This window comes from Aspergillus novofumigatus (assembly GCF_002847465.1).
Source record: "Aspergillus novofumigatus IBT 16806 chromosome Unknown P174scaffold_15, whole genome shotgun sequence".
NCBI classification, from domain to species: Eukaryota; Fungi; Ascomycota; class Eurotiomycetes; order Eurotiales; family Aspergillaceae; genus Aspergillus; species Aspergillus novofumigatus.
Genome location: NW_020194288.1, coordinates 1 through 133,432, shown reverse-complemented (window position 1 = coordinate 133,432; position 133,432 = coordinate 1). Strand labels below are relative to the sequence as shown.

Here is a 133,432-nt window from a genome sequence, read left to right as displayed (position 1 = left end):
CCTGGTTGCTGTAGGCATCCTTGCTGATGCCTGTGGCACTGGCAAAATAATGATGACTATTACAGTGATCTGGTATGCATCAATTCAAGCAGAGAAGGACCTGACACATGCCTATAGACTAATAATCATTCTCTGTCCATCTGCCCTCATTGACACTTAGCTGACTAAGCTAATGGTGAGGTTGGGTGATATATTCACTATCCTTCTCTTTCATGGGCTCTTAGCCTATACTTTAAATTATATATACAAGTCCCTTACTGTCGATACACTTGCGGACCTGGAGGAATAACTTAGGCAGCTTAATGACTATGATGTGAAGATATCATAAATAATTATCCTCTCATTATATAGTACCTAGGCCGCACGCACCGTGACTGAAGTGACTAAGGTTGATGGCAAAGGCAAGGGCCGCTAGGTTGATGGAGCTGAGGATGGCGAGGACGAAAACCCTAATGAGAATATACTAGCTATAGAGTAGTTGGCACTATTGCAGGATGCAGCTGAAATGGGTAATGATAGAGATATAGATGAGACAGAGGATTTCAGCTCTGGCTGAAAAGCATAACTGGGAAAGTGATATAAGTTAGTAGTGTCTGGATGGTTTAGCTGTGTGGTCTATGATGAGGGCCATGCAGCTAAAACCATCTAGACATATGTATACTAGTTAGTCAGTCTGCTTAAAGCCCCCTATATTTGGTTTCTAACTGCAACGCCCCTTTATAACTGCGCCTTTAATCTCTATGGTTATCTTGTAATCATCTCCTCAAGCTTACATGGTGCTGTTGATACTGACAATACTGACTTTAATTAGTTCTTGGAGTATAAGTGCTTTGCTAAGATGGACTAACTCCTAACCCCACTACTATATAATCTCCTCCAGCTGAAGGCATTCATCAGTCTTTTTAAGAAGGGGCATCTAGTGCCCTAGGAGGCCTACTGGGCCCTGCCTATTATCATACACATGATCTGCCTCCAGAGAGACATAGGGGATCCTGTTAATGTCTCTAACTTAACCACCTTAATTAGCGATGAAATCCCACCCATGTAGATAATGTTGGTGGATGTTTAGCACCCCCTAAGGGTGCTTGAGGAGCACCACATCTAGTTCATCTAGCTGGTTGTAGAGATGAAGCGCAGTGGTGCCCTAGATAAGGAGGCACATCATACTAGTGCCCCTGGCAGTGATAGCCAGGGGCACCTTGACTGGTGTGTGATGCACCTCCTATATTACCTGTCATTCTTGCTGCTGCTGGATGACTATTATTAAGCAGCTAATGTGGAAACTGACACTATAGCCCTGGTGATAGTAAAGGCAGTGGACTAGGGTGATAGAGGGTTTACTGATTTTTGGTGGAGAACAACACCTGGTGTGAGGAATATGATGCCTATAACATGGGTAGGGGTAGCACATTACCTATTAGCAGACTGTGTGAAGCTTAGATACCTCTTTCACATTTTCTAACAGGAGGGCCTATGGCGGAACCTAACTAGTAAGTAACCCCATTTTTTAATCTTCTATTACTGGCCAATGGTAATGTGGATGGTGGAGATGTTTTTAGATGTAATTAGCATCCTATATATTACCATCCAGGCCTAGATGGGAGAGGCGGCCCACTAGGAGGCTGCTGCTGAGTTCACTAACTCCTAATCCTCTTACTGCATCCTGCTTACATTCTACTAATGTAGGGCCTATAGCCTTAACCTCTACATAGAGTGTAGCTGCATGATCCTCCTTAAGCCGCCCTTGAATCTTAATATGCTTTTTTAGGCGGTGGGACGCATCCACTGCCTTAGGCAGTAAAGTAGCTAGAAGGTGTGGTCTATCTTCTAAGAGTATACCATATCTAGATGGTTGGAGTGTAATAACATGCTTAAGGCCCTCCTATAATTCTTAGTGTAACTACATGATCTACTGAAGCCTATGGTCATGGCAGCATGGGTGAAGGATGATAGTGAAGATGAGTAAGCCGCCAACCAGGCCAAGGCCAAGGTCATCCAGTGGGCTGCAGTGGATTGTCTCCGCTGTATGCTCAGGCAGCCAGCCAGTCAGCTGAATGTCAAGCACCTGGATGACCTTAGCCTACCACAGCAAGATCTAGACTAGATGAAAGCCCACATGACGCCTAGGGGCCACAAGAGAGAGAGAGTCAGGCAGGATTCACTAACTAAGGCCTGCGCGTGATGAAAGCGCACCAAGGCTACAGCCAGTAAGGTAAAGTACCACCTATCTAATACTTGCCCCTCCGCCTTTTAACCAGAGCCAATATTCAGCCAGTGGTTTGGCTCTGGCTGAAAAGCCTGGGATTGTGAGTTCGTCTGTGTAACTGAAACTAACTAGTAATATAGTATAAATCCACTAAGTACATGGTCTTAGACTCTAAGAAAGGGTCCCCTACTGAGGAGAGCAGCTGCAGTGAGTCTAAAGCTAGCTACTCAGGTTCAGATGTAGATAGTAGCAGAGATAGCCCTAGCCCTGGTAATAGGGGTCGTCGCCCCGGCTCTCCCCACAACAATGATAATAACAGCAATGGGGATGACCACAGCAGTAGTAGTTAGGGCCCTAGCTCTCAGGACAATGATGATGATAAAAAGGTTAATAATGATAAGCTACAGTAGTTAGAGCTAGTATGCCCCCTACATTCATTCCTTACACTTCCCCTTAATATGGATATCAAGCTAACCTTAGGCTTCAGACTCATGCGTAGCAGCTGGCGAGGCTGCAGAGAGTTGTTAGGGGCAGTGATCTGACTACACCACCCCCTAGCCAGCAGGGAGTGATTAGAGCGAGTGCTGCAGGAGTAATTAAGGTCTTAGGAGAGAGCTCTCTGCTTAGCTCTACACCACCTATAGTGCTATAGTCTCTAAAGTCTAATACCCCATGTGGATTGCCCCCTGACTACTAGTCACCCTTCCTCCTACCTTAGGCACCCTCTGCGCAGCCTATAACCTAGAAATACAAATAACAGTAGCTAGTTGGTAAGTCTTCTCTCTTACTCCCCTGCACGCTACTGTTCCTCACAGGCACTAATAATTTTTCAGAGGTAACAGCAGCAATGGGGCGGCCTCAGCAACACCAGTAAAAGGCTGTATAGTATAAGGTCTGATCTTAGTATGCATCTTCTACTTTTGGCCAGGGCTGAAATCACTGGATTGTCTCTGGCAGCCTTTGCACAGCTTTTATTTCTGCTGCCTTCTCAATCAGTAACTGCCATGGTTTGCCATTCATTTAGCAACCGCATCTGCAGTATCATTGCTCAAGTGTTCACCGCCATCCCTATCTATCTTCCAAAGTTTGAGCATGCACATATCCCAGCATCCACTTTTAGCCAGGGCTGAAATCACTGAATCATCTCTGGGCAGCCTTTGCATGGCTTTCATTTCTGCTGCTATCTTGATCAGCCACTGCCATGGTTCACTATTCATTTAGCAACTGCATATGCAGTATCATGCTCTGTGTTTGCTGCTATCCCTATCCATCTTCCAAAGTTCGAGCATGCACATACCCTAGCATCCACTTTTAGCCAGGGCCAAAATCACTGAATCATCTCTGGGCGGCCTTTACATGGCTTTCATTTCCGCTGCCTTCTTGATCAGCAACTGCCATGGTTCGCCATTCATTTAGCAACCATATCTGCAGTATCATTGCTCAAGTGTTCGCCGCCATCCCTACCCTTCTTCTGAAATTTGAGCATGCAGCTACATAACTTTTGGCTGCCGCCTTATTGTTCCCTTATGGCTTACCTGTGTCACTGTGGGGGTTGATCTTTTCACAGCTGGATTTAGAGAAGGCTTTGCAGAGAGTACTGGTCTTCCTTTTATCCTCTCTCCTTGGTGCTATTAGTGCTCTGGGCTTTTAATAATTAACTAGCATTGGGCATCAGAATGATTGTTATTTGCAAGGGTGGGTGGTGGGTTTTGTTACATAGCATGGATGCCCTAGTCTAATTGTTATTTATTCCAGTGCAGATTAATGATTAATCCTATGGGTTAGCTGCAGGGTGTTATTTGCACCAGGCCATGAATTATTAGTGTGGGTGGAGGAAGAATGGGAATCCCTAATAGTAGTAGTCTTCTAAAATATATTTCCACACGCATATGGGTAGTGGAGTTTTATAAGGTTACCCTATAAGAAAGACCTTCCCACCCTGCTTCATACATTATCCAGCACTGTTGTCGATCAAAGGCTCTCCTGAGAAGGGGTAGTCTTCATCCTCTGTAATGGTGGTAATAGTGATAGTAGTGATAGTAGTGATTAGGGTAATTTATTAGGATCTCAAGCCACCCTGAAGGGTGGGAATTGTTGGGGGTAAACACTTAACAAAATGTATACATTTCTAGGGGATTAGGGGGCAAGACCTAGGTCACCCAACTATAAGATGGTAGGGTGAGGGCAGGAGGAAAGTTATGGAGATTAATCCTTAGTCTAGAGAGTGAACCTCACTGTGTACTTCTTAGAAACTTTTAATCCTACTTCCCACTATATAGATGAGGATGGTTAATCAATTGATCCATCCATCATCCTAATGTGTAGGATGGATTAATTAATTTATAACTAATCAATCATAGTGGGGTTGTGTGACTGGCAAAGATGCTCTCAGGGTGAGGATAATACTTATAACTAATAAGACTCCTGCTTAAGGGAACTTCAACTCTGGAGTAGATATAGACTCTAGAGTGGATGTAAATTATAACTAATTAAGCTGCACTCTGCACTCTATATAGACCTGACCTTCTGCTCCACCCTACTAACTTTAGTATAGGGCCTGAGGGTCTATACTTCTTGCAGAGAGTCATCTTGGCAGACCCTAATAAAAAATCTTAACATGTTGACCATACAGCCTTCCCCCCCTGGTTTAACCACCTTCCCAGCGAATATCCTTGAATCTAATACTGGAATGTTATAATGCAGCGGATTCGCATTATTAAATGATTTTTAATCATCGAAAAAGATGAAGATTTGATGGAGAGATGGGCGATTCCTGTGGAGTCTAGGAGTGACTATGGAGTCCCACCATGGAGTCCGGACTGGATGGGGAATGGATGTGGAAACTGCGGTCACCAGGCCCTGCGGTCGGCCCTATTTAGTATGGGAACCGTGGAGTCCGCGCACAACACCACTAGTAGGGTCCTCCGCCCCCTGTGGGATAGAGTGTATGTGAGTAGAGGATAGGGTAGGGTAAAATAAAAGGGAAAAAAGAGAAAAAGAAAAAGAATAATAAATAAAAATATAGGAGGGAACCGTGGAGTCTACTAAGGTAGGATAGTCAGGATAGTCAGGACTGTGGAGTCCAGAGTAGATGGATAATGGTTGTGGAGTCTGCGCTGCGGAGGCACTGTGGTCGCCCATATTTAGTATGGGAACTGTGGAGTCCGCGCATGACACTGTTACTAGGGGCGGGCCCCCAGTGGGGGTACGCCGGTGGTTCAGCACATGACATTGGGCTTATTCACCTGGAGCATTCATGTGTTAATCTGTGGTCACTTAAGGCGTGTCCCCGCCTGCTCAACTGTGCTCAATTGTGCTGATTTGTCAAAAGACCATTTTGAGGATGATATTCTGAAACCTTAATATCGGCCCTTTAGTAGAGCTTGATTACTCATAGTACATTGAACTACAACGACCGGAGGCAAAAGGTTGCCCTGAGATGTAGTAAATATGCTCACTTGCTAAACACAACCATAGCTGCATGAATATGGCCCATCCAACAATTAGTGCATTAGCTACCTCGTCCTGGGACAAGTTTACCTAGTAATGGTTTGATTCCTGACCTAGTCTCCGGAAAACCTCGGGTGAGTATATTTTGTTTGAACGCTTAGATTTATGTCGCCCGTGTAGAAAGCGAGACAATTTATTGGCTATCCATTAATCTCTCATTCAATAACTCTCGACCCTAACAAAGGAAGGACCCGTAAAAGGCACCAAAGATCTGCACAACATCAAACGTTAACGTAGAAATCAAACAAACGCTTCGACTTTTTATCCTGTAGTTCCAGCCGAATATGATTCTTGATGTTGGACTTCGAAACGTGTACAGCACGATTGGCGATTGACTTCAGTTGCTTGGGAAAGGCCCAGAGACAGCTTTCTTCTTTCCAGCCATCGAACTTATTCACGCGCTGACCGAATGTGCAAACGAAGGAGTCTGGGTCAGTAATGCTTCTTCCAAATGACACAACCTTGGTACCAATGATATCTGGAAAATTGTAGGCTTTGAATTCGAAGAGCTTCTCAGCCCCTGACAAAAGATCAGGAAGCGCAACTGCACAGGCGAATAATCAGCAAGAGAAACCCCACATGATGGAGCAAAGGTCTTGTTCTTACTGTCACTGGTGCTGTCACGGACCTCTATCTTGCGCCTTTGGGCAATATAGGTCACTTTCTTGATGGCCTCCTTCGGGTGGGCAGAAATGTCAGCGACTGAGAACGTCTCAATTAGTTCTGGTTGGCGTACAATGACCATAATGTAAAACTCTTCCGCCCTCAGGTAATTAAACCCGATACCCAAGGCCCTCTGAGGGTCGGCCGAGATATCTTCCACCTGCTTTGGTGTTAGGATGATCTGCGAACGGAGATGTGGCGGGTACTGTGGAAAACTCCTACCTTGACACGAATTTGGTGAATCTCATCTGTTCTTCTACTCTCCAAGCTGTCTCTCTCCGCTCCGCCCCCAGCGAACTGCTCCTTGCCGACTGAATATTTGTTATGGCTTAGCTTTGCTCTATACAGGGTATACAGCGGGGGATTTCTTACTGTTACTGATCAGAGCGCCATATGATTGGTAAAGACTGAAATCTTCAAAGAGCTGTCGGCTCTGTTTCCAGTCCCATTTGAGACCATGTGGTCAGTGATACTGGGTATATCCTAAATATACAAGAGGTTAACCTACCTTCTCATTGGCTTGCCGGTAATCGTGGGGCTTGAAATGCTGGCCTTCTCTGAAGTTAGGTAAATTAACGTATTGCTGCAACAGAGCGCTATTCCAGGATGTTAGTAAGTGAAGAGAGGTAGAGTTACGATGACACTTGCAATCGGCGGTATTTGTGTTGTCCCTGCTTCGCCTCCTCGTAGAACTTATCCGCCTGCTTCTTGATATAAAGGAAGTCGGAGGACTCGCTTCCATCATCCGTAACCGAGCCCTTCCTGCGAAACCGGGTGCCTCCTTCCTGGTGGATGGAACACTTCACTTCCGCATGCTTTTCGATATTCTCAACTGCTTTTCTCATTTCCTCGTCGACGCCTATATCTGCCCCATACATCTGGAAGGCTGTCTTTGCCCTGCGAAAGGAGTTCGCAATTAGAACTCGGGCCATGAAGCTTTTCCAGTCAGATACGTACCATTCTTCGATTTCGTTTTTGCGTGACTCATTACGGGCTTTGATGGAAAAGCGGGCAAAAAAATGCCCCCCGGTGATAAAATCTGTTCCAGTATTGTCATTTCAGACCCATCCTTGAAGAGAATCTATTCGAGGAATAGCCGGGGAGGGCTCATATTACCAGAAATGTAACGATCACCATATATCAATTGTGGCTTATCTGGGGAGCCGCTCTGCTTCCACTCGTCCCATTGCGCTTGGTTGAACGAATAATGGTAAGAGACGCTCGGCTGGTTTTCCGAAAACACAGATACTTGATACGTCAAGGTGCTGCCTTCGAACTGTTGCACGAATATTCGTAAGCGTCTAAGATCTTCCATAGAACTAGCTCGTTCTTGCCCCTACCTCGCTTCGATCCAAGTACTCAACGTTCACTTTGCCGCTTTGACCCCAACCAGAAACAGCGGCTCCAGAGCTCAGATTGAGAGTCTCCCTCAGCGCACTGTAGCACATTAATACATACCGATAAATTGGATAGAAAAGTGTGATCTCTCATTCGCCGTGCTTACTGATAGTCCTTGACGAAACTGTACTCATAGACAACTTTCTGCGCGCGGATACTCCCGGATGCATCCTCTTTATTGTCACTTTCCTCTCCCTCGTCTACATCTGTATTGGAGGAGACTTCATTAGGCGGCTCCTTTGCACTTTTATTTTCGGTTATGATTGCTGCTTCTTGCAGGCGGAGTTGTTGGAGGTAGGAATTGTATCTTGTTGGTTCGGTTAACGAAGTCCAAACGTCTGTATGCTCGCTATGAGAGGATGAATACGTACCCCTGGCCCAAGAGCATACCAGGCTGGTAAGGTACAAACTCAGGCATTGCGGCGGTCAAAGTAAAGGGCTCGATTATAGTCAAGAAGGAATATTTAGTCTTTAATGAAAGTCTGACACAAGCGGTTATGAAAACAGAGCGCTGCTAACTGCCGTTGGGAAAGCCAGTGGATCAAAGCGAAGGCCAAGCATATAAATTTATATGCTGTGTCTTGCCATGGACTTAGTGAATACATGCATCATGCTGATGTCCTAGACTTCTCGAACCTACCAGTGCGTTAACCACGGGTAAGTAGCCCCCTACACTGAAGTATAGAAGTGCTTGCTCGACTACTATAAGGGGGTGTGTTACGCAATGATTGAGCATTCAATGATGTGTTTTTGATCGGAAGGCAGCGGATAATTTTACTCCTGCCGTTTTCATATCCTTTCTGATAATCTCAACGGAGGTCTCCCGCATATGCTGGCGGCCCATTTTAGGAGCAGAATATGTTCAGGATTACACTGCTCAACTGCCAGAAACGGAACAGTTCCACATGTCATTCTTACGATGGGTATGGAATGGTAAATGTAGCATGTCACACTTATTTCACGCAGCTTGAAGGAGTCTTCCCGTTTGCAGCACACCAGCAGGTGTGCTGTGAGGAGCATAGAGGAGAGATAGTGGCAACTAATGTCAAATAGTCCTTGCCTCGTCATCCATTTAGACATCCATCGGACATTGTGATGCAACTGCGTTGTAGTGGGACCTCCCATACGTATTTGTTGGCAGTTGCTCAGGTCCGACGGCGTCCGAATGCAGCTTCCAATTTGTTGAATGCTGCGAGTCTCTAGAGTACCTGGTCCTAACTATACGTAGCCACATAGCCCAGATGACGCATTTCCAGCCCTCCAACGTCCGCATCTAGCAATAGCTGAAGAACACTTCGTATTCTGTTCACAAATGCTGGTTCCGTTTTAATGTTTGTGTAACCTACACCTATAGCTAGTGGAGCCATGAACAGGTGTTCTCTAGCATATTGACAGAATCTGGAAGTAATCCTTGATGTCATCATTAGCCACAGTGTGCTTGTAAAGGTCGAACTTGAATGATGTAACTACGATTCGAACAGTGACTGGACTGCATAAATACTTGAGAAGAATATTCACAGCGAACCTTGCCGTGACAAAAGCTATCATATGTCAAGGGATATTCGCACTATTAATATCAAAGGGAACGTTTTTGTTTAGCCAGCTCTTTCTCTCTCTTGTACTTGTTTTGCAATGTCTGTCAACAGTGTAGCGGCGCCTAGAGCTTATGCTCAGTGGGCAGCGCTCAAAATCGGCAATGATTTCAAATCAGACGATAACGCAATCGAAATCAGAAATGTGACAATGTATTGGTAAGAAAAGAAACCTAGGCAGCTACCCTCACCGTCTGGCTAATCTGCCCGCAGGGGCAAGATCTATAAGGACGGCAACAAAGACAAGGAGATTCCACCAAGCCAAGTCAATGGCAAGAAGATACCACCTCAAACTACACATTCTTTTGAGACTTGTGGCCGCTCAGATGCGGCTTCGGGTACCGAAGGAACACTTGAGCTTTGGGATGGAAGCCAACGCATCTGTAAGCTCTATTGGGATTGCCCATGGGGTAGCAAGGTCAACAAATTCGAGGTTCAGGAGAAGGTCAAGGCGTACCGAGTGGAAGTTGGATCTTGGAATTCTTACGGCGGTGCGTTGGGAAATGTGGACGTTGAAATCTCCAGGAAGTAAAGATCGGCTTCGATGGGATGCTATGTACCTTTAACTACGTATACTGAATTTTCCATCTAATCTTGCGCGAAGGTAAAGAGCCTAAACCTGTCGTAGCTTGCTGGATCCTTGGCTTTGTAATTGATCTTGTAATAACTCCACAGGAGCAGCTACTTTTCATGAAGGCTTAAAGAACATATAAACGTGTTGCTGAGCAACCATTTAGAACATTAGCTGCCTGGAGTCGTCATGCCTGAAAGTCGTGTGCTGCTGTCATGCTCACCCCACCATTTCCCGGTGCAGAGACAATTGCTATCTGCGTCTGGTTCGGGAGCACTCGGCGTCGAGGATTCCCTGTTAGGCTTTCAAGCCAAGTTCAGTGCGTCAACAGCCATAAGCCCTTGCTGCGTCTTCCTTATGCTCCTGTTCCACGTCTCCTGGAATTATCTAGGTTCCTATAGTTACAAAACGAAAATGGCGGAAAGCCTAGAATATTCCCGTACGACTCCACATGTAATTGACCGTCATGCCTAGGACATCATTCACGGGCCGCGCCGTCTCTCCGTAGCATTCTTCGCCCGTGCCAACAATGATGCTCTGAGAATTTTTAGCAAATGTGGATCGATGTATCCGCATCAAGCCTCAGGGTGTTACCAGCCCTCGCTTCTAATAGTTACGAGACTTCCGCCTGTCACCTTGACAGCGCAGCGACTGCCAGCCAATATTATGCCTATTAGCAGAGAAGAGTGTCTATGCTGCCGCTTTTGATGACTCCAACACAACGCGGTGAGGCATGGAGTCCAAATCACCTCTTTAAGCACCCTATTTCAAGTGCTTGTCATGCCTCTTTAACTGCCTGGGTGACGAGTTGCCGGGTTGCGTCTGGGTCTTCTGTATGCTCTAGTTCTGGGTATAGTTGGTATATCTCTTGCTCCATAATTGCCAATTGAGATCCATTGCATAAGTTTCGGGCGAGTATGGCGGCCACACATAATACGGATCCGTACCTCAATGATAGTAAAAGAGAGGAGGACGGGGGCTCCATTATGCAAGGGTATTCTCTGCTTGGCAGAATCCTAGAATGAGGGCGTGATAGAAAGGGAGGAATCAACCAGGAAATAATCCTGAAATCAAACAGGGAGGGGTTCCCGCCGTCTTTCAGGGCGCGCACCGACGGGGAAAAAGGATACAACGGACTAACATGCGGGTAAATAAGGTTGAGTCATCTAGTATAGGTGTATATGATAATTACAATCCACTGCGGCGGGACAATTGAACTTTGGAACAGTTGTTGTTCTAATTGATGGTAAGTACATTGACAAGACATGCAGTAAAATCCCGGGGTCACTGCCGATACTTGCATCTTTCTCCCACAGATATCTAGTGGCGAGAACATAACGCATTCCTTGCTTGGTATTGAGCAGATCCAGATTTACCAAGGATCATCTTTCTGAGTGGCAAATGGGCTTCGTTGTTGGTCGCAATCCAGGATTTTATGTCGTTAAGGGGAGCTCGGACAGCTTGACTATCCTTGTATGAGAATATCCGGCCGTAAATAAGTCCATCGACTTGCGCAATGCTCAGCAACTTATCTGCGATATTGGCTTGGTTTTTGAAGAGTCCAGCCAAATACTCTCCCGAACTTTCCCTCTTCTCGCATCTTGCCCCTTTCCTTAGCTCAGCGCAGGTGTAATACCCGTCTTCGTAGCAAATACCAAATTGGAAACCAAGTCCAAAGTAACCGTAATCTATCACCCTTTTGGATACAGGGATGTTTTGACCAACTTTTTCAAATGTCCTATAAACCTTCTCTGCCACATTGTTCACGCTGATCGCTTCGCTGGTTATAAGAGACTTGCTCACTACTTGAAAAGAGCGGCCATCCACGTCCTTTCTCATAAATCCGTACATTATGCGGACGTTATAGTTTTTGAGGTATTGATGAGCCAAGTCACGGAGTCCTTTGTTTGCGTTTTTGCCGGTTGCGAACTCATCAGGCTTTTTCAGATCCAGCCAGATAAAGTTTATTGTATTGCCTGCGTGCCGTTGTCGTTGGATTGCTCTGAACATGTCTTCTGCTTTCGCTCCAGGGCTAGTCAGTATTCCGCATGGTCACAATACCGTCCCTTGTATCCCCAGGAATCCCAGGCCCACATATCAATCTCAAGAGCATTTGCACCATGTTTCACAGCAGCTTCCATTCCATTAACTGTTGTTAAGACCCTATGCGCAATGGCATAAATTGGCCTCCTCTTGAAAGAAGGCTGAAAGACCTGCTCCTTGGAGTTGTTGAAATGATTGCCATTTTGAATAACTTGCTGCGAAGTTCCAAGAGTCAAGGCGTCACTGAAGGACTGCGCCCTTGGGTTTGACCGCTAAACATGTTTCCTTGAGCAGTCCTGGGGTGTCATGATCAAAGAAGAGCCGAGATTAAAGAGCTGTATCGGAGAAGCAGCGGTAAAATATACACCAAGAAGCCACGCAATTGCACTGAGGGCGTAAATAACACGCGTTACTGACATTTTGAACAGGGCTCTACAGTAAGAAGAACCCGTAGATCGAGTATAGTAAGCGCATTCGTAGAGATAGTTGCTTAAATATATTGCTTTGTTTGAAATTCGTCTGCCTTTACAATCTGCGGCTCTATGGAGAAACTACTTGCTTTTATCTTCGCTGGGAGGAAATCCAGATTCCTCGAAGGCCAGCGAAGAGCTCCCGTTTCTGTCATAGACTTCACCACTTCGTTATACAGTATAGAGCTGCATTTATGATTATTAGGGAAGTCGAATCGCCCACAGCGGGAAGATATGGTTGGCATAGACAATATTCTTCTATGTTTGGGAATGAGATTGAACGTTGCGATGTCTGCGGCACTAACCATTGCGTGGGAATATAATACCGTCCCTTTCAGCTCTCGTGAAGCCTTCTGAATGGAATACAATTGTGCTCTATCAATACATATCCCGAAAGCAAGTCCGTATTCACGCAGCAGAGAGGAGATGCATGCATGTTTGGATATCAGTGAAATCATCAGCATGGATGCAGGTGCAGCGCTTTCTGGTACTTGTGCTTGTGGATCAGGCCGAAATCTAAGCAACAACAGAACTGTTGCATCTGCCCGCTAGTGACGTAAACCTGCCAGACAAACTCAAGGAAATTACACTAAATACAGGTATCTCAGACTTGTTCAGACCTAGGCCAGCTTACACTTTCCGTTTTTGGTGTACATTTAAATCATCCTGCCGTCGCTTACAGATGGGCAGCCAGTATCCCACTTAGACTTTTCCCAACGTAAGTCTCTCGCCGCGAGGATACTGCACATCAAATCAAACTTGCTGGTCCTAGGTCCCACTCCTGGGGCCCTTGGATGTCTGTCCGGAAACAATTGCGATGGAGTCCAACACCCAGTAAAATGCATATCAGTAGGTCGACTGCCCTTTTCAGCTACCGAAACTGGTTCCTTTTAGTTTCTACCACTGCATCCGTGTGACTGGTGTACCGGCCCAAAACGGCGAGTGCGCGCATAGACTTAACAGTTGTGGAAGCTGAAAGCAACTCGTCACATGTTACTTCTACCAAATTGCTCTAGTTTCGCGAAATATCACCCTTTTGCTAAGAGCTCGGCACTCCTCGGAAGCCTAAATTAACGCATAGTTTCGAAATATATATAGTTTCCCTCCCGAGCTTCTTCCCTCCCCCGAAAGGTGAGACCATAGTTCGAGAGCTATACTGGGAAGAATTTCATCGCCACTGCCACTAATTCTATTTCCCTCTGGTAGCAAAGCAACCCTCATTTGCTTACCATGAAATTACCTATCTTGCTATTTATTTCTTTACTTCCTGGGGCAAGCTTTGGAGCTGTGGAAAATGCCAATCTAATAAGAGATCATGTGACATGCAGTAAGTTGTATTTATGGTCGTGCAGCTTGCAATTCTGATGGTAATTGATGACTGCCTTAACAGACGAAGTGCAGTTCACGAGAGCTGATATTGAAAGGGCGGCAAACGCTGCACTCCTGCACCATAATGCTGGGACCACGGTCGGTAAGAGGGAAAGCCTACTGTGTCAGCCACCTTTTATGTACTTGATTAACGTGGTTATATAGGGCCCTATCCTCCGGGAGATGGTAGAAACTATCCCAAGCGCTTCAACAACAGGGAAAACATTCCTCTGGCTCCCAATTGCAACAATGCACAGCTGGAAGAATTCCCGCTCGTGCGTACCATAGTATACCCCGGAGGGACGCCAGCATCTCAACGAGTAGCAGTTAACTACCCTTCTAACAATCAAAACGTTCGGTATGTTTTTTGGCTGAGAACTATAGGCTATTGTGACTGAATGACCAGCAGACTTTGCGCTGTTATGTTTCATCGTAAGAGTGATGGCCAGTTTGTGGGTTGTGATTGGAGAAGAAACTAGCGGGATTATTGTCAGTTACTGAGCTTCTGAATTGCCGGTTGGGACATGTAGCTGCTTTACATGTGACCTAGCGTGCGCCAGTTAATGTATAGCCTGGAGTTCTCCAAAGCTGTGCAGTATTCCTACAGAGGCTATGCAGTAGCTCCACTATTACGACTCACTTGGTTTGTATAAGGATTGTGATCCGCGAGGATCAATATGAGCTAGTGTAAAGGAACAATAACTCACGACACCCTTAGGTGTGCCTTATCAATGTGGATTGTTGCTAACTTCCTCAAGTTTAGCACTCGCGAGGTTAATGTTGGAACGTGACACCGTCTCCGGTGCCTTAACATAATCAACCACAGAACCGCGAATTTTTCGGTTTAAGATCTGCTCTATAAAGCCATTACATATATTCCTTCGGGTGAAGACTGCTTCGCGTTCAGGGGATATAGGTGTGGAAAATCCTCTTTTTCAATGTGGTTGTTCCCGGCCACCATCATCCCCTCAAACAGTTTTCCGTACGCGTGTTTTAGTGGCCCAAAGACCCCAACATACCCCAACATCTAGGAGTTGAAGAACACGAGATGTATACGGAGGCATACAAAGACAGATAATTGCATTGTCCCTGCAGAAACCATCGAACTCCGCAGTGTGGTGACTCGAATGGCCATCAAGAATACGTAGCCGCTTTGTACCAGTTGAATGCAGGAAAAGGGTTAAAGATATGCTTTACCACTTAAGACCTATCTCATCTGTTGTCCATCCATTGGTGCTATTCGTAAGCTTCCGATCCAGGGGAAGATTAAGCCCTTGACACCATGTAGCTTAAAGATAATTACTGGTGGTATAGGAATCCCTTTTGAGCTCACACACTAAATGATTGTGGCCCATTCGCGGTTCCCTTGAATAACTCAGCGAGATCTTTCACTGCGCTACACCGCAGTAATAATCTCTGAGGTAATACAGAGTTCCATTGGGAAGCCATTCTCATCAAAGTTCCAGATATCATCTTGATGTACGGAGGTGTGGTGCAGAACTCATTAGCCGCTAGTAAGCTTGGCAAGGTAACAAGACGAAGCAACATTACATAGTAATTTATATGGTAGTTTACTTTGATTGATTTCAACTCCTAAGAATCAAATATTGAAGCTATTCAAACGGCTGCAAAATATCTTCCCAGTCTAATTCACTAATATCTTGCCTATAAGAGATAGTACCCTTTGCTCAATGGCCCTCCCAATCACAATTATCCTTGCCTCTTCAGCCCTCCTGATATTCATTACCTCCATTTAGATTAATGATGACCTGGATATGGCGTATAAGACACTAAATCCACTGCTAAATATGCTCCTGCGGAAGATCATTCCATGCCTTTATCCATACCTCCTTCGCTATCTTCTTATCCCAGGGTGCCTCTTAAGAAGTTATACGCCATTTAAGCTATGGCCAGGCTAGTTTAATAGTATTAAGATCAGGGGAGTTCCCTGGCCAATCTATAATCTTCTAGACCCTCTTGATATTATATATAGTCTGCTGGAATCAATAACAGTGAGCTAGAGCACCATCTTCAAGGATAATTATTAGACTGGTCGTGGGTTGGGTTTGGATGGATCCGCAGGGGGTTCAATCCAACCCACATGGGTTTTGGGTTGATCCACCACCTATCTAACCCACCCTCATATCCATGCGGGTTGGGTTGCGGATAACCATTCTACCCATATCATACACGTGATTTTAGACTATACTACTTTTGGTAGGCGGAAAGACCTAAGAATCTAGACTATACTACTTTTAGTAGGTAGAAAGATCTCTCTTTGAGAGAATATCATGAATACAGTAAAACATGGATATAAGCAACCCGACTTTTAGCAATTTCCTTGATATAAGCAACCAAACACGTGTCCAAAATTGAATCACCATATAAAATTGCTTATTCCCTGGATACTAGGAAATTGCTTAGCTTCCCCCCTTTTGCCATACAAAATTGCTAATATTCGAGTCTTCTTGCAGGTGATCTGAACCAGCAAAGCTTCTACCCAGAATGCCAAAACAGACACGCCATCCAATTACCAATAGCCAGAAGGCTGCCCTACGAGCATACCATCATCTAAAGCCTTATCTCTCCAATCTACAGCTTCAGAAGTGGTTTGAAGAGCAATATAAGCAGCTAATCAACCCTTCCTCAGTCTCCCGCATTCTATCGCCACGATTTGCCTTCCTTAATACCTTAGAACCTCACCTTCTCCCTGATAAACGACGCCGTACGGAGACCTGGCCGGAGCTTGAAAATGCACTTTTTAAATGGATAAGGAGGGCTGAGAGTCAGATAACAATCTCACAAGAGGTTATTCAGGAGAAGGCAAGGCAATTTTAGCCTTCACTATATCCAGAGAAGGAGATGCCACAGTTCAGTAATGGCTAGCTCTACAGCTTCCAGTCTCGCCGGAATATCCGAAGGCATACTCAGTATGGTGAAGCTGGCAGTCTATCTCAAGATGCAGCAAAGGAGATGCTTAGAATCTATCAAGCTCTAAGTGCATATGCTCCTCAAGATATTTTTAATTGTGATAAGACTGGTCTCTATTAGAAGAAGATTCCAGATAGCAGTCTATTAACACAGTTAATACCTAGCCGCAAGAAGGAGAAGGCTAGAATTAGTATTCTCTTTTACTGCAACTCTGATGCTTCAGAGCACTTACCAATATGGTTTATTAGGACTGCAAAGAGGCCAAGGGCTTTTACTGCTGCTAGTATTAATCCAGAGAATCTAGGATGTAAATAGCGCAGTAATAGAAAGGCCTGGATGACTGGAGATATCTTTAAGGAATGGCTCATCTGGTTTAATTCTAAGATAAAGGGACAGAAAGTTGCTCTTCTAATAGATAATTTCTCTGCGCACGAAGCTGCATATAAAGATATCCAGCTACAGAATACCCTTATCATCTGGCTTCCTGCTAATTCAACTTCTCAATATCAACCTCTTAATCAAGGGATTATCCATACATGGAAAGCATACTAGAAACAGCAATAGATTCTCTATATGATGGCTGAATTTGATCACAGCTTTAATCCAATCTCAACAATGACAATCCTACAAGCCCTCCGGTGGGCTATTTCAGCATGGAATCTTGACCTAAAGGATGATACTATCCAGCGATGCTTTAAGAAGGCTCTTACTATTAAAGATAGTACAGAGATTCATGAAAAGGAGGTTATGGATGATATTCAGCAAGGCCTTCAAAAGCTTCAGCTTTCCAATAATATCCAGGAAGCAATGAGTATAAGCCAGTTCTTAAATCCTGCAGATGAGCAGGTTAATGATAATATCATGGATCTTGATGATATTATCATTAGTCAATATGCACCAGAGAACTGCGAATTTAATGATGATGATGATGATGATGATGCTTAGGAGCCTCTTCCGCAGATTTCACCTACAGATGCCTTGGAATGTCTATATAAACTTCGTCTTTTTGAGGAGCAGCAGGTAGATGCTGATCAGCATCTTATCCAGCATCTTATGAGGCATGAGAGGGTTCTTTTGCAGAGAAAGATGCAGAAGCAGCAGCAGACTGATATCCGAACGTTTTTTAGGTAGCAAAAATATATAATTCTTACTATAAGCAATCCCTCAATATAAGCAATCGAGATGGCCTGCTGAATTAATTGCTTATATCCATGTTTTACTGTATCTATTATTCTGCCGGTCACATGCACCTAATGGGTTATCCATATCCATATGGGTTGGATGCCATCCACCCATATCTATGTGGGTTGGATCAGGGTCGACCCCCATCCAACCCAAAGTGCGGATTGGGTGGGTTGGATATGGATTTGCGGATTGGGTCAGCCAGTCTAGCAACTAATAAATTAATTAATTAATAACTATGCTACTGTCTCTAAATCTATTCATTCACAGGGCACCAGGATTACACCTTTACTAAGCCTATCACCAATCACCATTATGTCCTTGTAACCATTGGATGTGGGCAGCTTTATAATGAAGTTAATGGCAATCTCACACTATTTATAATCTAGGATTAGCAGTAGCTTCAGTAGGCCCTAGTATTACTCACACCATATATAATTAGCACCTAGAGTTGCATTTGGTGCGGGTTCGGGCGGGTTCAATCCTAGTTGGCACCAAACCGCTGCGGTTTCGGGTTCAAAATTTAGAACTCGCACCAAACCCGGACCTGATGCGATTCGGTTGCGGTTTTCACCGCAAAACCCGCTGCTAGGCCTAGCTAGGCCTAGCTAGGCCTATACTAACTAACCATGGTTAGATTTGGTTTGGTTTTGGGTTGGTTAAACTGCTAATTTTAACTGTTTTAACCCTTACCATTCCCCCTTCGGGGACCCCTCTGACGCCCCTATTGAGCATGCTTATATAAAATTATGATTTTTATATGAAATATATGGTAATTATCATCATATTAATCTAGATCTAAAATATGAATTCAATATCTATAGGTTTGAATGGGTGGTGGTTAAAAAATCATTTTTAAATATGGTTATTGTCAACAGTCAGTTGTATATATATATAAACTACCACTACTTTCATACCAACCTATGACAGAGATGAAATTCCCTTATATCTCAGCAACCACCAGGTATTTTTGAGTAATATTTATATCACTAGATAGCCTTTGATTCAGGCTATCTAGTGATATTAATATTAATTAAAAATATCTAAATTCAGTAATTTCTAGGTAAAATGGTTGTGGGTTGGTTAACCTAACTCGCAAAACCGCAAAAACTGTAACCGGCGGTTTTAACCGAACTCAAAGCAGTTCCACCCTATGGAAACCGAAACCGGTGCGATTCCCTAGGCTAGGAACTGAACCCAAACTGCTGCGAGTTCGGTGAGGTTTGGGTTCGATTTTTGCGGTTCGGTTATGCAACTCTATTAGCACCACACTTATTATAGTTCTATATGAATCATCAGATGTCTGTAGAAAGCTCTGGCTAGTAGAAGTTTTAGGCAACTATTATGTACAGCATGTTCTTCCTAGGGTGGCTAGTAAGTACTAAGTTATATGTCTCTTATAGTATCCTTATTTATAATAATTCTGAATTAGGAACCCATTTGTGACTTTAATATAATAGGTGGCCATCTAGTAATGTTAAACATTTGGCAATTAACACCTATATATATAGTTTACTAGGGAAATGCATGGCTCCTTCCTCTAATACTTAACACATTTCATTTAGATCAGTGTCCTGTAGTTGGGCCTCCTCCTAGTATTCTTCTAATAGTGGCAGTGGTTTATTAGCAGGGGTGGTATATAAGATTATATAATACTATTGATTATTACATTAATTAGTATAATTATTTAGTGATCTTATGTCCAGGTTAGACACCACTTCATAGGTGCAGGATGCCCATACACACATCTAACTAGTGATAGTCTATAGTGGCACCAAGCAGCAATTGCATGCCTTAAGTCTGTCATCTTCTATGTCTTGCAGCATATCCTGATCCCTTCATGACAGGGTGTTAGGCTAAATAGCTAATTTCCCAGGCTAATAGTGCATCTTGTAGTTAAATCAGCTTAGCTAGTGTAACTAACATATCTGCTGTTTATTAAGCCTGCAGACTGTCTTAAAGTATTTAAGGTTATAATAATCCATGATAAGCTTAAATTATAGCAGGCTAATTAGCTCTAATTCCCATTCCTTAAGAGTATTAATAATAGCTAATAGCTCCTTATTATATATCTTATAATTATACTCCGCTGGTGTATTCTTCTTAGAGATATATATAACTAGCTTTAGTATGCCATCATTATTATACTATAATATAGTAGCTCCTGTCACCCAGTTTAATACATCTGTTTCTACTACCATCTCCTTATCAGGGTCAAACTGCATGAGAATTAGGGCTGTAGTGAACATCTTCTTTAGTAACTTAAAGGCCTTAGTCTGCTTATCTCCCTATATAAAGGGGGCTCCCTTATGTGTTAGCACTATTAATAGTTATACTATATCTAAGAAGTTCTATATAAACTAGTAATAGAAGTTCGCGAAGCCCAGGAATGATTAGATACTATATATAGAGGTAGGGGCCTGCTATTCTAGTATGGCCCTTACCTTATTAGGGTCCATCCATATGCCCTTACCAGCCTCTATTATGAACCTAAGATACTTTATACTTTTCACCTTAAATTCATACTTATTAATGTCTAGCTGCAACCCTGCATCCTTTAGGTATTCTAGTACCTAGCAGACATGTTACTAGTGCTCTACTAGTAATCTATCTATAAAGATTAACACATCATTAATATACATAGAAGTAAATTTATCTAGGAAGTCTCAGAGCATCTAATTAATATACTATTAGAAGGTACTTAGTGTGTTCACCATGCCAAAGGGGGTAACCAGCTATTTAAATAGGCTAAATTATGTGTAGAAGGCTGTTAACTACTCATCCCCTAGAGTGATATAGATCTTATAGAAAGTAGTAATAATATCTAGCTTAGTAAACTACTTTACTTTTGTAATGTGTTCTAGGGTCTTATTAATTAAGGGTAGTAGGTATTAATCCCTCTTCATAATTATATTTAGGGCATAATAATTAATATAAAATTATAGTCCACCTCCTAGCTTATATGCAAAGAGCACTAGTACTATAGCTGCAGAGCTACTAGCATGAATAAAGCCCTTCTCTAATAGTTCTATTAACATCTTCTATAGCACTAAGAGTTCTCTGCATGACATGCTATATAATGGTCCCTATAGTAGTTCTATTTACTTCCCTTTTTTATCTTTAACTAACTTAATTTAATAGTTAACTCTAGGATAGTATGGTAGTAGCTTATCAGCCTTCCCCCTATTAAATACTTCTAGGAACTTATAGTAATATACTAGCAGCTTCATAGATAGGTTAGTATACCTCTTAACCCATAAGGCCTTCTTAATATCCTTAATACTAGCAGCAAAGATCTATATAGTCCTATCCTTTCTCTACTATTAGTTATAAATAGTAAATCCTTAGGTGCTAATCTACCTTATTACTAGTTTTAGCTTATTCTTCATGCTCTCTACTATAAACCTATCTATAAGCCTTAGCTAGGGTCTCTTAGCCTCTACCACTACTCTCTAATCTCTTATCTATAGAATTCCTAAGATTAAATTAGTGCCTTTGCCTAGCTTAGGTACCATGTAGGCATAGACCTAGTGTTAGTAGTTACTACTAATATCTAGGGAGAATTAGGTAATTATTAAAATAATACTTCCTGTAGTGCTAGTGGGATAATCGTTCATTGCAGGGGGCGTAGAGCCTTCAAATTATGCAAGGGTAGGGGGTAGGCCAGAGGCCACCCCATACATGTCCCGCTAATATCGAGGGATTCTAGCCCCTTTTATAATTCTACCTAAGCTATAAAGGAATGGAGGGATCTACATGGTTATATATATACTAATACCATCCACCAAATCTCCTCTACGCACTCCTATAGACATAATTAAAGTCACACATATTAGTTGATATCACATCCTCCCCTGCTTAGATCAGACTCCGTCCGCGGAGTTCTTAGTAAGTAGAAAGTTAGTTAGCACCTATCATTACAGCTAAATAGGTTTAACCATTGCTAAGATATATTAACTGCCAGATCTAGTATTTAGATAGTATCATTTCTTTATTAAACATCCTAGACTGGTCATGGATTGGGTTTGGATGGATCCACAAGGGGTTCAATCCAACCCATGTGGGTTATGGGTTGATCTACCACCTATCTAACCCACCCTCATATCCATGTGGGTTGGATTGCAGATAATGGATATATCTATACTACCTAGTTAGGTGACGCCTAGTATTCTAATTACCACACATTTTTCTAGTATTCTAGCCACACCACTAGGATATCTATATATTTTATTTATCAATATAATAACTTATTATATAAATATTATATATTACCTATCCTATAAGTTGAAATATGCTTAATTAGGGGGTATAGGGGCTTCCTAAAGTTAGGGTGAAAAATAGTATAGAGATATATATTTCTTATTACTACTGTCCTAAGTATCATTATCTAAAATATAAAATCCACCATAACTCTAATTTCTCTTAGTAAATCTAATATTTTTATTTTATATATAGATAGATATGACTATTCTCTATCTATATATATAAAAATATATCCCTACCTAGGCCTAGATTAGGTTGGATAAGCTTATCAGTCCCTTAAGTCCCTAGATCACGTGTACCTAATGGGTTATCCATATCCATGTGGGTTAGATCCCATCCATCCATATCCATGCAGATTAGATCAGGGTCAACCCCTATCCAACCCAAAGTGCGGATTGGGCGGGTTAGATATGGATTTGCGGATTGGGTCAGCCAGTCTAAAACATCCACAGAATTAACTAAATCATTCTTTATTCTCTGACTTCAAAATCAGGGTGGTAGTAGCTTAGTATCTTCTTTATTAATACACAAGGGCCATAATTAGATCACTTTACTTAGTAATATTAATATATAAGTTGCCTAAGTAATCAGCAATTACTAAGCAGTATATAGAGAAATATAGTGAATATTACCATCCATAAATACATGTAAACAAAGAATCAACAAAGGTAGAATTAACTAATAATTATAAGTAGTAAGTTAGTGTTCACTACTAGTATATATAGCCTAAGTATAAATACTCCTAACTTTTCTTACTTAACACACAGGATATTTTATAAGTAAGTCTTAATAGTAGATCCCCTAGCTTAGCTTTTATTTATCTAGATTAATAGATTATTATAATCCCTTTCTTTTATAAAGTATATTTATATTTTATAGCTTCTTCATTACTATACCTGTGAATGAATAAGTAGTATGTAGTGTATAACTAACTAGTAGAGTTCACTAAAGTAAAGGGGAATAGATAGCTTGCCAAGGTATGAAGGAAGAATAGTGGGAAGAAGTAGCTAAGGATATCTTAGCTGAATGTCTTGATTCCTTAATTTCTTAGTTAATTGTAAAACTAGGTGAGGAGTGACCTTGAGGACATATTTATAGGCAGTGGGTAGCTGGGTGATATCACTATGCTGTCATAGTGAGATCACTATTTGCCTCTTATTAAGGTTTAACCATACCATGGTTCTCACCAACAATGCTTATATAAAATTATGATTTTTATATGAAATATATGGTAATTTTCATCATATTAATCTAGATCTAAAATATGAATTCAATATCTATAGGTTTGAATGGGTGGTGGTTAAACAATCATTTTTAAATATGGTCATTGTCAACATTCGGTCGCATATATATATAGACTACCACTACTTTCATACCAACCTAGAGTTGCATAACCGAACCGCAAAAATCGAACCCGAACCTCACCGAACTCACAGCGGTTCGGGTTCGGTTCCTAGATTGAGAAACCGCACCGGGTTAGGGGCGGGTCAGGGTTAAACCGCTAGAAACCATTTAGCTTAGTAATCACTAATTTCTAGGATTTCTCTAGAAATATTAATATCACTAGATAGCCTAGTATCTAGTCTATCTAAACATGAAATATCAATTGAAAATATCTAGTGGTTAGTAAGATATAAGGGAATAAGCATTTCTGTCATAGGTTGGTATGAAAGTAGTGGTGGTTTATATATATATGCAACCGACCCTTGACAACCACCATGTTTAAAAATGATTTTTTAACCACCACCTATTCAGCCCTATAGATATTGACTCAATATTTTAGGTATAGATTAAAATGACTATATTTACCATATATTTCATATAAAAATATTAATTTTCTATAAGCATGTTTAATAGGCCCTGGGCATAGGCCTAAGGTGGGAGAAATTGAAATCTAAAAACCATTGAAATTTTTGGTATTGCCCAGGCATACCGCCCACCTAGGTAGGCTAGTGGCTGCCTATCTAGGCCTAGCGGCGGGTTTTGCGGTGAAAATCACAACCCGATCCGGTTTGGTTGCGGGTTCTAAAATTTGAACCCGAAACCGCAGCGGTTCGGGGCCAACTAGGCTTGAACCCGCCCGAACCCGCACCAAATGCAACTCTATACATACTATAAGCACCCATGCAAGGAACTAATTATAGCTTAGTTAAGTAATAGCTTTACCTATAGCTTAGCATAAAAGGTCTGATACATAGCCTTATCAGAGCTGTCATACATCTCTATATTAGGTAGTATAGGCTTAGGTCTTTTCATTAGGTCTTCCACCAAGGTAGCTAGTAAGGTTGTCTAGGGAGTAGGTGCTATTATGGTAGTAGTTATTTATTATTCTTTAAGTTAAGCTATTTAGTTAGTGATATTCTGTAACTACTAGGCCATTTAGGCCATGAGGTTTATCTATATATTATTTTGCTATAATGGTCATTCTTTACTAGGTCCTTCAGGGGATGTTAACATCTGTGATAATGCATTATTATAGTTCATGCTGTCTGTATCACCTATCTGGTTTATCTAGTTCATCTAGTTCATCTGGTTCGTCTGGTTCGTCTGGTTCATCTAGTTCGTCTGGTTCGTCTAGTAGTGCAGAGTGATTTCTAATGTTATGGGCTAGAAGCCAGTTCAACCTATGACCTAGGTTTAGACAGTAAGAAATTGCTAAGGAAGAAATCTAGCTAGGGCCGCGGCGGCCAAATATAAAAAGGAGTGTGCAAATGGTTCTCACAGTCATATAACTAGGCAAATTACTACATTAATTAGTACAAGGTCACGTGACCTGCAGCTGGTGTCTAGTTTGGATGTGACTTCGCGAGGGCCGTACAATTTGATTGAACAGCCTGAGCACCCAGCGGGCCCTGCCCGCTACATTCTTGAATCTATTAGTAAAGATTGAATGGGTGTGAGAAATCTTCTGAAATTCTAGCATTTGAAGCTGGTATCTCTTATTCTTCTGTTTTATGCATTCTTAAGTGGTATAGCTATAAGGCAGTTAAGTAAACTATAAAACCAGGCCTTACTGATGAGATGTGTAAAGGCTCAGCTACAGCCCAGCCACTCAATTATGCAGCCACCCCTTGCTTCCTAATTGTTTTCAACCTTCTGTTTTCAACCTCCTGTTTTCACACCTTGAGCCGCTTTCGAATCATCACTGAATGCATCTAGGATAGACAGCGAAGATAAATAGTATCCCCCTTGTCTGGTATTTGAGAAAGACAAGGATTAGTTTTTATTTCATATAATCTACTACTCTCTACCATCCTCTTCCATTGATTATCATCACCAATTCTTACCTAGTCAACAGGCCATCTACCCTAATATGTAGATCCTTATAATTTCTAATCCTTCTTTCTTTAACTACTTAAGTATTAGTTATAATGCCTGCTGATTTTCACCATGGAGCTATTACTTCTACCCCTTTGCCAGTGGAATAACATGGTCCTATTAAAGAAATATTTCCTAATCTAAGTAACTCCTCTACCCCTACTAATCAACCTTAAGAGTTAAAGGGTGCTAAAATACAACAAATCCTATAATAAATTACTAAACTTAAACGCCTTCAACAGATTCAAAGAGTTAATAAGTTTGAATAACTTTCCCATCAAAATAACACCTCTTTAACAGAAGACAGGCAGGAAATTAAATTTAAGAATCTTTCTATTTTTACTATTAAATATTCACTCCAGAAAAGAGAAGAATGGCTTTAAGATATGGAATATATATTTTAAGAAGCCCTAAAGAAATATGCCCCTGATAAGTTTAAAATTATTACTACTATTATATAAATAGACTCCACCTATAGGCAGTGATAGTATATTAAAATTCATAAAATATTAATAGAAAGATAATAAAATGCTAAGAATTTATAGCAGTTTTTCAAAGACTAGACCTTAAGCTTAATCTAAGACACTGAAACTATTAAGGCTAATATTATTATTAAATTATATTAGGCCTATTAACACCCAGATAAGGACCCTAGAGAATTTTATTATTATCTAGATTCTCTAGAATAATACTTCCCTAGACAAGATAAAAAGTAATAAGCTCTGGCCTTCTTTAGCAGCCTTACACCAGAGTTATATACTTATATTTAAGAACACCTTGATAAACTACCAGACACTTAAGATAAAATAGTGTCTATAGCTTTAAAATACTATACCTTTTTACAAAAATAATAGAAATAGAAGAGAAAAGACATTAGGAAGCCTTAAGAAGGGAAATCTTAAGATAGTAACCTATTAAAATACTTTTAAAGGAATTCTGAGAGGTTTATAAAACCTAAATAAAACTAACTTAACAAGGATAGGAATCCCTTAAAATACTATAAATATAGTAGCAAAGAATATCTTACTAACTAGTGCATTACAAGGGATGCTAAAGTCTAATTAATTATAGAAAATAATAAGGGGTTAGAGTAAAACCTACACCTCTGACCTCCTATCTAGTAGTAGGGACTACTACTTATTTCTATATTCTAATATAACTAGCTAATAGCCTTAAAACACATGCTAATCTTAATAGCTGTACTAAGGTTAATATTATTAGTATTACTTTTACAAAATTATAAAAGCTATAGTAAGCTAAACTTACTACCCCTATTATTAGGGTAGTTAACAACTTTATTACCCCTACTTATAGGGTTTAGAAGGTCCCTATCATTGCCCATAATTCTAGGGGTAATAAACAAAGTTTTGAATAAGCTTATATAGCTATTAATTAAGATCTATAACCTAAAGGAAGTCCTATTCTACTTTTAATAACTATATTATAGGACCTCCACATCTACTTATCACTATAGAAATGCTAATAGTGGTTTAAGATATCAACCTTTTCCCTAACCAACCCTCAAAAGTTTAAGAAACTATGTTATAACTATGCAATGGTATTTATATTAGTTAAATTACCTAAAGAGGTATGGCTCTCAGAGGAAGAGAAAGATAAGAAGTATTATTCTCTTAAGAATATACCTCTAGAACTAGCTAAGTTCTATAATATATTCTTAGTAGAAAAGTTAAAGATTATATCTTCTCACTCTTCTTAGGATCATGCTATTAAAATAAAACCTAATAAATTATCACTATTTAGCCCACTATATCCCTTATCCTAAGCAGAACTTTATGAATTAAAGGAGTATCTTAATAAGAATATTATATATAGAAGAATTTAACCTTCTAAAAGCCCTGCAGGAGCTCCTATCCTTTTTATCCTAAAGAAAGATAGGGGACTAAGACTATATGTTAATTACTATAGACTTAATAAGATAATAGTAAAGAATTAGTACCTATTACCCCTTATATTAGAGATTCTTAACTAAATCTCAGGGGCTAAATACTTCAGTAAAATTAATATCTAAGATATATACTATTAAATCCATATTAAAGAAGGAGATGAATGGAAGACAGCCTTTTATACCTAATATAGCTACTATGAGTATATAGTTATGCCTTTTAGCCTTATAAATGCGCTAGCCACCTTCCAGAATTACATTAACACTGCCTTATATAATATTCTTAATATCTTTTATGTAGCCTATCTTAATGATATCCTGATTTTCTCCTAGATAAGAGAGGAACACACTGAACATATCTCTTAAGTCTTAGAAAAACTATAAAAGGTAAAACTATATGCTAAACCCTCTAAATACACCTTCTACCAAAATCATATTAAATTCCTAGGGTATATCATCTCAGCTGATGGTATATCTATGGATATAAGCTGGGTAGAAACTATTATTATATAGGAGGAACCCTATAGTTATTATAATATCTAAGTCTTCTTAGGCTTCTATAACTTCTATTAATAATTTATTAAGAACTATTTCCTAATTGCTTTACCTTTAACTAATCTCCTGAGAGGAATGAAAGAAGGAAAGAAACTAGGATTAGTGAAGTTCAACCTTATTAAGAAGCTTATATTTTAAAAACTTATTATAGCCTTTTAGGCAGCACCACTGTTATAGCACTTTAATTTAGCTCTACTAATTTAGATAGAGATAGATGCCTTAAAAGACAGCATAGCTGGTATCCTCTTCTAACTAGATAAATAAGGGAGATGGCATCCTATTGCCTTCTAGTTAAGAAAGTTTATAGGAGCTGAACTTAATTGGGCAATACTAGATAAAGAATTATTTACTATTGTTTATTCCTTTAAATATTAGTGTTAGTATACTAAAGGAGCTATGCATTAAATTAAGGTCCTTTCTAATTATGCTAACCTGCAAGGTTTTATGAAATAACTAAAGTTAAATGGTAGACAGGCCTATTAGTTAATTTCATTAATACTATTTAATTTTATTATTAAGTACTAAAAGGGGAAGGCTAATCCTGCTGATGCACCTATAAGATGATAGGGTAATCAGACTATGCTATAGTCTGAGAGTGATGATATTATTATACTAATTTATAGATAAATAGTTACTATACAGTCACTGAGGACTAAGTGTCAAGATGACTATAAACTAGAGCTGGGTAATGCACTATTAGAGCTCTATAATTATAAAAACCACCTATTGTGAATGAAAATGAACAGTATATATAATAAATGATAAAGGAAATTTCACGAATGCAAAGGGGAATAGATGGCTTGCCTAGATCTAAAGGAAGAAAGGAAGAATAGGAGGAATAATAGTAGAATAGAATAGAATAGTAGAAGGAAAGTCGCTAAGGATACCTTAGCTTAATGTCTTGATTCCTTGATTCTAAAATAACTAGCTATAGGGTGATTTCAAGGGTGTATTTGTGAATGGATAAGTAGTATGTAGTGTATAACTAGCTAGTAGAGTTCACTAAAGCAAAGGGGAATAGATAGCTTGCCAAGGTAAGAAGGAAGAATAGTAGAAGGAAGTAGCTAAGGATATCTTAGCTAAATGTCTTAATTCCTTGATTTCTCTTGATTGCTTAATTGATTGTAAAACTAGGTGAGGAGTGACCTTGAGGACATATTTATAGGCAGTGGGTAGCTAGGTGATATCACTATGCTGTCATAGTGAGATCACTATTTGCCTCTTATTAAGGTTTAACCATACCATGGTTCTCACCAACACGCCCCCTTAAGCTAAGCATGGGAATGTTTAGATTATGCATTTAGTTATCCCAGTGCAAAAACCCTTTTAGTTTAAGGAAAAAAGGCACTAGTTTTATATCTTAGCAGTATGCTAGTATCTAGCATTAAAACCTTTAATAAGGAGAAAATATGCTAGTTATATCAGCCTAGAATGAATGGCAATTTCTTTTAATATGGCTGATCTATAAGGATAAAACCCTCTTGGGGGATAAAACCTTATTATATATCCTCACTAGGTCCCAGGCTGGCCATTTTCATAAATGTTTTATGTAGCAGATTATTCTCATTTTTAGTGAGGAAATCAGCCAGCTGGTATTTTCTAGGAATGTAGATAAGTTCCACTTTTCCTTCTTGAATAGCCTGTCTATTGAAATGATATATTATTTCAATATGTTTAGATCTTTTATGAAATTCAGGATTTTCAGCAAGTTTCTTAGCTGAGTCACTATCTACTAGGATCCTAGGGGTCCTAGCATTATAGCCTAGTTCTAGGTGATTATTTAGGTATTGGAATATGCTATTCAGATATATAGCCTCCTTTATAGCCTCTTTTAGGGCCATGTATTCAGCTTCACAGCTGCTTAAGGCTATAGTTTTCTGTAGCTGGGAGTTCCAACTTATAGGGTTATTGATCCCTATATCACCACTTAGGCTAAATATATATCCTGAAGTAGATTTTCTTTGATCTAAATCATTACCCCAGTCTGAATTAGAATATCCTTTTATAAAAAGGTCATTTCCTTTGCAGTTATATACTAGGCCCAGTTCTGGGTATCTTAATAGATATTTCCAGATCCTATTAAGGGCATTAAAATGCTCTTTATTAGGATTGCTCATATACCTAGCACAGTAGGTAGTGCTGAAGGTAATATCAGGCCTAGTTTTAAGGGCAAGATATAGGATAGAACCTATTTGCTTTTGATATTCTTTGATATCATTCTTACTAGCTTGGCTAGTATTCTTTCTAAGCTTAATCCCAGGTTCACCAGGGATTAGAACAGGCTTATATGTGCCTTGGTGGATGAATAGTAATTTATCTTTATAGTTTATAGAGATATCATTCCCCAGAAAGGTTGCCACTGAACCAATTTCTTTTAGTTTCATATATTTTTGAGCCTTATTGGATATCTCTCTTATATAGGCTAGATTTTCATGTATTATAAGTATATCATCCACATGGCATATAATAATGCATATAGTGGCAGTATTTATAAATATTCCTTCATCATAAGGAAGGACATGAAAATCTAGTTCTTTTAGAACTTTAGTTAAATATTTATACCAAAGCCTTGGGGATTGTTTAAGACCATATATAGCCTTATTTAGATGGCAGACCTTGCCCCTATATTTAGGATTATTATAGACCCCTATAGGTAGTAGAGTATAAATATCAGCATCAATATCAGCATGCACAAAGGCATTTTTGACATCATATTGCATAATATGCCATCCTTTATTAATAGCTATTATAAGGATTAGGTGCCAGGTTTCAGTTCTGCAGGTAGTAGAAAAAGTTTCTAAGAAATCAATTCCTAGCCTTTGATAGAAACCCTGAATCACCCATCTGGCTTTATATCTAATAGTTTTTTCACTATTAGTTATATAGTTATTATTTATAATAGCAGTATTAGTTATAGGCTTTTCTTTAAAAACCCATCTACCCTTTAGGGCAGTTTTCCCCTTAGGAAGATCAACTATATCATAGGTATGTTGGCTTTCTAGCTCATGAACCTCCTCTAAGCATGCCCTTAGCCATTCCTTAGAATTAGGGCTATTCATAGCTTCTGGGAAGGTATTAGGCTCATTTATAGTAGTAGTAGTTAGAAGAAAGTCTGCTATTTCTTCCTTCTTATTTAAAGAATTTAGATAATTCTTTAATATAGTGTCACTAATAGTGAATAGGGCCCTATCTTCTCCTACTACAGAGAAGTTTATATTATTATGTTCTTTTCTCTGGGGAACTTGAACTTCAATCCTATGATTAGGAATAGTTGATACATCCTTTATTTTAGACCTAGTCATTGGTCCAGAATGATTAGGGCTAGCTACTCTAGACTCCCTAATAGAACTATTATTCTTATTAGGGGTAGCTGAGCTAGACTCCTTTATAAGGCTATCATTAGCCTTTATATCAATATAGTCATATTGATTTGAATCCTTAGATATTAGGGATTTCTGAATTGGCTGAGGTTCTGGGAATTGATTTTCTAGGATAGTAACATCCCTAGACCATAAAGCCTTATTCCTTTTTAGATCCCATAGTTTATAGTGATTATATTGGCTATAGCCAATAATAATGGCTTTCTCCTTTCTGGGAGATAGCTTATCTTTAGGCATATTACTATGGTAGTATGCTATAGATCCCCAAGATCTAATATTCTGGATATATGGCTTTTCCTTATGAAATATTTCATAAGGTGTTTTGAATCCTAAGGCATTATGGGGTGTTCTATTATATAGATAGGCACTAGTAACTAGTGCCTCACCCCATAGATATTTAGGAGCATTTGCCATTATTAGAAGGGATCTAACTTTACTAAGTAGAGTCAGGTTTATCCTTTCTATTAAGCCATTGGGCTCTTTAGTATAGATAGGGGTAGTATTATGAATAATACCATAGTTATTTAATGCCTTTTGGAAGCATTTATTAGTATATTCAGGCCCATTATCTGAAAAGAATTCTCTTATTCTTTTCTTATCATTATTATTCTCTGCCCTTTTTGCATAGTTTATAAAGGTCTGAAAAGCCTCATTTTTATGCCTTAGCAGGAATACCCATAGATACCTAGACTTTCTTATCTAGGAAGGTTATATAGTACCTGTATTTATCATAGGTGGGTGATAAGGGGCCTCCTATATCACTATGGATCCTTTCAAGGATATCATAATCCTTTTTATTCAGGGATCCTTTATTAATATATCTTTTATCCTTAGCAAGGATGCATGTAGGGCATTTATTTCTTTTAAATTCTTCTAAGTCTTGCTTAGATATAGCTATCCCCATATTGCCAAGTAGCAATCCTAGGGGTATAGCATTTATATGCCCTAATCTCATATGCCATTTCCTAAATTCAGATAATTCTGAATTATTTAGACAGGCATTGACATGTTCCTTAGGATATAAGATAGTGAATAGGATATGGTAGAGGCTGTTTTTCTTATTTCCAGCTATAATAGTTTGGTTTTTAAGATATAGGGATACTTTATCTTTAGTAAAGATAGTAGTTAACCCTAGTGCCTCAGATATTCTATCTACACTTATAAGATTAATCCCTAATTCAGGGATGTAATAGACATCCTTTAGTATATTTATATATCCTGAGGGATATTTAATAAGGATATTGTTGGTGAGAACCATGGTATGGTTAAACCTTAATAAGAGGCAAATAGTGATCTCACTATGACAGCATAGTGATATCACCTAGCTACCCACTGCCTATAAATATGTCCTCAAGGTCACTCCTCACCTAGTTTTACAACAAATCAAGCAATCAAGAGAAATCAAGGAATTAAGACATTTAGCTAAGATATCCTTAGCTACTTCCTTCTACTATTCTTCCTTCATACCTTGGCAAGCTATCTATTCCCCTTTTGCTTTAGTGAACTCTACTAGTTAGTTATACACTACATACTACTTATCTATTCACAGTGGTGGTAGCTTGTTAGCCTTCCTTCTATTAAATACCTCTAGAAACTCATGGTAATGCGCTGGCAACTTCATGGCTGGGTTAGTATGCTTCTTAACCCGCAAGGCCTCCTTAATATCCTTAATACTAGCAGCAAAGATCCATATAGTCCTGTCCTTTCTCTGCTGCCAGTTATAGATGGTGAATCCCTGGGCGCTAATCTGCCTTATTGCTAGTTTTGGTTTATTCTTTATACTCTCTACTGTGAACCCATCTGCAAGCCTTAGCCAGGGTCCCTCAGCCTCTACTACTACTCTCTGATCCTTCATCCATGGAATTCCCAAGATTAAATCAGTGCCTTTGCCTAGCTTAGGTACCACGTAGGTGTAGACCATATGTTGGTAGTTACTGCTGACATCTAGGGAGAATTGGGTGATTGTTAAAATAACACTTCCTATTCGTCTGGTTCGTCTGGTTCGTCTGGTTCGTCTAGTTCGTCTGGTTCGTCTGGTTCGTCTGGTTCGTCTGGTTCGTCTGGTTCGTCTGGTTCGTCTGGTTCGTCTAGTTCGTCTGGTTCGTCTAGTTCGTCTGGTTCGTCTGGTTGTGCGAGCGATTTCTAATGTCACGGGCTAGAGGCCGGTTCAACCTATGACCTAGGTTTGGACGGTAAGAAATCGCTAAGGAAGAAATCTAGCTAGGGCCGTGGCGGCCAAACATAAAAAGGAGTGTGCGAATGGTTCTCGCGGTCACATGACCGGGCAGATTACTACATTGATTAGTACGAGGTCACGTGACCTGCAGCTGGTGTCCAGTTTGGATGTGACTTCGCGAGGGCCGTACGATTTGATCAAACAGCCCGAGCACCCAGCAGGCCCTGCCCGCTACATAATCTAGTTAATAGTATTTTAGTTATAGTTAATAGGTTCTCTAAATAGTCACTCCTCTTCCCTATCTTAATAATGATAACTATAGTAGAACTAGCCGAACTATTCTATTAAGAAGTTAAATTAAAATTTAGACCACCTAACAGTATTATTTTAGACTGAGGACCAGTCTTTACCACTAAATTCTGGGTGAAATTATGCTATATTATAAAGATTAAATAAAGGCTATTAACTGTGTTTCATGCCTAAACTAATAGTTAAATAGAATAGATAAACCAAGTCCTTAAAAGATACCTCTATTATTTTATTAATAAAGAATAAAACAACTGGGTAACCCTGCTAAGAGAAGCTAAGTTTACTATAAATAGAGTAATTAATATATTGCTAAATAAATCCCCATTTAAAATCTTACTAGGCTACAATCCAGACTTTTATATATGTGCTAAGGATAGGGTTGTTATTTTTGCGGGTTGGGCCGGGTTCTCCGATCTTTTGAACCCAACCCGCCGGGTTCGGGTTCTAGATTTCTAGGGCCTAAACCCAGCCCATAACCCGGCGGGTTCTAGATAGTCAACCCAGCGGGTTCTATTCTGCCGAAAAATCTACATTCCGCCTACCTAATCTAGTTAGTATGTATTTAATTTTTCTATACCATACTAGCATCTATACTAGCATTCAAAATATATATATATAAATAATGCATTCTACATAGAAATCTAACCTAGGTTAGTGTATTCTAATTACTAGGTATTGTAATTAAAACCCGTTTTTAGAACCCAACCCTTAGCGGGTTCTAAGAATTAGAACCCAACCGACCCACGGGCCCTAGAACCTGAACCCAAACCCGGCCCATGGCGGGTTAGGGCCGGGTTGGGTTAGGGTTCCCGGGTTGGGTTTAACCAGTCTAGCTAAGGATAGTACTATAGGGGGAGAGATTCCAGCTGTGATAGCATGAGTATAAAAACTTTTAGGTCTTTAAGAAAGATTAAAGGAATAATAGCATAAAGCTAGTGAAATATAAGCAAAGCACTATAATAAATATTATAAGGAATTAACATTGGAAAAAGGATAACTAGTAGGGCTATTAATAAAGAATCTTAAGTTAAAGGTTCTAAGTAAGAAGCTAGCTCCTACTTTTATTAGATCTTTTCATATGCTAGGTGCTGTTGGTTTACAAGCATATTATCTTACTTTACTTATAAAATATGATTAAATTCATAATGTCTTTCATGTGTCATACTTAGTGTTGGTGAGAACCATGGTATGGTTAAACCTTAATAAGAGGCAAATAGTGATCTCACTATGACAGCATAGTGATATCACCCGGCTACCCACTGCCTATAAATATGTCCTCAAGGTCACTCCTCACCTAGTTTTATAAGAAACTAAGAAATCAAGAAATTAAGGAATCAAGACATTCAGCTAAGATATCCTTAGCTACTTACTTCCTACTATTCTCCTTTCATACCTTGGCATAGACTGGTTAAACCCAACCCGGGAACCCTAACCCAACCCGGCCCTAACCCGCCATGGGCCGGGTTTGGGTTCAGGTTCTAGGGCCCGTGGGTCGGTTGGGTTCTAATTCTTAGAACCCGCTAAGGGTTGGGTTCTAAAAACGGGTTTTAATTACAATACCTAGTAATTAGAATACACTAACCTAGGTTAGATTTCTATGTAGAATGCATTATTTATATATATATATTTTGAATGCTAGTATAGATGCTAGTATGGTATAGAAAAATTAAATACATACTAACTAGATTAGGTAGGCGGAGTGTAGATTTTTCGGCAGAATAGAACCCGCCGGGTTGACTATCTAGAACCCGCCGGGTTATGGGCCGGGTTTAGGCCCTAGAAATCTAGAACCCGAACCCGGCGGGTTGGGTTCAAAAGATTGGAGAACCCGGCCCAACCCGCAAAAATAACAACCCTACCTTGGCAAGCTATCTATTCCCCTTTGCTTTAGTGAACTCTACTAGTTAGTTATACACCACATACTACTTATTAATTCACACTTAGAACCATGGAATTAGGTGAAGCATGATTAATTACTACTAATGCTAGAGCTTGAAGATGATAATAAATAGGAAGTTGAAGAGGTTAAGGATAACCATATTATCAGAAATAAATAGTACTATTTGGTTAAATGGAAGGACTGGCCCTTAGAATACAACTAGTAGGTCTATACTAATAATATGACTAATGCACAAGAAGTAATATAGAAATATAAGAAAAGAATTATTATTATTAACTAACATAAAGGCGCCAGGAAGGCTTAGCTAAGGCTAAGTATAATAGATGAATATAGAATATAATGCTAACTTAAATATCCTTAAGCACTAAAAGAAAAGACTGATTAATATTAGCTAAGTAAGTCTGGCTAGTAACCACTGTTTTATTATTATAGAAATAGATGCTAATCACCTTGATCTCCTCTATAAAGAAGAGAAGAGAGGCAGCCTAAGCCATATACCTAGTATTACTAGGCATAAGTTGAAGAGCTTTGGCTAAATGATATGCAGCCTATTTATTAGCAGTAGCCCTAGTATTTAGGTACTGAATGTGAGCTAATTTAGTGTAATAACCTTTAAGGAATTTATTATACTTATTACTCTATAAGAATGTTAGCATTAAGACAGTGCTATAGTGATAAATTAACCTAGAAACTTACATACTATTCCTTTTTCTTTCCTGTAATGCTATATAACTGATAGTAGCTCTACTCTATGTTTTTAAAGGTATTAATAAGCCTAAGAAGAGTAACTAAAAAGTCTATGAAAAGGCTCAGGTCCTAGGTATACTAGGGATTAAAGAACCCAGTATACTATTTAATAATGGTAGATAGGTTAAGGGCATTCCTAGCCATACTGGGCGCGGCCTAAGAAACAGCTGTTAACACTAAAATAACATATAGGACTGATATAATATATAGGTTCATAAAGAGAATAGCAGGCATTACACTGGATACACTTTATAGAAGTGCTGTCTATAAGCTTGTAATTAACTTTGAAAGGAAGACCCCCTTAGGGGTTAAAGTTCTTTAATGCAGTGCGAAGGCAATATATGTACTAATACTTTCTATAAATAATAGTATTAGCTATGATGAAACTTAACAGCAAGAAATATAAAGAGGAAGTAAAATGCAGCAGAAATAAATAAGATATTATAAGGTCTAGGAGAACTTAAATGTTGGGTATTAATAAATAAAAAATAACTATAATGCTAAAGAAAATACTATAATATAAAAGAGAAGTGTTAATACATAAAGGTGAAAGAAGAGAAAATATAAATAAAGATATGATTAAGATAAATGTACTATGGTTGTTACCTATAATAATATTATTTACTACTATACTATAGTATATAATAACAAAGAACACAATAAATTTTGAAATACATAAAGCTAATATAACAGAAGCATTATGTCTGCCCTATGATTAGTTATCTCTGTTAATAATATTATGTTGTGTTAACTATCGTGATATTATTTACTTCTTTAGGAAAATTTGAAGTTATATAACTCTGACTGAGGACAGTTGTTATAACTGGAGGGGGTATAATTGTAAAGGCTTAGCTGCAGCCCAGCCACTTAATTATACAGCCACCCCTTACTTCCTAATTATTTTCAACCTCCTATTTTCATACCTTGAGCTGCTTTCAAATCATCACTGAATGCATCTAGGATAGACAGCAAAGATAAATAGTATCCCCCTTATCTGGTATTCGAGAAGACAAGGATTAGTTTTTGTTTTCATATGATCTACTACTCTCTACCATCCTCTTCCATTAATTATCGTCACCAATTCTTACCTAGTCAACAGGCCATCTACCCTGATACGTAGATCCTTACAATAGGTAACTAGGGAAGAGGATATATTACTTTTCCCCCCCTTTTTTTCCTAGCCTTAGTCTATTTATATTAGTTTTACTGGGGGTTTAAGCAGGATTAATCTATTTTAAATTAGCATTATCTAGTCCATGGCCCTATCAGCCCTAATTAAGGGAGCTTAGGTGCTAGCTAGGCCTGGTTAGGATCCCTGCTATATAGACTAGTTAAGTTAATTGTGCTATTAACTCCTAATCTAAAAGGACTTCAGGGGAGGAGTCCTGGGACTTTTATATACTTAGGGTTAGTATTTATACCTATTAACTAATCTACTATAGTAGATGGGCTGGGGGCACCCATAATATTATATGCAGATTAGCTTATAGTATAGCTAGCTGCTACCATTATAGAGATCTAGCATAATGATTAGTTTGGGTCATAGCTAGCTGCAGCTACTAGTGACTATTAAGGTAGGACATCCCTGGCAGCTATAGTAGGTTTAGTTAGTTATGCACTTACCATATTTAGCGCTGGGGGCAGGATCCCTATGAGAACCATCTAATAGGGACCCTAGCAGCATGGCTGGCCACCCAGGGTCTAGGAGAGGGATTCTAGTACATAGATAGTAGTCAGTAGTAAGGGCAGCAGCCTAATCACTAGGCTAAACCATTAGTTTAGGTTGTGGGGGGTGAGGGGCCTGCTGGTATGTGGGCCCCAACCAGGCAGGAGGCAGAGATATATATCTCAGTAGTGGAGGTGTACCTCCAGCATAAGATTCCACCCCCTAATAGGTACTAAGTTCAGCATAGATGATCATGCAGGAATAGGACCTGGGGGCAGTTAAGCAGGCTGGCCAGGCAACCTAGATTATCAGGCATGAGCAGTGGGACGGCCTAAGGGGGGAGCTGTGCACCTAGTAAAACCTCATCAGCAAGCTGATCCCAATGGGTGCATGCTAATTTCACAGCCATGCTAGCAGATTGGGGCTCCATGACTAGTATGGACGGAGGCAGCATAATGAGACAAACAGAATGATACCCAGATCCAGCCACCCGGACAGCGGGGGCGGGGTCTGGGGTGATGCTGTGGCCAGAGCAGGGGTCGCGGCTAGGATAGCCCGGGGCCCGACGGGGTTGGGCAGAGCTGTCTAGTAGGTCTGGGTAAGGTTTGTGGATACTCGGATTTCTCATCAATTAGAAATCGATGATGTCAACCTCGGGAATGTTTACTCATCATGTCGGTTAGGCCATCGACATTTGCCTCAAGTGGCCTGTTGCCCAAAGTAAACGCCAGCCTTCTGCCATATATATAAGCGCGCTATTCCCGGGTTCAGGGTTCAGCGGCAGGCAAGTCCTATACAGCAAAAATGGCCTTCACCGAGTTGGTCGTCCCAACATTGAAGACAGATCCCGCAACGGAAGCAACCTTCACCACCGAGATCGCACCCTTTCTCATCAGAATCCTTGACACACATCCCACTCCTCCTAAGTCCAAGTACTTCGGGAAGATTCTCCTCGAGAATGGCAATGATGTGTCGGGGGACTTTAGACTTGGCGTTGGGCTTGGTTCGTCATTTCCTCTTCCTTATCCCTTTCTCTTTCCCTTTCTCTTGCTCCCTCCCCGTCCTACTGCCCTCCTTTCCCTTCTCTCAGCCCTCGCGCAAATTCGAACATAGTCTGATGCTAATGCTTCGACAGAGTGGAAAGACGCCTCACATTTCAACACCTTTGTCGCATCAGAAAATTTCCAGACCTTCAAATCCATCGTGAAGCCTCACTCTGTTGCACCGCCAGTCCCACAGCTATATAATACGGATTTCGGGCCGAGTGAGGTGTTTGGGAGTGCGTTGACGGAGGTGTGGCAGGTGAAGATTGGGGAAGAGGATGGGAAAGTAGTGGAGGCGAGGGGGCGTGGGAGAAGTTTGTTAGTGCGGTTGCTGAGGCGGGTGGTGTGAATGGGAATGGGAAGAGTATTCAAGGGACGAGTCTAAATCTAGAGGAGAAGAGATGGGTTGGTATCTTGGGGTGGGAGAATAGTGAGGTGAGCTTGAAATATCTTTTGATTTTGCTGCTGGGTTGAGAACAGTTGGCTGACTTTGAGATTTTAGATCAGAGAGAATGTACTTGGGAGTGCAGAGGTGAAGGAAGCGAGGAAGAGCCTTGATGTGTTGGTGTGGAATACGTTCGTTACTGCATTTGCGAAGTAAGTGTAGACTGCTAGAGAAGAAATACGGAATACTCCACACTTAGAAATTCAGACACATTACTCAATACGCATATCCACACAAGCAAATCCGAATCCGAATCAAGTATTGAGGTAAACGTGCATGACAGGGTCTACCACATCCCCTTGAAAGCTTTCGTATGATGGTATGTCAACTTGACAATCTAAAAGTTGTACAATTGGAAAGGTTTTGAGAGTATTTATAACGCAGTTTACTAGAATACACATCCACAGGAGATTTAACAAGTTCCAACCTAATATAGTCTGCAAGAAGAGTCTAGTCCTCAGGGGAAAGAAAGCATTCAGCAGCGAATACTGAGAGGCTAAGATGGGAGAGAAGAGAGAAAGGAAAAGTGCTGTAGTGGTGGTGCCCGCCTTTATACCCTTTGGTTTCCATATATCAGAGTGCTTTAAACTAAACAGTGTGTCCCTACATCGTATTCAGGCGTCAACAGTTATTCAGAGGTACAGGGATGAGACGCCCTCTGCCTTGCTGCACAGTCTAGATTTCTGCCTTTCTTATTCATAGGGTTGAATGTAGAGAAGACAGGGAGGGAAAGTTTTGAATAATAAAATCAACCTAAGTTTTTAACGTTATGTGGCGGAACTTAGAAATGCACTCTGGAATAGAAAGTAACCTTATATTATTGGTATTCTTTTTTTCTAACAGAGAATCGGCCTAACATCAACCTGATCGGTAATCAAAAATAGAGTCTCCGGCTATGATTAGTAAACTAATTTGTAATGCTCAAAGCCGAGAGCATCCCACAGCGGACATATATAGGTATGTTCCCACAGCTCCAATCGCAACTCACAACTCCCCAGACATCCATTCAGTCTTCTTGTATCATGGCAGGGGAATTAATTTTTATCACTGGTGCCACGGGTTTCGTCGGTAGTGCCACGGCTCTCGCTGCTCTCAAGGCAGGTTATCGACTACGAGTATGCGTCCGAAAGGCGTCAGAAAAGCTCCAAGCCCTGCTATCGGAGTATAGCGAGCAAGTTGAATATGTTACCGTACCAGATCTGACGGAGGAAACAGCTTTCCAAGGAAAGTTGAATGGAGTCGACTACATTCTGCACCTGGCTTCCGCTGTCCCTCGAGGGACAGACAAGAAGGACTATTTCATCCCGGCTGTTAAAGGAACAACTGTCTTGCTGAAGGAAGCTGCCGGCGTCACAAGTATCAAGAAAGTCGTCGTAACATCGTCCAGAGCTGCTCTGATTCCGCTCACTGGAATACCCGCAGGCGGTATCGTGAAAGGTAAGTCACTCTGGTTTGGTAATTCTCGACATCAGCTGATCTTGCATTTTCCTTCTATTTTCAGAGGACAACGATTGGGACTTAAGCGTGGACGAGAATGCAAGCTTCGAGGTCCCCAACGACCCCGCTGCCACGGCTTTCAGACTATACCACGCATCAAAGCTGCTGTCCAACAACGCAGCTTGGAGCTTCTGGCGAGACGAAAAACCCCACTATTCACTGGTGTCACTTCATCCAGCTTTCGTGCTAGGGCATAATCTAGTCCAGTCATCTTCAGATGAAATTGGATCCAATAGTGTTCTCTGGAAGCCCATCATGACTGGCAACTTCGGCCGTTCGGTTGCTGGAGTGCATATCCAGGACGTTGCCGAAGCACACATCAAAGTCCTGAATCCGGATATCCCTGATGGTTCAAAGTACCTGCTGGCCGGCAAACCAATAACTTGGAAGGAGGTCGCTCAAATCGTGCACAGGGACTATCCTAATGTCGGTACAAAGATTAGTATGGACGCCGAGGGGGGAACAATGCCCTACGACAACACCAAAGCAGAGCAAGAACTTGGGATGAAATGGCGCTCCTGGGAGCGAATGATTCATGAAGTGATGGATCAACAGCTTGGTTTGGTCAAGGAACCACACCATATAGATCTTGAGACGGGTGGAATCCGTGCATGAAAGTGTTACTAGGGCTGCATTCCAGTAGCAGAGGTTCAATCCTTTATTATTATCAAAGCCTCTTGTGGGCAAGCTTAGCTTCAGGGAGACATGCTTCTAGGCCGCGGATACAGCACTTTGCTGCTGGGAGTCTTATTAAACCAGTTCTCGTAAGATCATTTACGTTAGAAACGGACTTACTGAAAGAGAGCCTGAAGGGGGCGTGGGCTGGTTCGCCATTTGTGCACACCAATCCAACAGGCAATATATGCTTGCTGCTGCAGATGCGGAATAGGTCGTCCTGGATAGGAGACAATATAATGATGAACCTGTTGAGACAAGTATGTTCCACTTGTTGCAGTGATATGAACTGTATACGGATCCTAAACATGTGTCCAGTAAACAGCATCGTTCAGAACGTAGATTTTCGGTCGCCTAATGAACCCCAGACAGTGGCTCATCATCGCTCGGCCATTGTTACTGTAGTCTCAAATCAAAAGGTTGCAGTTGACAACAGAAAGAGGCATAAAAATTTCATAGTTCGTTCTATGTACTCAGTAGATCGAGTTGCTCTATGTAGTTTCAAATGTAAAGCAAGGGCCTGTGGAGTCCCTTTTGTGGTTATTTCTACTATTTTTAACTTTTAGTATAGTTGCCTGATACGCTAACTTATAAACTCCGCCCTTGCTGTGACCTTAAGTATATGAGTCCTGACGGCTATCGATACTTGACCAGGAAAGATGTTTTGACGTGAGAAAATTTCCCAGCCAATGTGGACATGGTGAGGGCTTGCCTGTACGACCCGATCATATCATGCCAACAGCTGTGGAGGGCAGGAGGCTTATACTTTGCTGACCTAGTCCAGGGCGTTGTATTTAGTCTAGACATCGGGTAATTTTGCTAGCTGTCATTTTCCTCCTCACTAATAGCTGACACGCAACTCCCAGACTCCCAGTTTCCATATGGATTACAATTCCAGGAAAGATTCGAAGTTCTGATAACCGCGTTAGCATCCCAGATTTCGAAGCTGAATATGATCCTTGGTCCCTGTTCGATTGAGAATCTAGAATGCATGATTGATCGTCGATGGTTTGATCTCACCACACCTTTGTCTAATAAACGCAGCTCTAAGGGAGGCATCTTGCGCATTCGCGTGCAAAATGAGGTCTCTATTGCGAAGCTAACATGTCAAGACTGGCAAGTCTCGGTGCTATTGTTGTTACGGTAGCTTGCCCTCCTCATAACTGCACAGCACCAGCCAATTCGGCCTCGTTTCTACATCCCCTTCATCCCAAGGATACATGTCCTTGACCACCCTCCAGCGTGTCATTCGGCGCGCACAGTTTCATGAATAGTATTATCATGCCCAAGTTCATACGGCGGAAATTGAGATAGATAAATCCTGAAGTGCCATTGAATACATATTGACTGCGCTACTGAGTTAAGTTTGCATGTATGCAGATGATTCAGAAAGGTGAAGCACGTTCGCTAAGATTGTCAAATATATCAGGGACTCGTTTGGTCAGCCCACCGTCATCCCACCATTGATCCTGATCGTCTGTCCATTCACCCACTGGCTCTGATCGCTGGCAATGAAACAGACCACATTCGCAACTTCCTCCGGCTTCCCCAATCGTCCCATAGGGGCCAAGTTACTCTGAAGCTGCACCATCTGCTCCGTCTTCCCCACAAAATACGCATCCGTCCCAATGGGCCCCGGCGCAATGGTGTTCACGGTGATACCCCTTCTCCCCAGATCCTTTGCCAGGACGCGCGTAATCTGCTCGACCGCTCCCTTACTCGCTGTATAAAGAAGATAATTTGGGGTAACACCGCTGAACGCCGCCAGCGACGTCGAGAAGAGCATCACCCGCCCACCGTCCGCGAGATGCGGAACAGCCTCCTGCACGGTGAACAAGGGACTGCGCACATTCGCAGCGAACAGTTTGTCGAAGTCTTCCTCGGTGATACTGAGCAGACCCCCCTTCTGCCAGAGCAAACCTGCATTGAGGACGAGGATATCGATCTTGCCGAATCGGTCGACTGTCGTCTTGATCAAGCGCGTGATGTCTTCGCGCTTGGATACATCCGCTTGGACGGCGATTGCATGGTCAGGCCCTATCTCGGATACGACTTCGTCTGCGGCTGCAGCGGAGGAGACATAGTTCACGACGACGTTGGCACCATCCTTGGCGAGGGCGAGAGCCGTTGCGCGTCCGATGCCTCGGGATGCACCCGTGACGAGGGCAACTTTACCGGAGAGTGGAGACATTTCGATTGCCGGCAGACTATTTCGAGCTTGGTAGAAGTATGAAATTGGACAGTAAACCTCAAGTGCTTGGTGGATTCGGGAGGTTTATGTAGACACTGTTCTCTATCGTATTCACTGCGTTTCCGGGGTGCCATTTCCAAGCGCCGGAGCTAGCGGCCGATCCCTGCGGATTTAGCGGCCAATAAAACAAGTGGCTGCTTACTGCTTTCTGTCAAGATGACCATAGCATGCACAGCAACATCCATGAAGTGATGTGGAGAAGCTATTAAACCTCAATGATCTTCTTATCTCCGCTCAGGCTTCCCTCAGGCTGCAAGGATAGAGCTGAGCTGACATAAAGCACAACGCTAGATGAAAGTTTTATTTCCTGACGCTAGTGCGTTTTCGGAAGACTTTGCGGCGCTAAGCAAAAGCATGATGATTGAACTATGAATGGTGCGATGATAAGCAATAATGCGATGTGTGCTGCCATACCCAAACCCAGGAAGAAGGTAGGCCACTGTCGAAGCCGGTGCTCCATGTCCCTTTCCCGATAGATGGTATCATCGTAAATGAGTGAGGTTGAAAGAGCGGTATCTTGGGGATGGCTAGACTATGTCAGACGGCCATGTGGAAAGGGAATGTTCCGTCACGCCACATCCCAGCCCTGGCCACCAACAGCACAACACTGACAGGCAACACATTGAATTGGACTAGAAGACACTGAGAATTCTCTAATCTCTGTTGGCTTTTAGAAGTTTAAATAAATGGAACAAGAGCTACAGCAATCTGTGGGATGCCTACAAAACTCTACAAGAGACTATGGGTCTGCAAAGCCGGGTGCAAGATTTGAAAGGCCTGTTGGAGCTCTAGAACAAAGCACAGGTGGTGATGGTTGAGTTCCCGAGTAATGCTTCACCTCCAACCTCCTTGATGGCTCACCAGGACCTATTAGCAGGCTCCGACACTTTGACCCAGGCGCTGAATTTGCTGCCGAATCTTGGAGCACCGTACCTAGCGATATGAGGCGATGACTGTGGCGATTGTAATGCTTTTCTGTTGAATACTGGGGTTTTGTTTATAGTATAGACAGGCGTAGGTGCGACTAGGCCAGTAATTCAAATCTATCATCAATGACTTCCTTTGGGAGTATTTTATTCATTGCTTTCTTTCGTATTCAACACTTCTCCTCTTACCAGGGTATCTGGTTCTGAACGGAGTCTTGCATGCCACAGTCAAGGTGCGCAGCTTCATTCCGGACAAGCTTCTTAATATAGTAATCTAGTTTCAATATCAGCAATGGCTACCGCAAACTTGTATAGCCTATACCTGCGAGGATCCAGTAGTGCTTAACACGTCCCAATGCTAGCTTGAAAGGTAGACTATCCACATGCGACTCGTCAGGGTCTGCTTGTTTCAACCAAAGTGCTGTAAGAGCTGTCTCGCCAATGCACATAACAGCTGGTAGCGGGACCCTGGCGATCTCTTCTCTGGTCTTGAGTGCATTCAGTTGTAAGCAAATGTCACGGACCATGGTAATGACAGAGGATAGTGCGGCCATGGACAGAGGGGCTCTGTGCAGTATATCCGGAAGCTGTGCTATGACGCTTGGAGCTCCGTATCCCACTTGACTGCGGTGAAGAGTAAGAACAGCCCTGATTTTCGCGATTTAGCCTTAGGACTCAGCAAAAATGGAGACGTGTAGACTTTGGTGCATACATCAGGGCAATTGCAGTGGCGCCAAGATAAGCTTCCCAGCCAACGCTTTGCTCGAACAATCGCTGCATCAGCTGCATCAAATTGCTGTCTATCAGATGAAAATGTTGTTGAAACGAATCCAGTCGCGCTAAATTCTGCAGCATCTGCACGTTTCCTAAAATTCTAACCGCTTGGATCTCGCGAGTGTAATAAGACAATGGAACATTAAGTGAGGTTGTGAACGACGGAAATGCTTTGTTTGGCTTCTGTTCGCTTTCCTGGTCGCCAATTGGAAGCGGGAAGCCATCGTCTGGCTCTTCAACCGCATGCGGGGCCATTATACCTGGCATAGCCTGGTAAACAAGGCTTAATGGTGTTAGTCAGTCTTCCCACCAATCCAAGCGGTGATTTGCTTCTACTGACCGGTCCATCATGTATAACCCAGTCCAGACTCTTCTCCGCTCTTCCGCATGACACCACGCACCAGAGCAGTCGTCCACGAAGGATTCATCAACCTGTAGTCCAAGTATATACGCAAGCCTAGCACATGTTGCTACTCTCAAGAACGCGGCTTCCAAGAAGCCAGATCCCAACTCATATAGGATGAGTAGCAAGCCTGCTTGTACGAGTTCCAAGGATGGTCCGCGCGCCAGGAGCAAAAACGAGACCAAATAGCTGCAATGTTGGTCAAGATGTTGCTGGCCTCCCGTCTGGTTGCTGCTTTCGTCCCATTCGTTCTCCATGAGAAGATACATTGCCAGTAAGAGAAGCGCCAGTTCCGCGGAAAGGCCACTATGAATATGTGATATTTGTGCTCGGAACTTCTGCTCCGCGATAACGGGCAACCACCGATGAATATTCCTGAAATAAACACATAGAATAGCGTCTACTGACACGCTTCGCTCAGACAAAGCAGTCATCACCAAGTCCACAACGAATCGGTCAATAGAAAGGCTCCGGGAGTCGATATTCTGTCTGTAGGATTGCACGGGCAGAAAGATGCCAGGTAGCCGTTGCTGACCTGATGCCACCGGGACATGAAAGAGAAGAAAGTCCGATAAAGACTTGTATTGGTGGCGGGCTTGGTCTTCTCCAGGATACCAGTCATAGTTGCATTTTAATTCCAACCTTGCGACAAGAGCAATGTGAGCCCATCGATGACTATACCTCACTGGGACAAGGGCTCATACTTCTCACACCGAGTGCAATTGGGCAACCTCTTGTCGCATTTGCGCTTCTGCGATCGACACAATTTGCAGACATTCATCGCATGGGATTTGCGGATCTCAACCACGCCAGACACCTCGCTCATCCTGACAACTCTACCCTGCACAGCAGCGGGGAGCAATAGAGAGGGAGGTGTCGTGAATACCAGACACGGACACCGAGAGAGTATCCCGTATGACTATATAGACCTATCCTCCCGACACCTGAGCGTAAGTTCCTCACCAGCTGAAGTAATGGGGTCGTCTTCATGCGCGAATTTCCATATCTTTCGTTCCCCCTTCCGTCTTCTCCCCCTTTTTCAATATTCAGTTTCCAGGTGCCACGGTGTGCCGGAAATCGACTCAAGCCGTTTCAGCACGTCTGCGGCCGGCTGAGGATGGGTTAACGCCCTGCGTACCACGCAAGGCCCCATAATTCCCCCGGAGATTGTGGCTGGCTGATCTGTACGAGTTACAACCGGTGGTCCCGTTCCTTGTGGCTCTTCATTATGTCCGCCAGCTGATGAGCTGAGTTAACGTAATCCGAAGAAGTCCAGCTATCGGCTGTGGCAAGCAAGCAGCCCCCTACGGCATCAGGTATAAAATAGGAAATTGATAATGGTGAAATCTCGAAAAGATCACTCCATGAGGTGCATATTCTACGATGTGGACCAATAAATTGCTTCGGGCAGGATTTATATCGAAGCTGCGCCTAAAGCTCACTAGTTGTGGGTCTATGAAGGTCATGTCAGGGCCCACTCCCCCTGTCATGCTGAATAAGCATCACCCTGTCAAACTCTAACGCCGCAAAAATTTCCTCTTTTGGGCAATGGTCAAACGGCCGAGTGTAGAACATCCCGGCCCTGTGCCCGTTCCTTGACAGACTCAGCGTGTAGGCTTATCCCGGAGATAAGGAGATCCGCCGATGAATCGTGGCCTAAGCCTTTCTAATGTGTAGAAAGTTATCACCAGGCCAGGAAGTGCTTGTGGTCATGATCCCTACATTTTCGCTCGGTAGAACCAGTATATGTATCCATATGGATAACCAACATTACTCATGTTTAACCAGAAATTGCTGCATGTCTAGAGTCACCGGGCAGGAAAAATAACATAGTCTGCTTATTACAAATTTCATTGCTATTATATCCTACCCACTTCAGGTACGCTCACCCAACACTCTCATGATAAATGATAGAAAGATTGTTTAGTCTTTGTGATGAGACTCTTTGCCAAACTTTCTCCGCAGCTGTGTCCCCATGTCGATGGATATAAAAGAAGTTTTCAAGGAGCAATAGCACGTCCCTAAAATCAACAAGGCCGAGGTTTGATGAAACGCCGCCCAGATGGGCGCAATACCAGACGTAGTGCTCGGAGCACTGTCTTGCTGCCAAAGCACCAACATAAAGAATCCAGAAGAGTAGGTCGGGTGCGGTCGAAAGAAAGGTGTCAAGTCTAGGAACGAGGCTCTCCCTGAGTCTGGCGGCGACCTCGTCCATGCACGGGAATGCGCCAAATTTGCAATAGCGCGTCATGGAGTACGCGAGCATTGAGCGGCGGAGCGATTCTCTGATGTCGCCAGGGCCGAGGCGCTCGTAAGACAACGAGAGGAGATAACGCTGCGATAGATTCCAAGGGTTATTATCCCCGTACGTGGCGATCCTCTTGCCCCCCAGTCGCTGCTCATCGGTCTCGTAGTGCACAATAAGGTTGCAGAAATTCTGAATCGCGGCTTTGAGAGACCGGTCAAGTAGCACGGCCCATGTAGAATTTCGGAAACGGGACCCCAAGTTGCAAAACATTTTGTCACTGGGTAGGCTCAAGATGTCCTCTTCCGGTGGGTTGTAGGGATGGACGGTGAGAGCTGGATGATTCATGGCGTACTCCAAATATTTTGGCGCCAATGGGAGAGCAGGAGGAGTACATTTCACAATTGCCCACAAGATATCCACACTAAAGGACCGTAGCGTCAGTATGAGATGGGTCGGTTGGAAAGCAGTGCATATATCCTTACCCCACCAGAAAGGAGATTGTGGACAGGTCCAGACGGTCAACCCCACCGAAGGATTGAATCAACTGTTGTAGACCAGCCATGTGAATATCCATTTCCGCAATATTTGCGTTGGAGGCCTGAAAAGAAGGGATATATTATCAGCTCAGTCCGCATATGAGCTCCAGCATCAAGGAGTTGGGATTCACACCTCCACACAAACAAGCATGGCAATGGTGATGATGATCAACTCAACATTTGATGTGGCGATGTTATCGATTGTCTCCTGAATATTCTGAATAATCCTAGAACGAGACTCAAGGGCCTGCAGCATCCATTGGGATGCATTAGGGTTATTTGTTCCGTGGTCATAATCAAGATGGAATTGGTGTGATGCAGACATCGATATCATCCCATAGAATATAGCTGGCTGAGTAGTAGCTTGTTGTCCGCACCAAATCCCCAGCATCTCGGGACGAAACGGCCAGCAGCATCTCACAGTGTGCAGCATGACTACATCGTGCACAACAGAATCAGTTCCTCACGTAACATACAACCGCGCAACCATTGGCACACTGCAAAGAGTCTGTATAACACCTACAATGCTGAAAGTGGGCATTGGTGCGCCCAGTGAGTGGTACCACCATCGCAGCGAATGGGTCTGGAGAGCCCGCCCTCAGTACCTGATCGCTGTCCGGAGGCGCCGAAGGTACCAGTTGAACGTTCTCATTAATCAAGGACTGTGATCTCGGGGTTTGGTCACGGCCATCAGCCAGGCGCCGGAACTTAGTGGGGTCTTCGGGCTTAGTCTCAAAGATAATGAGCCCCCTCAATGGACCAGGGCATTTCCTGCCGCGACGGAGACACTGGCCGCATTCCGGCTCTGTTTCATCGCACTAAGCGGACCGCCAGACTTAGCAAACATAGACGATACCCGTAGACGGCAAGGTGTACGGGCAGATCAAAAGATACTACGCGTGGAATATTTCATGGAATACTCCATACAGGTGGGTCAACCCATGCTTTGGGCACTTGGCTGCTTACCTTAATCCTCTTCTGGCGACAGGGCTCGCAGCCCCGACTTCTCCCAGATTCGCGAACCATGACAGGTCCGGCGGTAACGCAGACAGGCCCAGATGACCGGAGCCCGCTAGTAGTAGTCTAGATTCTGCATTCTTGTTGGCTGATGGCCCATCGCCTCTGGCCTGATCGACGGTAGTCTATCGATCGAATCTCAAAGGTGACACGTTGCTCGTTAGCGCCGCAAAACTTCCCCAAAACGGCATAAGCAGATCACGTGTGGATCATTGATATCTTATCTAGATATCGCGATACTGCGCATTCAATCGTGACCAATCCTCTTCTCTTAGGATATCTCAGTACGAGCATACAAGATGAAGTTTCTATCTATAATCGCCATGCTCTGTTGAGGAAGTTTTTGCGGCGCTAGCCGGGCCGACCCCGGGAAAACACAATTGATCGCTATGTCTACCATTCGATGATCTGGGCTTTTCTACTACCTCTAAGACAGGTTTTCTCGTCTTGTATGAAGAGAGCGAAGCCATGAGGTGCACAGGTCGACTCATAACTGACAAATATATGCATATTCTCGTCACATTGATATTAAGCAGTACATGACCTCGAATTTGACAGAAAGTAAGATACATTCAGTGTCAACAGTGATCGGGATTGATAGAACAAACCATCCACGACAACGTGACTGAAAGGGCCCCACCAGACGATAAAATTGATCTAATTTTGACTGATGCTGAAGACATGCTGAATCAACACCCTTGGTAAAGCATTGCCGACTGGTAGCGAGAAACGCCATACCTAGCCACGGTATCACAGGAAGACGACTGCCCAGATTCGATCCCTTGATGGTGAACACGGTTACCTGTGCAATCATTCGAATCATACCAATCAGCAGTTGGATATGGATTGCCATTGGTTTGCCTCCATAGCCAGCTGCTGCCCCAAGTGCACGTATTGCACACATCGTACTTCACTGAAACGCACACTCCACAGCCGAAGTTGGCGATTCGGAATTGGCGCGAGGAGCAGATTCCATCTTCGAAGGCCTCGAAGGCGTTTGCGCCGGCTCGTTTGGCCAAGCTCTGTTTATAAAGGGTGGTGTCAGACAGGTCGAGGACTTGGCCAGGCTCAGTAATCTCGTAGAGCGGGACGCGGGTCATCGGCTCCCAGCCGTCAGTAGTGTTGAGAGTAAGATATTCCAGCCACTCCTCGTGGGTAAGGCCGGGCTTTTCGACTTGGTCGGTCGGTAGGCAGAAGGCAGGTGGTACGGCCATAAGAGATATGGCCAAAGCAAAGACGTTGACCCTCATGATGTGGAAGTCGAGATTGAAATTGGATCTTTATTGAGGGAGAAAAAAGTGTGAGCCTGCAAGAGCAACAGCGATAGAAGTCAAGGCTTGGGCTGAGGTTGTGTCTGAGCCTATATGCGCAGGGTTGTTGGACTCTTATATAGTGAGTTCCTCATGGCATTGTATTGGAGACAAGAAGAAAAGCACCTAGCGGCCGCAAGTGTTTCACCATCCGCAGTGCCCAACTTGCCCCAACTACGCATTAGTTAAGTCAGGCTTCCTCGGCCAATAATGGGTCGACATGATGACGTATGTCTTGATGAAGCTGCTGCAGCAAAGGAAGGAGAGGCAAATGGCCACCAAGGATCATTTCCTCTCTCTAGCTCGATTGCGAGAAGAACAACCATGTCTCAGCCAGCTCGCATCAAACTGATGGTGCATTGCTAGATGATGCCAAATACAGTCAGCTAAGCATCTTACCCTTCAGCCAGGTAGACGATTGCGGCCGCTAGTGCATCGCGCTGAAAATGATGTTGGACGCTCAGTTGTACAATGCAGGATTCAGGGCTGACCGTTCGGTTGTATAAATAGACCGAACGTCCCACGACGATAACATATATTCCAGTTTCAAAGAAGTCCTTGCTCCTGACCTGGAACTCACACCCCTCCTCTTCAATATTTCAGGCTCTCCTTCTTCCTAAGGGCTCGCCCCCGAGATCACTGGACCTACATCTCGTACTAGTTGATAACAAGAGGCATCAACTCTCTCATCATGAAGGTCTCCATCTCAGCGTTGGCCATAATTCTGGCAGTGCAACAAGCCATTGCCCTCCCCGCCGGGCAGGCCGAAAAACCAGGTCTTACGCGCGAAGAGTGGCTAGAGTATTTGACTTTGGACATGACTGAAGGATGGGAGCCCATGGCACGTGTGCCGCAGTATAACATCTCTGCCGGCGAAACCCTCGACCTCTCGACCACCACCCTTTTCAAAAGGAGCCTGGAGAAACGAGGCGGCGGGAACGCCTTTGCCCCGTCTTATTATGGGGGATGTGCGACTCGGGAGTTCACCGTTAGGAACTTTGGCTGCGGTGCCTGCGTGACTGCGGCGGGTGCTGGTCCACTCAGTTGGGAGAGTAGCTGGTTGTGGAGAGAGACCACTGGGAACCCATATCCAACTGTTGAATGGTACAACGATCGTTACTGTACCGGTACCAAAGTGCATCATCAGGGTATCTACTCGGGACAGTATTCATCTTGCGATATTGCTGGCCAAGGAAACCAAGCTTCAGTCTACCTGTCCGCTATGCTTTACCAGGGCTGTTGAGAACGCTTAATGAATAGGGAGCGCAGTGAAGCCTATGCCAAGTTGGGCGTCATTTTCGGCGCACTGCAGGAACGTCGTTTCGAACTGTTGGGGCTACTTGCACGTAGAGGATGTTATCTTTTGCATTTCTCTTGATTCTTTCTATATTGTTGTTTACCTTATGTGAATGTAGTCCTCCATTAGTCTTCAGATATCGCCATGGTCCGCGAACTGAATCAATCATACATGAGAGTTAGTGAGCACTGTCCGGAAATATCCGCATGAAAACTGCAATATATGCAACAGTAGTTTCAGCTACCCCCTTGGGAATCATTATCCACATACAGTGCGTTTTTCATTTACCCTGACCCTCCCGAAGGGTACAAAGGCTACTACAACTAGACATATCCTTCTATGTACAAATACAGCGTATCATTACATCCTGACAAATTTGGAGCCTCTTTGAGGCCTGTGGTGGGCTAATTGCCTCTGTCTCTGTCTCTGTTCTGCGGCGCTTGTAACACGCAGCTTTGAAATCCTCCAAGTCTAGGACTGCAGTGATAGTGCCTTCATTTGCGTGGCTGGTGAGCCTCGAAAGGGTGAAAGAAGACTTAGCAGCAGACCAGGAAGAAGCCGCCCAGGACAACTGTATAACAGAAATAGCAAGAGAACGAAAGTAATGGCCAGTAATGGAGAGAAATAGGAAAGGCAGTGTCTAACAGCACAGCTAGGAATCAAGCAGACTACCCCGAATCTCTACAGCCAGTGCCCACACAGGCGATATTACTATGTACTCTATGGCGAGAAATATATAGGATTTTATGGGATCTGCAATCTTTATCCAACTTTGCAGCCTGGGTAGTGTCTGCCATTTCTGCAGCGTGATTCTGATTCTGATCTGTATGTTTATTCATTTCTATTCGTGATTCTTTGCTAATGAAATTAATAAATGAAAGCTTATACAAACATAAAAACGAAAGTAGAGGGCTCATAATCTCTTGAGGGACCTGAAGGACGAAGCTGCATGGATTCGTAGCTACTGGAAGAGAGAGATCTATGAGGCTACGCCGAGGCAGATAGCCCCCGGATTATAGTAGGTAGGGCCGTCTGCTCGCTGGCAGAACCTCTGAGAAAATCGCTCTTAAGCTGAAGAGATCCTCGTTCCTTGAGATATCGTAGGGTTAGGGGTTAAACCACTAGAAAACCATTTTGCTTAGTTATCACTAATTTCTAGGATTTCTCTAGAAATATTAATATCACTAGATAGCCTAGTATCTAGTCTATCTAAAGGTGAAATAGTGATTAAAAATATCTAGTGGTTGGTGAATTATAATGGAATAAGCATTTCTGTTATAGGTTGGTTTGAAAGTTGTGGTGGTTTATATATATATGTGATCAACCATTGACACCCACCACGTTTAAAAATGTTTTTTAGCCACCACCTATTCAGCCCTATAGATATGGAATTGATATTTTAGATATAGATTAAAATAACTATAATTACTATATATTTCATATAAAAATATTAATTTTCTATAAGCATGTTTAATAGGCCCTGGGCATAGGCCTAAGGTAGGAGAAATTGAAATCTAAAAACTATTGAAATTTTTGATATTGCCTAGGCATACCGCCCACCTAGGTAGGCTAGTGGCTGCCTATCTAGGCCCAACGGTGGGTTTTGCAGTGAAAATCGCAACCCGACCTGGTTTGGTTGCAGGCTCTAAAATTTGAACCAGAAAAGCGGTCCGGGGCCAACTAGGCTTGAACCCGCCTGAACCCACACCAAATGCAACTCTAATTGATTCCAGCTGGATACATAGGTCTACACACCATTGCTATTGCAAGAGAAAGTCTCTTCCTATAAGACTCTCACCTTCTAGATGATTAATTTATTCAGTGCTACCTCAATGAAGAAGATGTGTATTTAAGTATACCATCCAAGCATGAGGATTTGATAGTGACCTAGACCAGATGGGTTATATCCTCCGCACAGTAAGTTCAGTAACTCCTAGGCCGCACATCATCCAGGATATACAATTAGTAAAACCTGAAGCCTTCCCTAGATATCCCTTCCGAGGTTCGAGGTCGAAATCACTATTGGGCGTATTAACAGATGATTTCATATAACTTGGTCTATCTATGAAGATATGTAGACTACAAATCATGTGAAAATAGACAATCAATTTGGTACTAGACAGCTTTGGGACCCCGACACCCTTTTTGTGGATCACAAGGCAGAATCTTCAGCGCCGCACCAATTATTTCTGCGATTGACTGTGAAACTCAAAACTGCGGTCTCTGATAAATGAACGTAGGTACCACAGGCGCATACTTCATCCTAGCCACGTCATTTCCTCTATTCTTATCTCCCAAGTCATCCCATTACACATCAATGCAAGATGGCCACCGCGATCCCCGTTCCTGTAACTCTTCCCGAAGACAAAGTACCGACTAAAAGAAACGTCAGGGACATTATCGGCACATTCCTGACAGGGGAATGGCCATCTGTGGAGCCAGAGACCCTGACTGTGTCATACCATGCATCATTTGTTAACGGCCACTGTCCCGTGGAGCGACCGAAGCCCGATACTGGCACACCTACTGAGCCCTTGAAGGTGTTCATTAAATTCCATAATGACACCAGTGGTGGGCTCGAAATCTTCGAGCCTCTGGTACCAACCAAGCATGAGGAAGCACTTTTCTGCTACGAGTACGGTCAAACCGGACTGGGAGCCAAAGTCTACGGATTCTTCAAGACACAGGATGGCACACTCGGGAGAGTCGAGGAGTTCCTGGATGCACGTAACATGGAGCCGGAGGATGTTGAGAACTCGGTCATCCGAGCAGATGTTGCTAGAGGGCTGGCGATATTTCATGTCATGAAGACCTCACTGGAGAAAAGGACGGTGGAATCCTACTATGATGCCATCATCAACGGCCTCGGGAATTACCACAGGGCGGAAAAATTGAAGGCACTCGGCAAGGAAGGAGGAGTGATGATCGACAACCTAGTTGACTACAACTTTGGGAAGAGGCTGAGAAATGTGGTGGACAAGCTGGCATCCATTGGGGAAAGACCGGATGGTGTATACATGATGTCCAATTCATGAATGTGATGGTGAAAAATGCTCCGAGGGAAGGGGAGAGCAGAGTCCTCCTGATTGACTTTGAGTTCGTGATGCAGAACTATCGTGCGTTTGACATCGGTGGGCACTTTATGCAAAAGATGTTCAAATGGTTTGATGAGGAGAGCAAGATCGCCAAAAGCAGGAAATATACAGAGAAGGAGAAGAAACACTTCTGTGATGAGTATGCTCAACAGTGGAACCAGCTGACAGGTGATTTAGATACCGGTGATCAGGTGTTTCTAGAGTCCGAGTACGGATACTTGTTGGCCATTACATTCGATATCCATAATATGCTTTGCTTCATGTATGAACAAGGCGATAAGGATCCCTTGAACCTGCTCGGACTAAACAAGCTATTTGATGAGTTTGTGAACCAGTATGCTAAACTTAATTTAGAAGATATATATTAAAAAAAGGGTATGTGCTCTTCTCTATTTCTCTATCTTCTTATGCACATGTGGTCCACCGGCTGGTATTTTCGCTCGCAGTTTCAGTGTGTTTGGATGTGAATAAGACAGTCATTATCAAGTATTTGTGCTCTTCCCACAAAGTTAGTTGGATTAGATGTTAATGGCAGTGGCCTTATATGAAAGGATCTGTCATGTGGAGATTGGCTCGGAAGGCATCCAACAAGAGGAGTAGATTCTTGAGAGAATCCTCTTGAGATAAAATTAGGCACGTGAGCTTCCCATTACATGGGCTGGTCCCTGTTCCTCGAGGCCCGTCATCCGTACTTTCTCTACTACAGTGGGGACCTGTTACTGGAACTGCCCGAGGATTTCATGCAGCTTAATGAGAACACGCAGACCGTTGTTAAGGATCAAGTCATTAGGTCAATCATATCTCTACGAAAAGTTTACTGCGGAAAGAAATCCATTATTGAGCAGAGTCCTCCAATATCCAAACGGCATGATAATGAGCGATCCAGTTCGATTTGTTGGCAACACACGGGATGGAGGTATCCTACCATTACGATGATTATTGATCAGGGTACAAAAGTAAGAACAACTCCCTCGTATTTTGATCAACAGTATTGAAATATAGGTGCAGAAAGTGGGAATCTCTTAACCATACCGTCCAGTGTCCCATCAACTTCTCCCCGGAAGAAATTCGGAGACATTACGAAGATGGGGAAGGTTGGAATTGAGTACAGGACTTTTGGGACTCCTTATCAGGAATCATGGGAAGGGATGGCTGGACGTCACATGGGACATACGATCAGGCCATGGCCATATACTCCGAAATCCAGGCTAAAGCAGGTCCTCACTCAAATTACGATGTATGAATATCTTCACCCACACCCAGTGAGCATCCGGTGGGACACCTTGGCAGCTTCGACAGTCCCTCCCTGATGACCCGATTAAGGTGAAATTTTGTCGTGGATTCCACGACAAGAGAGAAGACTGCTTTCTTTCTCCCTTCCTTGGTTAGCCATCTTGCATAAGCTACCTTCGCTCCTTCGTGGAGTATGGCGTTCTCTGATTGACTCTTCTTGATGGCTCTTTCTTGATTGTCCGTATTGATTGATTCCTTGTCGGTGCGTACTCTGTGGACGATCACTCCATACGTGGGCTTTATCACCCGTGCTGTTGTTCCGAGGGCTCTGGCCCATTCGCCTTCAGTACTCTTCTATGTGTCTGCCTCTGCCGTGCTCGCGGTATGTAGTACGTGTCGCCGCTCTTCAGCTGTTTGGCTGCTATGACCCATGGGGCTTTCACCCGGAGGTTTATCCGTGACCCAGGGGATCATTCACTCGTTTACGGAGGTCCTCCGGCGATACCTTGCGGAGAACGGCCGCAGCGTTCGCGTCGAGTTTCACTACTGTTTCTCTGTCTTTGATGCTTGCGGTTGTGGAGGTTCTGCTGCTCGGCGTCGATGGGTATGAGAGTGTTCTTGGGCGGACTACATCTGCCCTGGAGGCCACAAGGAGGCACGGGGCCCCACCTCCGAATCAAAGAATAGTGGCTGACAATCTGGTTTCTATCTATGAACAGCTTGAGCGAGACCAACTTGGTGTTGTTGGTTGTACAAAGCAAATGCAGTATACAACGGAATCTCTCAAGATGAAATCGCTTCAAAGCAGTTAGCAGTCTGGTGCCGCAGAATGCGAGCAGCCTCCTCCAGCGCTGTTAAACTACCCTCAACTTTCCAGCAATCATCTCACGCAAAGAGGCCAGTGTGAGTGTGCTGATAATGTCAAAAGTGGATACATCCACTGATAGCTGTGTATTCAACCAATGGCGTAGTTGGATTCTGGACAGAGAATCCAATCCATAGCTTGAGAGCAACTTTTCCGGATCGATTGGCCCCGTCAACCGCAACATGTTGCTCAGCTTCTTACTGAGAAGATCACCATATTCTCCAGGGGAAACTGTTGTCTCTGGAGTTTTCTGCATGCTTTGATTGAGTTCGTCGGTATTGCGTGCTATGGGACCATTTTGATTATCCATGGATGCGCCAAGGCTGGGTTCACTCCCGAGGTCGCGCTGGGGCGCCTTGCGAACCCGCTCGGCCTGCCTTACTTCACACTTGTACCCGTATTTTGCCGTATGATTCCAGCAGTAATTAGGGAGATCCACAATGACAGAGTGAGCCTCTTCGCTGGGCGGTGGATAGGAACCTTGCATCTGAACGGGATATCCGGACAGATAAAGGCTGCCTAGTAAGTGTAACATGTTGTGGGCCGACATGTCGCCCCTATGAAGAGCCGATAGATACTGTATGTCAGTGTCCTTCAGGGGCAAATCTCCACGGCTTAGACTGTGCTTTAATTTCATAACTGGACCTCTCAATGTGTCACTTGGGCCAATCTCAATAAGAATATCGGGGTGTAGATCATGACGGAGTAAATCTTCCATTGCGTGACGGAATAAAACTGGGGACTCCATGTTGGCTCTCCAGTATGAGCTGTTGCAAGTCCGGCCCTCCAATCGGCTGCCAGTGACGGTCGACAGCATTGTGACGTCTCCACTGCAACCTAGATCTTGCACAAAAGGCCTCTCCTGAAGAGCGAACTGCTCAAATGCCTCTGCAGTGGCTGCGACGAACTTGGAATGGTATGGGATATCAACCTGTAGCATACGGCTTGCATGTTTGTCTTGCTGTAAACGTGCCTGCACCTCCTCCAAGGAGGAAAGAACCCCTGCAAGTGTAACGTTGCTGGGACTATTGTGACAAGCAATATGGACCTTGTCTTCCAATCCTATGAAGTATTTGGAAATGATTTGCGGATCCAGCTCCGCGGCCATCATACCCATCCTCTCCTTCCAGGTATCGCAGGCTCCCTGCGCGGCTTGGCCACGGAAGTAAGCAATCTTAATTGCATCATCTAAAGTCAAATATCCAGCCACATAGGCAGCTGCAATCTCGCCAGAAGAGTGTCCCACAACCCAGTGAGGGCGAACGCTGTGATTTTCCATCACAGCTAGGATAGCGAGCTGGAGGGCCGCACTCAGGGGCTCCGAAAATTCCGGCCGGCGAAGAGTTTTAGGGTCCCTTGTGTCGGTCAGTTCGTCTGTGCAGTTTCAATCAGCAACCTGGATGCCTTTCGTGTTTAAACGTAGACTCACTGAGAAGGGACCAGCGCGGGACAGTTTCGTAGACTCTGCAACACATTGTCCAGGTGCTTGATGCGTTTCGCAGCTTCGGGGAATGATTTGATGAGTGCAGTCCCCATCTGGGACCATTGGCTTCCCTGCCCTGTGAAAATGAAGCCAATTCTAGGTTCCCACGCTAAAATCCTCCCGTCCACAAACCGTGCCTGGGAGAGAGTGGAACTGGTTACCACTGCATACGCTCGATGGAAATGATGACTCCGTCGACCAGAGAGAGTATAAGCCAAGTTCCCCAAGTCAACTCGGACATTTAGGCTAGCAAGATGCCTTAGAATCTCTCTTTTATTGCACCGTAGTGATAACGGGCTTTGGGCAGAGACAAACAGAACATGTGAGGTGCATGAAGTGGATTGAGACGCTGCATGATCCTCGCCATCATCTTCATCCATCCATAACATCCTCGAGGTGGATAGAAAGGATCGTCGATGGGGAATAATTCCTCGTGCGTCCAACAGCTGCTGGGCATCCTCAATGATTATGTGGCAGTTAGTTCCTCCATAGCCAAAGGAATTGATGCCCGCTCGCTTGATCGATGCTCTCGGCCAGGAAATTGTGTTCTTGACAGAGCACAGGTTCAGTTCTTGATAATTGGCTTGAAAATCGTACTTGCATTAGCCCCAGAGAACGCCTCGGGACGAAGCTAAACCTACCTTTAGAACTCAGCGTGGGGTAGCTTGGAGTGCCCGGAATATAGCCCTCCTCTATGGATAACACAATTTTGATCAGTCCCGATAGTCCAGACGTTGCTTCGGAATCGCCAATGCTACTTTTTATCTACAACACGTGTGAGCTCATATCTAAAATGATACGTTGTGGTCGAGAACCATACCGAGCCCACGATGAGCGGGTTGTCCATGCTCCGTGTTTGGCCGAATACCGCGGAGATCCCCTTTAATTCACCAGCCTGATATACGTTAGCTGGTGATATATGTTATACAGAGCTGCAAGGTCAATCGCGATACGAACCGCTGTGTCCATTCCATGACACTCGATGTAAGCGGTCGTCTCAAAATCTGTGAGATTTGCCATCGCATATGCTGCACGGATACAGGCAGCAGTGTAGGTCCAGATTACTTGAAACCGGGTCTGACATATGGCGACTTGCATGAGGGCAGTGTTGATGATGGCCTCCGTGCTGCCGCTCACATGACTGAATGTCTTGCGGAAAACCGATTTCATATCAATGAAAATCCTCATGAAGCCGGCTTTTGCAAAGCCTTTCGAAGTAGGAATTTCCTTCCAGATAAATTCATTGACACGCAAGATTGAAAGACACTAAGATTGCATAGCCTCTCGGACATTTTACGAATACATCCGCGAAGTTGATACAACCCGTGGTGCGCGTTTTGATACCGCTATGGAGGCCACTGCTTTAGATCCAAGTCTCGAGATGTCCTATCCGTTTGCCAGTTTGAGCCCCGGCGCAGTGCTCGTGGATGTAGGAGGAGGAAAAGGCCATCACAGCCGGCGATTGATGCGGCAATTTCCCCATATACAATTCATTGTTCAAGACCACGACGATACCGTCAGAAATATTAGTCCTCTCAACGATGATGGGGATGAGCATCGGATCAGGTGGCAAGGCCACAACTTTTTTGAATCCCAGCCGGTGAAGGGGGCTGATGTCTATCTCCTGAACTCAGTGCTTATGGATCATCATGATGAGTACGCAGCAGGATTGACTGTTCAAATCCATCCTTCCCACAATTTCGCTAACCCTTACGTCCAGGGCGTGCAAGATTATCCTGAGGAATATTGCCGATGCAATGGTTCCAGGCCATTCCACTTGCTTAGTGAGTGATGGAATTGAGCCCGAGAATGAACTCTCTCCGCTATTCAGCGCCCACCAGCTGCATATGATTTCCATCCTCGGCCGCGCTTATCGATCTCAGCACGATTGGGAAAAGCTATTTCATGAAGCTGATGAAAGATTACAATTTGAGAAGATCTTTAGCTCTGGAACAGGAAAAGTCATTTACGCTCTCAGATTGAGGGAAATCTGATCCTGTGCGTATGTCTGCATGGATGTGGATGATTTGAAGTGCGGTCACAGTCCATGAATGGTTAAGACCTGCTCTGTCTCTGGTGAATTGTGCCACTAGATACAATGTAACAATCTAGTGACCAAGCAATTCGCCACCTTTCTTGACGTCAGAATAATTTGACGGCATGTTCTGCCTTGAAATAAGAGCCTCTAGATTTGAATTTATAACGATAAACACCTCCACTCCAGCTCCAACTACGAGCTATCTAAGGCGAAGTTTCTCGAGGACCTTTAGCATTTATATACTGCCGGCGGGCACGAACCCTGAGCTTCTAACACTGCCGCCCGCTGTAGACTACGAGACGGAATGAAAAGGGTATTTATATGCGAAGGGTTGCCCCTACGTATCTTTACTAGCGTAATCTTGTAGGTCTCAGTAAAACGTGTAATGCTCTACCTACACTGTGGTCTTGGCTATGGGGCACAAGAACGACAATCAAATGTTTGATGGTCAAGCCGAGTTCGAGAATCATCCTAGTTATGGTGCACCTCATACGACGCGGAATGTTTCTGGCAGCATCCTCTGTGAATGAAAGTCACACCAATCCAGTTCAACGACCAAAAGAGCTGAACCCCAGTGTGACATTGCGACCACCAAAGGCACCAACTCCCAGCATTCACCGATTTCGATATCAAATATTTAGGCAGATCTCACTACTGTTACTTAATTGACGAACCAGAAATCATGAGACGTGATCGTGGCCGCTATAGGTCGCTTTTCGCTCACTCCTGGAGGAAAAGTCAAACCAGAAGGTAAGTGGCAAACCGGTGGGCCAAGGGGCAACGCAAAGTGTCAGAACCGAAGGCGAACGGCCACCACAGGACCCAGGTGATGCATAAAATTCGTCCGTAAGGAATGGGTTTATTACAATAGAGACACAAGGATAGTTGGTGGTAGTATCCTGCAAATCGCTCATTGACGAGGGGTCAGTGTAAATGAAGCAACCAACCAACTAACCGACCTAATAGAATGGTCGAGATGAAGTTGCTAAGTATTCCCGTCCAGTATAAACACCAACCGGCCATTTCAACTGTCTCTGAGCGATTGGAGCCTTTGGTGGTGGAGCATTGTGAAGCGAAATGTCATATATCCTGAGAGTAGGCGACGCCCGTGAAGCATCACGGGGCAATTTTCTATTGAATGGCCATCAACTGGTGATTTCGACAATTCGATTGAAAGGGAATCCGGTCCATAGCATAGCCTGTCATGGCACCAGCAGTGTTCAAAATCTCCGTCCGGAAATAGGCTTGGTTAAGCCCATATACTCCCATGTTGTGGCTTTATCAAGGGAAAGACTACACAGTTAAGCTAAACCCTTGTACACCATGCGCCTTGAAGGGGCTTCGCTTTGGCGAAGTTCGGTGCAGGTGCAATGAAGCAGAGGGTCTGCAATGTCGCAGACGGGCTAACAGATCACATGAGGTTTGTGAACTGGTGGAGTGAATATTAATGCGGGAGACTGATAAAGCCACACCCTAATTTTCCACTCCATCTCTCGCTCGGATCTGGTGATTCTGGAAATCCTACTTAAGGATGACAAGCCACGCCTTGTCCTGCCAGGATGACCTTGGCCGCATGACCCTCCTCTATAGTGTGTTAAAGGGCTAGATGACTGTGCTCAAGGTGCTCCTAGGTCACCTAAAGCCTTATGTGGACGTTTGAGATCTGGAAGATTAGGTCACAGTAGGACGCAGTGCAGCAAGGAAACAAAGATATATCCGGTGCTTTCACTGAATCTTGTACTCTGGGGTACGGGGTTGTTTGAATCAGACTACCTTAGCCATCTTTCAACGACGAAAGTTGACAGACAGGCGACAAGCCCTCACCACTGCGAGGTCGGTGAGGGTTGCATCCAATTTTAGCAGTTCGGGTATGCCAGTGTAGGCACTATACATAATCAGACAGTGAGCGAACCTATGGAGAGAGGCCCTACTAGGCTCTCGACATAATCTACTTACTCCGCTGACTAGCGCCCAGACACAGTGGCGGTAGCTCAATGCCAACGCCATGGTTCGCAGTGACAATGATACGAATATATCAACGAATCTGCAGCATGGCGAGGTTTTCCTCCCTCTAGCTTCACTTCCTCAAGTTCTCCTCCGTACTTAGTATGTGGCCAGGGGTTAACACGTCTATTTCCACGGCATGGATGTCTGCACTGCGATTAAGGAGAGATGGACGTACATAATGATAATGCTTTAAGACTTTCAACTTAAGTCCCTTCTCAGTAGTCCCCATTCCTATAGTTCTAGTTGATATTTCTCAGCAAGCTGTCATTGAGAAGGCTTAATTGTACTTCGCGCCTTAAAAGGTTCTGCGCATCGACTTCCCTGGATAGGTAAACCGCCATGGACCCGTATCTTTTGTCGCCGCTCAGCCAGCGGATCTTTTTGATTTGTGCACCCCCATTCTCCTGCGCGAAACAGTCTCAGAAGTCACCTCTCAGCAGGCCGGTATCGTCGTAGACGTCGGATTTCCGGACTTCATCTAGCTTGACGGGGAACCACTGTCCTCCTTGGAGCTTTATTCCCCGTAGGGCGTCCAGCCATTGTTGCTGTTCTGCGAGGGTCTCAACATCCTCGTTTCTACTTACAAACACCTTGATGGTACTCCGTGGTGCTGATTTGATTCCCTCAGTCCGAATATTCTCAGTTTGTTTTTGCGATCTCAGTGCTGTACCGATCGTTCTCTGTAGTAGAGTGGGATCTTGGAGGATGCTCTTTGCTTATGGCGTGGCTTGCCGGATGGCAAGGACAATTACTGGAAGGCTAAGGTCTGCTCAGAATGCCCTACTTACTGGTGAAACAACAGGTGATGGGGTGGCTATAGACGCCTAACTTCTGCCCCGCTCGATGCTCAAGATACTTGTTAGCTTAGTGAGTTGCTCAATTATTAGGAGCAGACGGCTACATTGAATTCTGTGATTTCCCTCCGCATCGACTTGAGCTCATGCAGGACGCCTTCATTCGCGTTGGCATTTCCCTCATGGATGCCGCTGCACGTGGTCTTCGCCGCTAGTAGTTCACCAGATATCAGTTGCTTGATTCCGCTCAGCTTGGTCTGTAGCCCTGAGACCACATTCTGGTATCCCGCTTTGCGTCTGCTGAACTCTCGGTCTCTCTTTTCGAGATCACTGGCTAGCCTGGAGACCTATAGCTGCAGTGCCTTGTTTGCTTCGTGCAGGCTCAAGACCTGGTGTTGCAAAGCTTGGTTCGTGTCACACAGGCCGTACGCCACATTCTGCCAGTCCAGACGGTCCGAGTCATTTGTCTCCCCTTTTTTGCGATTTTCTTACGTGCTTTCCCCGTAGCTTCTTTTTCCTGTTCCTGGCTGTAATGGACCGGCCTAACTGCTTGCCGCACTGGTCGTCGAGGGGGCGGTGCCCCGAGAGTTTCCACGATAATATCCGTCGCGTCTGCGTCGCGGTCTCCCCCACGCGCCTCTTCCGCCAGGTCTGTCACCTCTGGTGGCATTGCACCCAGCAAAGGGCAAGTGGTTCCCTGTCTGTTCGGATTATTGAATCAGGAATTGACTTACCTCGTACTATCTATTCGCTTTTCAGGTCTCCCACGGTACCTTTCCGACGACTTATTGTAAGAACGACACGCCGTCCCCTGTGGCTTAGCTCCCTCGCTTAGTCATCTTTGAATAGATTTTCTGCCTGTCCCGAGTACCATTTAACAGACAAGCGTCCATCGCTTTACATGTTACCAACCTGAGTGGCAAAGAAGCACTACCATACTAAATACTTTCACCCATGCTCCATCCCCTTACTTAACCAGCGCACCCAGCATCAACCGAGCCCCCGGAAAAACTTTACTTTCACAATGACTATCTTGGACAAGGCAACACAATGGGAGCCCATGGATTGAAGCGGAATTAAGCATCTCCATGTCAGAATGATAACCAGCAGCTTGGTCACCCAGAGCGTGGTGGTCAGGACTTGTGATGATGTAAAGTACAGTTTATTCTCCTAAGTAGTTCTGCATGCTAACTGGGCCCTGAGGCAGCTTGAGATAAAGGACACAGTAACTAATCAGAAACAGGTTCTAAGTGCAGACAGCAAAGGAAAGTGATTCAATACTAAAGGAACCCACTTAGCTGAACTTGATGGATGCATTAATATTGATATTTCTGCAACCCCATTTACTAATACACTCCCGATCCGCTGCTTGCAACTGAAAGACAGCGCTGCGCAAGTCCTTCATGTTATGTACAAGTCGGTTCCAGCTCTTAAGCTAGTTGTGGTGGAGCAACGATATACATGTCTCCAGCTGAACTAATTATATCACTACGAGGGCTTAACTTCGGGATTTATGGCGGAGCTTAGCACAGACGAGGATGGTCTTGTTATTAATTAACCTGGACTTTTTAGGCACTTATCGTAAGGAACAGCCGAAGTCAAATACATACCAACACCAGGATCTGGTAATAACCAACAAGGCCTGATAGACTACCAGGGGCAGAGGATAAGCGCAGCTTCAGAATCACTTCCTATTTGTCATGCCTAGCATGTGGTACTCAAGGCAGGAACATCTTGTGTAGTCACTACTGTTAATATACTAATTATATCACTGCAATCACATTGCTGTCGCGGTTGTTATAAATCCAAGTCCCTACTATAGAGCAAGGCAAATGGATGTCTGACTGAACATATTCAGCCCCACATTCAAAGCTCAAAACTTTGCATGGCTGCTTGTTCCCATCATTGAGAACTAGCTCCGGGATAGAATGCAGGATCCAGAGGATGTGGGCCTAGTTGATAGAGATAAAGAGTATAGACCGTCGGGATGTACAGGACATTGAAAAGATTGATTAGGTCAGATTCTCTCGTATGCCAGAAACATGTCCGTCGAGAATCTGATTTCTACATAGCCGATCCGCCTCACTAAAACACTTGGCGTGCGATATACCCGGAGACTGTCGGTTATACGTGGACTGAAGATAGGGCTATGAGCAGCTGGTAAAGTCGATGTAGTATAGGATAGCGACTGATAAACTGAAGATTGTCCCGAAATTTGGCAATGAGCTTGCCCTAAGACCTGCTGTGGCAGCAGGTTTGAGGGGGCTGAAAGGTGAGCAAAAGACTTGTGAGTCAGCCAGCATCCAATGTACCCAGGAACTTACCTCATTGGTACGAGGATAATGTGTGTTTTGCCAATAAGTTAGGGTTGGTCAATGTTAGGTCAGGTGATTGTTTCGCCCATAACCCACAGGGACGTCTCGGTTATCCCTCTCATAGTTGACCGGGGCAAGATGTCGACGACTCGATGCAGTGGGCATTTAAAACAGTATGAACCGGCAAAGGAGTCAATAAAGATTAAGTCCCCACAAAGGTAGCACCTTGGGATAGCTAATATAACCAGCCATTCCCTCCCCTTTTCTGCTTAGGGTAACGAACCATCCAACATCACTGATCTTAGTAAGTGGCTGTTTATCTGGTTAGATAACGGGGTATCGCCAGGGGGAAGCTTCGGTTTCGGCCAGTTTGAGAGATGTCCATTGGAAATCCTCATTGGATGAGTCTGCCTCCTAATGCAGCAAATATCATGCTGTTGAACAATGACACCGTGTTTGAAGCGTTATTACATGGCATGGGTGGAACAAGACACCCAGGTCTTCGCGGGTCAACATGTTGAAGGACCAGCGCGGCATCTTGTTTAGATTTCCCAGCTCTCCACCTCACGGTTCCTGAATTACAACACAAGTGTCCTAGCCCACATCCAACACGTCGTCGTATAATCTACCCAGGGACAATCACTTGTATGGGGCGGGTGTGAATATCCATCGAAGACGCTGCGGCGTATGAGGTAGAAAGGTTGCCCGAGACTTCATCTTCATTGAGCACCTTGGGGAACCACAAGAATGTGGCTGCACTGAAAGCCGCTGATCAAAAGCGGGTTTGAAGAAGCGGAATAGTTCCACAGATCTTTCGCAGGAGTATAAACATATGAATTGCCCCGCATTTTAACCAAGTGCTGATCCAAGGTGCAGCTTACGGGAACTAAGGTCGCCGGGAGACAATCCACACACTGAAAGAGGGAATCGGTCAGGGCCACCAATCACTGGACCCTGGGGTAACACAAAAAAAATTCCTTTCTTGGTCAGTCCTACTATCTAGCGTTGCGGAAAAAATGCCGGCCGCCAGAGTGTGAATGTAAGAAAGGGGAAATCCAAGGTGAAGCCGAAGACAAATTGAACAGTTCAAAAGCAGCGCTGGCTTACCAAACGAGAGACGAAAAAGGCAGTCTGTCCGGAGAAGGTGCCAAAATTCAAATCACATTCAATTTCGCTTGAGCTCATTCCTACAGGTGGTGGTGGTAGTGGTGGTGGTAATATTCATACCCTGACCCTCCTCGCCGACAATATGCAGGATATCCACTAAGGCTATTTCTATCTATGTTTATTTATAGTGAACCATTACATCCCAATGAATTTTGAGCCTTATCTTGGCCTATGGTGGCCTAAGTGCCTGATGTTTTATTCTGCAGCCTTTTTAGTGCGTGGCTTTCCAGTCAGGTTACCGCCATGCCCAAAGGGTCATCATTAGTGAATGGTTTGGCTGGATGGGCCAGCAGCCGAATCTTAGAGGTCCGGGGTCGGCGCCTCTGATTAGTGGGGTTAGGGCTGAAGATGCCGAAGTGCCAGGGCCTGATTATCGGCAGTGATCAACGCGCAGGCTCCCAATATGAGCTGTCAATCAATTAAAAAAAAAAGAGTCAACACGCGTTTAACCGCGCGGAGATAGCTCTCAGGGGCAGGGAGGTCAGATTTCAAGGTCTAGCAAGGGCCCCATTTGTTTGGTTGTCGCATAGATTGGTATTCAAGGGGCTGGCTGGCTGGCTGGCTCCCGGTGCCCGTGTCAGTTCGACTTAAATGGTCCCCCGCGCACGCTTGCCTATCTTGGCAAAGGTAGAATCAAATTAAGAAAGATGAGCTGCGCGAGCGAGCAAATGAGGAGAATTGATTCGAGATTCTACCATTAATACGAGAAAATAAACAAATACGAGCATTATTCGTATTCTCTGCAACGATAGAAAATGGTGCAGGAACAGGATGAACATTATACCCGCCTATCAACTTACACTTCAGCAAGCCAACTAGGCCATTTAGGACAAGGTAACCCTCCTGTTTGTATAATTAGATGCCCTGCAACGAAAATTAATCCCCTCCTTGGGGGCGATCTTATTTTTGTTTCTGACCTCATCTTGTCTCTCAAGTACGTCAATTTGTCGCATTGCTTCCATGGCCGGCGAAAACCCTACACCAGCAGTCAAGCTGCGGGCTGCATGCAACCAATGCCATTTCTCCAAGGTGAGTGGCGGCCAAGCATCATGGTTCCGCCTGGCAAGAAGCCTCGGAAGTAACATGCAAGTGGGATATTGCAGGTCCGGTGTAGCGGTGAGAAGACCGGATGCAGCCGATGCTCCAACCTGGGTTACTCCTGCATCTACGTCGAATCTCGCGTGGGAAAAGTGCAAGGTAATAGGTCCCGACGACGAGCAATACAGCCAGAGAACGACATCCAACGGCCATCCATGACGGCTGAAGCGACAGTTGCAACAGAGAGCAGTTCTTCCCCCTCGACACCGGCTGCCAGCACGCCCTTGCCAGCCAACACGCCGATTACTTCGAGCAGCCTCAACAGTCTGAATAGCCTGACCGGCGAATTTAGCTTCGACGACTACCTCTCCACAGATCCCAGGGGCCATGAGAATGGCAGTATCCACTCGAAGCCCCCATCCAAAGCGGATGAATGCTCGTTGCTCTGGGGTTTCGAGGACCTGCCCTCCGTCGGAACGCCTATTGATTGCACGGCGTCGGGCCATGATGCAACTAATTTCCCGGATCCCACCACAGCCGATCTGATGGCACTCACCTCCCCGTTCCAATTCTCTCCGAGCCGGGGTCTCAGCTCCAGCGGGCTCGTTAATCCGCAGGTAGACACCACTATGAAGAGCGGAAACGTGAATATGACACATCATCCCTTCCACGCGCATCGACAGAGCTCTTTCCAGCGCATGGTCACCTGCACAGAACTAGTACATGAACTCGAATACTACATCCACATCCGGCTGATGGCCGTGGACGAAGTCATGCGCGTCAGCAAGCACTGCATGGCACAACTCGTCCTACATCTCGACTCGCTGAAGACCTACCCCAGCATGAGTCTGCTGGGGCTCAACTGCATCGCCTTGAACCACGTAGTCACTCTTATGGAGAGTGCATCTTCCTATGTGATGCTTCCTTCGGAGGCCGAAGAACCGCAGGGCCATATCCCCACCATCAAATTCGGGAACTACCGTCTTGATCCGGAGCAATACGTCGACATCCAGGTGCAGCTGTTCATGAAAGAGCTGGAGCGATGTAGCCAGATTGTGGATAAGCTTGCTGGCCGTGTGCAGCAGATCCAAGATGACCATCAGAATCTGGCGACTATCTACTCATCATGGCAGTCGGATCTCCAGACACGGTTGCAGGCTTTGAGGCAGACGCTCGCAAAGTAACTGTGTCATGCCCACCGTGTACCTGTTTCAACCAAATAGCGATCTAATGATTATGATGACCATTCTTGGTTCTTGGGGTATTTTTCCTGATTACGGCTCAACCCGCGAATACCCAACCGGGCGATCTGCATGAAATGGAGGTGAAGTGCGTTGATAGAAAGTACAATTTGTACTCATCGTGTTAATCAAACGGTGGCGTTAAATGCCAGGCCCTTTAGACCCAAAACGGTAAAGGAACAGGGATCTGCAGAGGCGGCAGGAGAACGGACGGATGCGGGGTATCCTGTAATCCTCTAAGTTCAGCCAGATTAAAATAATCTGGTTATGGGGGTAACGTAGTTTCTGGGGCGAGCCGCCACCCTGGGCGAGCCGCCATCTCGGGCGAGCCGCCGTCCCGGGCGAGCCGCCACCCCCCAATCCGATTTCGGCGTGTTTGAATATTTGAAGCTATCTGAATCAACCAAGCAATATAATTTTATTAGATCTTCCTTGTAGAGCGTGTAGGGCAGTTTATTCTAGTATGCGCTATAATGAATTAATTAAAACAGCTTAGTGGCGTGTTTTTTCGGGGTTCTGGAGGTAAAGATGTAGAAGTAGAACCAGCAGATGGCCCACCTAATATCATTACCTTACTTGATTCTTGCCTGGATAGGATCCCTAGCATGCTATATATAAAGTCCTTTATTAGGAGTTATCTAGCATCTATATTACTTCCTTTTCTCCTTTGTTTCTTATTAGCTGTGCGTAGATCATGGTTTTCTTTACTAAAAAGATTATACTACATATAGCTATCTTATAACCCTTAATAAGTTACAATGTAGCTATTTTAATGGCCTCAAATGTTCAAACGCGTCGAAATCGGATGGGAGTGGCGGCTCGCCCGGGAATTACATTATCTGGTCTTTGGCCTCGGCCTGTCAACTTAGGGTAGACCATGTGGTCTACAGCCTTATACGTCAATTTGATTATGCAGTGAATAACCTAAAGGCACGGAATGATGAAGACCAGACATCATGAGCCTAACAGCAGCCAAGCTCCGAGGCCTCGTCGCAGCCATCTCCTCTGCCAAAGAGAGGCGCATGAAGCCAGTCATGGTGCAGCCACATAAGCAACAGAATCAGGCGTACCACCTTCTTCACAAACGTCGGGCAATTGCCCCTGCCATCCCAGTTAGCTGTTGCTCCTGTGAGCTTCTCGGCTGCAGCCATGATTGGGGCCCACAGAGCCAGGAATAACATGGCCCCCAACCGACGCCAGCCATTCCTTGGAGAGTCATAGAAAGGGAGCGTGTCAAGATAGCATCGATACTCCCTCGGCAGCTTTGCCTCGCGCGCTCCGTCTAGAATGACACCCTGCATTCGTCGTTGATCAGCTTCTTTCTATCTTGGGGGTTACCTCCAAGAACGCCTCACCTTGTAACGCAGACTAGGGCAGCGAGGGACAGTGGGCCCATACCCCCTGACTAGTGTCGTGACGTGGAACCGCCGTGGCTGATTCGGCTCGTCCTCTTCGGCCTTGGAATCCCCTAGCGAGGCTTGTAGTTGTAGCAACTGCAGATCATCATTTTCGTCACACTTGTGCGCGCTGAGCGCTTCAGCTAGAACCTCCGCCTCGTCATAGGCTGTCCCCCCGCCCTCCGATCGCACCACGGAATACCAAGATTGGCGATCAAGCAGATACGCTACCCCGTGCACTGCTGGCAGGTCGTGGTTCCTCTTCTCGTTCACAGTAGCATCATCCGAAAAGGGGATAGGGCTGATGGACGAGAACGCGGGCTCTCGGTACGGAAGGCCGTAGATGTCAAAGACAAGGGCCCACCCCGGGATGCGGACGGGCACCGCCGCCAGAGAACTAATGCCTCGACGTTGGCGAAACGTTTCAGAGGACATGTTGGAGCCGTAAGCGAAATACCAGATTCTGCTGGCGTCGTCCGTCTCTTTGCCCGCTCGGAGAGATGAGGACGTCCGGCTAACTGCATGGACTTGCATTGGGATTGCCGCTCTCTTGCTCAAATTCCTGTTTCTGATGCTTCTGGCGTTGCATATGGAAGGATTCCTCATACTCGGAGAGTGTCATGCGGGCCATGGTAATTGGGTGTATGTATGGCCTTGAGTCGGCTGCCGACATTTTCTAGCCGCAACTGAGAATCTACGGCGGGCGGAGGTTGTCGAGTTCGATTTATATCTACGTGGTGGGAACACCATTTGGATAGAAATGATGCCATCCAGACTGATAAGACCGGGCCAAAGCACTATTCACGCCTCAAGTGCCACCTTCTCTCGTATAAAGCATAAAGCACACCAGATTTTCTTTTACGTCTGCAAATTATTTTGCTGTTTACGCTCAAGTGAGCACGACCCCGCAGGCCCTTCAGCGTCTCGGTGGCCGATAGGAAATCAATCCACCACATCGGTATGGGAAGCAACGCACTACGTACGTTCTATCCCTAATGTAGTGCTGACCGCGTAAAGATCGGAAAGTACAGTAGTGTCACTTAGATGCCTAACGTAGCTTACAGGGTCAGATATGATTCCAGAGGTCCTAATCAGGGGCTACGGAAGTCTGCCTGGCTATCCGTGAGGGCGCGGACCCCGAGATCTCATGCATCCATATGCGCCGGATGTCGTAAGAGCATAGCAGACAGAGTAATCAGAAGAGAGTCGGATAGTTTCTGTCTCTTTTCGAACACTGAGCCAGCCATTCGGGAGATTGTAGACCTCTTCCTGTCGCTAATTGAGTCGCCTGGACCTTGTGCCTTACTTGTCTCTTCTTTGCAGCAACCATCCCATTAGACATTGCGTGTTTGTACTTCTAGTTACAATCTGATGTACTAAGATGATCGGACACTCATCGGTGCTGAGATTCAGGGGACTCGTCTCTTCCAGAACGGTCCCCTTGCCCTACGGCCGTGCGCTCTTTGTTCGACGATTCAACAGTACGGAGGGGCCCCAGGGTCAGGGCAAGATCCATACCGTTATTGGTGCTGGTACGCATTGTGAACATAATTCACTTGTACATTGACACTAAGAGCGTGCAATCCCTCAGTCGTCGATGTCAAGTTCCACCGCGAGCCTCTACCCCCGATCCTCAACGCCCTCGAGACTTCCAATGGAGGCAACAAGCTTGTGTTGGAAGTAGCCGTGAGAGGCCCCTGTCAAAATCGCTGTAATCAATCTGATTAACATACCTTTACAGCAACACCTGGGCGAAAACATTGTCCGATGCATCGCCATGGACGGTTAGTAGCCTCTTGTGCCTTGCAAAACAAAGCAGAACAGACCGCGCTAAGATTCATGACCATTCGACAGGAACCGAGGGCCTCATCCGAGGAACCCAGGTGACGGATACCGGCGCTCCCATTTCTATTCCCGTCGGGCCCGCTACGCTGGGCCGGATCATGAACGTCACGGGTGATCCCATTGACGAGCGTGGTCCTATCGAGGGGGTCAGGACCATGCCTATCCACGCAAATCCTCCAGACTTTGTTGAACAGTCCACGGCGGCAGAAATTCTTGTGACGGGCATCAAGGTCGTGGATTTGCTGGCCCCGTATGCCCGTGGAGGCAAGATCGGCCTCTTTGGGGGTGCTGGAGTGGGGAAGACGGTGTTCATTCAGGAGTTGATTGTCTGTACTTTTATCCGTCGATTTCGACAGGAATACAGCGCTGACTGTGATGATGCCATGACAGAATAATATTGCCAAAGCCCATGGTGGTTTCTCTGTCTTCACTGGAGTCGGCGAGCGGACTCGAGAAGGCAATGATCTCTACCATGAGATGCAAGAAACCGGGGTCATCAACCTAAAAGGGGAGTCCAAAGTCGCCCTGGTGTTCGGTCAGATGAATGAGCCTCCCGGTGCTCGTGCTCGCGTGGCACTGACAGGACTGACGGTTGCCGAGTACTTCCGCGACGAAGGACAGGACGGTGAGTCTACCTACCCTTCCTAACAACCGCATTTGACTCACCAAAACCCAGTCCTCCTCTTCATCGACAACATTTTCCGCTTCACACAGGCAGGCTCCGAAGTCTCCGCCTTGCTGGGACGCATTCCCTCTGCGGTGGGATACCAACCTACCCTGGCAGTCGATATGGGCGCCCTCCAGGAACGCATCACCACCACAACCAAGGGCTCCATTACTTCTGTGCAGGCCGTGTACGTCCCCGCAGACGATCTGACTGATCCCGCCCCGGCCACGACCTTTGCGCATCTCGACGCAACCACCGAGCTGTCCCGGAGCATCTCGGAGCTGGGCATCTATCCCGCGGTTGACCCGTTGGGGTCCAAATCCCGCCTCATGGACCCGCGCATTGTAGGCGAGGAACACTACAACACCGCGCTGGAGGTACAGATGATTCTCCAGGAGTACAAGTCGCTCCAGGATATTATCGCCATCCTGGGCATGGATGAGTTATCCGAGACGGATAAGCTGAAGGTTGAGCGGGCGCGAAAAATCCAGCGCTTCCTCAGTCAGCCTTTTGCTGTGGCAGAGGTATTTACGGGCATGAAGGGAGAGTTGGTGCCATTGGAGGATACTATTCGATCTTTCCGGGCTATTCTTGACGGGCAGGGTGATAATATGCCTGAGAGTGAGTAACCCGCAATCCTAGTTAACGAGGGCCACTATTGACTCCCATTCAGACGCTTTTTACATGGTGGGCAACTTCGACTCCGCTAAAGCAAAGAGTGAGAAGATTCTCAGGGAGCTGGATCAGCGAGCCTAGTCAGATTATGCAGTTAGCTAGTGGCTTTCGCAGCTCTAGTTGGATTGGGAGACTGTTTTTCTCTTTACATTGGGAGTAGATAGTGAAATACACGGTTCGGTGTGTTTGTGTTCAAAATATTCTACACCCATAACGCTTCACGTCTTATATTTTGCTAAAGAATAAGCAAACGAAGGAGCGGATGTACAAAGATGGAGGCATCTGTTCTACGCTTGCTAGAGGGATGGGAGCACAAGATGTACAACGAAGACGGGAGATCAACGAGACACATCTAGGATACAATGTATCTGATGGTATCTATTGGGTGATCACCGGTTGAACTGTTGATGAAGCTACCCAGGAAAGCATAATTTACTCCAATTCATTCCGCAGAAGGAGAGCGAGGCTCTCTAGTCTGCTTGTCCCACATCTGCCAATATCTCCCCCGCTGCGTCAAGAGCTGTGTATGGTTTCCTCGCTCCACGATGGTGCCATTGTGGAAGACAACAATCTCGTCGCAGTGTGTAATTGTAGATAGACGATGTCTGCAGGGCCTATCAGTTAAGGAATCCTCATCCCCAAGTGGTCAAATACTTACGCGATGGTAATGGTAGTCCTGCCGATACTGATCTTAGCCAACGAGGCCTGAATGGACTTTTCGGTTTCCGAATCCAACGAGGCTGTCGCCTCGTCCATGAGGATGATCCTCGGCGACTTCAATAGGACGCGAGCAATTGCAATCTATACGAGTCAGCTTTGTTCTACGGATCAGCCAAGGACGCCCGTACCCGCTGCTTCTCGCCTCCTGATAGACGCAAACCCCTCTCTCCGACTTGGGTCTGATACCCATCCGGAAGAGCCATAATCTTGTCATGAACGCTCGCTGCGCGGCAGGCGGCATAAACATCCTCCTCCGTGGCGGATGGGTTGGCATATAACAGGTTATACATGAGAGTATCGTTAAAGAGCATCGTCTCCTGCGGGACAACTCCCAGGTGCTTGCGTAAGCTCTCGATGGTAATGTCCTCCACGCTCTGGCCATCGATGAGGATCCGACCGCTATCTGGGTGGTAGAAGCGAAAAAGGAGTCGCAGCAGCGTGGACTTCCCGCTTCCACTCTCGCCTACAATAGCCACTGACTTTCCGGGTGGGATATCGAGATCGATCTTGATCAAGGCCAAACGGCGGGGTCATACGCAAACGTCAGGCCCTCGAACGTGATGTGCCCTTTGCAATCGACTAGATCGATGGCATCAGGCTTGTCTACCACTGAGGGCTTCTCGTTAAACTGTACCACTGTCGCGTCAGTGGACATGAGAAAATTCGAGATTCCAGCACGGGACCCTTACCAAGGCAAGCATACGCTCTGCATCAATCAAATTGTTTTGGATTTGAGTGTAGAAACTACCGAAGAACCCCAGTGGCGCTTGCAGCTGCGCCAGGTACGCTACCAGCGACACAAACAGGGGCACCTTTTCGACCCCGATGGAGATATTGTAGGCGGACAGGAAACTCACGAGGGCCACGCCGAGAGTGAAAATGAGATTCTGGACGGTGTTTAATAAGTTCAAAGACACCAGCACGCCAAACTCGGCCCGTTGAAAGGCTGTGACGCGGTCGGACAAGCGACGCTGTTCCTGGTCAACAGCGCTATTGTAGTGGACGACATCGTAGGCCATTATCGCATCGGATCTGCGTGCATTTTAACATTGCATGATTCATCGCATAGTTAAGAAATGTTGCACAACATACTTGATTGCCTCCATTTCCCTATCGCAGTTGACCATCTGGCGTCGTGCCCGACCCCGATACTTGGCCATATAGATCGTGACAAACAGGTACGTGCCGCCCATGGCGAGAATGATGAGGGAGTAGAACGGGTCAAAGTTGACCAGGAAATAAATGGCGGCAACGCCGATATCTGCAACCATCGGAAACAGCTGGAAGACGAGGGAGTCGATAAACGTGTTGAGTGCACTTCCCTTGTTCAGAGCGCTCATGACTTCCCCCAGGCGTTTTCCTAGATGGAATTGAAGCGACAGAGACAGCACATGTTTGAAAGACAACTCGGTCAGTCTCTGATACGTCGCTTGTCCAAAGGGAATCCACAGAAGCGCTCGAATAGATGCTAGAACGCCCTGCTGGCCTTGCACCGCTCGGCAGGCAATATAGAGGGAGAGTTCTTTGTAGGGGACATGACCTTTGCCCAAAGAGGCAACAACATGACCGAGTTGTAGTGGGACAAGGACGTTGACGATGCGCTGGGCGATGAGGATTATGATGCAGACGATGGCTCGTAGCTGCATGGACACTGAGTCGGCCGGCCTGTCAATCCATAAAATTTAGCACATACTCTAATAACTCAAGTTATTCAGGGTGCTTTGGCTTAGTTCACCAGATCAATGGGAATATGACCCCCAACCCGACGAGGTAGTCCAGCCAATTCGTTGACTGAGCGTCACCGGGCTTCGGCGGGCTGGCCTCGACCGTGCCATATCGGCCTTCCTCACTAGTGTCGGAGCTCAACAAGCTTTCTCGAGCGGGATCCTTGAGTCCCCTCCGCGATGAGATATGCCTGATGCTGCACGCAGCGATGAGTAGCGCTAGCCGTCCATAGGCTAGAACTAGCCAAAGGACAGTAAGGCCATCGATAGGACAGTTTGGGGCAGCCACGCAGTCCAGCACTACTGTTACTGCTTCAAATATAATCGCAGTAATCCAGGTGTGTATATTCGTAGCTGAAGGTCGGTATGGGAGGTCGGGATCCGGCAGGAGAGAGGCTGCAAAGAACAGAAATACCGCGGTGGTTGGGGCCTCAAGTCACAGTATCAGTATGATGTATCCAACAGCCCGGAGGAAATGGAGGCACTTACTGTGTTCGGGAGCCATTGACTACTACATTGCCCTTTATATCGAGACGCCGATAATTGCGCTACCAGGATGGAGCCCAACTACGGTAGTCAGCCCACGTTACGAGCAAAAAGCGGCAGACTCTTGATGCCATACTAACGAGACGGTAAAGATGCAGAGAAGCCATCTGATCAACCGGGCCCGCGTGTCCGAAATAGAGGAGAGGCCATCGTCTATGTTTGCTTTGCCGCGCCGGATCTTGAGCCAGATGCTCGAGATGAGGTATACACCTGCGAGAGAAATCGGGTACGCTGGAAGCAGTACGACTCGAGCGCTGGAGGCAAGATCTTCCATTTCCGTAAATTTTTGTCGATTCGCCAAATCAGCAATCACAGATGAAAAGCAGAAACAGTCACCCTAGTTCAGATTTGTTGGAAAGGTCCCTGTGGCGAAAGTACTGACGCTGTCGGGATCCGCCCGGGCTCCGAATCTGGGCGTGTCTATCGACGTTGTCCAACAGCACCATTGCGTGCCAAAAAGACGCAAGGCTTGGAAGCAGAGACACATATTGCAAATATACGTAGCCAGATCAAAGGAAGACGTCTGGTTGACTATGCACTCCACCGGCCATGCCAGCACCTGCGACCCGGCAGAGGAGGAGGCCAGCCTGTTGGGCCATGCCGGCCAGCGCAACCGTAGCTGCGTCGTCAGTGATGAGTCCAAAGCCGTTCCGGTCTCTTTCCTTGCCTCGTCCGCTCTGCATATGACCGCTGCGTCGTCCGTATGGGCTGTTGCATCTCTGTTCTGTGAAGACCCAGACCACTGCCAGGGCGAAGAAACCCGCCGCTATGCGGTCTCTGTGGCAGCAGCAACTGCATTGGCCAATGCGGCAGGTCTTCTCACTTTGGGATACATGAAGCGAGTAGTGCATTGGGATGTCCGTGCTGGTCTCGTTATTTGGCTGCTCTGCCGCGCAGTCGGCGCCTTGGGCGTCGTCGTTGGAGGTAAGTGTGTCTTCTGTCCGGAGCGTACACTCGATTCAAAAATGGCTCATGCTTATCAAAGGCTGATCTAGTGGGACTGAGAAGTTTTCCCTGCGTCCTGGGAGGTTTAGTACTGCAAGGCTTAGCCTCGGATAATCTGCTGCATTTCACCTTGAACGTCATATATGTCCAGGCCACCTCCCCCGAGACCATATCCATGCTGATGGGTTCCTCCCTGGCCTGCTACATGGTCGGCATGGCCCTTGCGCCTCTTGGCGCCGGCTGGTTGCCCTCGGTGGAATGGACATTCTTCGTTGCCATCGGTCTCTTTATGATAGCGATCGTCTATGTATTGCTAGTTGTGTCTGGAACAGTGAGAGAGCCGCAAGTGCATTCCGCCACCGCTCCGCTGTCCTCAGAGACAACGACAATTCGAAAGGCCCGCACGAGTCGGCTAGCTGAGGCCCTATCGCCGGCAGGCTTTTTCTATGAGTATCCTGGCACGATTCTATTTGGCTTGTCTTTGTTGCTCTACAACATGGTTCAGGGATACATGATCAATCTGCTCTTCATCTTCACCTCTCTCCAATTTGGCTTTACACCAACAAACAATGGAGCCCTTCTCTCCCTCATTGCAGTCACCGCTGCAGGATACCTCATATTCTCCACCTTCGTTGTACCAAAAGTCCTCTCGTTGGCCGGTCGAACCCCCACGTACCAAGACACCGAACCCCGACTGTTCGATCTAGGTGCCGCAGTACTCTCTATACTGAGCCAGGTAGCTGCCGCATTGTTACTCTCTCAGTCGCAACAGGTGTACTTGGCGGCATCATTGCTTGCAGTAGGTTTGGCCACCCCGTCCTTTGTGAAAAACTTTGTGGTTGTTCAGTTTGAGGCCAAGTCTCGGGTTGTCGCTGCGCTGGCGCTGATGGAGACCGCGGGGGACTCTTGAGTCCGGTCGTATTGGGTCCGTGGCAGGCGAATCATCCCGACGGCTCGGCATTCTATGTAGCAACAGTCATCCTTGGTGTTTCTGTTTCCTGTTTGGTGGCGGGGGCTTGTGTGAGGCACTCGTGAGTTTCAGATATTGGACCAGATGTTTAGCGTTATAGTGTGTCTGTCCTGAATCATCGGCAAGTACCTTGTCGACTAATAGCTCGTCATTCAGTGGTATACTGAGTCTTGTGAGCCTATCACCAGGCCACAATGTGGTTGAGTAGGTTTGGCAATGATGTTCAGGAGTCATTTTGGATAGGAGTTTGCAGGCAGTGATGGCGACAACAGGAGAGGTTCAACCCGTAAAAACAGTATATTAGGAGATTCAAAAAGGAGAACGTTGGTAACTGCCTTAAAAATAGAGTATTTCCTTTGAAAAACACTGGCGAATCACTGAAATATATATCGTCTATCCAGCTCATAGCAGCATCAGTATATACAGGTATGGATCTCTAGCAAGTGCTAACCAACCCCACCTAATTTCAGGGTCGCCTGCTAGGGCGACCCTACCACCTTAATGTAAGGACTAAGGAGCCATCTTAACATAAGCTTAATTTCCTATATAAAAGCTAGAGTTGCATAATCCAACCGCTAAATTCGAATCTGACCCTCACCGAACTCGCAGTGGTTCGGGTTCGGTTCCTAGGCTAGGAAATCGCAATGGTTTCGGTTTCCCTACCCTAAAACTCAAAACCATTCGGTTAATCCGTTGCAGTTTTTGCGGTTTTATAAGATTGGGTTAACCAAACCTCATTGTTTTGCTTAGTAATCACTAATTTCTAAGATTTCTCTAGAAATATTAGTATCACTAGATAGTCTAGTATCTAGTCTATCTAAATATGAAATATCGATTGAAAATATCTAGTGGTTGGTGAGATATAAGGGAATAAGCATTTCTGTCATCGGTTGGCATGAAAGTAGTGGTGGTTTATATATATGTGCGACTGACCCTTGATAATCATGATGTTTAAAAATGATTTTTTAACCACCACCTATTCAGCCCTATAGATATTGAATCGATATTTTAGATATAGATTAAAATAACTATAATTACCATATATTTCATATAAAAATATTAATTTTCTATACGCATGTTTAATAGGCCCTGGGCATAGGCCTAAGGTAGGAGAAATTGAAATCTAAAAACTATTGAAATTTTTGATATTGCCTAGGCATACCGCCCACCTAGGTAGGCTAGTGACTGCCTATCTAGGCCTAGCGGTGGGTTTTGTGGTGAAAACTGCAACCAAACCGGATCGGGTCCAGTTTGGTTGTGGGTTCTAAAAGTTGAACCCGAAACCGCAGCGGTTTGGGGCCAACTACCTAGGCTTGAACCCGCCCGAACCCGCACCAAATGCAACTGTAATAATAGTATTATCTCTATACTTATATAATTATAAAGCCTGTAACTTTACTATACTATTATGTAAGTAATTCCTAGTATACTTTATATAATAGAGAGATAATATTTAGTATATTATAGACTAATATACTAAAAATATATATAATGAATATAAGTTATATACTGTAAGCAGTACGGAGGTTGGTGCTTAAGCCTTAAGGGGGTTCCTAGCCAGCGAGGTATCGTCGACTAGGCTGCGAGTCGCTGCTATGATTACAGTGTTTCGATAATGTATACTCCGTAGGTTCGCTACTAAAAACGTATGTATTGCGATGATCAGAACGAACCGCTTGCTTTCCTCCAAGAATATAGGAAAATGCGCTTTAAGGACAGTTTTGGCAAAAGACAAAAAAGACACCAGAATTATGATCACACCTCCACCCGGGCTGCCAGCTGTGCTCGCAGTGCTGGAAACGATATTTCCTCCCCAAGTAACTGCAGGCCGTACAGCAAAACGGCAACGATCCTGTTGACCACTACATCCGGATAGCAATCGCGGTCATGCTCAACCCTCACCGTCAAGTCCTGATCCGACTCCATGCAGAACTCAAACAGCAGCTTGAACTTGGCTCCTTCAGCCCAGAGTCCAACGGGCTCGAACCCAGGCAGCGGAAATGGCACTTTCTTCCGATTGTCGTGAAACGTGACCATGGTATCGAACAGGGGATGGTTGGGGTAATCCTGCGTTGCGCTCAGACGGCAGAGTAACTGGTTCCAGGGCACTGCGTGGCCGAGTGCGCGCTGGCTCGAGTCCCGCACCGCCTGTAAGAATTGTCCGGTGTGCACCGGGGAGGGGACCGGCTCACGAACCCGGATGGGGAGCGGTTCGAGGAAGAGTCCGATGGCCTCCTGCGCTTCTGGGGTCTTGCGATTGAGATGTGGGCCGCCTAGGAGGAGATCGATTGCTGTATTAGGCTCGCCGGCTTGCATGGTCAGCGCCACGGCTGCGAGGGCGAGCTGGTGGGAACTGAGTCGGTGCTCATGGGCGACGCGGAGCATCTGGCCCGCTAGCAGTGGCGGGATGGGGAAGACGGTGGATGTGCCTCCGTAGCTGGTGCGCTCCGAGCCTACCGCAAAGGAGTCTCGCGCGGGATCAGGTACTCCGGCCATGTATTCCGACCAGAATTCCAGATCGCAGCTGGCGTAGATGGAGTTGTGAGCCATGACATGCATGTAGTTTGCGCGGGGACTGGTGCGTAGCGATGATTCGCCATGATATGCTCCCGCGACTTCACCCTGGAGGAGCTCAAGCGTGGTCAGATCGCAGACGATATGGCTGATGACCACCAGGAGCACGTCGCGTGAGATGAGCACCCGGATGGGATCGTTCTGCGCCAGGAGGAACGGCCGATTGACCTCCTTCCACAGATCCATATGACTAACCCGGTGCACTTGTGGCGGGCTGTTGGCAAATCGACGGCGCACCCCGGCCCTGCGATCTGAGACGTATCGAGACCGCAGGATCATATGGCGGCCTAGGACGGTGTTCCATGCGGCGGTGAGCCGATGACGGTCCACGCGACCGGGATCAAATCGTGCGGCAAAGCAGACGTTGAAGGCCGAAGTACCTTCTTCGCCGAGCTGGTACTTGTGCCACCATTCTAGCTCGATGGGAGCCAGCTGATGCTCATCCACCTGACCCGCCGGGCGATTGAACGTATCCTTGAGAGACGTCCGCGCGTTGAGCGTGAGCAGCCTATCGATCTGCTCGGCCATCTCCTGGACTGTCAGGCACTCGACGACGACCTTGAACGGAATGCGCAGCTGGAATTCCTCTGTGAGGCGCGACGCCAGATGCAGCTGCTGTACAGAATGGCCACCCAGATCAAAGAAGTCCGATGAGCGGGTTATTGCTTTGCTCAGATCCAGCCCTAAAACTGCTCGCCACAGCCGTGCAACTCGCTTCTCCGTTCCTGTTGATAGAGGTAGACTATCTGTCTGCTGTGCCGTTGGCTGGGGGACGGTCTCGGGAAGAGCTTTGGCAACGGACTGGTAGTCGAGCTTGCCGGCGGAGGTCATGGGGAACCCGTCAGTAGCGATGATATATCGGGGCAGCCCATGGGGAGGGAGCCTCAGCCGGGCTAGTGTCTCTAGCATGCCGGTGTCAACAGAGGCTGGTGTAACCATGGCCACAAGGTAATTCCCCTCCCAGTTTGGAGCGATGGCCACCGCTGTGGTGGATGAATGCAGCTTTAGCATGCGAATCTCGAGGTCATTGAGATCCAGTCGGAAGCCTCGCAGCTTGATCTGGCGGTCCTTGCGCCCTAGGCACACGATCTCGCCACTTCTGACATCCCAGTATCCATAATCACCGGTCCTATACATCATCTCGCCACTGTCTGGACAGACGGGATCAGGTCTGAATAGGTCGGCCGTTTGTTCGGGCAAACCAATATACCCCCGAGCAACCTGCACACCGGCAAGCCAAATCTCTCCAGTGATTCCAGGTGGCAGAAGAGTCTGTCTCTGATTCAGAATGTAAATCCGAGTGGACGGGTTAGGACGACCGATCGTCACTGGATATTTCGGCAATAGTCTCTTAATCGTCGCTCCGCCAGTCCCTTCCGTAGGGCCATACATGTTGTACAATCCTTTTTGCTGTGACCATCGGTCGTTGACGGCCTGCGGAACAGGCTCACCAACCAGGTAAACCTAAGAGATGTCAGTGATCCGGTCAAAAAGCGACTGCGCTCACTCCGTCGAACCAAGTTGTGCTTACCGTCTGCAAGGTCGGAAAGCGAGTCGGGTCAAGAACATTGGCCACTGAAGGAGTCAGAATGCACGAATCAACGTTGGCGAGATGCAAAAACGGGTCTGCTGAATGCGGGAGCACCAGCGTTGCCCCATAACTGAGGGCCGAAAAGATCTCATGGATACTTCCGTCGAACGCGGGGGACATGGTTTGGGCCACCCTCCACCCTGGACGGGCCATCAAGCGCACAGTCCGGTCACGCTGAAAAGCGACCAGTCCGGCATGTGTGCATATAACTCCTTTTGGCTTTCCGGTCGATCCAGAGGTGAAGCAAATATATGCGTTGGCCTGTGCGTTGGGTTGGCGGGTAGATAATGGCGATATTGTTGGGCACTCCTGCCCTGTACTGTGTATACAGTCCTCAACTGAGATCGCCAATGTACAGCCAGCCGGTTTGAGATGCATCTGATGCAGCCGAGGAACTAGGAAGACAGTTGCCCCTGCGGTGTCCGCATACTGATTGCGAAGGTCTTGAGGCAGGTTGGCGTGCAGTGGACAGTAAACCCCCCCAGCAAAGAGAATTCCGTAGATGCCAATGATCCACTCCAGGGACTGATCAGCATGCAGACACACCGGATCGCCTGGTTTGACATCCTTGAACAGTTGCCGAGCAACTTTGCTGGAAGCCTCGTGAAGCTCTGCGTAGGTCATGTTATGCTTTCCTCGCTGAAGAGCAATTTGATCTCCGTGCTCGGAGACGTTTCGCATGAACAGGCTCACGAGATCATCCTTGACGGCACTGAATGTCGTCAGAGGAGATATGCAGTTCCCCAAATGGAGCAAGGTCTGGCGGGTCTCAGGAGTGAGCAGACCGCCTAGACAATGCTGAACCGTGGCATTGAGATCGCAAAGTAGAGTGAATGCCTGCTGGTAGTGACTCGAAATGAGCTCGACCATGCTGGACGGGAACATGCTGCGGTCGTACTGCACACGGACTGTCCCGTCAGTTTCAATGAAGATGCTGAGAGGGAAATCGGTCTCAGAGCGAGAGTATGGAGGTGTCAGAGGCTGAACAACCGCCCCATCAACGTCGATCCTGGTTGGCTCCAGCTGCATACTAAGGGCTGAGGTGAACTTCCGATCGTACCCATGCTCGGGTAACGTCCACTGGAAAGTGGAAAGCTTCACCAGCTGTCGGAAGACCTGCTGGAGCATTTGTGCCACCGTTTGTGTCGGGTCAAGTGGGACATGGATGGGGAGCGTATTGACGAGAGGCCCGATGGTCGTCTCTACATTGTCCAGGGGCAGGTTCCGCCCTGACAACACGGCTCCAAACACTACCGTCTCCGAGTCAATGAAGACTGATAGCGCCAGTGCCCACGCGGCGTAGCACATCGTGGCCGTGGTAACCCCGGCTGCCTGTGCCTGCGACTGCACCTCGCCGGGCATCTGGAAGGAGATTGCGCCGATACCATCTTCTTTGTTGGAATCCTGCTGTGGCGGCAATTGGAGCTCCCCGCCTGTTGACCCGTACCGCGCATACTGTTGCTTCCAGAACTCCTTAGCCGCCTCCTGTGAACTGCTTTGTAGTTGGCCGAGCTCTTCCACCAACGTCGTGAATGACGGGCTGGGTTGAACAGCCAGGCCGGCAGCCACTCGCCGGACCTTTTGCAGCACAAGTGTGGCTGAGTAACCGTCGATGAGGGCGTGATGAATCCGCCAGACAATGGTGCTGATGCTCCCCTGGGTAGATGCCGCTCTGCCTTTGAGGTCCAGTGTCACCACATCGTACCGATTTCCCCACATGGACTCACACTCCTGTCCTGGTGCCAGCTGGAGGAGGGAGGGAGTCTCATGCAAGGCTCGGTCGTATGCCTCACGCGAGTCCACTGTCTGCTCCTTCCAGATGAAAGGTGCCTCTGCTTGCTCAACGAGATGACTACCATCTCGCAGGTCAAGGTTGGTGCGGAAGATGGGCTCCATGGACACGACTGTATACCACGCGTGACGCAGGATGGGAACCTGCTCTGACGGGTAGGTCTCGAAGTAACTAATAATGTTCCGAGTGGGATGCCTCTGCGTGCCATGAATCAAGGCTAATTGAATTTCTGTCAGTGGAGGTCCTGAAATGGTCTTTTTGTCGGACCTGCTATTCTGCTCGTGTGCTTGCATGGGAGTAGTGGCGGTGCAGCTATCTGGTTGAAGGACAGGTCTGGCCAGACCAATGAGTTTCTTAATATTATCACAACCCATGATCGTTTCCACCAAAAGTGCAATGCCTTCTTGACGACAATCTGCCGACAATCGAACTGCAAGAAGCGAATTGCCTCCCATTCCGGTAAAGGTTCTCGTTGTGTCGAGGTTTGAGCATGGTAGACTGAGGACTCTGGCAATGAGCTCCAGCACCCGCGACGAGAGCTGATATGATGCCTGCATTGCCTCCGATACGATGATTTCTGTACCCATTGCAGAAAGAGTGTAATCGACCAGTGCACTGCAGTATGCAACAACTTCTATCGAGGTTCTCTGCCACTGATGGTGGGTTTTGTACTATACGGGGGGAGGCAAGAACACTCCGTATGCCCAGACCCGATGTCAGCAGCCCATAGTGGCAGCAATCTATGTGCGGTTCTACTGTGGGCCTTTCTACCGGCCACCGATGATCCTTGGTCGGAGACTACGTTCAATACGTTGTTCCAGCAGCTACAATGACACACCTTACAGCAGCGGCAGCACGGCAGTACAGATCAAGGAAAAGCAAGGCTTGTTCAAGACGGTAAAAGAGAGAGAGTACACCCTATGTCAACTTCCCACGAGACTTGAGATCTCGCATGGTGGCCAGCCCCGTCACCAAGTTCTCCTTGGCTTTCAAACGGTACAGTGCCCGAAGCTTTGCGCCTTCCTCCCCCTCCGGACTAACCTTCCCGTACGGTATGCTGTACTCGAATGACAGATAAAGGTCCTCCGGAGACTCAGAGACACCATGGCAGATCATCGTAGTGACCCGGTTGCCGGTGTCTGGGACGGTACATTCGAACTGCCGTTCGGTTAGGGGAGTGTAGGGAAGAGAACAGAGAGAGGTACCTTGTGTCTGTCCACCAACGTTATTTCCTGCTCCATCCTGTCCACGGGGCCTTGGCGAAAGTGTACAGTCCTGGTAAAATTGTTGCTGGGAATTGAAGGGATATCACAGCCGGAGATAGCACTAGTGAATAGCTGAGGGGAATGGGCAAGTAGGACACACCCCTGCCAGAGGTCATTGATTGATAGGTTGGGATGGCTATTGGCCCCGTTTACGGCCACTATCCAGGCAATATTGAATGTACTCATTGTCTTTGTGGTGCGTTGCAGTAGGAAGTACTGGTATCGTAATGCCTCAATTGCCTAGACCTTTATACAATGGCTGTTCGGACACCGTTGGACAGTTCTAGTCCTTGTACAACTTGAATTGTATTCCTTCTAGGGCTCAGTCCATTGCCAGTGCAGCCAGGTCGGCCCGATGGCGGCTGCCGACTTGCCCTGGCACCTCTGAGCCAGCAAGCTAGCCAGTCTGACGAAGGTAAAATAGCCCCCCTTGAGCGCCCTGTTATGTGGTTCCCGGTATTGAACACTCGATCCCTCGTGCCAAAATGGAGTTCATTCAAACGCTCCAAGGGCAAATTCTGGAGGAGAATCCTCTATTAGCCAAACCCAGCGTTGCCGCTGTCTTTCTGGTCCTTGTAGCCTTCGTCGTGCTCCGATGGCGAGCCCAAAAGGGGCCAAAGCTGGATTACCCCGTCCTCGGGGATGTCACACAGACTGATTTCCGGCCAGCCCTTGAAGAGGGCGCAAAGAAGTATCCCAAGTCACCCTTTGTTATAGCTACGCCCATGCACCCGACGGTCATTCTCCCTGTATCCGCAATCAAAGAGATCAAGGCCCTGCCAGAAAACATTCTTTCACTTCGGTAGGTCACGACGGTTTCTTTATCGCAACCTGACAAACTAATATCTGGCTATAGTCAACACCATTACACTATCTTCCTTGGGAAGTACACAGGTTTTGGAGAGCCTTGTGACGAGCTTGACGCGGCAATTCGGGTAGACCTCACCCGCCATCTTGAACAGAATCTAGCGACCTTCTACGACGAGGTGGAATACGCCTACCGAAAGCATGTAGGCGACTCTACAGACTGGACTCCAGTCCCACTCTACGATGCTATTTTGGGAATTGTCTGTCTACTCAGCTCTCGTGTGTTCGTTGGCCTGCCACTGAGCCGAGATGAAGAATGGAGCCGTGTCACGATGCAGTATTCCTTGGACGCCGGGCACGGGGCTCATTCCCTCTCCCCATATCCGAATCTCCTCCGGCCCCTCGTGGCCCCCTTTATCCTGAAGCGCCTGAGCCAGCATCGAGCCGCAGCACGGCGCATGCTCCAGCCAGTTCTGGACAAAATCACCGCTGGTCACCGCCGCAACTCAGCGGCCACTGGCCGAAGTGTTGACACGGGAGGTGATCTGATGCAGTACATTATGGGTCACTACAAGCGCAAGGCTACAATAGAGCTGCTTGCGCGAGACCAGCTCGTTGCCACGTTTGTAGCCATGCACACGACAACCATCTGCATCACCCAGACGCTCTTCGACCTTGCCGCCCGACCAGAGTATCTTGCCCCTCTACGAGAGGAACTAGCACTAGTCCTCGCTACAGACGGTGCCCACGATGGTCGACTTCACAAAGAATCCATGGTCAAACTACGCAAAATGGATAGCTTCATCCGCGAAAGCCAGCGCATGAACCCCCCGGTCTGGTCTCTATGCTTCGCCACGTGACTGCCCGCGAAGGGCTGCACTTGTCCACCGGCCATGTAATCCCATATGGCAGCGTGGTGGGCATTTCCGCCCATGAAGTGACCCGGTCGTACCCAAACGGAGACAAATTTGACGGCTTTCGTTTCAGCAAGTTGCGCGAGCAGCCGGGCCAGGCGACGATGCATCAGCTGGTTGCTACGGGCCCCGATCACCTTGCCTTCGGCCACGGCACGCATGGATGTCCCGGCCGGTTCTTTGCGGCGAGCGAGATCAAGGTGATCATGGCGTATTTGCTACAGAACTATGATATTCGTCTTGAGGATGGTGCCACCAGGCCGGAGAATTTACATGTGGGGTGTACCGTGGCGCCATCTTCTGATGCTAAGGTACTTTTTCGCAGGAGAAAGGACGGACTGATCTGAGGGGTTATCTTAAAACTATCCTTCATAGAACACTTCCAATAGCTCCAATCGAAGTGAGGCTTGTTCATTCTGTATGATTCAAGGAATATTCCAGAGCAATACCTACTTGGGTCAACCCTACGGATGAATCCTCCTGTGAAGCAGTCTTGGGTTCTTGTATACCCTTTTTTTTTTTTGCAAAAGCCGATATCTCCTGTACCTATTCGCTTCCGCTCAAATACACCTCGATCAATCTTGTAACCGCATTGCCATAGACATTGTGTATCTGGCGAACATCCAGTTAGCCATCTGTCTTTCATGCAGTCAAAAACCATAATCCTGTCCTACCTTGAATCGAGGATCAGCTGCTCGAAGAAGATTCTGGAACTGCTTCCTCGTTCTCTCCTTTGCAGAAAGCGTCACCATCATACACATATCCCCCCGTCTCAGGGTCAAATGCTGGTCGCGAGACATTGCCTGCCCGTAGTCCGGTAGAACACCTTCATTGATGAGCAAAGCAGCCTTTGGTCCCGCCGCCTCCAGAGCCGGAACCAACGCCGCCAGGACCTTGACGCAGTCTTCGTCGCTGTGGTTATGCAGTGCGTGTTTGAGCAGATACGCTCGGGCATCTGTGACGGGCTGAGGCTGGAAAAAGTCATGTTGTTGAAATTCCACATTACCCGCGAGCTTGTTGTCCTCTGTGTCTATTCCCGGAGGCACGAGGATATCCTGTACGACGAAAGAGAGACTGGGGAAGTGCTGTGCCTATCAGTATCCCATGACTGCTGGATTAGATGAGAGGAGACGCTCACGTTCGCCAGGAATATAGAGACATGGCCCATTCCACCCCCAACGTCGACAATCTTTCCACCGGCAAAGGCGGCCCAATTGTAGCAGTCACGGAGACTGACCAGGCCTTCGTCTTCCACTGTACGAGTGACACGATGTCATCAGTTTGTTCACCAGATTCAGAAGAGCCACCCACACGAAGATGCGCCCATCATGCCCCGGCCGAACCGGTCGGCCTTGCTCTTATACTTTGTGTAGAAATCGTAGATTGATATTCCGAATCTAGTGGCGAAGGGAGAGGTATTCACTTCCTGAGTACGTGGGTTTTTGCGGATGGCATCGGCGGTGCTGGAAGCGGCCTGATACATTTCATCCATTCTGCACGGATAGGCCGAGAAATCAGTAACAGAATTCCTCACCGACTCAGCTATCTGCGTTCGCCTAAACTTACTGTATTCCCAGCGCCGCTCTTATAGACTCATTCTCCGCGATGAACCGGGAAAGCGGCGTATGGGCGATGGTATCTTCCTGCGTTTCTTGGAACATCCCGTGAAGAGCCAGGAGACGCAGCACCCGGGCTACTCTGTCTTCGTCGATTCCTGCTTTTTCTGCCACCTCTGCCAGGGATAGTTCTCCATCTGCTGGAATGGCTGTGAACAGATCGAATTCCAATGCCACTTGATATGCGACCAGATCATAGTGGGCGAGCTGGAGGGCGCGCACAACCGATCGTGGGGAGGCTGTCAAAGATATCAACTCCTCTGCAGCCTGTTGGAGTTGGACGACAGATGTGCTCCATTCTGCGCTTGACTCTGTGGTTTTACTGTCGTCCCATGTCTCGACCATGGACTGGGCTATGGTCTGGATCTGGCGGACTTGCTCCAGGATCTGTGACTTGGTGACAGACATGACGGGTATAGTTTCAAAATACAGCAGAATGGGAGGTTGCGTATTCGACTATGGCCGAGACAATTAATTGAATTTGTCTACATATCTATTCACCACATGTTGTTCTGTATCTGTATTCGGCATCCGCCTCGGAGACCGATTACTTCTGGTGCCTATACTTATGCAGACAACCATGTAAGAAGAGATGGAGAACATCAAGACAGATTGTTCAGAGAAGATCAATTGATTTTATCTTGAATATCACAATGTTGTTGGCTCTTTCCGCTGCGCTCTACGGTTTGTATCTGCTCTGCCTGGCCATCTGGCGCCTCTACTTCCACCCTTTGGCGGGATTCCCCGGCCCAAAATTGGCGGCTCTCACGCTATGGTACGAATGCTATTTTGACGTATTTCTGGTGAGGGTCCTTTCAGGTCAACTGTATTTTCCCAGCTGCTAAGATTGGTCCACCGAAAAGGGTGGCCAATACTTCAAGGAGATTGACCGACTGCATTCGATCTACGGGCCCATCGTGCGCATCAGCCCGCATGAGCTTCACGTCAAGGATCCAGAGTGGTACAGCGAGCTCTATCCGCCAGGGAACCGCAAACGCGATAAATACGCCTGGTTTCTGTCGGAGGGCACCGATGCCACCAGTTCTGCTACCGTGCATCATCATGTCCATCGCCAACGCCGCTCTACCCTATCCCCCAGTTTCTCCAAACAGTCGATCCTCGGCCATGAGGCCACGCTGATTGAGCCCGCAATCTCCTCAATGTGCGGGTCTCTGGATGAGTATGCTCGCCAAGGAACCCCTGTCGTCCTGGGAACGGTCTTTGCCAGTCTTACAGTGGACGTGGTGCTGCAGATCTGGTTTGGTGCGTCACCCGGCCAGACGAGACGTTGGGATTTCTTCCCTTCGTGGACCGAAACGCTGCCGCCACTGCTTGGAGGGTCGCATTTCCTGCGTCACTTTCCGCAGGCGTTTCTGCTATTTGGCCTGTTGCCTTCGCGCGTCGTCAAGGGGCGGCCGGATTTTGCGTTTATTTTCAATCTGCAAGAGGTTCGTTATTTTCCCGGAGGGCAGTGAAGGTACAGACCCAGCTAAGCTTCTCCAAGTCTTCTGCGAATATAGCATCCTCCGCCATGCGATCCGAAAAGCCGTCCGTCCTGCGCACTTTGCGATCCAGCGCCCTTCCCACGGGTGAAAAGAGCGAAGACCGACTGTCTGCGGAAGGCTTTAGTTTCGTCATGGCGGCCACGGAAAGCACAGCGCAGACCCTTGCGTCGACGCTGTACCATCTTGTGGACAATCCTCCTATCCTGCAAGAGCTGCGAGCGCAGCTGGAAAAGCTGCTGGAGGAGAATCAGGGCCAGTTGTCCTGGACAGCGCTCGAGCAGCTGCCGTATCTTGTATGCCCTCCAGGCCCCTCAGAAACGTTGAGAAGATAAGGATTTACTAATAGAATATCTACGACAGCGTCACATCGTCATGGAAGGAATGAGGGTCACATCCTCCGTCACGGGCCGACTAGCTCGTACTGCCCCAGATGAGGTTCTCCAGTACAAGGATTGGAGTATCCCCCTGGAACACCAGTCAGCATGGACCATCACTTCACGCATTTGGACCCCTCTATCTTTCCTAATCCTAGACGGTTCGATCCAGGCCGGTGGGATGCGGCTGCAGCGGCGGGGAATCCATTGGACCGGTATCTGCTGCCATTTGGTCGTGGAAGTCGGATGTGTATTGGTATCAAGTACGCATAACCCTTTTTTGACATGATGATGATGCGTGAGTTCTGACGAGTTTCTTATCTAGTCTGGCAAGTGCTGTCATCTACCGCGCGTTGGCCGCCTTGGTACTGCGTTATGACATGGAGCTGTTCGAGACTACGAGAGAGGATGTGGATATCGTACGGGATAATCTGATGGGCGCGGTCAAGGCAGGGTCTAAGGGAGTGCGCATGAAGTTGTCAGAGAGGGGAAGGGAATGGCCTAAAACTAGATAACCCCTAGACAGTAGGACCTCAAAGCTTACAGGCTATCAGACACGTCCCCATATAGACTGATCAATATGTTCAAGTGGCACACGCCGCAAGATACGGCACCAATGGCCTCATCACAGTGCCCGGAAGAAGGGGTTCCTCCAGGTTCTTCATCTTCAGCATGATATCGAGGAAAAAGGGCAGCGAGAAACCAAACCAAAAAACTGCCCACGCATGTCCCAGCCATCGATGCCATCGTAGGGACGTCGTAGCCATTGCCGGGGCTATTCGCTGATACAGAAACTGTACGAAATCTTCCAGGGTGATAGCCGCCGCCTGTAGAAGGAAGAATTTCACAAAGCCTACACTGCGCTCGCTGAAGCTGAGGTTCATCGGCGCGGGGATGATGTAAATAGCAGACCAGTGCATAACGCCGCTGATGGCAAAGGATAGCCAGAGACGAATGTACTTGCGAATGGTTCCGGGTCGGAGATGCAGCAAATCACAGAAAAATCCTGTGTACACATTCACTGTCTGTTTCCCCGTCAGTTCCCGGGCTCTTTTTCGCCAAATTGAAACAAGCACTGCTTACTCGTCGAATCATCTGATGCCAGTATTTCCCCCAGAAAGCCCGAACAGTCGTAACCTGCGACAGGCAGCCAAAGAATGGCGGCCAGTCCTCCGGTTGGCTGATTCCCAGCACAACCCAGAGGATGGCTCCTCCGACATACTGCAGATTCATGAATGTGTACGGGATCATTCCCACAGTCACAGTCCGGTACAACTGACAGGCAAAGTTGGGATGCCGCGTGGTCAGCGTGCGGCTATCGACGGGGCCTCCATGGGCCGTCGTGTAGAAGTTGAGGATAGCCAGGTGGCTCAGCACCTCGGCCATGCAGAGCAACCGGATGAAGGTCAGCACACGATCTGCCAGAAACCGCCACTTCGCCGGACTCCTCCCTAAGGGTTCTGCTGAGATATTTGCGACCTGGTAGTTCCACCGAATGCCTCGCAGATTGAACCAAATAACAAACGCCCAGACGAGCTTGGAGAAACCGAAGGGCGCAAAGCTCATGGCCTCCTGTGCTGGGCGATCCACTCGCCAGAACGCCGCCTCTGGACCGGGACTGGGGGAAGTGAGCAGCTTTTCCAGCACGTTAAGGTAATGGGGCCATGCGAGGGAGAAGAATTGTGCCAGCTTGGGATCGTCTGTGAACCGGTTGACGTTCGCAAGGACGGCGAGGATGACGATAGCGCCTGAAAATACAGTCTTGCGGTTTCGGAAAGGTGGCGAGCTCAGCGCTGCCATCTGCACGAGAAAGAGCAGGATATGCGGCACAATGGAGCCATCGGCTGGGGTTAGCATGGCGTTGCGCTCATCGTACATTTTGGCCGAATGGAGCTTGTCGTTCGGAGCGTTCATGGCTGTAGCTTGATAGATTGGTAGATACCTCAAAGTACATCAAAACTTATAATAATGACTCTTGGTGACTTGTGGTTCACGATATATGCCTGTGGTGGTCGGTCAGTGCAGTTCGGGGGCCGATGCACGGAGCCGAGGTGCGAATATAAATATATTTCTACTACATATTTCCATAATACAAACACAACAAGCGGACTATCCTGTCACGAATATCACCGTCTAGTTCGAATCATTGATAATGTCTCCCTCCTCAACACCTACAGCCGATGTACTCATTATCGGGGGAGGATATGCTGGCTTGGCTGCAGCATCGACTCTCTACCGGGCCACTCACTCTACCATCGTCTTTGACTCTGGCCTATTTCGAGACGACAAGGCACCACACGTTCGACTGCTGCCCGGCTGGGATGGTACGGTATCCTCAAAGTACAGGCAAGCAGCCCGTGCAGAGCTGGAAAACACTGGTCTATGTTTCTTCGTCAATGCGCAAGTGACCACGATTGCAAAGCAGCAAGGACAGGACTACGAGTGGCGGGTGACAGCTAGCAATGGGCAAGAATACCACGGCCGGAAGGTGGTGCTCGCAACGGGAACGGACGAGATCTATCCTGATATTCCCGGATACAAGGACTGCTGGGTGACGGGAATCTTTCCGTGCATGTTCCAGTTCGGGTACGAAGAGCGAGGCTGCGCGTCCGCGGGGATCTTGGTCGTAGATAAATTGGCCTCGGTGCTTCCCCAGGTGGTAAAGCTGGCCGGCGATACACGCAAGTTCGCCCCCCAGGTTGTCCTGTATACCAACGGAAAGGAGAAAGTGACGGCACAGCTCCAGGAACTCATCAAGGAGGTTGACTACCTGTCGATTGAAGCTCGGAACATCCAGGGTTTACGCAAAGGGCCGGAGAGAGCGGAGGTTACGGTCGAACTGGAGGGTGGCGATGAGAGGAAAGAGGGATTTCTCGTGCATCAGCCATGGACTCAACTGCGAGGAACTCTGCCCGCGCAGCTGGGAGTCGAGACAACACCCATGGGCGATATCCGTGTGGAGCATCCGTTCCCGGCCACCAGCGTCCCTGGCGTCTACGCTGCTGGGGATTGTGCCTCTCCTTTCAAAAACGCTTCCATGGCCATTGCGGCAGGGGTGTGTGCAGGAAATGGTGTAGCACGCGAGCTCCCTGCAAGTATCTAAGCCGATCATGTTTCTACTCTTCACTGCTAGAAATTGAAATCGTCGTTTCCTGCATATATGTATCCGATAACCACCACAAATGATGTCTAGGCATGTCCTGAAATCGCCCTGGGCTGGTACAGTTCCTCCAGATACTTCTCTTCTTCCGTAGTCAAAGTCTTCTTACAGGCCGCAGCCACCTCATCAAGCATGTTCTCCAACCGCATGCCCACCACCGGACTGGTCACCCGCTTGTTCAGCCAGGCCAGCGCCACATCGACCATCATCCAGCCCTTCCGATTAGCCAGTTCCTCTACCCGGCGGATGATCTTGTGATCGGGGTCCTCACGCACACCGATATACCGCGACCCATTCACCAGCTCGTCCTGCGCTCGTCCCGTGGTGCCAGACAGACTATCCTGCAATCGACGGGCCAGAAAACCCCGGCACAGAGGGGCCCAAGGGATGATCCCTACCCCGGTCTGATCGCAGAATTTGTTCATCTCGCGCTCCTCTTCACGGTAGAGCAGACTGTAGTGGTTCTCCATGCAGATAAACTTGGTCCAGCCGTGGCGTTCCGCGCAAACCTGCATCTGGACAAACTGGTACGTCCACATGGAGCTGGCCCCGAGGTACCGCACTTTTCCTGCTCGCACGAGATCGTTGAGGGCTTCCATGGTCTCCTCGTATGGGACTCTGTCATCGCAGCGGTGGATCATCAGAACATCGATGTAGTCCGTTTGCAGGCGGTCGAGACTAGCCTGGACATTTCGAAAGATAGATTGACGAGAAAGACCTACACATCGCCGGTTAGAACGTTTCTCTCAGCACAGGAGAAGAGAGAGAGAGAGAGCATACCAGACTGATTGACGTATTCCTTCGTTCCCCTGAGTGGCCCTGCATATGCCATGGCATTATCGGCATGCTCTCCAACCGTACAGAATACTTTGGTGATGATCACCACTTTATGCCGCGGAATCTCATACTTCCTCAGCGCCTTGCCGATGATTTTCTCGCTGTCTCCGTTTGAAAATATATTCGCTGTATCCCAGGTGTTGATGCCCCGGTCCCATGCGGCCTTGAGCATTTTCATCGACTCCTCTTCCTCCAGCACCCAGTCCCACACCCAGTCCTTCCGGCCAAACCCCATACACCCCAGGATGGGGACGGAGACTTTGAGCCCGCTTTTGCCTAGCTGGCGGTAGGTGCATATGGTCTCGTTGACATTTTTCTGGTAGTGAAACGGGATCGCAGCTTCCATCGCCATGGTGACTGGAGTTACAATCGATGGTACGGTGTGTTTGAGTCGAGGGACAGATGCAGAGCAGCAGTACTTGAGTGAAAATGCAAGGTTTAAGAGTCTCGTTAATCTGTGAGTTCTTCTTTTTCAAGGAGGACATCGGGGTCCGAGACGGTGACCGGGCTCTTGAATACGAGATGAAGGGAATTGTCTATCTCAGAATCTTCCTCTATTCGTCATGCTGTCCATGTCCCAGGCTCGTCCTTACGACCACCCTTTGCTTCCCTCAAGATCCACCGATTCCTCTTGGTTACTATCAGAAACAGGAATGATGGATGGAGATGCACTATCTGCGTCAATTCCAAGCGCCCGCGCCTCCACAGTTGTAAACGTCCCAAACCGATCATCATGGTCCATCTCACCAAGCCCCCGAGGCGGAAAGACCACATTAAGAGCGCAATGGGTTACAAAGCTGATGCAGAACCCCAACACAAAGGCAATCTGGTAGAGGTACCCCACGTCGGTTTTTAAGGTAATCCGAGGCTGCACCGCATGTATAAAGCCAGGCATGAGAGGCGCAAAGCCGACAGCCCACGCCACGAACGCGCGCCAGTTCACCCCGTATACATAGTAGTATACTCCCTCGCGCTTGATACTATAGAGATCGGAGAGCTTGATGCGCTGCCGTCGTAGGACCCAGTAATCGGCCACCTGGATTCCGCAGATGGGCCCGAAGAATACGGTGAACCCGGAAATCACCATGAGGAAGATCGACGCGGTGGACAACAGTTCCCAGGGGCAGAAGGCCATTCCCAGCGCCAGTCCCAGATACGCGCCGCGCCGAATATTCAGGAAAGCCGGGAACAAACCGCAGAGGTCGATTCCCACCGAGTACGCATTATCGACTACCACCACTGCCAGTTGGCTGATGGTAAGGCCCAGTCCTGCAAATGCGGCCGCGGCTCTCGTCGAGGAGCGGTACTGGCCGTTCGTCAACCAGGTGAGAACGAGGACTGGCGGGTTCCAAATGGCTTCGCCGTAGATCTGCTGCGTGGCAGAGGACACAAGACAGCCAAACAGTGGCATGATGGTGCCGACTAGGATGAACGCCACGGCCTGTCCCCAGATCTGGTCGCGCTCTCGTCTGGCAAAGCGGGAAAAATCAGGCTGGCTCACTGTAGGGTTTTGTGGTCAGCGGGGGAGGCTCTTATCCTTGTTCTCTAGAAATGGTAAAGACGTACTCAAAGCTGGCGCCACTGTGCCAATTACAGCATTGATTCCTCCTAGCATTGACCAGCCCAACTGGGAAGATGTCATCGGTATACCGGGCTGAGAAAGCAACGGTCCAGCTCCATGCGCGGTGGCCAAAGCCCAGATCAGGATCGCGAGGATTGTGATCAGCGTCAGCATATTCATCACTGCCATGGCCTTTGGGGCGCGCTCAGGGCGCACGTAGATGAGCGGAACGCATAGGGCAAGGAAGACGATCCAGCTCACCAGCTGGGCCGTGGTGACATGAGAAGACTCCGGGATGGTGTTACGGAGGTGCAAATACGAGGGGAATATGGCGCTGAGCACGGCAGTAATACATAGGCCCCCGTTCCAGGACTGCACCGCAAATCCAACAAGTCCCAGGAGAATGCGGAGGAGGATCGCGCCGTATGAACCCTGCGAGCAATCAGTTGGTGCTGTTCGTTAGGGGGCGGTTGGAGCTTCTGTAACTGACTCTCATTCCCCAGACGATGCGAGAAAAGACAGGAAAGCCAATGTGCCATCGTCCACCGACTGCTCCATTCAAGATGGCAACGGTGGCAAGGAGAATCCGGCCAAGGATAATGGCCACCATCGCCTGCCATACAGAGAGACCGATGGCCACCAAGGACGAGCCCAGCTGGAAGTTACTCAAACCCATCATCCAGACGGCCCACCACCCCAGGTATGTCATACCGCTCCATCGTCGGCGAGAGGGTGGTAGTGGGCGAATGTCTTCGTTGATCCATGTATTTGCGGCCGTCATGGACGGGCCATGCAGGCGGCAGGAGGATATAATCCTATGCAAAATGCTGGCCTTCTTTTCCTCAGAAAGCATATTGTCCTCTTGGTCATCAATTAGATCGACGTTTTCCTTCCGTGCAGGGTTCACAGCAACAAACGAACGGGCATATCGTATTATAACAAGCCATGGAGATGCTATGTACGGAGTCCGAAATACGAAATAGCCCTTTTTGGCCGCTGTCGGTGGCCGATGTTAGCTATCCCACTATAATAACCTAAGCAAAAGCCGGGATAACCTAATAAAGAAGGTAGAATCTAGACCATAAACAAGCGCCATGGCGATTTCCTTTACAATTTGGAGTTTCAAGGGCTTGATTTTTGCTGCCGGGGGTAGCATCTTTGCCGGAGTAAGTATAATGAGCTCTTCCTCCTGTCAATTACCGATTAATTTAATATAATATTCAGATACTTTTCTTCATCGGAAAATGCGTCTACAACTTCTTCTTCCACCCCCTGGCGTCATATCCTGGTCCATGGCTCAGCCGCGCCACACGGTTGCATTATATCTATCACCAACTGGCCGGTGATCTCCCATACAAGACTCTCGACTGGCACAACACCTATGGCGAGGTCGTCCGGGTGGCTCCAGATGAGCTGTCTTACAATTCCAGTCGCGCTTATCACGATGTCCATGGTATGGGCTCAATTCCCGGGGGCTGAAAGCATGAAACTAACCACCGGCTCCAGTATGGCGAGACAACGATCTGCGCAGCGGTTTGGAGAAGGACAAGACATGGTATTCTCAGTCAATAAATTCCGTGCCTGTCATTGTAGGTATCCATCCATCCTGCTGATTCGAGTTTGCGTTCTGAGTTGCTTTGTCAGGTCACAGCAGAAAACAAAGATCACGGCCGATTGAGGGGAATCATGGTCCATGCCTTCTCCGACAGAGCGCTGGCCCGTCAGGAACCATTGATCACTTCCTACGTTGGGCTCCTCATTCGCCGTCTTCGCAAGCTTCCCATCGACCAGCCGATTGATATGGTTCCCTGGTTCACCAGCACGGCCATGGACGTCATTTTGGACCTGTCCTTTGGCAAGTCCGTCGGGTGTCTGGAGAACACGGTCAACGGAGAGCTGCATCCCTGGGTCCGGTTGACCAGCGGCCATGTCAAGCAGGGGCTGTATGTTCAAGCATGGCGCCGTCTGCCTGCCTTTATATCACGAAACGCTCTTGTCAATCTGGTGTTGGCTCGGATAGGACGGGTCTGGATGGAGCAGTTCCAGGTGACTAGGCGAATGGCTGGCGAGCGTATCGCTGCCGGCACGGGAAGAGAAGATTTCGGTAACTCTTTCTATATATATATCCACCCAGACACAGAGAACTAATTCTGATTTCATCTCTAGTCACCCACCTCCTCCGCGAAAACTCCGAAAAAGACGGCATGACAATCCCAGAGCTGGAAATCGCCTCCTCCATCTTCATGACAGCCGGCAGCGACACCAACGCCACCCTAATTTGCGGCTGTCTCTTCTATGCGCTACGAGACCCCATGATCTGGTCTCGGCTGGCAAACGAGATTCGCGGTTCTGTCACCCAAGAATCGGAGATGACTTTCACCCGTCTTCAGAAGCTACCCTTCCTCAACGCTGTCATTGAAGAAGCTCTGCGCATTTACGTCGTCGTTCCCACTACGTTCCCCCGACGGACTCCCGCAAGGGGCGCCACGATCTGTGGCCGCTTTGTCCCAGGTGACTACGCCGTGGGTGTGAACGGATATGCGGCCGCGCTGAGTGAGAAGAACTTTGCGCGCGCGAGTGAGTTCCATCCGGAGCGGTGGTTAGCAGAACCTGATCCCCGATTTGAACGAGACGACAAGAAGGCGCATCAGCCGTTCTCGACGGGGCCGAGGAATTGCCTGGGGAAGAGCATGGCGTTGGCTTTTGCGAGAAGTGTAATTGCTCGACTAGTGTGGAACTTTGATGTCCAGCTGGCACCAGACAGTCGGGATTGGGCTGCTAATCAGGATGTCTATGTCATGTTTGTCAAGCCACCGTTGATGTGTTGGTTGAAGCAGAGAAACAGTACCTAGGATAGCATGAACTAGTCTACAGCAATTCTACTGGCCAACCTTATACGCTTACGTATCATATCCAAGAGAAGAATGGCTTCACATCATCCTCGAGAGGCAATTCGTCAGCCCGTGTTGCAGCCTCATCCTCCACGGCCCGTAAAACCCGCAGAACATTGCCCCGACCACTCCAGCCAGCTCCTTTACACCCACTCCCCGACGGAGCAGGGCACTGATGAGATCTGGATACTTACTGACATCTTCCAGCCCCCTGATCCCCGACGGCATTCCATCAAAATCCGACCCCAGTCCGACATGCCGGTAGCCGATCAACTCGCCAATGTACTGGATATGATCGGCGACATCCTCAATGGTGGCGCGGTCCGGGTCGTCGCACCGCGTGTAGGACGGGTAGAAGCTAACCATGACGACTCCGTCGTTCCTTTTCAGTTTCCAGAGTATGTCGTCCGGTACATTCCGCTCATGTGGGCATAACGCGTAGGCGGAGGAATGCGAGAAGATGACAGGCGCGGTCGTCACGTCCAGGGCGGCGAGCATCGTCTCGTAGCTGACGTGCGCCAGATCCACGATCATTCCCAGGCGGTTCATCTCGCCGACTAGTATGCGTCCTGCCTCAGAAAGTCCGTTGTGGAGTGGTCGGGCCGGGGTGGCGCTGTCGGCGAAGGCATTGTGGCATTCGTGTGTCAGTGTGGCATATCGCACGCCTAAACTGTGGTATAGACGGAGAATGCTGGCACTGTTGGCGATCTGGTGGAGGCCTTCGATGCCCATGACGCTGGCGATACGGGTCGGCTGATTGCTGAATGTCTCCCATACGTCGGCGCTGGAGTGGACCAGTGCTAACATATCGGGCTCAGCGCGGATTAGCCGACTAACCAGGTCAATCTGTTGCAGTGTGTCTCGTTGTATCTCAAAATACGTCTCGTCAGAATAATCATTGGCTGCCTTTGGGCTGCGCGTCTGGTTGTCAGCTATTTGCTCGCTGGCGGAGGGGGGAAAAGCTCTACCATTCCACATAAACACTCCAGAATTGGCCTCGCAAACGGCCCTGAGCAAGACGGGGGAAATCCACCTGTCCGAAGAGTGGGCCATCGTATGTGAAGTTTCGTTGATAGATGCGATTCTGGTAGAACGCTCGGATCCAGATTGGAAAGTCATTATGCCCGTCTACACTGTCAGCCAACCACTCCACAGGTACAGGTAACAGATCTCGCCAGGGATTACCTATCAGAGGAGCCTGACGAAGGACATCTTCTACAGTTGGTGACTGCCGTAAGCAGACTCCGTTTGTAACGATTTGAGCCCCAAAGACAAGTGCAAGTACAACAGTTATGGCCAGCAATCTTATCCAACCGGGTCTGTGAGTCGACCGGAGAGTACGGATCTGTGATTCATTCCAGGGGTTCTTTTCAGTATCCATTACCAGCAGTTGATGGACGTGGTAAGTACTAGACCACTATCCTCATCTACTCAGTCTACTACACATAACTTCACAGGCAACATGGAGACAGCGATCCCAGCACCAGCGGACCGACCGGCCACCGAAACGGGTTACACGTGTCGGCATCCATCTGCTGCTTCGTCAAACAGAGCAAAGCACCGCACCTCGATGCTTTCGCGGGGAGGCGCGTCTGCAGGCGTTTCTGGGTGCTTGAACGCGGCATGAGGGCACACTGGAACAACCAAATCAGTGCTAGATCAGCTTTCTCCGGCAAGTGCCAGTCAGTCACTTAGAGAACGTACGCTTAGCTTCAACTCCCTCCTGATTATCCCAGATCTTAATCATGGTCACCTCATCCGTCCGTTGATGGTCCAAGTAGTACCACCGCTGCTCATCCGCGTGGCCAAACGTGACGGTCTGGCCGCGATAGTCGTCGGCTTTGTCAAGCAAATCCGTCGGATAGATCAGGTTTCGATCACAAGTGCGATAGTCCATCGTGGCGAGGGGCCAATCCCGTACGGGGCCGCGGAGAGGGCGCCAGATACTGCCGCCGAGTTCGTATCAGGGCCGTAGATTTTATTCTTTGCCACTCATCGCGGGAGACTTACTTGATCATAATCACCCGGTTCTTGAGGACCTCGATATGATCGGGGACGTTCTGCTGCAATCGGCGGAGAGCGCCTTTTGTCGATCTATGTCCGCCTCTCAGCCAAGTTTCGCTCTGCTACTCCCCTTGTTTACACTCACTGGTCACAGTGCACCTTGGGATCACAGCGTCAGTACCTCATCCTCGGCAACAGCTAAGAGACAAACGCACCATCGTTGCTGGTTGCTCCTTTCCTGTCGGGTTCTCATAAGTGCCCAATTCCGGACGTCGTTTGCGAGAGGTATGGTCAAAGATGATCACCCGGGAGGCACCCGTCTCCCTCTTGACGAGCTGCTCGATGTGGGAATAGTACACCTTGCGGATTTTCTCTGCGTCGTTGTTGTCGCGGAGAAGCTGCAGTATCTCCGGCGTTGCGCTTTCCGGGTCGTCCCTGTAGGCGAATCCATGCTGGTCAAGGGTGAAGCTGTCCTTTGTCGGCCGTGCATCCGTAATCTGAACTGGACAGTCGACCCATTCGAAGTTCATGTAGTCGTATCCCGGGGGGGCATTGGTCCTGATGAAGGGTACTCCCTTGTTCTGGGACCACGGTTCGATGAACCGCATGACTGAGGTGTATGTTGCCATGGTTGGGTAGTTTGTGACCGAAAAGATACTCTTTTTTTTTTGCTGCTCGGGAGATGTATAAGTGATAGATAGGATACGTTCGTGTCCATTATGGTTGCACTTATATGCTAGATACGTACATTGATCGGTCCCCGTTCACTGACCGGCTCCCGATTCCACTGAGTGGCACGATTTCAATCACTCTGCTCATAGCTCGTCTATTCCGCAGACTTCAGCATCGCCGCCTGCTCCTGCGTCATATCATGTCCAAATGTCTTTGCTCTGGCCATGATCTCCTGGATAGCCGGGCGGGCCAACATCCGCTCCGCCCACGCCTGAATATGCGGCCAGTCCTTGATATCCACACCGAGGAACGTAAACATCCACGGCATGGCGAAGGGAAAGTAGGACAGATCCGCTAGGGTCGGCCGATCCGGGAGGGCAATGTAGTTCTGTCCCTCCTTCGCAAGGCGCTTATTCAAAATGTCCCATTGCTTCAGAGTGTTTTCGTGCAGTTTCGCAATGGTCTTGGGCAGCTGGACCGGGTCCTTGCGAGTCGGGTAACCACGCAGAAAGTAGAGCCAGTATTTGGCAGTGGGACTGTGCATTTTTCAGCTACTCGTCAATGCCTGTTGTTGCCATACGAACTCACCCGATTCCCGCGGTCTGGTATGCCACCCAGGTGAAGACGGCGGCTCTCTCAGCGGCGGTGCGCCCTTTCCATTCTCCCTCGGCATCATATCGATCGGCCAAGTACTGAAGACAAGCGGTTCCCTCGAAGACATTGATCTGTTCGCCTGTTTCGGGGTCCTGGTCTTTGAGCGCGGGGACCATCCGCTCCGGATGGATTTTGTAGGCCCATTGGGAAGTGGTGTCGATGAGCGAGAGAACGTGCGGGATCTGGAGCTCTTTGGCTAGGATAAGGGGCTTGATGTAGTTAATGTAGGAGGTCTCGTCCGCTGGGACAAGCAGGTCAGCCTTTTTCTCTCATGTCTGATCGTTTGTCCTGCCTTTAATGATGTAGAGGACGACACGGTCATCAGCTGGGGCATCACCAATGATGACTTTGCCACGGTTCTGTTGGGATTGATCGGTCACAGTGTCGATTGCCATGTCTGCTCTTTATGACACGAATGGAACAGCTTCTGTTTAGTTTGATGAGAGATAACTGACGTCTCCTATTAGGTTGGTTGGTCTAGATTAAGTACGAGGAAGGCCCCGTCGCCTCGGTGACCGACTATTGCTCGGCTCCAGGCAATAGAATGGCTTACTTTTGTGAATTGGAGCAGAGTATAACGGTGGCTGTAGGACTAACACTCGAGTATACATCACGAATCTGTATCGACAGCCTTCTCTGTGTCCCTTTCTGGACTCGTCTTTAGTGTGCCCTGACTGCTCTTTGGAGGCCGCTGCAGAGCCACCAGCACTAGCCCTAGAAGTGCAAACGCCATTGCTCCCCACCACGTCGTGCGGAGCCCAGTTTCATACAGAGCGATTACTTGGCTTTTGGTCACGCCTGGGAAGGATTGCACAAAGGCCTTGCTAGCCCTGACATACGCTCCTCCGCCCTGCAGCATCCCGCGCTCTGACACCGGCACGTCATCCAGATGGTTGTCAACAGTGTGGTCGAAAATAATAGACGGGATGGTCATTCCCCAGACAAGCGCAAAACTGCGAATGAAATTAAAGAGCGCAGTCACCGTCGTCAGATCCGCCGGGTCAAACTGCGCCTGTATAGCGGGCAACAGCGTGGCGAGCAGTAGTCCGTTCCCTGCGGCGACGACGATCTGGAGCACGGCATGGACGGCGGTCGACGAGGAGGCTGAGAGCGTGGTGAATACACCGAGGCCAACAGCCATGAGGGAAAAGGCGAGCACGTTGATCAGGATCGCCAGCGGACCGGGGAGCAGGGACGCCACTATACCGCCAACAATGGAGAAGACTACCATGCCGACAATTGTGGGCATGAGATCGAATCCTGCTCGCTGCGGAGATAGCTCCAGGACAGCCTGGAAGTAAATGGTGAGGAAATAGTTGACCCACATGATGAGCATGCTCTGGATAAAATTCTGTGCTTGCAGGGAGACCGCTGAGAGCTTGCGCAGAAGTCGGAGGGGAATGAGTGGGTGTGCACAGAAGTAATGCTCATACACCGAGAATCCCACAAACCCGCAGAATCCAATCACCAGTGGTGCGATGATTCGAGCCGAGTCCCAGGGGTACATCTTTCCCCCCATCGTCAGGGGCAGCAGGATGGCGATACTGGCAGCGGGGAGCAGGAAATTACCCAGCCAGTCGAATCGGCGGGCTGTGGCTCGCAGGGAGGTCGCTGCATCTCGCTGCTCTGCCGTCCGTCGTCCAAGCATGGGAAACAAGAATACAATGGCGGCTCCGGCAATGGGGAGATTCATCCAGAAGATCCAGCGCCAGGTACTATGGTCGACGATCACTCCGCCAAAGACGGGGCCGAGCAATAGGCCCAGACACGACGTGGCCATCACCATGCCCAGCATCTTCGGCCGCTGTGGCAACGGCACGATATCGCTGATGACCAGCTCGGCCACCAGGGGAATAGCACCGCCTCCGATTCCTTGTATCAATCGTCCGACCAGAATTGTCGCCAGTGAGTGCGCGGCCCCGGCGACGGCGCTCCCGACAGCGAAGAAGACGAGGCTGCCCAGCATGATGGGTTTGCGGCCAAATACCTCGGCCAGCCAGCCCACGAGCGGTTGAAAGATCGTCGATGCCAATGTGTAGCTGTTTGTGACCCAGACGTATTGCGTCGTATCGAGCGAGCGGGAAATGTTCGGCAATGCCGTGACCACGATACTGCCTTCCATGGTCACAGCGAAGCCGCTGAGGCAGAGAGTCAGGAAAAGCACCCAGTATGGCCACCCCATGGGCTCCGGAGCAGTATCAGTTGAGTCGCTTCCCATAGGCGATGGAAGCTCATGCTTCTCATCACGAGATGTCTCGTCACCAGATGCGTGGTCCGCCATGATGCTACCTCACGCTCGTCGACACGATAAGGAAAAGTAATGTTCAACGTGCAGAAGAGTAGAGCTTCCCTTTCGAAAGAACGAAACCATAGTCTCATAAGTCAAGGGAGGAAAAGTCAAAGTGCGCTTGAAAAGTCACCGTGGAAGTTCCGAAGTGAACAGGGATCGGTGACCGATCCCTGTCTGATGATCTGCACAAACTAGTCCCAGCCTGATCATATGCAACAAGAACAGGAGGTGCTGTTTCTGTCTACTCATCTGTTATTGGCTATCTTATTTCGAGAGCTATATTCATTCGGTTTGGCTATTCAGTGTTTAGGAGTTAGCTACTGTCATGCACTCTCGTCTCCAGAGTCCCCCTCGTAGAAGCCATTCTCGAATGCACACTCACAACATATTCTACTATCCAAAATGCACATAATCTGTAGGTATAAATTAAATCAGCTAGCACTGAGTTTTTGAGACTCATACACCGTTCAGCTGAACATTGTCGGGCCGCATGTCAATAGCGCAGGGCCACGCATTCCGCAAGGGATAGATGCCCTCAATCCTCCAGCCACTCTGCTTCGCCAAATCCCTCCATGAAGCTTCTGTCCGTTCCAGCCCGTTGGCAGCTATCATCATGTTCAAGTCGGCATACCGCGAGAGACGCGAAGAGCGCCCATCCGCCCTAATGCAGTCCATAACAATGAGCCGACTTGTCTCCCCAGGAACAATGGCTTTCCGAATATTGCGCAAGATCGCCAGGGCCTCGGGGTCTCTCCAGTCATGGAGAGTCCATTTTATCGTGTAGACTCGGGACGGAGGGATGTTCTTGAAGAAGTCCCCTCCGATGAGATTCCCCTGGGGCACTTGGTCAGCCAGATCGGCAAACTGTCCATCTGGAGCATGGAAGAAAAGGGTGGAGTGCTCGATAACATGCGGCAGGTCGTAGATGCCGCCCTTCATTGTCGGATGCGCTCGTAGGAGCAGCGCGATCAGAGAGCCGCCGCCCCCGCCGATATCGATGACAGTTTCCTTGGCCACCTCTTCCCATGGATAGTCGGCCAGGATACCAGGTGCTTGAGCAGTGGTACCAGCGCCCAGGGTGCGATGCAGCTGAGGCACCCAGCCTTGCTCGTTGAAGTAGGTGAACATATCCTTGTCGGTATCGTAGTTGATCTGTGCTGGCGAGCGTGTGGTGTCCTTGCATACGGATTGGGGAATTCCTCGGGCCATGTCGTAGAACTGGTTGCCGTAAAGGTCCACCCAGTTATGCCATTGCATCCAGTGATCGCGCAGCAGGAGCGTGGAAGTGTGATTATTTGCGTATGTCACCATAGCCGGGTCACGCTCGAAGATGCCGTTGTTCTGCAAAACATTCATGATCTGTTCCAGCCGGTCTGCACGCGCACCGCTCTCCTCGGCTAGCTTATTTATTGTCAACGGGCCCTTGTCGCGGAGGATATCAGCGATTTTGAGCTCTACAGCTGCACAGAGACATTTTGTGCTCATGTAGCCTCATGTTGAATTCCAGTTAGTGAGTTGTTCTTTCAGGAATTTGGCTCTCAGCTTACCGAGGAAATGGTCAGCGAGAACAAGTGGACCAGGCTCGAGCATCTGCTCAATTGAGTGTAAAAGATCAATAGTCCTGGCCGACAGAGTGCTCAACTCCTTGTCCGGGAGCACTCCACGTTGCCGGTTATGGAGACGTGAATGAAGCTCGTCACGGAGCTTACCCCGGAGGAGATCGTGGACAGAGTCCAGATGGCCATTCAGGCTTTCCAGGACATATTCCATAGTTAACGTACGTCGGCCGAGTAATACAGGTGCGAGGCTTGCAAGCATATCGGGGTCATCTTAGTACATCTACAGCTTTAAATATACCTCTACAGCTGGGTACAAGGGTTAAGCAGCCGTCGGGGCCCGATATTTTCTTTGATGGATATTCTCGATCCCCGATTATACCTACACTGAAAATGCTTGTAATGAGAGATCAAATTCCTAAACCGGGCTTGATGCAACGCGATCGCTCTACTGGGCCGATGGAGGCCGCACGCCCAGGGCTAATGCCAGCCGATTCAGACCCTCAAGCAGCACTTCTGGCTTGACTGCAAATGTAATTCGCACCCATCCCTTCTCCGACTCAATGCCATGGTAGGCCTGTCCTGCGCTTACCAGCACGCCTGCCGCTTTGCACCGTAGAACCAGCTCCTTCTCCTCGTCCCAGCTCGTAACTGTTTTGCCCAATCGGGCAAAAACAAAGATTCCTGCATTGGCTGGGATGTATGCGAATCCGTTTTCCTTCATCCACCCAGTGAGTATGGAGTAAGCGTGTGACAGCCTCTCCCTGTTGAGTCGCATCAACCGGGGAGTAAGAGGGGAGCACAGCAGATTCTGGGTGAAAATGGCTGCAAGTGAGGAAGTCTGTGTGTTCGACGCTAGGGAGACTCCAACAATTACCTTGGGGTTGCGTTGGGAGACAGTGCATCCCTGTGGCATTCCATCAGAGTCAGCTGGCAGAGGCATACTGGGGCAAAGAACGTACCAGTCGAATTCCACTGGACCCAAAATCCTTGCTTATGCTCCAGATGACGTGTACACGATGCGGAGCGCAGTCTAATGACGCTGGATTCAGGGATAACGCCGAGACGAAGGGAGGGAGGCCCTTTGAGTCGGCAGAGTCGAATATGCTCAGAGCGTATACTTCGTCCGATATCAGGTGGAGATCATGTCTCTCGCAGAACTGCAGACAAGCCTCGATAACCGCGCGAGGATAGCATTGTGCGAATGGATTGTGAGGGTTTGTCAGGACGAGGGCTTTTACTGGTGAAGTGGCGTTTTTGATAGCCTCCTCTAACGCGACCAATAACTCCAAAGAGAAGGTCCTCGCAAAGCCGCTGCAGTTCACTGGTAGTGGTGTGACAGATGCTCGAACGCGGAATTGAAAGTCGAATCCGTCTGAAATATAGGAAATAAGTATGACTCCAGAGACACATCGACAACGGTCTACTTTGTAACTTACTCCAATACGGTGCTGGAACAAGGACTGCGTCTCCGGGGTCGCAGATCGTGTAGAGTAATGCATCTAAACAACTGGCTGCCCCCGGAGCCGTGGCAATATGTGCGGCTTGTACGGGCTCATGTGGGTCAAAATGCTCGTTCAGGAAGTTTGCGAGGCCATCGACCATGCTGGGATCTCCAGAGAAACCATTGGGATAGGACAGATGCTGCAGCAGGATGATATCAGCCTTGGCTGCTAAACTGGTTTTGGGACACTCCTCACGTTGGTGGTGAGGTCCGCCTGGATACTACTCCTGCAGATATCGATCAATTCGTCGCGGATAAGCCAGTTTTCTGCAGTCGATAGGTCAATATTGGGATTGTCTGCGCGGGTTCTCTCAGCTACGGCGTCCTTGATCTTGGGCATGATAGCCTCGACCACCGCATGAGAGCGAACCGAGATTCCATTGTTCTGCGGCCGGATCATTGTGTAGATGCTCAGATGTAGTCATTCAAACTGTAATTCAAGCACGTTTACTGGACTAGAAATAGAGCACGTCAAATTCAGATATACTATATGTAGCATCTCGGACCCCGCTATGCTCGGTGACCCCGGTGTTGATGCCCAGGCATCGCCCGCCGAGAGAATCAGTCTTTCTGGCCCCGTTTTACACAGTAAAGGTGGAAGTCTGGATGGGTAATCCAAGACTCTTGATCTCGGGTCCAATCGCCCTCTTCCATTAACGACAGGTTATACTGCAGGAGAAGGTATACCAACGTAGTCCGAATCACGGCATCCGCCGCATACTTGCCCATACACCTAGAAGATGAACGGGCAAATCAGCAACGCCAAAAAGAGGCCACGTAGATGGAAAACTCACTGTCGAGGCCCAAAGCCGAATCTCCAGAATGAATACCTCAACTCCACATTCTTACGGTCAAGAAACCGTTCCGGACGGTAGGTCTCGTTATCTGGAGCCCAGTAGGGACTGCGAATATTGAGAGCATAGGCATCAACAATAAAATCCGTCCTGGCCGGGATGCGGAATCCTCCGACTACCCGCTCTGACGGTGCGGACTGGGGAACCGAGAACGCCGCGAGTGGCTTCATACGGCTGGATTCGAGAATACATGCTTGTAGGTAGGTTGACTGGCTTTGAAGATACTTATTCAGGCTCCCTGATCCTGTCGCTTCGGTGATTTCCTCTCGAAGCTTCCTCTGGCAATCCGGGTGCGCGGCCAAAAACACAAGGTTCCACGAGAGGCCGCCGGTAGTGACGTCGAGGTTGGCAAATAGGGCCTCATCCAGCGTTTGCAGGAGCTGATCTTCACTAATCTCCCTTCGATCGACGGCATCGTACATCTTTGCGATTGGAGCGGGTTTCTCGGCCCTTCGTGCCTGTGCCACTACGTCCCGGTTGAATTGTCGCCAGCGGCTCTGGAAATTCTTCAACTCCCGATTTGCCTGCGTAGGCAGATACCGGGACCAGCTGAACCGCGCAAGTCCACCACGGATTGCATGCTTCATGAGATTCTCCCGCAGTGGAGCGAGCCGCTTCAGCTCCTGGACCAGGTGCCACGGCAAGCGTCCGTAGAACAACTCGCAGACCACCCAGAAAGGTAGCATCTTCAGGTCATGCGCGGGGTGAATTAGACCTCTGGCCAGGGATCCAGTGTCGTCAAGCTCCAGCTCCTGAAAGAAGGAGCGCACGATCTCTTGAATCCGGTCGGTATGAGCCACACACGCCGGGTACAAGAAGGGGGGTTGGGTGACTGCTCGAACCGATTGCCACTGTGGTGGGCTGATCAGACCCACGCATTTTCCTAGTAGCTCTCCCAGTAGATATCCGGAGTTGTTATTCACCGCTTTGATATGTTGGTCAGAATCGAAAAAGGCCGGTTGGAGATGCTCCGGGCGTGTGAGGACACTTTACATGCGACCTCAGCTCTCTTCCTTCATCTGTCTTGCGCTTGTACAAAGACTTACACCTCAGGCTTGGTTCCACTCCAAATCCGGTAGATACTTCCGAAAGCTTTCTCCCAGCGCGGACTGTTCTCAATCCCTTGTAGGAATTTGGCCGTGTCTCCTTGCCCATTAGGCCAGCGATATGCACAAGAGGGTAAGTCCTTTGTGCCGTCTGCGCTTTTGATGGGATAGCACCACGACAAGTACACCTATACATGTTAACCATCTGTTGCCTTTCTCTTTGGAGGAACTAACATTGATCGGTGCGGAAAGCACATTGAGTAAAGGCTGTGGGAGGATCCCTGGGTATGCCGCCTCCAGCACAGCAATACCCAAGAAGAAGCCCAAAAAGAGTCTGACAACGGCCAGACCCAACAAATGGCCTAGAATCTCAGAAATCATGATACTCGCCTGAATGATCCCAGTACGGTGGTGGTAGCTCGTCTACAAAGAGTAGTTTCGGGTTCCTCGTCAGGGAGCTCTGGAAGAGCATTCCCTTTCCCGGCTCATCGATGGGACCGAAACTATGTCCACGAAGCTTGGAGAGGGGCCGAGTAGCCCCTCGGCCTCCGAAAGGGCTTTTATACTCTGAGGTGTACCGGTATATATTGATACGTACGTTGTGACACCCCGATCACTGCCGGGCTTTGTGGAGGACAAATCCCTCTTCGGATAAATAGTACAATTTACAGTCAGTTACACATTACCAAGCCTCTTTGCCAATGCGTCAGCCAGTTATGGAAAAGCTCTTTGACGTTCTCATCGTCGGCGGCGGCCCGGCAGGCCTGTCCACCGCACTAGGTCTCGCCCGCCAACTTCACACGGCCGTGATATTCGACTCCAACAAGTACCGTAACGATGCCGCAAGCCGGATGCACAATGTGACCACGTGGGACCATCAATCTCCCGCTGACTTCCGCGCCGTGGCCAGGAGAGAATTGCTGAACCGCTATAACACCATCCAGATCCAGAACACCGACATCAAAGAGGTCCGTCAGACCGGTAACGGCACCTTTGAGGCGATCGATGCCGCTGGCCAGGTCTGGGAGGGACGTAAATTGGTCCTCGCCGTCGGCGTCCGGGATATACCTCCTGATATTGAGGGGTATGCCGCGGCTTGGGGTCAGGGAATGTAAGTCTCGCTACCTGGACGGACTGTTGTTCCATTGTAGGGATGTGCAATGACCTTTGCCATAGATATCACTGTCTTTTCTGCCATGGCTGGGAAGAACGTGGGCAGGAATCGGTCGGCGTGCTCGCCATTGGCGACTGCGCTGACATGGGCCCGGCCATGCACCTTGCTCGGATGGCACGACGACTGTCGGAGAAGGTCACAGTGTATACGGATGGCGCCGTAGAACTGTCTCAGACCCTTAACGAGCCCTTGAAGCGCGAGGGGTTTGAGCTCGTCACAACACCGATTGCCAGGATCAATATTGAATCGGGGCACGAGGGTGTCACAGTTGACCTGCACGACGGAAGTACTCGCAAGGAGGCTTTCTTGGTAAGTCCTCCCGTCCTATCTTGTTATGATACACCCACTCATCAATCTGAAGGTCCACAAGCCCATATCAGAGGTGAACGGTCCCTTTGCTCAGCAGCTCTCTCTCCAGCTCACGCAGGGCGGCGATATCTCGGTCAAGCCTCCTTTCTACGAGACGACCAGCGTGCCAGGAGTCTTTGCTGTAGGGGACTGTGGATCTGTAGGGAAGGCTGTTGCGCAGGCCACGTCCACCGGCTTGTGGTGTGCGTCAGGTTTGGTGGCTCAACTGCAGTCGCCTGTCGCAAAAGCATGACTTCGTGGGGCATAGGTTCTTCAATTAGATCACAATAGCAGTGAACTTCAATAACCGGAAATGGAAATCTAGGAGAGAGCATTATCGGACACCGAGTGCCATCTTAGCAATAGCATTGTAGCTATACAGTCTCACACTAACGACTAAGTAATCCCCGCTCCATCTACCAGTACGATACGTTCTTGCCATAAACCTGACCTGCGTTGTCCATGTCCAAGGACACAGGATAAGTCAAACGTAATTCATGTTCACTTTTTTTGATTGCATGAAACCAATACGCCTATTTCTCTAGCTCAGAAACGACCACAACCACCTAATCTACTCCCGGAGGTGATATCGCTAATTGTACCTCAAGTTTCTGCTCTCCGTTTGATGCGGATCTTCTGCTCAGGATTAGGCACCAGCTGGCCCTCAATGCACAGATTCGGAGGTCTCTCTGTGACATTGTCTTCCCATTCAACCAGGTAGTCTAGCATGAGACGGCAAAATACCAGCTTCACCTTACGAACAGCGTAGAAGCGGCCCACGCAAGCGTGCTTTCCGTAGCCAAATCTGCCAATGGTCAGAGAGAATTTTTGAAGAAGAGCCAGAGAATGGGCTTACGCAAGGTTCGTCTTGGTTACTGTTGCCGAATTATACAGCTGCTCGCGGGAATCAGACGACGACTCCTTCTGACTTGCCAGGCGTGCAAATCTGAACCCATCAAACTGATATGGGTTGTCGAAGTTGGCGCTATCGCACATAATGGCGCGTGAGGGGAAGGCAATCCGCGCGCCAACAGGCAATGTGGTTCCGTCGTGGAACTGGAAGGGCTTTCCCATGACGGTTCGTGCGGCCGTTACTAAATTTCCTAGTTTAGTTTTGTGCCGAGAACGCCTTGATAAGTGTACATACCAGCGCCGTTCGGATAGAGGCGGTTTGTCTCTCGCAGGAAGCTGTCGACGAGGGGGATGTTGTTCAGCATCTTGTCGGTCCAGCCATGCTCGGCAACGGCGCTGCGGATTTCCTCCCTCATCGACTCCAGATATTCCGGGTACATGAGGACCTGATAGACCATTTGTGTCAGCAGCCCTCCGGGTGCGCCGCTGCCGGCCCAGAGATTCTGAAGGATCTGATGGGCCATTCGCTCCGGTGTCCTTTCCTTGTCCGATGGTCTTGCCAGCTCAATCGTGAATTGAACCATGTCGAATGGCTTGGGGCCAGCGGGGTCGCGCTTCATCTCCTCAAGGCGCTTTTCGATCACGGGGACCAAGAGACGAATTAACTGGTTCAATGTCCTGCGGTGACCGAACGAGCCGATCCAAGAGACCATCTTGCGGAGTGGTCCCAGCGAGAGAGTCGAGAGCATGACGCCGTTCATGAACACGGATTCTGAGAACTTCATGGACAGCTTGATATACTCGGGATCGCGACAGATTTCCTCCCCGATCAGGATCCGACTGGTCACGCGGTGCATCAATGTTGAACACATCTGAAGCGCATTGTACGATTTCCAATCTAGCCATTGTGTTAGGACGAAGAGAATCAGCCAGGAGTCACAAGTCACGGACCCTTTGCGTCACCCAGCTCTGCAGGGAATGTGTGGTCACATTCATCAACCAGATATGACATCGCCTTTGCTATCCATCAATCAGACGATGCCTGTTTGACCGAGTGGGAAGGGTGGCCACAAACGTAATTGGGGATTCAGCCGTCTTTTGACCGCATCAATCATTACGTTGGTGCTGTACAGGTCTCCAACCGACGCTTGAAGATGGAAAGCCTAGAAAATCTCTTAGATTCAAGTCGTTCCGAGTGGAAGGCCTCAATTACATCGCTCAGGCTCTGGAAGAAACTCAGGCTATCGAAATCCGCCTTGCGAAGGTCGTCAAGATACTTGGCCGGCATGAAAAGGCAGTCTAGCCCCCACCAGTTGATGACAAAAGGCTTTTCTAGGGCTTTATTGACCTGTTCGTATCAGTATTAACTGACGAGGCCAAAGAAGAGAGAGTATCTACCTGCAGGTAGCCCTGCTCGACAAGTTCATCAATGTGCCATCGTATCGACTTCTGCCCTGCCAGCAGCGATAATATGCGAGACTTTCCCAGCCGATGTGCTTTATATATCCGCTGAGGAGAGAAGAGAAGGGATAGGAATAGGAATGCCAGGAAGCCCGCAGCTATGGGGAGATATGCGGGTACTCTCTCTAGGACGGTTGAGGTAAAGACTGCCATGGTGTTCTGCCAGTGACGACGTGTGCTGTCCTTAGATCTGTATTCGGAGAAACAGAGAAGGTGGACTATGTCGTGCCCTGCATATATTTATCTTTAACATTGGTCTGAATGTCCGATGTTCCTCCTAGTCAAAACCAACAGGCTAAGATGATGATCGGGGACCGATCTCGACTCCGACACGCCGAATGGACTGGGATTCGGTGATAGTCAATAAGCAGTGGTCTGATTGATCCCATATCATACTGAAACAATACCGTGAATTGCTGATCGTGGATTTATACTTGGATAAATGATCAAGTGTTCATAGCCCACACTTTCATCGCCATGGACAAGCTACTTCTCCCCCTTGCAGTAAGTGAGTATGAAACGTATCAGCCACTTCTAACCAAAACCTTAGGTGTCGGGTACAATCTCGGGATGCCTCACTTTTACCAGGTTTACTCTTTCTTTTTATGCTATCTACCGACTGCTACGGCTCATCCGGCATAGAGTCGCCTACAGGGAGTTTTATCGCCTGCCTGTCTTGGGCGAGAGAGATGGTACCGACCTTCGAGCCGCCATGGAGGAGGGGACCAGGAAAGTAGGAAAGATCGGACTGATTATTCGTGTAGCCAAGAGACTAGTCCTACTGACAATTGGATAGTTCCCCGATCGTCCGTTTGTCTTGTCACTTCTTGATCCCACTGTGATTCTCCCTCATCGTGTCATCAATGAGGTCAAGTCACTACCCGAGACCCGAGTCTCCATAGAAGCCAACAATCATCGCCGTTTTTTCGGGGAATATACTCTCATGGGCACCAGGTCAGACGAGCTGGTAGCTTCAGTCAAGCAGAACCTAACTCGCAATGTTGGTGCTTTAATCCCTGAACTGATAGAGGAAATCGCCCACGCCACAGACACGGTCATTGACGTTTCCCCCCGGTCGCCCAGCGTGACACTTCCGGTCTACAACACGATGCTCAGGTATATCGCGCTGCTGACCGGACGCACCGTCGTGGGACTCCCTCTTAGTCGCAGCGAAGAGTGGGTGAGCTCCTCGATCAACTATGCGGTTGAGAGTATGGAAGCTGGACATCAGCTTCGGGCCTACCCGGCTGCAATCCGTAAATGGCTGGGCCCGTTCCTCCCTAGAGTCCGAAAAGTACAAGAACACCAGCTTCGCATTTGTCGAATGTTAAAGGGACTGCTGGCTGAACAACAGAGGTCTTTCAACCCTAAGGAGAGCCTGGACGGTGAACGCGGCCGCCTAGCGTCGTGGCTCCTCGAACACTATGACTCCCCGTCCGAGGTCCCGGAGCAAGTGCTCTGTAAGGACCACATCCTAGCCCTGTTTGCTGGGATACATATTGCTACAAATGCGGTGACCCAGGTTCTCATCGATCTGGCCGCGCGGCCTGAGTATCAGGCGCCACTGCTGGAAGAAATCGAGTCCGTATTGGGCGAAGCAGACGGGAGACGGGATACTACATTGGCAGATATCGCCAGGATGGGCAAGCTCGACAGTTTCATCAAGGAGTCGCTCTATGTCAATCCACCTGGCGGAGTAGGTCAGTGTTTCTTCCCTCTCTTTGCCAGCTCCGATCCCCCGTTCATGGCAATCTTCCTTTCTAGTCACCCTTATGCGTGAGACAACAGCATCTTTGCGGCCATCGTGTGGTCCTCTCCTGCCCAAAGGAACCTTGATCGCATTCGCCAACAATCGCTTTGATATGTCTACCGTGCCATCACACAACCCAGACGATTTCGACGGCTTCCGTCATGCTCGACTGAGAAATACTGGGACCGGTGAATCAAAATACCAACTTCTTACGCCCAGTTCGGAGTCTCTGACATGGGGTATGGGGTCCATGCATGTCCTGGACGGTTGTTTGCAGCCACGGAGATTAAACTGATCGTGATTCATCTCCTCTCGCGATTCCAGCTTCGGCTAGGGAGCCATAGGAACAGGCCGCCTAGTAGCTCCTATGACTTTCAGATCATGCCGGATCCAAAAGCAATGATTACATTCACGTCAAGGTTGGCGCAGAAGGACTCATGATGGGGAGTTTAGTTGAACGATGAATATTGTGCGTGCTTTTCATAAAGAGAGCCAACATTGTCTGTACCAGAAATTCAATGAGCGATGCGTTTTGCGTCTCCTGAGGAGAGGGGAGATGACGTCGTTAGGGGAACGACAGGGCATATATTATATGGCAGTGGAGGATAAAGATGGGACACGGTGAGACTAGAGGATGTTTACAGTTATATAAGACTTGGCTAATAATTGTTGGTCATCCATTGTCCACATACTTTCGGTACCTCTGTGCACAAGCCAGAATATCTTTTACGGCGTACATTTTAGGCTTAGCAGTCTCTGACTGATAATTCTGGAGGCCTCCAGCGGTGATCCCGGACTGAGGCCGAATCGGTCCCCGAGGAAATAGCTTTACTTCGAGCTGAATATTTGCCCTTGGCGGCCAGTTGGCAGAGCCACCTGGATGAAACCCACTACATCTACGAATTTCCCGTTGCTGGTGGCTCGGGTACATCCTAATCCCAACGATTTTCACCTCGACGCACGATGCAGCAACCAAATGGAGCCTCTTTGGATGAGGAGATTGTCGGCCTTGTTGATAGAATATGCCAAATTAAACAAGACCTACTAGCCGTGAATAACCATGCAGCAGGCAGTCATGACTTTCAGAGGAAGGAGATACTGAAGGAACTGCGACTGGAAGCGCATCGACTCATGCTTGCCGCACAGGAGCCGCAGGAAGCATTTTGGGAGCTCATTCGCAGGGTGAGTGGCGCATAGGGAGATAGAAATGTAATGCTAGCTAACGTTTACTCCAGTGTTCCATATTGTCTCCCATCAAGGTGGCACAGGACATTGGAGTGTTTCGCTATCTGCAAAACCAATCTAGTGCCACGGCGAAGGAGTTGGCAGCAGCTTCAGGGGCCGAGGAGTCTCTCATAGGTTCGTTTTGACCAAAAAACAACACGGCTGGAGACAAGTAATTGCCTCTGTTGACCACCAGCTTCTTAGTACGGGTCCTCCGCCCCTTAGTTGCCGATCATCTGTTATCGGAAATAGAAGGCGGCGCATACGCAGTCAGCAGGCAGGGGAGTATCTTTGCAGTGCCAGCCTATGAGGAGGCCACCAGCTTTGCGTATGCGGCTTGACCGCCACCGGCTGTTCGCTTCCGGGAATAGTTGTGCTAACGAATAAGCAGTATTGAGTTTCTGCCGGTTGTACTGTTCAACCCCTCCTTCTTCCGTCAATACGGACACCGAGAACCTCGTTCTCATGATGACTTCAGTACGCCCTTGGCGGCATACTTCCAGAAGCCCGGGTATGGGTTCTTTGATTACCTGCGGGACCGTCCCAGCATCCAACAGCTCTTCATCGCGTCGATGAAGGCGCATCCAAGAAAGACTAATCTCTCCTGCTCAGTGTATGATTACCAAGCCCAGTTGAGACTGGTAGACGATGACCCGTCGAGCGTTGCAATCGTGGATGTCGGTGGAAGCCGAGGCGAGCTTCTCCAGGAGATCCGCTCTCGTTACCCCCAACTGAAAGGGCGGATGATAGTGCAGGATCTGGCGTCTACATTTCAATCCATGTCGGATTCGCCGGCTGGAGTGGAGTTGATGGTTCATGATATCTTCATAGAGCAGCCGGTTAAAGGTACGTCTCCCTGTCGTGTGGCTTCTGGATGCTGACCCCAGTCTCCCATTTTTCTAAAGGAGCGGCTGCCTATCACTTAAAGAGGATTCTGCATGACTGGAGCGATGATAAGTCTCGGATCATTCTGAGGCACTTGGTGTCCGCGATGGATGCAAAGCGGTCCAAAATCCTAATCATGGATGCAGTCAGTCTGCCTGGGAATATGCCTTAAGGAACCAAGTACTGATTGAGGGTACTGACAGGTGTTGCCTTCGACGAATCTCACCCTATCCGAGGCCATGAGTGATCATTCCATGTTGACCTTTGGAGGCAAGGAACGCAGCGAGAACGAATGGAAGGAGTTGTTGTCGAGTGTCGGGCTGGAGATCCTCCAAATCTATCGCGGACCCGAGCCAGAGGCACTGCTTGAGTGTCGGAAAGTTGAGACTTTGATCTGATAACATGGCCATTTAGAAAGAGCACTCTGTTTTAGTTTCCTCTCTGCCTGACCTTGAGTAGAAATACTAAGGACAAGAAAAGCATCCCCTGGAGCATACTATTGCAGTACTTGATTTCGGCCCAAGGCTGAGGCTCCTCTCCAGTGGAGAATGTTCATGGCACATACCGCAGTTTATGAATACCTCTAATTCAACGATGTTCCGTTGCGCATTACTGATTTTCAATAATTCGGAGAGCATCCGCACTGCTGTTGGTTATGTCTTCCCAGTCGAGGTTGACTTATAGCGACGCCTTTTCAGTAGCCAGATGGGGCCTCTGCCTGGATCCTGCAGGCTGATCACTTTCTGATTATTTGGCAAAGCAAAAATGCAGCGAAGTAAAATATCCTCTGCCACTTTAGAGGTATTTAGGTGGCAAATTTTAGTAAAAGTAAATGCTCCGAAACATTGGCAGCCTAGCTTAACCATCTTAGGCAGTAAATTTGGCCAAGAACCCCTAGCTCATCTCAAAGTGTCCGGATCTTAACCTTACAAAGGTGGGTAACCTAGCCATCTTCGGCAGTAAATTTGGCCAAGACGTCCTGGTCCATGTAAAGGTCGCGTAGAGGTCAAATTTCCAACCTCAATTTTTAGGTTGTGGTTTTGAGCAAGGCAAAGATGCGGCGGGTATTTCTGTTTTACAGATATCACAGGACCCGTATGTATCATTTAAGAAACAATTGGAATGGAGAATATATCGAAGAAAATGAGAACCTCCTTCACAGGAAATACTTCAGATACTTCCCCCACATAGCTCCACCCTCTTCGCTATGTACATACGCCAGAAAACTATGAACATAGTTAAACAATGTCTATATACTGCGTAATCCCAATTGTAGAGATACTCTGTGCTACTGCTCACAGTCTGGCCTTGTGCATGGGCGAACCAAAAGAAGGAATTTGAAGAAGTTCAAAAAAGCGAGTCCCGTGTAGGTGACAGGAACATAATAAGCTCCACGACGAATCCACCATAGAGCCACACGGGCAGCCCAATCTGGCGAAACAATTGCTTTTCCCATGGGCGATTCAAAGGCCGCAGGTACGATGTGACGGTAAATTACCCGAGGATCGTCATATAGGGCTCGAGCATAAGGTAGGAACGCCCGCTTTGAGGCGGAGTATCGTTGCATTTCTGGATTTCCCCATGCAGGGTGAACTTCGATCTCGCTGCCTACATACCATATCTCCGGGGCTGTCTTGGTCTGGCGAGTATTGTCAACAGCTTTGCGTCCGAGGAAGAGTTCGATGAGGCGGATGGTCGACTTGCAATTAGCATCCATGGCATCCCTCCCTTTGGTACCATGTGCTAAGATAAGGATATCAGATTTTTCCATAAAGTGGCTGACTCCAGAGACGTCATGATGAGTCCGGTCTTTTCCGAACTGTAACTTCTTAATATCCATCACCCCTTCAGACAGGAGCTGTTTCTCTATTGCGCACCCAAACGCACCCGATCCGCCTGTGAGGATGACCCTTTTGCCCCGCAGAGAGTATGCAGTTCCCGCTACCCAGTCAAATGCTTTGACCATCGAGCCCATGTATCGCTCGGGATAGACGTGGTGTAAGGCATGGTACTCGGGTCCGACAAAAAGCCAGCTATGGTCTTTAGGCACGGTGTCGAAGGCGATATGATTCGAGTCTCGACCGCTCATGGCAATGACAACAAGAGTTCGTATAATCTCGAATCCGGACGCCACGAGTAGAGGCGCTGTATCAATGGTTTGTTTGTTATGTGCCATCAAGTGCCGGGCAAGAAGCCATCCTGCTATGCTTCCAAGAACTTTGCAGAGCATTTCAAGAGGTAATGCAATCCAGGAATTCTGTCGTGAGTACCGGTGGTTGAACTTCAGCGAGCGGTTGTAGTAGAGATGATGAAATTGGTGGCAGTATGAAAGCCAACGAAGGAATCTCCATTGTGATCTGGACCATTTGTGGAGGAGCCAATGGATGGTATCAAAGACTAACGAGCCCGTTAGATAGAGGTAAGAGAAAGACACCACGAATGCAAGGAGAGACATGGCTAACTCGCGTCCGAATGGCTATAAGATTGACTCGTCTCTTGAGGCATCCCGGGCACTTAATATAAACAAGACAAGTACGACAGATAGACGCAAGCCAGATAGCTTTCATTTCACAGTCTCCTGAGACATTAGCACTGCCACAAGGTATACTCAATACTAGGATACCTATCCACACCAAAGAACCCACAGCTCTGAGACAAGGGTTTACTTGAACGGAAAGTGTAGGGACCAGGCTTAACATACTTTGGTGGAGCTTGATTTTCAAGGTTAGGCGGAATTAACCCTATTACAGCAGGAACTTCTGGCATGGCGTTCATCTTGCACCACTGCTTGTTTCGGTGTTGATATCTCTGGTTTTTGCGATGTCCTAGCCGGTGTCATTTAACAATCCACATCCGAGTACGAGAGGAAGTACGCGAAACCAAGCTACGGAGGTATTAATGTAGCTGCCTAGCAACAGCGCATAAAACGCACCGCCAAGGTGCAAAAGTAATGAGATTATCGAGTTGGGCAGGCGCCACAAACCACTACGAATTCGGCCCCAAGTTTGAAACAAGGGTCTGCTCAATGGAGATCAACAGATCCACGGAGTCTCCTCCTCCCTCAGCAGTTAACTACTTCGTGGCTTTGCTGCTGCCTACCGATGGCGGGGATTTTAATGGGAGGACACCTCTGCGCCGCTGTATATTTACTTAACTGCTATTAGAGGAGCTGATGCAGTAAATGAGCGAAGCTGCCGCTGACTGAATACAGGGTTGAGGCAAATTTAAGAGAAGAAGTTAGTGCTAGTGCCCTTGACTATACTGTGAGTAAAACAAGATATTACTAGTTAAAGTTAGCTATTCTGCAGTAGACAGCAAGAAGAACACGGCAAATGTGGATACCGTGCTAGCTGATTGATAGTTAGTACATTTGGTACATTGACTCAGCCTTCACACGAGGCTTTAGGAAGCATTAAATAACGAATATTAGTAGAATATGACCATTTTAGAACACAGTACCCCCGATGACATACTCCAGTTCCCCGTACAGAACAACAATAGTTCCATTTAACGCCCTCTTTGCTGCTGAGAGACTGTTTCTGAGGTTATACAGTATACTTTAGGACACAACATGAGATTGATATACTCCTCGTGGCGATTGCCATTGATTCTCAATTCTCTCGCCATTTTGATGTGGATGCACTGGTAGCTCTGAGCTGGAGCTGTTTTATCCGCAGCCAGAGTGGTTCTCAGATACGAGTACGAGTTGCAGCCTAATTCGGCTTCGAATAACGCCGAAGTCTCCACTTTTGAATAGAAGTCTTCTTAGTGCTTCCCTGTCCAGCCGCTTGTCACAATCTACTCTACATTATTTTGGGCCTTACAACTGTCGACGAGCACAGAGCCTTTTTCCCATGAGTTGCTGTTCTTAGCAAACCACAAGCGTGTCAGTGGAAAGAGAAAATTCCTTTCACACTTGAGCGAGTATCTGGGGTTCAGCTACAGACAGCAAAAGGCTCTGAAACTCCGTCAGATCACGCGTATATATCCTAGCCTAACTGCTTGGGGCAGTAAATACCGCCAAGGAGTTGTGGGGAACCTTGTCTCACAAAGTAGTCAAGCAGGGATAACAATGCTGTAGATTGGACACATCTTGATGGTCCAGACGATGACCCAATGGCCTATGCCGAATCTGTCCGAGACCAAGTTAAGCTGTAAGTCATCTGCGCGTGGTTGATGGACAGCGCAGTTTTAGTGTTATAAATGCGGCCGACTACCACCCTGTCGACTGCATGCTGATTGATGATTCCCTATCGAATAAAAAAAGACTAAGCCCATTCAAAATGCCACCCATTCGTTTCGGAATCTTAATGGTTCCTTACCAAACCCTCGACGTCGCCGGGCCAGTGGACATCCTCTCCTCATGCTCGCGACCGTACCTCGAAGTCATGGAACGGGACGGTCTGGTCTCCAAGAACACTGCAGCTGCCGGCCTTGATATTGAATTTTACTACGTTGGTAATGAGCTGAAGCCCGTCCAACATACCGGCAGCCTTCAGGCACTACCGACAACCACCTGCGACACATGTCCACCTCTTGACTATCTATTAATCGGTGGACCGTCGCCGGGCTACCGCCTTCCGGAGTGTTTTGAATCATTCATTCGACGTCGATCCCAGGAGGTCAAGGCAATTTTCACAACCTGCACAGGCGCTCTGCTGCTGGCCCAAACGGGGATACTTGATGGCCGTGATGCCACTGTCAACCACGTGCTTCTGCCACAAGCCCGGCTACTGTACCCGAAAGTCCATTGGAATGACTCCCAACTGTGGGTCACAGACGGATGCTTCTGGACTGCCTCTGGGGCATGCGCGGGGATGGATATGTTTGCGCACTGGGTAATGGAAAATTGCCATCCTCAGGTTGTCAAGGCCAGCTTCATGATACTGGACTATACACCCAGAGACATCCACAGGCAGCATTTGACTACAATTCAGTGAAGCAAGAGGCATCCTTTCTCTTGTGTAGTTATCAGGGAACTGCGATCCATGGGGTGATGCTTTCCCCTGTACCCCAGACAATCTGGGTGTACAACCAGTATTTCAACTCTTCTCTTTTCTTCGTGCCGCTCCTTGCTGCTCTGGTGTTTAAACATAAACATACGACAGATTGGTGATATGACCATATTGTGATTTCTGTGGCAAACGTCTGTTCCTTCAAATGGGAGTAATGTCTTGAGAAATAGAGTGTCAATCAACACAGAACTGCAGTGAATAGCTGCTCTCAAGTCGCTCTATAAACGTAATCAGTCTCGCATAGGATCGGATCGATTGGAAACTAATCTGGCGTATAACAGAGGAGTATGACAATTGATCTTCCTCCAGATTACGACAACGATGAGCCGGGTGAGTAGGAGGGTCAGCCAGACAGTCTAGTGGGGGCTTAATCGTACATTGAGCAACCCAGTGTGCATCGTATGAAAAGAATAGGCAGGGGGTCTTTAACTTTGATGAAACTGGTTGGACGGGACACTAACTAGGTGACCATTTCAACGCAGGAGTCAGGTTGTTGGATCATAAATATCCCTTCAGAGCAAGAAGAAAATGCAGAACGCTCTCAGTGGGCGCCCCTCGGCCTGCAGAGACTCTCTCAAACCTGGACAACAGAGAAATCAATGTCCTTATAGCAATAGATTAATTGAGTACTAATATTCGACCTTACCGACCACGCCCAGTGTATTTGGGGCTGCATTTCCTACCAGTTACGGTACATCATTAGTAGCATTGTATGGTGTAGTCATTGTTGGGGAGGAGGAAGTGTGGGGCGCGGGGGGAGAGGAGAGAATGCAATCTCATAAAACTAAAATAGCTATATTAAAAGATTAAAATAGAAGCTCTTTACTCTCAGGTATGTAGCAGCCTAGCAGGACTGCAGGACTTCTAGAAACAGAGATAGAGTTATAGTAAATTAGTAATCCCTCGTATAGAGTTGTGCTCGGTCTAAGTTTAGACGAGTTCAACCCTGGTTAGCACTAAAGTGACTAAACTAGTATGATTTCAGGTTAGGCTTTAGAAATTAGATCTAAATTAGATCTATTCTAACTTAGTATGAGTTTCACGACAAAAACCTACTACGTGCTACGCCTAGGTAGGCCTAGCTAGGCCCCCTACTGACTAGCAATGATTAGATTTAGTTTAGTTTAGGTAAATGGATAAAACTCCCAATTACATCGCAGATTAGCCCCGCCAATGATGCCATCTGCATGCAGCCGGGCTGTCATGGAGAGTACAACAGTAAAGGTGCCCGGACCACTACCGCTGGGGGCCCAGTAGAGGTTAGAATTCTGCTCTGGCAGATGTCTCCCGTCCATGGTGACCACTTCCCACTCCAGCACGTTATCGGACCCCGTTCCGTGGCTGTTGGAGAGGATCGAGTGGCCTCCACCCAGGCCGAATCCGCCTGCGATAGCCACAATGTGACAGACGCCGCCAACAAAGCCCTGTCCCGTCGTGTTGGCCGTAGCATACGCCTCAAACCCTTGAACGCCGGCCCCGAGCTTGATGGCTGGCCCGTTGTAGTAGGAGGACTCATAAGTGTAGATGAACTGGGTCGAGCCCAGGTTACGTGTCCACAGGGACAGTCCACCTTTTCCCGTCGACATGCCCGCGTAATCATGGCCAGTATTTTTGATGACCAGCCGGATGTTTTGCTCCCTCGAAAACATGATCCCTCCCGTGACGTCCTCGGCTGACCTCACATCGATCAAGTAGCTGGCGAGGTTGCCCAGTTCACAAGGCTGAGGCCTGGGATTGAAATGGATCACAGGTGTAGTTCTTAAAGTACATGCTGAAGGCCTCGGAGGTACTGTCGATGCTGCTGATCCCACATGAAGCTCCGCATCAAGCTGTGGACCCCGTCACAACTGAGGACCATGTCACCAGTCTCAACAGTGCCGTCTGCAAGGCAGACCTCCACCGGGTCTGGGAATTGCGTGACATTCTTGATGATCGCTTTGGTATGGACAAATGATTTTGTCAGGCAGGCCGTCATACAGAATCTGCAGGAGATTGCGTCTTTCCAGGGGAAAGAAGCCAATACCATGACTTATAAGTTAGATTGGGTGCATAACGTACACAACTTAAAAATTGACGTACTTCTTCTCAGCATGGGTGTACAGTAGATTATCTTGTATCACCCGGCCATCCGGCCCCCGGTCCAAAAAAATGGTTCACTGGCACTGCGTCACATTGAACCGGAGGGAGATAGCTGAGTTGATGGGGACCCGTAGGCCACGTGGCTACATGGAGATGCCATTGCCCATTGACAGCGCAACCTCAGCATGCTTCTCGAGCACAACATGATTAATGCCGAACCGCTGGAGGCAGTTGGAGGCTACCATCTGGCCACACCGGCCCCAACACAATGATTAGGAATGGACGTTGAGTTGACAGTTGTATGATCTGAGTGACTCGGTGACTGTCAATCTATGAGCAAATACGTCAAGAGGAAGGTGTAGGCGTTTATGCAAGCGAACTGCTGGTGATAGTGAGGCCCGTCTTCCTGCTTTCTGCAAAGGGATGGGGTTCGGCCGATGGATGCCGCATTTTCAGTCCTGCAAGATCAAATAAGTTGCCATCAAGCTTCTTTAATTCTACCGAATAATGTAGTACAGCATACGATCTGGAGGTGATCACTGATACTAAAACGAGCTGATGTTTGCACCCCGTACGTGGAAATAGTGGCAATAGCTGACGATAGTTGTTACAGTTATAGGTGAGTCATATTCCTTTGTCCAATTTGTACAAAGAGTGTCAGGATGTATTTATAGCCCTTAGCCCATGCTTATAATGTAAGCAACCCCGGGGATGACGTGTCTCTTGCATTTCTCAATTCATCATCTCTGTCGCAGTTTGCATATCGCTCATTCAGTCAACAGTTAATGATCATCAATACCTCTTTTGGACCTAGACTTCGTTAATATATACAAGGGTGCAACGGGTGACGGCGCTGAATCTCCATTGAATGCGCTCGCAGTATCTTCAGATGCTCCAGATCCCGACCTATTTGCTTGCAACTCAATCCACACCGCCATCATGAACATCATCACTTTCATGCAAAACCGTCCTCGACTTACAGGTGTGGTCTCATTAGCTGCGGCCGGCAGCATCGTCGCCGCATACCTTGGCAAGCGACGCCTTGACCGGTCATACCCGAGAGTCTCCATCAAGGAACTTCCAAAGTCAAGTGCATGTCGCAACCTCGTGGAGAGCAGCGAAGCGGTCCCGAAGTCTGTATGGGGGATGGAAAAGTCAGCTCTGCTGGCCTCATGGTCTGGTGGCAACCAAACCCGCTGGGTCCCCTCCTTCGCAGCCCTTCAAGCGGATGTCCCCGTGTCCCTTCTCGCTGGGTACGGAGCATTTGACAGTGAACAGAGTAACACCGAGAAGGATGATGCGCATCATCTGATGCAGAATCTAGTTGCTGCCTTTCTTGATGCGCGGGCCGCCGGGCCGGAGGCGTGGTTTCTGGACAAAGAGGTGCCGCCACTGTCCTTTGCGCCAGGTAGTCTGTTATTCGGCGATCAAGGCAGCATGGGAGCCTTCATGCTTGGGACCTGGAGTACAAATCAGAAGTCTTCTATCCAGCCTCACGCTCTTGGTCCAGAAGCACCCGAGCCTTGCTCCGAGTTCCCGTCAAACAGGGACGCGATCCAAGATAGTCCCACCGACACAGCCGGAGCCGTGATGTACTGGAAATTTCCCGACGGGCTGGTCCGAACAGTGGACAAGGCAGCATCGTATGGTCTACCGTGGCGGTTCATGGATGGCGGATTCCAAGAATTCATTGTGGAAAGGGGTGTCAGATGGAATGGCCAGGGTGACATACATCAGTGTTGAATGCTCTAACCTCCACCCGGGCAGCCAGTCTACAAGGGATTTCAAGATGTTGCCATGGCTGGCTTATGAGCTTCACGTATTATATGCACAACTCCTCTGGCATAATACGGTGATGCAACTTCGTAACCGCACGAAAACTTGAGTTGATTTTCTACATTCACATTATGATAGAGAGTAGTAATAGAGATACCCCTCCGCTCATCTTCCCTACTGCTTATGTCCTATACCCGTGCATATCCAGACGCTTAGATATTGCTGATAATCCCTCGCTGACCATATCTTCCTGAATTCTCACTAGATACGGTAAATGACTTCGGGGTGATGTCAGCTTACCACTGTGGCTTATCCACGGGGAAAAGCGGACCGCTCTGCCCGCACTCAGCCGCTTGAGGACGACTCCGTTAAACAATAGGCAGAAGAAAGCATCGGAGGTGTATTTTCCGTTGATGAGACTTTGTCCCACATTCGGCGCAAGTTTTGGTTTTCCTCTTAGTGGATATAACTACCTTAAAGTAGCCGGTGATAGATGACAGTATGTGGCGCAATCATCCCAGACAAATCGCCCATTTGGACCTTTACTCAGCTAAGAACTATCACTAAGGAGCATGAGCTCCGATCCCTCGAAAACGGGTGGTCTAGCCGTTGAGAGCTTCCCAACCACGCAGCCAGCCATTGGATCAAGGTACGAGATAGTGGATGTCGTATCAGCGGTCGACTGATGCTTCTCTAGGCCGGACTCGCCGGTCAATTGCTCTGTGGGGACATCTACGCTGGCTAGACGCTCGTCGGTGTTGTAAGTTCCCCCGATCGAGAATATCACACTGTAAAGGACACTCCTGACAACCTCAGCCTCTCTTCCGCGGTACTATCTCTGCATTTGCAAAAAATTATCATAGGTTGTTAATTGGGGGAAATTGTAATGTCCGCTTCTGGCATGACTCGCTGGCTTGTACTTTTTCAGCGTGCGCTGGCCCGGCAATGTCCGTCTTTGCAGACAAAGAAACCAGCCTAGGGGCCTCATTGGGCAGTAAGGATCGATTTATCCAGTCTCTCACACTCACTGGGTGATCTCAGATGAGACTCCTGTTTTGTTTGCCTCCGATATGCCCCGAGTTGTCCATGCTTATCGTAGTCTTTCTTCCCATCCAGTCCTTGTCTGGATCCAGTATGGGGTTAAAGAAGGGGTGGAATTATCAACAAGCCGCAATTCTGTATTACAGAGCTGTTTCGTTCTTTTAACTCCAATCGTCAGTCTCGCATGTTTTTCAATGACCGTACCCTACGACCCTCTGCCTACACCCGTCATGGCCGTCACAACCAGGATCATGGCTGAGAGCCTGTCTGAAGAACGCATACCGCAAGCCATTTCCAAAAGCATGACGAGTCCATTGTGAATCCTCTCAATCCTCTTCCTCAGCGGCAACATCGTGGATGGCGTTTCTGGGCCGTTTTCCCAGGCCTCTGCTTTGCCATCCTTCTTGCTGCCCTGGACACCTCCGTTCTTGCCACTGCTCTCCCGACCATCGTGGACCAGCTGCACTCGGGCTCGCTTTATATATGGACAATCAACGCGTATTTTCTGGCTGTGGCTGCGGTCCAGCCTATCGCCGGCCAAGCGTCCGACATTTTCGGTCGGCGATACCCTATGATCATCTCCGTCGTCCTCTTTGCCCTGGGAAGCGGGCTCTGTGGCGGAGCGAGCACCACTGAAATGCTCATTGCCGCGAGAATCGTGCAGGGACTTGGAGGCGGGGGAATCTTTGTGATGGTCGATATCATCGCGGCTGATTTGGTAGCCCTTCGGGAGAGACAGAAGTTAATGAGTATCATCATGGGCACCTTTGCCCTGGGGACGTTTATCGGACCTGTCCTGGGAGGCGCCATCGTCACCAAAACGACCTGGCGGTGGGTCTTCTACATCAACCTCCCTGTAGCGGGAATTGCCCTGGTCTTAGTGGCTCTGTTTCTGAGGGTCAAATGGAACCGAGAGGGCACTCTCAAGGACCGACTTGCTCGCGTGGATTTCTCCGGGAATATGATCCTCTCTGCGGCGATTGTAGCCATCCTGATTGCCCTTACCCGGGGAGGAACCACGTATACTTGGAGCTCGTGGCACATCCTCGTCCCGCTCCTAGTCGGCGCTCTCGGCTGGTTCTATTCGGCCTGCATCAGGAATATATCGCGCGCGAGCCGACGATGCCGCGTCGCGTGTACAGCAACACCACTTCTCTGGTGGCCTACATTCTCACTTTCCTGCACGGGATCATCATGTCCTGGCTCTCGTTCTTCCTACCGGTTTACTTCCAGGTGATGCTGCGGGCCAGCCCCATGAGGTCCGGGGTGGATATTCTCGCCATCGTGATCCCTCTCATGCCAGCTGGCATCGCGGGTGGCCTCATGGTGGCCATCACCGGCCGGTAAAAGCTCACTATCATTCTCGGCTACAGTCTGATTGCCGTCGGGGTTGGTCTCCTGACCCTCCTGACTGACAAGTCGAGTACGGCGACATGGGTCATCTTCCAAATCATCACAGGAATCGGCGGCGGGCTGTCGCTCACCTCCACGCTGCCTGCTGTACAGGCTCCGCTGCCAGAGAAGGACGTCGCCATCGCCACCACCAGCTGGGCATTCGTGCGAAGTTTTGGCGCCATCTGGGGCGCCGCCATCCCCGCCGCCGTGTTCAACTCCAAGTTCGACAGACAGCTGTCTCACATCAGCGACCAGGCCACCCGCGCACTCCTGGCTCGTGGTGGGGCATATGAACATGCCACCAAGGTCTTCATTGAGACCTTTGACAATAATCCAACCGTGCAGCGTAAATCCTGGATGTCTATCAGTCATGCTTGAAGCTCGTTTGGCAGGTCTTGCTGGCGTTCGCCCTCGCGGCGTTTCCCCTTGCAGTGTGGATCCCGCAAGTGGAGTTGCGGAAGGAATTGGTGACGGAGTTTGGACTGGACGAGAAATATGACGAAAAGAAGAGACGTGAAGCCATTGAGCAAGAGACAGGAGTAGAGCTGTCGAATCGAAGCACTCACAGGGGCGACTAGTCGTAAGCTTCAATCAAGGGCAAGGCACTCAGGCGATATAGACATCAATATTCCATGATAAATGTACATTAGATGATAAATATTTACTCTCCTCTTTTTAGCAAGGCCCCGAAAGTTGTTTTCAACTCTTAAACAAATAGGAATACCTAAATATATCTGTATATTACATCCTGCCTTTGTGATAAAGAGCCAAAATGGAAAATAAAAAATGCTGTTTATCGAGACTCATAGTGTCATCTATCTACTTCTATAAGAATCTCTCATTTATTTCTAATAGAAGTGTTCTAAAGGGTTACGGCTAATAGTTGGCTGCTTGATATATGTCATCCATCTAATACCTATAGATCAAAACAAATGTGTTGATATCAATAAATTGTACTCTTGTGTCCACATTTATCGCAAATGGGAAGTTACATGATTCTTCATATGCAACATACAAGAAACAACATCACATATTACTATTCCGTAGGCCTACGCGCATTAAACCCGTCAATAATCATAGATTAGAGCTGAAGAGTTTTAGCATTGTCAGAATCTATCATCTTCCAATTTCTGATACCTCACCCTACGAACCACCACAGATCTGTTAATTCTCTCCACAAGAAAGTCATATAACCTTTCCTACTCTAGCTATTAGGATGAAGTCTGTTTGGCAGAGGGTTGGATACTTCTTCTGGTTTACTTTCCTTTGGAGACATGTTCCAGTTGGACTCCAACGTTACGATTGGCATAGTCGCAGCGAGAACAGCACATGCATTGTTCACGAATAGAGAAGGGCATGTGATGCTTGAGCCATGGATGTAATATCCATTTGACAAATACTTTGCACCTTAACAGAGGCAAAAACATGCCATGGTACATATCCCAAAACTATCAACGCTTAATTACTTCATAATTGTAGACCTTCTCTTGTTATATAACTTCTATTATGTCTACTGTTTTCATACATGTTAGCACCAGCCAATTAGCTGAGGCTAACTGAGCACAAACATACGCATTCATATCACACAATTTCTTTCTTGTTCCCAGATCCCACTTCTTCCATGATGAGTGCACTGAGACTGTGGGGCTGGCAGCTCGCGGGGCACCAGTAATGTCGTACGGTCCGTCCCGGCCGAAGCACTACTGCAACCGGCACAGAATATGGTTACGAGATCCTGCGTCGACTGCTTCCTTCAAGGCGGCGGTACGATCGCTCCGACGTCAAAGATGTCTCAGACGTCAAATAAGACTCCTGGTCTGGATCCTAGCAACTACCAAGTTTTGAGCATTTACGTGTCTGTCTTCCACAGTCTGACTGTCTGATTGATATGCCAAGGCCGCGCCGCATTCAATGTCTGTGGGTGTATAACTAGTTTTCCGTCTTTTTCTGGGCTCGCTCTAGTTAATGCTGTTCCTCAGGTCCCAGATATGCACTGTTTCATAGGGTCATTGATATCAGAGAGCTCTAGACAGGTCTTTGTGGTCTCGCATGCGGATGCTTCTAGGTTGAAGAAAATGCTTATTAAGAATGCAGACCACCTCACTATATGATTTGTCATATATGCATCCTACCACTAAGCTAAAATGGTGTCCTGATAAACTTCCAGCTAATAGAGATGATAGTGAAGTAACAGATAGACAACATGATCTGCATAGTCGCATATTTGTGAGGATCGAAATGTGATAGTTGCAGTCCCGCCAGACAGAGGAAAGAACTCTCAATACAGTGCTCCGAATGCGCTGAGTTGGCCCAGTTTCCCAATATACCGTCTTAATGGCCTGTAGTCGCTCCAAAACTTCCTGAGCGGACTGTGTCCAGAGTCATGGGATAGATAGATAATTAATTTCGCTAAGTGGCGACCTAATGAACAGGCAAGCATACATAAAATGAGAAAATTGAGAGGATACTAATTCATGAGCAAGACTGATACTGTAAGGTGCATCGGATTTTCTTTGCCAATCATAATGCTTGATTTCAACGTTTGTCTACGGCAAATCCTAATATTTGAATCTAAGTTGGCCTGAGTGTGATATGTTGTTTTAGGCTGTATAGTATCACCAGAAGTACAGGTTTGAAATCTGAATTAACATTTCCAATTTAGACTATTGTGAGGAAATACCCAATAACATGAAAACCCACACCAAGCCTAGAGTCAGGAAGCAATTTATCATAGCCCGGGAATTACCACATGTCCGCTGTAATATCATCCCCTCCAAAGGTTACCTGCAGAGCCACCAGGACATAGAAATCTAGGTCCATTATCAGCTCGCCGGAGCAAATGGCTGCAAACCAGCATTTACCATGCTCTTTACCGCCACAGATCAGGTCCTTGCTTGGATCTTCGAAAGCGCACTCCACAGATAGTTAGCCGGTATTTAGAAGATGCCATCCAAGAAAATAGTATGCTTTACCACGCCAGGGCCGCCAGGAATTGGAGTCTGCCGTAGGCCCCACAGATTCCGAGACAATGGAGCCGTCTGCGCAGGGGTGCTGAGTACAGTGTGGCATATTTCACAGGTCCGGGAAGATGTGTCCATGCTGTAAACATGTCACCATAGCAAGGCTAGAAGCTTCATTTTGGCTGCTGAAGACGAATAAGGGATGGATGTCTGTCTTGAATACCTTTTAGATTGTGAGAAGTGAACATAGGAGTTATTTGGGAATTGATAGAGAGCCTGCTGAGTTTTTATATCCTTTCCCTCCTAGTCCAGTATCACAGCTGCAGTTTAAGAAAAAGCCTATACTTTCACACCCCAGGGTGTGATCGACTGTATGACAGCGTATGACGCTTCACACTCTTACTTCATGACTTTAGACGCTATCTGGCAGGATGTGGTTGAAATACATTGACTGACGTGGAGATCCTGTTTTAAGCAAATGTAATAGCACAAGTATGATGAAAGCACGAAGGACTTTACGCATTGCCTTTAACAGGACATATTCTCCATGGAACAGGGATGTCTAGGCCTGTCTTAGGCTTGAAGCTGAGGAGCTTAACCAGGTATGATGAATGAACTTGTTTTCATACCTAGACTTTAGTGACAGCGAACCCCAGGAAGCAGATAT

General features: G+C 47.5%; 47 protein-coding genes across 47 annotated transcripts; 21 read left to right on the top strand and 26 right to left on the bottom strand.

The window, feature by feature from the left end:
• Nucleotides 1-5,937: 5,937 nt before the first annotated feature.
• On the bottom strand, nt 5,938-8,195 carry P174DRAFT_426047 (uncharacterized protein; the record flags this gene model as incomplete). Its single annotated transcript, XM_024825346.1, has 12 exons — nt 5,938-6,260; nt 6,323-6,392; nt 6,453-6,539; nt 6,602-6,690; nt 6,752-6,812; nt 6,888-6,975; nt 7,016-7,276; nt 7,337-7,418; nt 7,496-7,655; nt 7,720-7,816; nt 7,884-8,084; nt 8,149-8,195. 12 exons carry the CDS (start codon nt 8,193-8,195, stop codon nt 5,938-5,940), a joined length of 1,566 nt encoding a protein of 521 aa, XP_024677045.1.
• A 1,214-nt stretch (nt 8,196-9,409) lies between these two features.
• P174DRAFT_380431 (aegerolysin family protein) lies at nt 9,410-9,901 on the top strand (the record flags this gene model as incomplete). Its single annotated transcript, XM_024822978.1, has 2 exons — nt 9,410-9,522; nt 9,583-9,901. 2 exons carry the CDS (start codon nt 9,410-9,412, stop codon nt 9,899-9,901), a joined length of 432 nt encoding a protein of 143 aa, XP_024677044.1.
• Nucleotides 9,902-11,260: 1,359 nt separating this feature from the next.
• P174DRAFT_436204 (uncharacterized protein) lies at nt 11,261-12,402 on the bottom strand (the record flags this gene model as incomplete). The annotated part of the gene is made up of 3 exons (XM_024825993.1): nt 11,261-11,972; nt 12,002-12,198; nt 12,262-12,402. 3 exons carry the CDS (start codon nt 12,400-12,402, stop codon nt 11,261-11,263), a joined length of 1,050 nt encoding a protein of 349 aa, XP_024677043.1.
• Nucleotides 12,403-13,683: 1,281 nt separating this feature from the next.
• Nucleotides 13,684-14,612, top strand: P174DRAFT_436203 (uncharacterized protein; the record flags this gene model as incomplete). Its single annotated transcript, XM_024825992.1, has 5 exons — nt 13,684-13,780; nt 13,844-13,924; nt 13,987-14,179; nt 14,372-14,464; nt 14,540-14,612. The coding sequence occupies 5 exons, from the start codon at nt 13,684-13,686 to the stop codon at nt 14,610-14,612; spliced, it is 537 nt and encodes a 178-aa protein (XP_024677042.1).
• A 1,524-nt stretch (nt 14,613-16,136) lies between these two features.
• Nucleotides 16,137-16,864, top strand: P174DRAFT_446482 (uncharacterized protein). Its single transcript, XM_024828589.1, has one exon. It carries the CDS (start codon nt 16,327-16,329, stop codon nt 16,657-16,659), a length of 333 nt encoding a protein of 110 aa, XP_024677041.1. The 5' UTR covers nt 16,137-16,326; the 3' UTR covers nt 16,660-16,864.
• Nucleotides 16,865-38,955: 22,091 nt separating this feature from the next.
• Nucleotides 38,956-40,131, top strand: P174DRAFT_508199 (uncharacterized protein; the record flags this gene model as incomplete). Its single annotated transcript, XM_024831433.1, has 5 exons — nt 38,956-39,154; nt 39,287-39,430; nt 39,454-39,629; nt 39,697-39,791; nt 40,047-40,131. 5 exons carry the CDS (start codon nt 38,956-38,958, stop codon nt 40,129-40,131), a joined length of 699 nt encoding a protein of 232 aa, XP_024677040.1.
• A 507-nt stretch (nt 40,132-40,638) lies between these two features.
• Nucleotides 40,639-41,769, top strand: P174DRAFT_398058 (NAD(P)-binding protein). The gene is made up of 2 exons (XM_024823827.1): nt 40,639-41,076; nt 41,141-41,769. Exons 1-2 carry the CDS (start codon nt 40,662-40,664, stop codon nt 41,749-41,751), a joined length of 1,026 nt encoding a protein of 341 aa, XP_024677039.1. The 5' UTR covers nt 40,639-40,661; the 3' UTR covers nt 41,752-41,769.
• A 1,024-nt stretch (nt 41,770-42,793) lies between these two features.
• Nucleotides 42,794-44,002, bottom strand: P174DRAFT_465187 (NAD(P)-binding protein; the record flags this gene model as incomplete). The annotated part of the gene is made up of 3 exons (XM_024830508.1): nt 42,794-42,842; nt 43,072-43,132; nt 43,273-44,002. The coding sequence occupies 3 exons, from the start codon at nt 44,000-44,002 to the stop codon at nt 42,794-42,796; spliced, it is 840 nt and encodes a 279-aa protein (XP_024677038.1).
• A 1,171-nt stretch (nt 44,003-45,173) lies between these two features.
• P174DRAFT_473645 (fungal specific transcription factor domain-containing protein) lies at nt 45,174-46,923 on the bottom strand (the record flags this gene model as incomplete). Its single annotated transcript, XM_024830638.1, has 4 exons — nt 46,103-46,923; nt 45,701-46,045; nt 45,311-45,636; nt 45,174-45,262 (listed from the first exon to the last, which is right to left on the bottom strand). The coding sequence occupies exons 1-4, from the start codon at nt 46,597-46,599 to the stop codon at nt 45,174-45,176; spliced, it is 1,257 nt and encodes a 418-aa protein (XP_024677037.1). The 5' UTR covers nt 46,600-46,923.
• Nucleotides 46,924-48,050: 1,127 nt separating this feature from the next.
• On the bottom strand, nt 48,051-49,382 carry P174DRAFT_380419 (uncharacterized protein; the record flags this gene model as incomplete). The annotated part of the gene is made up of 3 exons (XM_024822976.1): nt 48,051-48,834; nt 48,896-49,011; nt 49,083-49,382. The coding sequence occupies 3 exons, from the start codon at nt 49,380-49,382 to the stop codon at nt 48,051-48,053; spliced, it is 1,200 nt and encodes a 399-aa protein (XP_024677036.1).
• A 1,273-nt stretch (nt 49,383-50,655) lies between these two features.
• Nucleotides 50,656-51,301, bottom strand: P174DRAFT_398053 (uncharacterized protein; the record flags this gene model as incomplete). Its single annotated transcript, XM_024823826.1, has 1 exon — nt 50,656-51,301. Exon 1 carries the CDS (start codon nt 51,214-51,216, stop codon nt 50,656-50,658), a length of 561 nt encoding a protein of 186 aa, XP_024677035.1. The 5' UTR covers nt 51,217-51,301.
• Nucleotides 51,302-51,967: 666 nt separating this feature from the next.
• P174DRAFT_436196 (uncharacterized protein) lies at nt 51,968-52,519 on the top strand (the record flags this gene model as incomplete). Its single annotated transcript, XM_024825991.1, has 1 exon — nt 51,968-52,519. One exon carries the CDS (start codon nt 51,968-51,970, stop codon nt 52,517-52,519), a length of 552 nt encoding a protein of 183 aa, XP_024677034.1.
• Nucleotides 52,520-54,826: 2,307 nt separating this feature from the next.
• Nucleotides 54,827-56,663, top strand: P174DRAFT_508195 (putative choline kinase; the record flags this gene model as incomplete). Its single annotated transcript, XM_024831432.1, has 4 exons — nt 54,827-55,584; nt 55,683-56,002; nt 56,023-56,043; nt 56,375-56,663. Exons 1-4 carry the CDS (start codon nt 54,898-54,900, stop codon nt 56,661-56,663), a joined length of 1,317 nt encoding a protein of 438 aa, XP_024677033.1. The 5' UTR covers nt 54,827-54,897.
• A 1,092-nt stretch (nt 56,664-57,755) lies between these two features.
• On the bottom strand, nt 57,756-59,108 carry P174DRAFT_380426 (FabD/lysophospholipase-like protein; the record flags this gene model as incomplete). Its single annotated transcript, XM_024822977.1, has 1 exon — nt 57,756-59,108. A coding segment is annotated over one exon (1,353 nt), but the record flags the coding sequence as incomplete, so codon positions are not given.
• An 83-nt stretch (nt 59,109-59,191) lies between these two features.
• Nucleotides 59,192-60,432, bottom strand: P174DRAFT_473621 (thiolase-like protein; the record flags this gene model as incomplete). The annotated part of the gene is made up of 4 exons (XM_024830637.1): nt 60,207-60,432; nt 60,070-60,144; nt 59,891-60,014; nt 59,192-59,832 (listed from the first exon to the last, which is right to left on the bottom strand). The coding sequence occupies exons 1-4, from the start codon at nt 60,417-60,419 to the stop codon at nt 59,192-59,194; spliced, it is 1,053 nt and encodes a 350-aa protein (XP_024677031.1). The 5' UTR covers nt 60,420-60,432.
• Nucleotides 60,433-60,581: 149 nt separating this feature from the next.
• Nucleotides 60,582-61,565, top strand: P174DRAFT_72857 (S-adenosyl-L-methionine-dependent methyltransferase). The gene is made up of 2 exons (XM_024832439.1): nt 60,582-60,905; nt 60,970-61,565. Exons 1-2 carry the CDS (start codon nt 60,598-60,600, stop codon nt 61,241-61,243), a joined length of 582 nt encoding a protein of 193 aa, XP_024677030.1. The 5' UTR covers nt 60,582-60,597; the 3' UTR covers nt 61,244-61,565.
• Nucleotides 61,566-68,488: 6,923 nt separating this feature from the next.
• Nucleotides 68,489-70,041, top strand: P174DRAFT_446476 (uncharacterized protein). Its single transcript, XM_024828588.1, has one exon. The coding sequence runs from the start codon at nt 68,824-68,826 to the stop codon at nt 69,790-69,792; it is 969 nt and encodes a 322-aa protein (XP_024677029.1). The 5' UTR covers nt 68,489-68,823; the 3' UTR covers nt 69,793-70,041.
• A 770-nt stretch (nt 70,042-70,811) lies between these two features.
• On the bottom strand, nt 70,812-71,780 carry P174DRAFT_426032 (gamma-glutamylcyclotransferase family protein; the record flags this gene model as incomplete). The annotated part of the gene is made up of 2 exons (XM_024825345.1): nt 70,812-71,144; nt 71,205-71,780. 2 exons carry the CDS (start codon nt 71,778-71,780, stop codon nt 70,812-70,814), a joined length of 909 nt encoding a protein of 302 aa, XP_024677028.1.
• Nucleotides 71,781-72,573: 793 nt separating this feature from the next.
• P174DRAFT_473603 (F0F1 ATP synthase subunit beta) lies at nt 72,574-74,583 on the top strand. Its single transcript, XM_024830636.1, has 7 exons — nt 72,574-72,778; nt 72,838-72,932; nt 72,988-73,030; nt 73,101-73,417; nt 73,482-73,716; nt 73,768-74,379; nt 74,432-74,583. Exons 1-7 carry the CDS (start codon nt 72,628-72,630, stop codon nt 74,512-74,514), a joined length of 1,536 nt encoding a protein of 511 aa, XP_024677027.1. The 5' UTR covers nt 72,574-72,627; the 3' UTR covers nt 74,515-74,583.
• A 292-nt stretch (nt 74,584-74,875) lies between these two features.
• P174DRAFT_473598 (putative transport protein) lies at nt 74,876-77,697 on the bottom strand (the record flags this gene model as incomplete). The annotated part of the gene is made up of 9 exons (XM_024830635.1): nt 74,876-75,038; nt 75,092-75,234; nt 75,282-75,632; nt 75,677-75,781; nt 75,843-76,185; nt 76,246-76,818; nt 76,889-77,117; nt 77,151-77,307; nt 77,500-77,697. The coding sequence occupies 9 exons, from the start codon at nt 77,695-77,697 to the stop codon at nt 74,876-74,878; spliced, it is 2,262 nt and encodes a 753-aa protein (XP_024677026.1).
• A 259-nt stretch (nt 77,698-77,956) lies between these two features.
• On the top strand, nt 77,957-79,278 carry P174DRAFT_426029 (uncharacterized protein; the record flags this gene model as incomplete). The annotated part of the gene is made up of 2 exons (XM_024825344.1): nt 77,957-78,347; nt 78,419-79,278. 2 exons carry the CDS (start codon nt 77,957-77,959, stop codon nt 79,276-79,278), a joined length of 1,251 nt encoding a protein of 416 aa, XP_024677025.1.
• Nucleotides 79,279-81,093: 1,815 nt separating this feature from the next.
• On the bottom strand, nt 81,094-85,852 carry P174DRAFT_380384 (BcNRPS1, nonribosomal peptide synthetase; the record flags this gene model as incomplete). Its single annotated transcript, XM_024822972.1, has 3 exons — nt 81,094-83,376; nt 83,444-85,175; nt 85,233-85,852. The coding sequence occupies 3 exons, from the start codon at nt 85,850-85,852 to the stop codon at nt 81,094-81,096; spliced, it is 4,635 nt and encodes a 1,544-aa protein (XP_024677024.1).
• A 1,193-nt stretch (nt 85,853-87,045) lies between these two features.
• On the top strand, nt 87,046-88,628 carry P174DRAFT_436186 (cytochrome P450; the record flags this gene model as incomplete). The annotated part of the gene is made up of 3 exons (XM_024825990.1): nt 87,046-87,362; nt 87,417-88,143; nt 88,167-88,628. The coding sequence occupies 3 exons, from the start codon at nt 87,046-87,048 to the stop codon at nt 88,626-88,628; spliced, it is 1,506 nt and encodes a 501-aa protein (XP_024677023.1).
• Nucleotides 88,629-88,827: 199 nt separating this feature from the next.
• Nucleotides 88,828-90,305, bottom strand: P174DRAFT_436185 (S-adenosyl-L-methionine-dependent methyltransferase; the record flags this gene model as incomplete). Its single annotated transcript, XM_024825989.1, has 5 exons — nt 88,828-88,893; nt 88,956-89,336; nt 89,420-89,535; nt 89,593-89,774; nt 89,848-90,305. The coding sequence occupies 5 exons, from the start codon at nt 90,303-90,305 to the stop codon at nt 88,828-88,830; spliced, it is 1,203 nt and encodes a 400-aa protein (XP_024677022.1).
• Nucleotides 90,306-90,550: 245 nt separating this feature from the next.
• Nucleotides 90,551-92,291, top strand: P174DRAFT_473593 (cytochrome P450; the record flags this gene model as incomplete). The annotated part of the gene is made up of 6 exons (XM_024830634.1): nt 90,551-90,700; nt 90,761-91,345; nt 91,381-91,695; nt 91,763-91,859; nt 91,880-92,039; nt 92,102-92,291. The coding sequence occupies 6 exons, from the start codon at nt 90,551-90,553 to the stop codon at nt 92,289-92,291; spliced, it is 1,497 nt and encodes a 498-aa protein (XP_024677021.1).
• A 69-nt stretch (nt 92,292-92,360) lies between these two features.
• Nucleotides 92,361-93,654, bottom strand: P174DRAFT_436183 (wax synthase family protein; the record flags this gene model as incomplete). Its single annotated transcript, XM_024825988.1, has 2 exons — nt 92,361-92,801; nt 92,860-93,654. The coding sequence occupies 2 exons, from the start codon at nt 93,652-93,654 to the stop codon at nt 92,361-92,363; spliced, it is 1,236 nt and encodes a 411-aa protein (XP_024677020.1).
• A 274-nt stretch (nt 93,655-93,928) lies between these two features.
• On the top strand, nt 93,929-94,879 carry P174DRAFT_426022 (FAD/NAD(P)-binding domain-containing protein; the record flags this gene model as incomplete). Its single annotated transcript, XM_024825343.1, has 1 exon — nt 93,929-94,879. One exon carries the CDS (start codon nt 93,929-93,931, stop codon nt 94,877-94,879), a length of 951 nt encoding a protein of 316 aa, XP_024677019.1.
• An 86-nt stretch (nt 94,880-94,965) lies between these two features.
• On the bottom strand, nt 94,966-96,125 carry P174DRAFT_436181 (aldo/keto reductase; the record flags this gene model as incomplete). Its single annotated transcript, XM_024825987.1, has 2 exons — nt 94,966-95,654; nt 95,717-96,125. The coding sequence occupies 2 exons, from the start codon at nt 96,123-96,125 to the stop codon at nt 94,966-94,968; spliced, it is 1,098 nt and encodes a 365-aa protein (XP_024677018.1).
• Nucleotides 96,126-96,334: 209 nt separating this feature from the next.
• Nucleotides 96,335-98,430, bottom strand: P174DRAFT_516547 (nucleobase cation symporter-1 family protein; the record flags this gene model as incomplete). The annotated part of the gene is made up of 5 exons (XM_024832349.1): nt 96,335-96,411; nt 96,446-97,273; nt 97,340-97,766; nt 97,825-98,175; nt 98,422-98,430. 5 exons carry the CDS (start codon nt 98,428-98,430, stop codon nt 96,335-96,337), a joined length of 1,692 nt encoding a protein of 563 aa, XP_024677017.1.
• A 128-nt stretch (nt 98,431-98,558) lies between these two features.
• Nucleotides 98,559-100,186, top strand: P174DRAFT_380488 (cytochrome P450; the record flags this gene model as incomplete). Its single annotated transcript, XM_024822982.1, has 4 exons — nt 98,559-98,787; nt 98,841-98,927; nt 98,998-99,438; nt 99,501-100,186. Coding segments are annotated over 4 exons (1,443 nt in total), but the record flags the coding sequence as incomplete, so codon positions are not given.
• A 55-nt stretch (nt 100,187-100,241) lies between these two features.
• On the bottom strand, nt 100,242-101,606 carry P174DRAFT_426018 (dipeptidase; the record flags this gene model as incomplete). The annotated part of the gene is made up of 4 exons (XM_024825342.1): nt 100,242-100,366; nt 100,420-101,138; nt 101,194-101,353; nt 101,411-101,606. The coding sequence occupies 4 exons, from the start codon at nt 101,604-101,606 to the stop codon at nt 100,242-100,244; spliced, it is 1,200 nt and encodes a 399-aa protein (XP_024677015.1).
• Nucleotides 101,607-101,737: 131 nt separating this feature from the next.
• P174DRAFT_380407 (uncharacterized protein) lies at nt 101,738-102,858 on the bottom strand (the record flags this gene model as incomplete). The annotated part of the gene is made up of 4 exons (XM_024822975.1): nt 101,738-101,859; nt 101,930-102,171; nt 102,236-102,329; nt 102,441-102,858. 4 exons carry the CDS (start codon nt 102,856-102,858, stop codon nt 101,738-101,740), a joined length of 876 nt encoding a protein of 291 aa, XP_024677014.1.
• Nucleotides 102,859-102,943: 85 nt separating this feature from the next.
• P174DRAFT_516545 (glutathione S-transferase family protein) lies at nt 102,944-103,950 on the bottom strand (the record flags this gene model as incomplete). Its single annotated transcript, XM_024832348.1, has 3 exons — nt 102,944-103,437; nt 103,490-103,796; nt 103,848-103,950. The coding sequence occupies 3 exons, from the start codon at nt 103,948-103,950 to the stop codon at nt 103,056-103,058; spliced, it is 792 nt and encodes a 263-aa protein (XP_024677013.1). The 3' UTR covers nt 102,944-103,055.
• P174DRAFT_446475 (MFS general substrate transporter) lies at nt 103,911-105,905 on the bottom strand. The gene has a single exon (XM_024828587.1). It carries the CDS (start codon nt 105,735-105,737, stop codon nt 104,166-104,168), a length of 1,572 nt encoding a protein of 523 aa, XP_024677012.1. The 5' UTR covers nt 105,738-105,905; the 3' UTR covers nt 103,911-104,165.
• Nucleotides 105,906-106,301: 396 nt separating this feature from the next.
• On the bottom strand, nt 106,302-107,615 carry P174DRAFT_426013 (S-adenosyl-L-methionine-dependent methyltransferase; the record flags this gene model as incomplete). The annotated part of the gene is made up of 2 exons (XM_024825341.1): nt 106,302-107,335; nt 107,393-107,615. 2 exons carry the CDS (start codon nt 107,613-107,615, stop codon nt 106,302-106,304), a joined length of 1,257 nt encoding a protein of 418 aa, XP_024677011.1.
• A 234-nt stretch (nt 107,616-107,849) lies between these two features.
• P174DRAFT_380403 (PLP-dependent transferase) lies at nt 107,850-109,245 on the bottom strand (the record flags this gene model as incomplete). The annotated part of the gene is made up of 4 exons (XM_024822974.1): nt 107,850-108,308; nt 108,364-108,776; nt 108,841-109,045; nt 109,102-109,245. 4 exons carry the CDS (start codon nt 109,243-109,245, stop codon nt 107,850-107,852), a joined length of 1,221 nt encoding a protein of 406 aa, XP_024677010.1.
• Nucleotides 109,246-109,371: 126 nt separating this feature from the next.
• Nucleotides 109,372-111,186, bottom strand: P174DRAFT_516543 (cytochrome P450; the record flags this gene model as incomplete). The annotated part of the gene is made up of 4 exons (XM_024832347.1): nt 109,372-109,638; nt 109,700-110,746; nt 110,806-110,993; nt 111,040-111,186. The coding sequence occupies 4 exons, from the start codon at nt 111,184-111,186 to the stop codon at nt 109,467-109,469; spliced, it is 1,554 nt and encodes a 517-aa protein (XP_024677009.1). The 3' UTR covers nt 109,372-109,466.
• Nucleotides 111,187-111,521: 335 nt separating this feature from the next.
• Nucleotides 111,522-112,580, top strand: P174DRAFT_380441 (NAD(P)/FAD-dependent oxidoreductase; the record flags this gene model as incomplete). The annotated part of the gene is made up of 3 exons (XM_024822979.1): nt 111,522-111,916; nt 111,982-112,288; nt 112,341-112,580. 3 exons carry the CDS (start codon nt 111,522-111,524, stop codon nt 112,578-112,580), a joined length of 942 nt encoding a protein of 313 aa, XP_024677008.1.
• Nucleotides 112,581-112,844: 264 nt separating this feature from the next.
• Nucleotides 112,845-114,819, bottom strand: P174DRAFT_398032 (cytochrome P450). Its single transcript, XM_024823825.1, has 7 exons — nt 114,578-114,819; nt 114,393-114,527; nt 114,255-114,342; nt 114,131-114,199; nt 113,475-114,077; nt 113,184-113,421; nt 112,845-113,132 (listed from the first exon to the last, which is right to left on the bottom strand). Exons 1-7 carry the CDS (start codon nt 114,791-114,793, stop codon nt 112,931-112,933), a joined length of 1,551 nt encoding a protein of 516 aa, XP_024677007.1. The 5' UTR covers nt 114,794-114,819; the 3' UTR covers nt 112,845-112,930.
• Nucleotides 114,820-115,117: 298 nt separating this feature from the next.
• Nucleotides 115,118-116,685, top strand: P174DRAFT_426008 (cytochrome P450; the record flags this gene model as incomplete). Its single annotated transcript, XM_024825340.1, has 4 exons — nt 115,118-115,144; nt 115,191-115,373; nt 115,437-116,340; nt 116,405-116,685. The coding sequence occupies 4 exons, from the start codon at nt 115,118-115,120 to the stop codon at nt 116,683-116,685; spliced, it is 1,395 nt and encodes a 464-aa protein (XP_024677006.1).
• Nucleotides 116,686-118,021: 1,336 nt separating this feature from the next.
• Nucleotides 118,022-118,897, top strand: P174DRAFT_380386 (S-adenosyl-L-methionine-dependent methyltransferase; the record flags this gene model as incomplete). Its single annotated transcript, XM_024822973.1, has 3 exons — nt 118,022-118,460; nt 118,520-118,644; nt 118,703-118,897. Coding segments are annotated over 3 exons (759 nt in total), but the record flags the coding sequence as incomplete, so codon positions are not given.
• A 694-nt stretch (nt 118,898-119,591) lies between these two features.
• On the bottom strand, nt 119,592-121,308 carry P174DRAFT_446472 (uncharacterized protein). The gene has a single exon (XM_024828586.1). The coding sequence runs from the start codon at nt 120,952-120,954 to the stop codon at nt 119,788-119,790; it is 1,167 nt and encodes a 388-aa protein (XP_024677004.1). The 5' UTR covers nt 120,955-121,308; the 3' UTR covers nt 119,592-119,787.
• Nucleotides 121,309-122,760: 1,452 nt separating this feature from the next.
• P174DRAFT_446471 (DJ-1/PfpI family protein) lies at nt 122,761-123,698 on the top strand. The gene has a single exon (XM_024828585.1). The coding sequence runs from the start codon at nt 122,783-122,785 to the stop codon at nt 123,437-123,439; it is 657 nt and encodes a 218-aa protein (XP_024677003.1). The 5' UTR covers nt 122,761-122,782; the 3' UTR covers nt 123,440-123,698.
• Nucleotides 123,699-124,638: 940 nt separating this feature from the next.
• On the bottom strand, nt 124,639-125,238 carry P174DRAFT_380453 (FAD-binding domain-containing protein; the record flags this gene model as incomplete). Its single annotated transcript, XM_024822980.1, has 1 exon — nt 124,639-125,238. A coding segment is annotated over one exon (600 nt), but the record flags the coding sequence as incomplete, so codon positions are not given.
• A 66-nt stretch (nt 125,239-125,304) lies between these two features.
• On the bottom strand, nt 125,305-126,080 carry P174DRAFT_455572 (uncharacterized protein; the record flags this gene model as incomplete). The annotated part of the gene is made up of 2 exons (XM_024829335.1): nt 125,594-126,080; nt 125,305-125,542 (listed from the first exon to the last, which is right to left on the bottom strand). Coding segments are annotated over exons 1-2 (249 nt in total), but the record flags the coding sequence as incomplete, so codon positions are not given.
• Nucleotides 126,081-126,298: 218 nt separating this feature from the next.
• P174DRAFT_516539 (uncharacterized protein) lies at nt 126,299-127,600 on the top strand. The gene has a single exon (XM_024832346.1). The coding sequence runs from the start codon at nt 126,533-126,535 to the stop codon at nt 127,334-127,336; it is 804 nt and encodes a 267-aa protein (XP_024677000.1). The 5' UTR covers nt 126,299-126,532; the 3' UTR covers nt 127,337-127,600.
• Nucleotides 127,601-127,794: 194 nt separating this feature from the next.
• On the top strand, nt 127,795-130,383 carry P174DRAFT_508184 (MDR family MFS transporter; the record flags this gene model as incomplete). Its single annotated transcript, XM_024831431.1, has 7 exons — nt 127,795-128,018; nt 128,067-128,129; nt 128,298-128,363; nt 128,699-129,487; nt 129,553-129,753; nt 129,784-130,151; nt 130,238-130,383. Exons 1-7 carry the CDS (start codon nt 127,942-127,944, stop codon nt 130,381-130,383), a joined length of 1,710 nt encoding a protein of 569 aa, XP_024676999.1. The 5' UTR covers nt 127,795-127,941.
• Nucleotides 130,384-133,432: the final 3,049 nt, after the last annotated feature.

Excerpts from the sequence above, each read along its gene's own strand:
- P174DRAFT_446482 (XM_024828589.1), top strand. The coding sequence starts at position 16,327 with ATGCCAAAACAGACACGCCATCCAATTACCAATAGCCAGAAGGCTGCC.
- P174DRAFT_398058 (XM_024823827.1), top strand. The coding sequence starts at position 40,662 with ATGGCAGGGGAATTAATTTTTATCACTGGTGCCACGGGTTTCGTCGGT. Across the intron at positions 41,077-41,140 it reads CGCAGGCGGTATCGTGAAAG|AGGACAACGATTGGGACTTA; the intron begins GTAAGTCACTCT and ends TTCTATTTTCAG.
- P174DRAFT_72857 (XM_024832439.1), top strand. The coding sequence starts at position 60,598 with ATGGAGGCCACTGCTTTAGATCCAAGTCTCGAGATGTCCTATCCGTTT. Across the intron at positions 60,906-60,969 it reads CTTATGGATCATCATGATGA|GGCGTGCAAGATTATCCTGA; the intron begins GTACGCAGCAGG and ends CCTTACGTCCAG.
- P174DRAFT_446476 (XM_024828588.1), top strand. The coding sequence starts at position 68,824 with ATGACGGCTGAAGCGACAGTTGCAACAGAGAGCAGTTCTTCCCCCTCG.
- P174DRAFT_473603 (XM_024830636.1), top strand. The coding sequence starts at position 72,628 with ATGATCGGACACTCATCGGTGCTGAGATTCAGGGGACTCGTCTCTTCC. Across the intron at positions 72,779-72,837 it reads CCATACCGTTATTGGTGCTG|TCGTCGATGTCAAGTTCCAC; the intron begins GTACGCATTGTG and ends GCAATCCCTCAG. Across the intron at positions 73,031-73,100 it reads CCGATGCATCGCCATGGACG|GAACCGAGGGCCTCATCCGA; the intron begins GTTAGTAGCCTC and ends ACCATTCGACAG.
- P174DRAFT_446475 (XM_024828587.1), bottom strand. The coding sequence starts at position 105,737 with ATGGGGTGGCCATACTGGGTGCTTTTCCTGACTCTCTGCCTCAGCGGC.
- P174DRAFT_398032 (XM_024823825.1), bottom strand. The coding sequence starts at position 114,793 with ATGGCAGTCTTTACCTCAACCGTCCTAGAGAGAGTACCCGCATATCTC. Across the intron at positions 114,343-114,392 it reads TCTTCCAGAGCCTGAGCGAT|GCTTTCCATCTTCAAGCGTC; the intron begins GTAATTGAGGCC and ends GAGATTTTCTAG. Across the intron at positions 114,200-114,254 it reads ACGGCTGAATCCCCAATTAC|CAAAGGCGATGTCATATCTG; the intron begins GTTTGTGGCCAC and ends ATTGATGGATAG.
- P174DRAFT_446472 (XM_024828586.1), bottom strand. The coding sequence starts at position 120,954 with ATGTCTCTCCTTGCATTCGTGGTGTCTTTCTCTTACCTCTATCTAACG.
- P174DRAFT_446471 (XM_024828585.1), top strand. The coding sequence starts at position 122,783 with ATGCCACCCATTCGTTTCGGAATCTTAATGGTTCCTTACCAAACCCTC.
- P174DRAFT_516539 (XM_024832346.1), top strand. The coding sequence starts at position 126,533 with ATGAACATCATCACTTTCATGCAAAACCGTCCTCGACTTACAGGTGTG.